General features: G+C 40.3%; 2 protein-coding genes and 1 pseudogene across 8 annotated transcripts; 1 reads left to right on the top strand and 2 right to left on the bottom strand.

Moving 5' to 3' along the window:
* Nucleotides 1–28,465: 28,465 nt before the first annotated feature.
* On the bottom strand, nucleotides 28,466–46,761 carry ZC3HC1 (zinc finger C3HC-type containing 1). 4 transcript variants are annotated; one of them, XM_027101937.1, is made up of 10 exons: nucleotides 46,366–46,761; nucleotides 44,770–44,881; nucleotides 42,519–42,669; nucleotides 41,665–41,748; nucleotides 35,019–35,146; nucleotides 33,857–34,014; nucleotides 32,852–33,095; nucleotides 31,813–32,025; nucleotides 31,143–31,349; nucleotides 28,466–28,908 (listed from the first exon to the last, which is right to left on the bottom strand). In XM_027101937.1, exons 1-10 carry the CDS (start codon nucleotides 46,509–46,511, stop codon nucleotides 28,840–28,842), a joined length of 1,512 nt encoding a protein of 503 aa, XP_026957738.1. In that variant the 5' UTR covers nucleotides 46,512–46,761; the 3' UTR covers nucleotides 28,466–28,839. The 4 variants fall into 4 exon arrangements, with proteins under 4 accessions (XP_026957738.1, XP_026957737.1, XP_026957739.1 ...); XM_027101936.1 differs by having other exon boundaries at nucleotides 31,813–32,055; nucleotides 46,366–46,527; XM_027101938.1 differs by having other exon boundaries at nucleotides 31,813–32,055; nucleotides 42,519–42,676; nucleotides 44,752–44,881; nucleotides 46,366–46,478.
* Nucleotides 46,762–49,983: 3,222 nt separating this feature from the next.
* LOC113618111 (60S ribosomal protein L35a pseudogene) lies at nucleotides 49,984–50,420 on the bottom strand (annotated as a pseudogene). The gene has a single exon (XR_003431889.1). The product of XR_003431889.1 is annotated as a 60S ribosomal protein L35a pseudogene (transcript).
* Nucleotides 50,421–59,277: 8,857 nt separating this feature from the next.
* On the top strand, nucleotides 59,278–113,756 carry KLHDC10 (kelch domain containing 10). 3 transcript variants are annotated; one of them, XM_027101933.1, is made up of 10 exons: nucleotides 59,278–59,695; nucleotides 87,611–87,697; nucleotides 102,698–102,919; nucleotides 104,300–104,454; nucleotides 105,654–105,802; nucleotides 107,381–107,465; nucleotides 108,328–108,394; nucleotides 109,446–109,493; nucleotides 111,297–111,436; nucleotides 112,068–113,756. In XM_027101933.1, exons 1-10 carry the CDS (start codon nucleotides 59,518–59,520, stop codon nucleotides 112,275–112,277), a joined length of 1,341 nt encoding a protein of 446 aa, XP_026957734.1. In that variant the 5' UTR covers nucleotides 59,278–59,517; the 3' UTR covers nucleotides 112,278–113,756. The 3 variants fall into 3 exon arrangements, with proteins under 3 accessions (XP_026957734.1, XP_026957735.1, XP_026957736.1); XM_027101934.1 differs by lacking the exon at nucleotides 87,611–87,697 and having other exon boundaries at nucleotides 59,422–59,695; XM_027101935.1 differs by lacking the exon at nucleotides 87,611–87,697 and having other exon boundaries at nucleotides 59,423–59,599.
* The last annotated feature ends 3,802 nt before the right edge of the window (nucleotides 113,757–117,558 follow it).

Below are 117,558 nucleotides of genomic sequence, written 5' to 3'. Positions count from 1 at the left end.
TTTTTTGCAGTACGCGGGCCTCTCACTGTTGTGGCCTCTCCCGTTGCAGAGCACAGGCTCCAGACACGCAGGCTCAGCGGCCATGGCCCACGGGCCCAGCCGCTCCGCGGCATGTGGGATCTTCCCGTACCGGGGCATGAACCCGTGTCCCCTGCATCGGCAGGCGGACTCTCAACCACTGCGCCACCAGGGAAGCCCTACCTGATTGTTTTTAAACTTTATATAATTAGAACCATTGGAATCATGCTGTATTTTCGGACTAGTTTTATCACTCAATAGTGTTGTAAGTTTCACCCATGTTGATGAGTGCAGCTATCATTCATTCATTTTACTGAGGTATCGTAAACTTGGATATACCACCATTCACAGAGGTATTCTGTTTTGGATGGCCTTTGCATGGTTGCCGGTTTTGCACTCCTACCAACAATGCCACCACGAGCATCCTTGCACCCATCTTCTGGTGCAAGCACATGAGTTTCTCTGGGTATGTACCTAGGAGTGAGATTGCTGGGCCACGGGGTATGGGCCTGCCCAACTTGACGAGGTAAGGTTAATTCCAAAGTGGCTGTATCGATGTGCCAGTGGGACTTTACCTTTTTGACTCTATTTATGACTGCTTTCTGCTCACTGTTTAAGAATGAGAATACAAAAACATATTATTAAGTGAAAAAAGAAAAATAGTAGATGAAGCAGGCAGACAGATAATCCCGGACATCCCTTCCAGCCTGACATCCGGTGAGACCATACATTTTCCCTGATGCTGGATGCACACTCCTGAGTTCTGAGAGACTGGGATCTGCTCTCTACACTCTCCCCACCTCTCCCTGCCCAGGCAGAAGTGATGTGAATGAGTTGGAGGGGGATGTGGACAGTTGGCATGTGAAATTTACTTTCTCGGAGGACCTGCACACACGTTTCTCAAAGTATATGTCTTTTTCTTCATCAAACTGCAAATTCTGCCCCTGAAGGAAAGCTCAAAGCTCCAGGTACTTGCTCACCAGGACCCTTGGACTGGCTTCCATTTGGAGTTTTCCCATCCTTCTTGGAAGAGAACACCTGCTTGGTTGTTCCAGGGCTTTCTGCTCTTGTGACATTGTTGTGGAAGCAGCCAGACTGGTGTCCACCCTGGTGATGACTCAGGCACATGGAGATGCCTGACAACCTTCACTAAACCCCCCTTTCAGGTAGGTAGACTGAGGCAGAGAGGGAGGAGAGGAGGGAAGGGAAGGTCTTGTTGGAGGTAGTATAGTTCTACTTCTTTCTGACGCTGGAATACAGCCAGCTTGTTTCTACCTCCAGGGCTTTACAGTTCCACTGCCTGGAATGTTTTGAGCCCCAGTTTTTGCTTGCTGGCTCCTTCCTGTCAATCGGGGATCAGCTGAAACATCATCTCAGAGAGGCCTTGCCCGACCTCCTGGTCTAACCCTGTCAACTTCACCCCGCCTCTATCGCTCTTTATCACATCAGCCTGCATTTATTTTCTGCAGAACACTTCATAGCAGACACAGTTAGCTGCCTCCCCAAAGCCTGTTTCCCCTTCTGCCTTGCCCACAGAACTCTAATTTTGTTCAGGTGATGTTTCCTACACCCCCATTCATCTCAGGAGTGAATCCTAATTCATCTAACGTGCTTCCAGTCCCATTGCCAGTGCTTGGTTTGGGACTAAACACAGGATGACATTCTGGCAAATGAAATATAAGGAGAATCTATTGGGAGCCTGCTGGAAAAGGCTTTATTTTTCTGCAGAGGAGATACATGGCATGGAACGGTGCCTCTTTCCTTCCAGGGAGAGTGTTGTCCTGTCTGAGTTTGATGCCTGGAACTTTACCAGACAACTTATAGCCAAGTGAGGAGCTGAGGGCCAGGCAGAGGATGGCAGAGCAGAAGGGTGGAAGGAATGAAAGGGATGAAGCCCCTGAGCCCCTGAATTTCTCAAGCCGGGAGCCGTCTGACCTCAGCAGGTGTATTAGTCTGTCAGGGCTGCCATTACAAAGTAGCACAGATTGGATGGCTTAAACAACAGAAATTTATTTGTTCACCCTTCTGGAGACTTGAAGCCTGAGATCAAAGTGTCAGGGTTGCTTCCTTCTTAGGCCTCTCTCCTTGACGTGCAGATGATGTCTTCTCCCTGTGTCCTCACATGGTCTTCCCCCTGCACTTGTCTGTGTCATAACCTCCTCTTCTGATAGGGACCCCAGTCACATTGGATCAGGGCCCACCCTGAAGACCTCACTTTAACTCAGTCACCTCTTTAAAGGCCCTGTCTCCAAATATAGTCATATTCTGAGGTACTGGGTGTTAGGACCTCAACATAAGGATTTGGGGCAGGGGCCAATTCAGTCCATAATGTAAGGTAAGAAATCACCCTTATCATTTAAGCCTGGTTAGTTGGGATCTTCTGTTACTTGTGCTGGAGATCAACCTGATTCAACTGCAGCCTGACATTATCTTATTTATTTATTTGCTCATTTATTGACTGTCTCTCTCACTAGGATGTCAGCTTCATGAGGGTAGGGACCTGGTCTGGCCTGTTCAATGCTGGACCCCTAGTGCCTAGAATCATGTCTGGCTTACAATAACTGCTCAAGCAATACTTCTTGTATAAATGAACCAGATCAGGCCACCTCTCCTGACTCTGTTACTCTTGCTAATAACCCTCACGTTTTATATTTAAAAAGCAGAGTCTGATATTCAGAAAAAGCCAATCCTAGGCAGTTAGGAAGTTCTTCATGTTGGGGATCTGGTGTCTGCATAATTTTAGCAGAAAACTTCACTTTTTAGAGAGGCAGAAATTACATGTGGCTCCAGTCCGAGCCTCAGGGGTTTCCAGTTTCAATCAAACAAGGAAGCAAGGATCAAAGAGAACCTGACTGATGAGGGCACTGACTCTGAGTCTGGTGTGAATCAGAATCACCTGGAACTTTGTTTAAGTAATTCAGACACCTGCCTCCACCACAGAGACTCTGATTTAATGGGTTTAACATGGGGCCCAGGCATCTGGATTGTTAACAAGCTGCCCAGGTGATTGATTTTAACAAGCCACCTGTGTTTTGAGAACGGCGTGACCAGGGCCTGCAGGAGGAATCTGAATTGAGGAAGGCCGGGAAGGGCCAGACTCAGCTGCTCTGAGGCCTGGACCTGTGAGGGGCAGAGGCTTGGGAGACTGTGGCCACTTCTCTGTTTGGGTATAGTTGGGCCAGATCAAGCATGAAGAGCAAACAGTCACCACAAGTCAAGACCTGTGCCCTCCAAGAGGCAGCTGGACATTTGACCTTCCACCCTGTACTGTAATCTTTATGTTTTTTGATTTCTGGTCATTTCTGGGGAAGAGACAGACATGGCCTGAGTTGCGGTAAGTTCTGCTGTGCCTTGGGAGTCTGTTCAGGACTGAAGATAATCCAGCCTACTGTAAGTGTCTAAAAATAGAACCAAGCCAGTGAGAAGCCAGCTGGTTAGGGATCCGGAGGCCCACCGGGGTGATGGAGAGGCCTCGAGGCATTGCAGCTCTCTGGGAGCCACAGCCTTCTTTCTAGCTCTGCCCCTGGCAGCTCCCACCGTGGCAGGTAGCTCTACCACCTGACCCCAAAACAAAGCCACTCTTCTTCGGAGCAGCTAGTCAGGCCGGCAGGATGCAGGGTTCCGCCTCACTGCCATGATGGGTCAGTTGGGCCCCAGTGGGCCTTGAGAGCCTGCCCTGGCCACCTGGAGGGCCCTATTTTAAATTGTGATGGGATGGTCCCCTTGGAACAGCTGAAGCAAGTGCTTAAAATAGAGGGCCCTGTTTCCTGCTCCCACCCCACCCCTGGCTCACCCTGCTTCCAGCCCCCCACTGCTGTCCACCTGCCAGGGAGCAGACAACTGACTGCACCTAGGCAGAAGGGGAGACATCAGAGGGAAAGTACCCAAGATGAAGGGAGCTTAAACAGATGTGTATGTCAGGACACGGAGCTCTTGGAAGTGTGTGTGTGTGTGTGTGTGTGCACTTTATCCCGGAATAAGTTTTTACTGAGCATGTACCATATTGATAGCTCCATGCTAGGAACAGTGAGACCCAAAGAGCATGCCTGGTCCCTGCTCCCAAAGAACTAACATCATTGGAAATCACTCATTCACTTACTGAGCCTGACCGTGTGCCAGGCACTGTTCTCAATGCCTTACAATGTCCTAACTCATTTCATTTTCACAACTATCTTATGCAATTGTTACAAGGCAGTCCCAAATTTTTTAAAAATTTTATTTATTTTTGGCTGTGCTGGGTCTTCGTTGCTGTGCATGGGCTTTCTCTAGTTGAGGTGAGCAGGGGCTACTCTTCGTTGCAGTGCACAGGCTTCTCACTGCGGTGGCTTCTCTTAGCGTGGAGCACGGGCTCTAGGGTGCGTGGGCTTCAGTAGTTGTGGCACGGGGGCTTCAGTAGTTGCGGTGCACGGGCTTCAGTAGTTGCGGCACATGGGCTTCAGTAGTTGTGGCACGTGGGCTCAGTAGTTGTGGCTCGCAGGCTCTAGAGCGCCGGCTCAGTAGTTGTGACCCATGGGCTTTGTTGCTCCGTGACATGTGGGATCATCCCTGACCAGGGATTGAACCCGTGTCCCCTGCATTGGCAGGCAGATTCTTAACCACTGAGCCACCAGGGAAACCCGGTCCCAATTATTATTATTCCTATTCTAAAGATGACACTGGGGCAGAGAGAGGCTAAGCTATTTGCCTTAAGTCACAACTAGCAAGGGACTGAGCTGAGATTTGAATCTGGCACCTGAGGCTGGGCCATCACCCTGGCACTAAACTGTCCTCAATGTGCTTGGCACAGACTGGGGGCTGGGAAGATGCTGCTTAAGGTCCCTTCCTCCTCCTGGGAGTTCATAACAATAAAATAATGAGATTGTTTTTGATACAAAAATAGAGCCATAGGCACTCAACTTTAAAAAGAACTCAAAGGTTGTGGAGTGAACAACCCAGCCATTCTCTGGAACTTCACATACAAATAACTGTCGCCCTTTTCACCTTTGGAGGGCCGAACAGTGATGCCATTGTGGCTGCAAACATGCTTGGCTTTCCAGCTTTGGAGATGCTTCCAGAGGCAGTTTTTGAGCATGACAAGAATCAGTCACCAGAGAGTTACATTTAAAACAAATTTGTTTTCTACCCACAATGTTATTACCTACTTTATCACACAAATTATTTGCCAGACTTAACTCTTCATGCCTTTTAACTATTTCTGAAAGTCAGATCTGCTGTAAACCATTTAGGCCTTTGCCACCACTGAGGTTATTCAAAAGATACACCAGAGGCTCTAAAAGCTATTTCATGGGAAAAGCTAGACAAAACAAAACAAAACAAAACCAACCAACCCTTCTGAGCAGCGGTAGCTTTGTTAGAGGTGGGCGGGAGGGGGCTCATCTCCTGCTGGGGCAGTTGGAAGAGAGCTGATGTCTCAATTCTGCATGTTGGTTAGAAAGTCAATCTCACAGCCTATGGTCATCTTTTGTCCAGTAGGTTGTCTGCTCTGGAGGGCACATGTCTGTTTTGCCAACTATTGTATTTCCAGCACCTAGCACAGTGCCTGACGCATAGTAGATGCTCAATAAATGCTTGTTAAATGAGTGAATGAAATGATACACCAAGTAATAATAGGAGCTGTAACGAGTAAAGGAAGATTGTAGGCAGTGTATGTCTGTGGGGTATCCTCAGAATTTGGAGATGGTTACCTGCCCAGAGAAATGAAAATGAACACATTCCCCAGATGCAAAAGTATTTCCCTTCAAAATGGGTTGTGTTGCTGATGAAGACTTGGGAAACCCTCAAGGCCATTCAAAGGTGTCAGATCTAGAACTAAAAGGGCTTGTAAGTGAGTTAATGGTTTTGTAAACTTGGCTAAAGACAGACTGTCCTATCAGGGTATAGGTGTGGGGAAATCTACCTGCAGTTTGGAAAAAAGGAAGTTGAAGGGCAAAAACACTAGTTGTTGTGATCTCTAGTGACAGGTCCCAGGGAGAGGGTGCCCTGAGCAATATAACTGGCAGCAAAAGCCATCCCTGCAGAGGGTGATGGAACCCTAAGCGACCAGTCCCTAATGCCACCAGTGGTTAAATGCTCCTGACCCCTGATCTCTGATTCCACATGGTAAGGAATTTTTAGACAACAGATTGTTTTTCTAGGAGGCTTTCCTAGAATGTGCCTCTGAAGATCTAGTTGATCAGTTTCTAGGGAATTGACTTAACGAGTCAATTTTCCTGAGCCTGATCAACCCCAGATGCACTGACAATGTCATACTTTTGGATCTGTGTGGTCCAGCCTTGGACGACTGTGATCTCCAAACCACTCTCTTTGACATCTATTAAGCTTTAACAAAGGCAGTAATATGAGAGATGATAATAATAGCTTACAACTATTAAACATTTATATATGCCAAGTATTGTTCTAAGCACTTTGTGTGTGGGAGTTAAATTGTGGTAAAATATGCATAACATAAAATTTTCTGGGACTTCCCTGGTGGCGCAGTGGTTAAGAATCCATCTGCCAGTGCAGGGGGACGTGGGTTCGAGCCCTGGTCCGGGAAGATCCCACGTGCCATGGAGCAACTAAGCCCGAGCACCACAACTACTGAGCCTGCGCTCTAGAGCCTGCAAGCCACAGCTACTGAAGCCCACGCACCTAGATCCCGTGCCCCGCAACAAGAGAAGCCACCGCGATGAGAAGCCCGCACACTGCAATGAAGAGTAGCCCCTGCTCGCCGCAACTAGAGAAAGCCCACGCGCAGCAACAAAGACCCAATGCAGCCAAAAATGAATAAATAAAATAAATTTATAAAAAGAAATAAATAAAGGACATCATTGAGACTACTGACAAAATTAGGATATGGACTGTAGCTTAAATAAAAGTATTGCATCAATGTAAACTTTTCTGAATTTGATAACTGGACCGTAGCTATGTAGGGGAATATCCTTGTTCTTAGGAAATACACTGAAGAAGTACAGGTCTAATGTATAAAGGGACACAAGACATGTAGTTCACTCTAGTATAGTTCAGAAAACAAGTGTGTGTGTACACTCACACACGCAATATTAAAAATTGGTGACTCTGGGCTTCCCTGGTGGCGCAGTGGTTGAGAGTCCGCCTGCCGATGCAGGGGACATGGGTTCGTGCCCGGGTCCGGGAAGATCCCACATGCTGCGGAGCGGCTGGGCCCGTGAGCCATGGCCGCTGAGGCTGCGCGTCCGGAGCCTGTGCTCAGCAACGGGAGAGGCCACAACAGTGAGAGGCCCGCGTACCGCAAAAAAAAAAAAAAATTGGTGACTCTGGGGAAAGTATATGGGTGTTTTTTCTTTACTAATATTGCAACTCTTCTCTAAGTAATATTATCACAAAATAAAGTTAAAACAACAACCACCACCTGACTTGAGCCCGCTTAAACAATGAGGTCGTTTACCATCTCATGTGACAGCAGGTCCTGGGGCAGGGCAAGCTGCAGGTTAGTGGTCCAGGGACCCCTCCACATGAGAGCATTTCGGTTCTTTTTATCTCTCTGGTCTCCAGCCTTCAGCACAGACTTCATCCTCAGGCAGCCGCAAATGGTCCCAGCAGCTCTAGGGCTCACAAGCAGACCCGAGCTCCGTGAAGGAAGGAGAGAGCCGCTTGCCCCCTGCTGCTCTCTTTTGCTTGGACGCTGTTCCCTCCTTTCTACTCAAACACCTTGCTCCGGCACTTAACTCTCTCCCTTTTGTAGCAGCACTTTTCATCGTCAGTTTTTCCACCCCTACTGGATCATTCCTATCAGCATAAAGACATTCGGTAATGTCTTAATCTTGCAACAAAAAGCAAGCAGAGTCCTCTTCCGGCTACCGCTCCACTTCTCTTTACAGCAAAACCCCATCATGGTGTTACCTATACCTGTCTCCCTTTCTCACCTCCCCTCATTGGTCTTTCTAATACTTTCCAGTCAGGACTTTGTCCCCATCACTCCGCTTGCCTAGGCCATGGCCAATTCTCAGTCCTCATCTTATTCAAATGGTCAGGAGCATTCGATATTGTTGATCATTCCCTCCTTAAGACTCCTTCGTCACCTGTCTTTCAGGACACACCCTCTTCACTTCTGTGTCCGTCCATCTCTTATCTTCTTGACTTTTAAATATCAGAGTTCCCAGGGCTTGATTCCTTAATTCTTCTAGGTGTCTTCCTGCAGGCCCATGATTAAATACTAAGTGTATTCAGATGACCTCCAAGTTTACATCGTCTTGTAAGAAGTTTCCAGCTCTTCCTGGAGTTCCAGACTCATATGCTGAACTGTTTTCTTTTTTGTTGTTATGGAAAAATGCAAATATATAGAAAAGTAAGGAGAACAGAATGGTGAACCCCATGGTCCTAAGTGCTCTCATGCTGTCTTGCCATGGATTTCTAATGAGCATCTCAAAGTTATCTATGGTCAAATTAAAACTCTTGACTCCCCCTCAGATATGCTCGTTTCTCAGTCTTCTCCTCTCTGAGCTCAGACCCAAACTCTGATTGTCATCTTTGTTGAATGAAGGGTAAGCAAGGCCCAGACCATAAAGATCCTCAGAGACCCACCTTGCAAAATCCCAGCCCTGAAGCCAGCAAGGTCTGCACATTCAGCTCTGCCCACAGGGTAAGTACACACCCTTAAAAGACATGAGGCTGTAGAGCCCTTACCTTCCAATGCTGGGGAGTAGACACACAAGCCAACCCCTGGATCCAAGAAAAGCTGAGTCCTTTTAGGAAGGAAGAAAGGGAAATGTGTTCTGGGTGGATGATGACTAGTCCACTATCCTGGAATACTAAGGGGAAATATGCACATCCCCAGCACCCCCTCCCCCATAAAACAAAATAAGCTCAAAAGGCAAAAAACAGTTGTTTTTATATCTATCTATAGCTATAGATATATAGATATATGCATACATATACATACAGACTGGGACAAGTCTTTCCTCATCTGTAAAACAACATTCCTGTAGTATCTTAACTCACTTAAATCTCATAATACTGTGATAAAGGTAACAGCATAATTAATATCTAAGTTTTATAGATGTAGAAACTGAAGTTCAGTGAGGCAAAATGACCTGTTTACTGTTGCAAAGCTAATAGGGGAAGAATTGGAACTAAACCCCCAGAATCTGCGACTTCACATCCGTTACTACCTTCCCCCATATCCCAAAGATACACCATGTACTGCTGGGCAGGTTGTTCACCACACAAACAGCTCATACTCTGCTAGAAAGACTTCATATGGACCAGCAGTAGCCCTGATAATATGCTGTATTACAACTAAAAAAACATTTTGTGTATACATAAAGCTTTGTTTTACAAGGAGTTTTCAAAAAGATCTTTTTGTTTAATTGCCTTTCGTAGAGTTGTAATGCAATCAGTACAAAGTAAAATACATATAGTAGAAAGAGGACAGGGCTCTGAGTTGGATAGACCCTTTACTGACTCTGCAATTCTCACTTTTCTCATCTGTAAAAGGAAGGTGAGACTAATATATGTTTACCTAATTCTATGAAGTTTTTGTAGGGTCAGATGAGACAATTGTATGGGTTAGGGTTTTGTGAAAGGTAAAGTTCATTGCAAGGTTAGTTACCCTTATTTTAATTAAAACAAACAAACAAACAAAAACCCAAGCACTTCCACGTCAGTTCTCTCATTTACCTGTGCCATTTTGAACCTATTAAATGAGACGGTGAGGAGCTATAGAAGTGCACATTGCGTCAAATTTTTCCTAATGTTATCAAAGTCAGGCTGCGTACTTGGTGGTGCACATGGTTCCCCTCTTCATTTCTCAGCCTAAACATAGCCCCGAATTTCCCCTTTCCAGCCCTTGGGTAATTTCCCCTCCCACTTCGTAGACCAGTCTGACTTCTTCTCATCAGGAGGAGGGCAAATCATGTCTTCCAGACCCCTTTCAAAGTAGCTTCTTCAAGGGACCAGAATGGGACCCCTCAACCCACACCAGGGTTGCAATACAAAGTTCTGCCTTCAAATACCTACACCAACTATAAACGTTCATTTATGCAAAAAATCCTTCCTGAGCACTTTCTCTGTGCCAATCACTGGGAAGATAGCACTGGGGAAGATCCACGTGGCAGAGGGTGGATGAAACAGCTGAGAATTTCTGAGAGATCAGCATGATCTTACACATGGTTTCACATCTTTCAACACTCAATGCGTGCCTCGTCTTGTTTGTTCCTCCTACCATTATGTAATGTTGTGCCCTGCTGAAACTCAGTCCTGAGATTTTCAGAGCCCAGGGGAACAATCCAAACCAATTTCTCATTGGAAAGCTGTTCTTGTATACGTTGAGGGCACCCAGTTTTTTGTTTCAGGAAAAAGCACTAAAATCAATCTTGTAGATACAGAAACATAAAGAACAGCTTCTTCTGAAATGGAGCTGTTTTTGTGTCCTGGCTCTAAGAAGCGACAACAGCCTTGGGGTGCCAAAGGAAGAGGGCAGAGGGAGGATGTCGGTGGAGAGAAGGAGGGCTGACCAGGTAGGTGTCCCCTCCCCGTCAGACCCTTGGTCTCGGATTAGGCCCTCATGTTTGAGGGCTAAGAGCCAGAAGCTAACCAAACCGATAACAAAGGGCTTTGAGATTGGACCGTGCACTGCAGCTTTGGGGTGCACTGACAATGTTGGCGCTGAATTGGGGAGGGGGTTATCGTCCCCACAAAGACAGGGAACTCAACTTCTTGGGGTGCCCGAAGCATGGCAGCTTTGGCTCCCTCAAGTGGCTTAGGGGTCTGTGAGGTTGGCCAGTGGGAGCCGAAGCCAGAGACAAAGATCTTGACGGAAGATGCCCCGTGACAGACTGGCTTGTGGACACGTGTGAAGCACCCCTTCAGGACTCCCCAAAAGATCTGAGGATCCTGGGTGGCACTAATTTCCGGCTTGGGCAGTCGAGGGGGCAAAAATCAGAATTTTCTCAAAGGCTCGTCTTACTTGCCTAGGATGGGCCCAAAACCTGGGCTTTGTGAGCTGTTCCGCAGAGGTGGTGTCAGTTCTGGCATTCACGGCAGTCTGTTGGCCTCTGCTGCTTGCTTCTGGCTCAGCAGGCAGCAACTCTGAGGCCCGCACGGCCTGGGACCCCAAATATCTTGTTCCTCAGTTGGCAGGCGGGGCCCTGACTGCAGGCCTGCAGGCACCCCAGAAGGTGCAGGAAAGAATGTCCTCTGCCCAGGCCACCACCTCATTCACTTCTTTCTTTCAACCCATAGCCCCAGGGCTGCTCGGTCTCGTTTCTCAGGGCTTTCTCCCTGGTCCTTGACTTTCCACCACCATCTCTCACTTCTGCTCTTTTCCTGTTCTTGACACAGCTGTCCCCCAGCTGCTGTCCCCTACCCCCTCCCATGGTAGCACTTCCCATGCCCAAATTAAGTCCTTATTTTTTAACAAACTTGCAACTAGTAGATATAAAAATTCTGGAGATCTAATGCACAGTGTAATGATTATAGTCAACAATACTGTATTATATACTTCAAAATTGCTGAGAGACTAGATCTTAATTATTCTCACCACAAAAAAAGTGCAAAGTAATGATAATTAGATAATTACGTGAAGTGATCGAGGTGTTAGCAAACTCAAAGGTGGTAATTGTATTGCAATATATAAATGTATCAAATCAACACATTCTACTGCTTAAACTTACACAGTGTTATGTCAATTATATATCAATTTTAAAAGTACTTTGGTTTGGGGCTTCCCTGGTGGCGCAGTGGTTGAGAATCTGCCTGCTAATGCAGGGGACACGGGTTCGAGCCCTGGTCTGGGAGGATCCCACATGCTGCGGAGCAACTAGGCCCCTGAGCCACAACTACTGAACCTGCGCGCCTGGAGCCTGTGCTCCGCAACAAGAGAGGCCGCAATAGTGAGAGGCCCGTGCACTGCGATGAAGAGTGGCCCCCGCTTGCCACAACTAGAGAAAGCCCTCGCATAGAAACGAAGACCCAACACAGCAAAAATAAATAAATTAATTAATAAACTCCTACCCTCAACATCTAAAAAAAAAAGAAAAAAAAAAGTACATTGGTTTTGATAAAGTTGATAATTATTGACTAAGAATTGGTGGAAATATATAGTATGAAGAAAAGAAAAAATATATAGATCAAATTTTTCTGAGGATTAAGAAATATTTCATAATTCTCTAATTCTTTCATTCTTAAGAATTCATGTGGCTTCCCTGGTGACTCAGCGGTTAAGAATCCGCCTGCCAATGCAGGGGACATGGGTTCGAGCCCTGGTCCGGGAAGATCCCACATGCTGCGGAGCAACTAAGCCCGTGCACCACAACTACTGAGCCTGCGCTCTAGAGTCCATGTGCCACAACTACTGAAGCCCACACTCCTAGAGCCCATGCTCCGCAGCAAGAGAAGCCATCGCAATGAGAAGCCCGCGCACCGCAACAAAGAGTAGCCCCCACTCGTCGCAACTAGGGAAAACCCACGCACAGCAACAAAGACCCAATGCAGCCAAAAATAAATAAATAAAATAAATAAATTTATTTTAAAAAATTCATAATTCTTTAGAAGAGTCAATATAGATTAAAATTTTGGACATATCAGAGAGAAGAAATAGAAAAGTTATTTAACGAGATATCAGAGGAAATCAAGGATCTATGTGGAGGAGATAGTTTTGAACAACAAAATAACAATATTTGAACCTGAGTTGGACAAGAGAAGTGGGTTTCAGTGTAGGATACAAGTCTCAATTTGAAAAAGAAGTGGAATGTGCACACACACTGCAGACGCACCCACACATAGAATGGGGAGAGGAGGAGTTTAAGGTATATTCTACACAGCTCTTAGCATTTCAAATGTTTAATTACAGTTTTTAATTTTTATATAGTTTTAATTATCTAAAAAGCTATAATAAAAATAATATTACAAAAAATTTAAAATATCAAAAGACATGTCAATGTATATTCCCCAATTTAAATCTGCTGGAGATAATTGCTGCAGTACTATGTGCTACTGATTTAATTTTTTGGGGAGGACACCTTGGAATAAAATCTCTCTGCATACCTTTGTTAAATTGAAGTGTATTCTGAGATTGCAAGTTGAATTGTTAATTTAAAAAAATGGCTATCGTTTGAAGCTAAAAAAGCAAGAAAAAGAAGTGGAGGTTGGTGTTGGTTTGGCATTTATCTATCTATCTCTCTATCTATATGTATATGTATATATTTATTTATGGGAAAGGGTACAATGACCTGATGCATCTGGGGCCCCATATATAGCTATAGCGACACTTCTTTTAACATGCACAAACATGTATGAACTTTTCTCAAGATTCGGGAAATATAACAGGATAACCACAACAGCACAAAGAGTACTAAATAAATTTAAGTCAATTGACAATGTAACCCATCCCCCAAAGACATGGAACTATGAAAGAAATGGTAAGAATGTCATATCATGGCTAGAAAATTCCTTTGTGTACATTATTCTGACCCAGATGTATTACCTTTCCCAACGTCCTGAGGCCAAAGTCTCTGGGAACAATTTTTATTTTTAGTTGTTGACTCAATTTTGTTTCCTTTGGACATAAACTGTTATTGGCTCCAACTCTAATTTTGAGTAGACAACTCCAGACCCAGTTTCTTAAATCATAGATGTCCTGTTTGGCATCTGATCTTTAAAAAGCTCATGAGTGGACTTCCCTGGTGGCGCAGTGGTTGAGAGTCTGCCTGCCGACGCAGGGGACACGGGTTCGTGCCCCGGTCCGGAAAGATCCCACATGCCACGGAGCAGCTGGGCCCGTGAGCCATGGCCGCTGAGCCTGCGCGTCCGGAGCCTGTGCTTCGCAACGGGAGAGGCCACAACAGTGAGAGGCCCGTGTACTGCCAAAAAAAAAAAAAAAAGCTCGTGAGTGAGCCATGAGTTCAGTGCTTGTTTTATGGTGAGATATGTAGAATAAGAGACTCATCTGCTTTTTTTAAAAAAAAATTCTATTTGAAATAAAAAACAAAACAGAAGCAGTTCACCTGTTTCTCCCATCCCCCAAGCCCCACCTCTGGCAACCACCAATCTGTTCTCTGTGTCTATGAACTTCGTTTTTTAAGTTTTATTTATTTATATTCCACATGTAAGAGTGATAATATGGTATTTGTCTTTCACTGTCTGACTTATGTCACTTAGCATAAGGCCCTCAAGATCCATCCATGTTGTCACAAATGGCAAGATTTCATTATTTTTAATGGCTGAATAAGATTCTATTTTATATATATCCATTCATCCCTCTATGGACACAGGTTGTCTCCATATCTTGACTATTGTAAATAATGCTGCAATGAACATGGGGGTGCATATACCTTTTCAAATTAGTGTTTGTTTTCTTTGGATAAATACCCAGAAGTGGAATTGCTGGATAATATAGTAGTCCTAGTTTTTATTTTTTGAGAAACCTCCATACTAATTTCCATATTTTCCATAGTGGTTGCATCAATTTACACTCCCACCAACAGTGAACAAGGGTTCCCTTTTCTCCACACCCTTGCCATCACTTGCTGTTTCTTGTCTTTTTGATGATGGCCATTCTGACAGGTGTGAGGTGATACCTCACTGTGGTTTTGATTTGCATTTCCCTCATGATTAAGGATGTTGAGCATCTTTTCATGTACTTGTTGGCCATCTGTATGTCTTCTTTGGAAAAATGTCTATTCAGATCTACTGCCTATTTTTATTTATTTATTTATTTTTTGTGGTACGCGGACCTCTCACTACTGTGGCCTCTCGCGTTGCTGAGCACAGTCTCCGGACGCGCAGGCTCAGCGGCCATGGCTTACGGGCCCAGCCGCTCCATGGCATGTGGGATCTTCCCGGACCGGGGCACAAACCTGTGTCCCCTGCATCGGCAGGCGGACTCTCAACCACTGTGCCACCAGGGAAACCCTATTGCCTATTTTTTAATTGGATTATTTGGTTTTTTGCTATTGAGTTGTATAGGTTCTTTATATGTTTTAAATATTAATCCCTTATCAGATATATGATTTGCAAATATTCTCTCCCATTCAGTAGGTTGTCTTGGATGAATCTTGACTAAGTTGATGGTATTCAAGCCTGAGTTCTATCCTTGAGCTCCTTAGATGTCCTGTTTGAACTCACATAGATGATCCCACTGCATTCCAAGACTTCGCATATCCCTTTACCTTCAGGAAGTTGGCCTCTCTCTCTCATACCTTTGTTCTAATTGAAGGATTCACTTACATCCTTAACCTTTAAGGTTTTCATCCCAGAGAAGCTGACAAGGGAGGTGTAGTGTTTTAAAAGATGTCCTCAAATTGTGTGACATTTCTCTCTTTGAAAGGTGGGGATCCTTGTCTTTGGATTTGAGTTGACCTTCATGACTTGCTTGTAGCCAATACAATACAGAGGAAATGATTCTATGTAATTTCTGGGGCTGGTTCCGAAAAGACCATGCAGCTTTCACTTGGTGTTCATGGCAAGCTTGCTCTGGGGAAGGCCTCAATATTCTTTATAAGGGTGTCGAAAAGGTCAGGGCTGGGAGTCACCCTAGGTTGGCAGGTTAACCAGAAAGCCAGTTATTAGGAGACTGAGGTCATGTTCTAGGCCGCCAGGTCAGAACTAGGTCTTCCCCCTCCCTCCTGCCTCTCCCTTCCCTCAGGGGACAGTCAGTCAGCCTCACTTCCTGCCAAACTAGAAAGCTGAGGGGCAATGGGTAGCAATGGAAATGCGGAGGCTTTAAGTTCTCACGGATTGCACAGCAGGGGGCGCCACCACCAAGGCTCCAGTTTCTTGGGGAGAAGGAGCCCAGCAATAGCCACAGCTGTGGGAAGTGAGCCTGACGCAATCCCCACCTCAGGTCCCCCAGGGCCCAGGGAAGCTGGCCTCTTGACCAGTGCTTTGTTTTATGGGGTTTTTAGCTCTCCTTCCTGGAGGAGAGCCGCACACCTAGGCCCACGGGATTACTGCCTTCACGCATTACTTCCTGTGACTCCTGTCCCATCCATAGGTGTCTTCACTAGGCCGTTTCAGGTTTCCCTTCACCAGCTGTGCCACAGATGGTCCCCACTATGGAAATCACCTCAAGGCTGTAAACTTCTTCCTCCTGGTCCCACAGAAGGGGCCCACACCTTTTCTCCTCTGTCATGTCCTTCTTGTCTCCCCCACCCACTGAGTCAGAGAGAGAACAGGGGACTTTCATTCTCATTTATCATACCTTCTGAAAAAGTATTATCTGATTCTATTGTAATTAAATGTGTGTGTGTGTGAAATATAGCTCCTATTTTCTTCCTCATTTTACTTTGCAAAAACCCCAGATTGAGCTAGTGGGAGGTGACTCAGATCACTGCGGATCTGTGGGGTTGGCCTGGGGAGTGCTGGGGCTTGGCAAGAGTGCCTGCCCGCCCCACTCCCCGCCCAGGGCCAGTGGAGCACAGAAGTGGCTCAGTGGTGTAAAGGGTGGCATGGAGGGAGGAGGAAGCTGCCACCCCATCCGTTTTCTACTTTTTGGTTTCATCTCTGGTCCCTGGAAGTGATTTTCCGAAGGCTCTGAGGCCTCAGGTCTGGTTCTGCTCATCCCAGGATGGGTCCTGGGGCCTTTGGCATGTTGTCAAGGACCCTCTAGGCTCTTCGCTCAGTTTGAAGCTGTGTCTCTGAGGCCAAACTGCCTTGACTTGCTTTCTGAAGGGAGAACAAGCAGAAAGTGCTGGCACTCGCCAGCGCAGGAGGCAGAAGGTGTTCCAGCCTCCCAGCAGCCTGCTGGTCCAGCTCCAGGCCCAGGTGGCTACAGGCTACAGGATGGATGACTCAGGTAAGCTGCGCTGGACCAACAAGCTAGTATTCTTACCCCAGCACGGTAATGACTGTAATTAGCTCTCCTGTCATCACTGCACCACCGCTTTCTGAGGGTGGGCTTGCCAGGCCCAGAGCTAGGACCCGAGGAGACTGGCAGGAATGTGGTTTTCTTGGTCTGTGTCTTCTTGCCCAAGATGCTTCCTGATGCATCTAGAGCGGGGCTTGGAGCTGACTCACCAGCACCTGCATTGTCTGATGATGTCACAGAGGCTGCTGGGCTAAGAGCCCTACTCAGAGCAAGGACCGTGTGGTGCAGAGGCTCTGGTATGTCTCATCCTCTTGACCCCAACACCTGTTGTTTCAGTGCTCTCTGCCCTCAGGAGACCCAAGAGACCAGGCGAACTGGAGAAACTTCGCCAGAGAGAGCATTGAGCTGAAGCCAGTAGGGTGGCTGAGTGGCTAGGTGTGCAGCTAAGGATTGTCATGCCTGCCTTATCGAAATAATATTTTTTTAAAAAGCTAGTATTTACTGAGCACTTACCACATGCCAGACACTATTCTAAACACTTCACATATCTCACTTAATTCTCAAACATCCCTATGACATAGCAACTAGCATTATTACCTTTTTACAGATGAAGAAACTGAAGCACGGAGTCACTGGCGCAGAAGCACACAGGTAACCTGGGGGATCCAGGATTTGAACACAGCCTACTGGATCTGGAGCCAGTGCTCTTACACTCCATGTTACTGCCTCTTCTGCTGACAGTGGGGCTGTAGTGCAAGAGGACTGAGCATGGATCCTCAGGATTCCAGGCCTGGTGCAGCCACAACACCCAGTGTGCGACCTTGGCCCTCACCCCCCAACTCTGGCCTTCAAATTCCCCACTGTAGAAGCAGCAGGTGAGGCTCCTTGTTGTTTTACATAACACTGTCGAGTTGTATGGCTCTGCTCCACGTGGAAGTAGCTCGAAGAAAATGTCCCTCTCTCCTCCTCCTCCTCTGTACCGCCCTCTGGGAAGTATTTGCTCCTGATTTTCAAGGGCAGCTTCATGGGCATTTGATCAGGGCCTGGTGCCACTAATGGAGCAAAGCTGCTTCCCCACTCCACACCTCAGTTTCCCCACTCAATTCAGTGGAGACAATGACCTCGTTGTGCTCAGTGCTACAGCGAGTCAGGGTTAATTAGCTGAGTCACAGCTTTTGGAATCCTCACAAGGGTCATCTCCTGAGTCCAGCTGCTCTGTGGCCTTGGTGACACACCACTCTGGCCCGTGCTTCGAAGAACATGTCCTCAAAGCTTCATTAGTGGCTTGCCTAACTTTGTGGGTTGGCCCTGGGGTGACCCAGCCCCTAGTCCCAGTGCTGAGATGGGACACAAAGATGCCACCTCAGAAGGGCTGCCTCATGTGTGCCAATGTGCCCTGCCAATGGCTTATCTTGCCCTGGGTTTCCTCTTGCTGTTGAATTCCCATTCAATCAGCTTCTCGTCCTTGCTACTTGTTCCCCTAATCCTGGACACAGAGTCCTAACCCTGACCTTGGAACTTTTTTCCTTTTGTGGCTCCATTTTCTCCCTTTATCTCTGTCCCACCCATCTCAGTGCTTTCAGTCTGTCTCTCTCGCTCCACACTATATAAGCCTACGGTAGAAACAAGGCAGCTTCAGCCTTCAAAGAAGTTTGGTTAGGAGAAGACCTGTAACCAAATAAGGACAAAGTAGGAATGATGCTGAAAATGAGAATAAGCCATTTGAAAAAGTAAGTGCTGTACTGTCCCCCACTGTTGATCTGCTAGTGATTAGCAATGAAGTGCGGAGGCCAGGTATCCCGTCTCTGCAATGTCACTCAGTAGGGAAGTCAGGTGTGGAGCACGGCAGCCACCTAGTGGCTCCGGTAGGTACTGCTGCGTTACTGCTCAGCATACCTGATCTTGACTCTGCGTAGCTACTTTGTGCGACTTACTCTTCCTTATGTGGCATGATAATTAGGGAGGGGAGATGGCTCCTAGTCACTTAGTATCTGATAAGTTGCCTTTCGCTTGACATCTCATTTCTTTGGATCTACGGAAGAAAGCTCTCACATCTGGTTTCACATCCATTTTCTTCCCATATTAGAGAAAGAGCAACTTCAAGCTCATGGAAAACCAGGACCATGGCACAGCTGGAGAGCCTCAAAGCAAAGACATACGCAAACATGTCAACAGAAGGAAAAGGGATGATGAACGATGCTGCCGAAACTTAGACTGGGAGGATGAAAGGGACAGAGTTCAAGTTGTGATCCTGCTCTGTACATATAAAAGGTTGGTGGCAGTAGAAGTGGCCATTTCTTTTTAATGTGGTTAAAAAAACACATAACAAAATTTACCATCTGAACCATTTTTGAGAGTAAGTAGTGTTAACTACATGCATATTGTTGTGTACAGATCTTTAGAACTTTTTCTTCTTGCAAAACTAAAACTCTAAACCCAATGGACAACTCTCCCTTTCCCCCTCCCTCCCAGCACCTGGTAACCACATTCCACTTCGTGTTTCTAGGAGTCTGACTCCTTTAGATACCTCTTTTAGATGTAAGTGGAACCTTGCAGTATTCATCTTTTCTCGACTGGCTTATTTCACTTAGGAGAATGTCCTCAAGGCTCATCCATGCTGTAGAGTATGACAGGATTTTCTTTTTAAAATTTTTATTCATGCTGAATGTTCCATTATATATTTCCTATATTTTCTTTCTTTCATTTTTTATAACTTTATTGATTTATTTTTGGCTGCGTTGGGTCTTTGTTGCTGCACATGGCTTTCTCTAGTTGTGGCGAGCTGGGGCTGCTCTTCATTGTGGTGCTTGGACTTCTCATTGTGGTGGCTTCTCGTTGCAGAGCACGGGCTCTAGGTACGTGGGCTTCAATAGTTGTGGCACGTGGGCTCAGTAGTTGTGGCTCGCGAGCTCTAGAGCACAGGCTCAGTAGTTGTGGCGCATGGGCTTAGTTGCTCCGTGGCATGTGGGATCTTCCCAGACCAGGGCTCGAACCCGTGTCCCCTGCATTGGCAGGCGGATCTTATCCACGGTGCCACCAGGGAAGCCCCACATTTTCTTTATTGACTCACCCTCCATGGACACTTAGGCTTCCACCTCTTTGCTATGGTGAATAATGCTGCACTGAACATGGGTGTGCCCCCATTTCTTTTTTAACAGCTATGAAGATACTCAGCTCAGAAAGGATTAACTAGATTCTGCACTTGAGAGAAGGTGGATTGAAGGTGAATAGAGGAAGGGAGGAAAGGAGGGCATGTCTCCTCTATTACTGCAGTAAGTCCCCTACATACAAACCTTCAAGCTGCAAACTTTCAAAGATGCGAATGTGCATTCGCATGTCCAATCACATAAGTTAGTTCACGTGTCTGGCGTACATTGTCACATGCGTGCATCCTCTACAAGTGGTTGTGCTTTTGTGTACTTTACTGTACAGTACTGTATAGACAACAGAAGTACCCTTCTTTATTTCAAGCCCAGGATGTGCAGAAGCAAGTGTAAAAGCAGCAGTGATGTCACTGTTACTGCTAAGGAGTGCCAAGCAATAACGATGGAAACATAAGTGAAAATAATTGAGAGAGTGGATCGAAGCAAAAAAATGGAATCGGAGGCCCAGAGAAAGGACAAAGAGAGACAAAAGGAAGAAGTAACTGAAGAGCCAAAGAGATTCATGATGCAGGAAGTGGCAAGAGGATTTTCTTCATTTGAGGAGGCAATGTTAGTTTTTGAGGCACAGGACCAGAACGTAGAATGGAACACGAAGGTTGCAGCAGCCATTCAGAATGCGATACAGTGCTACCGTGTCATCTATGGTGAGAAAAAAAGAGCTACTACCCAGATATCACTGGATCGTTCTTTTCGAGAGGGTAGATAGAATCAAATCTAGAAAGGAACCAGAACCTGTGCCATCAAAGTCAGGCGTGATTGAAATTGCAGCTCGCCCTCCGTCTCCCATTGCTGACGGTCCTTCAGCTCTACCATCTCCCCTCTTCTCTCCCTCCTCATCAGTAACTCTTCTTGCTGTTCACTCGATGCCAGTCCCTGTATGCCAGCTGTTGTACTGTACGACTGTACTTTTCAAGGTACTGTACTGTAAGATTAAAAATGTGTTTATTTTTTGTGTTTTTTTAATGTATTATTTGTGTGAAAAGTATTATAAACCTATGACAGTACAGTACTATATAGCCAATTGTGTTAGTTGGGTACCTAGGCTAACTTTGTTGGACGTATGAACAAATTGGACTTACAAACGTGCTCTCAGAACTGAACTCGTTCATATGTAGGGGACTTACTCTATATGATATAGAACAGGTAACTTTCCTGCCCAGTCTATAAACTGTGTAAAATGATATCCAGTATGAGCTAATAAATTACCAAGAATGGTTTTTTTTTTACTTGTTTGCATAAAAACATTTACCAAAACTAGGCAATATATTTGGCAGCTTTCAAGCTAAATTCAAGCTATGAGTTACTTCTATTGTTTCTCACCTATCCTATATCAAATGCATACAAAAAGTACAGAAGAGAGCTTCCCTGGTGGCGCAGTTGTTGAGAGTCCGCCTGCTGTTGCAGGGGACATGGGTTCCTGCACCGGTTTGGGAAGATCCCACATGCCGCGGAGTGGCTGGGCCCGTGAGCCATGGCCGCTGAGCCTGCGCGTCCAGAGCCTGGGCTCCGCAATGGGAGAGGTCACAACAGTGAGAGGCCCGCGTATCGCAAAAAAAAAAAAAGTACAGGAGGAACAAAATATAAAAACTTCTAGATTTGGATTAAGGAGGGAACAAAAACTTTACCAGAAATCTTTGCTAGGCCACAGACTACTGGTTATAGAATTAAAAAGATTAAGGACACAAAAAATTTTTCATTGCACTAAAGTATGTATGACCAAAAAATCCAAAGAAAATTACATAATCCCATTTTAATAATTTGGCTTTTCATTTTCTCAAGTTGTCTTCTAGTCATGGGTATGTAAATCACAGTGGAGATATATGCTCCGGCATTGTTTTTCATGTGTATTGCAAACAACTTTCCACACCAACGGAATCATTACAATCACCATTTTAATAGCTTAAATTATATTCCACCAATTTAAACTCTATGTAGTTAATCACCCTCCAATTGTTAGATGTTTAGGTTATTGTCAACTTCTTATTATAAGTAACTATGTATCGAACATCTTTCACGTATGTAACTTTTTTTTTTTTGGCTGTGTTGGGTCTTCGTTGCTGCCTGCAGGCTTTCTCTAGTTGTGGTGAGCGGGGGCTACACTTCATTGCAGTGCACAGGCTTCTCATTGTGGTGGCTTCTCTTGTTGTGGAGCACGGGCTCTAGGCGTGCAGGCTTCAGCAGTTGCAGCACGTGGGCTCAGTAGTTGTGGTGCATGGGCTTAGCTGCTCCGCAGCATGTGGGATCTTCCCGGACCAGGGATCGAACCCGTGTCCCCTGCATTGGCAGGCGGATTCTTAAACACTGTGCCACCAGGGAAGTCCAACTTTCCCTCTTTTGAACTAGGTTCCTGGTTAGGAGACAGACAGTACAGTGTTGGGAACACAGGCTTTAGAGGCAGTGTTAGAACAGTGCTTGGTTAAACACTAAGCAGTGTTTAATATATACTTGGAGTGACAGCTTTTTGTCGTAGTAGTAAAATCAATTTTCAGAGGTTCTCCTGTTCTAGACTGTTCCTCTCTCCTCTCTCAGGTCTAAGATGCAGACTCCACCTGCAGTATTTGCCTATCACTTCAAAATGGCTCAAAATCCATCCTGCCACCCAAGATTTCTTTCTCCTCCTTTGTTTTTGTTAAGCTGGACAAGACCAGCTAGGAAATGGATGGGGAGGCTAAAAATGATTTTGCCTTTGTGATCTTGGCTTCCTCATGAGAACAGTGAGGGACCTGGAGGTAAACCTAGAATTCCTTCCAGGTCTAACATTTTATGTCCTTACTTTAACTCTTTTGAGGGCTTTTATTGACCTACCTGGGAAATAGTCCATCTTTTCCCCATACCTCATCCTAGGATATTGCTAGGTAGCTGACAGAAGTAAGGACAAAAAGCTGAAAAGTATACTAAGGTGGTCTGAATCTTTGGATAATCTTCGGATACACGACCAATCTCCATGGCCTACCAGTCCTCCCCAGAGGCCTTCATACATGTTCCCCTTTCCCTCTCTTCCTAACTGGCTTCAGCGACACGACAGTCGAGTCAACCAGAGAGGCTCTGTGGAGAGAAAAATAGTAACCACCACCAACACTTCAGCCACGAAGCAATGAGAAAAAAGAGAGCGTGGGATAAAGATAGACTGATGGTCTCTAATTAAAGGGCTCGGGTGATGCATTCACTTCCAAGGGCATGGTCACTCGACCCAGATAACAGCTATATAAAGCCAAAGAAAACCCAGAATAGGAATAAAACTAAAAATAGCAAGGAAAACTGAGGAGGAAGAAGTGTTTGTACTTTTGCCCTTGGTCAAGCTGTACAGGCAGCTGTTTCTGTTCCAAAGATGGAAAAGCGTGCAAGGGATTTAAAAGCTGGCTCTGAAGCAGCCACAGCTGGTCTAGGAGTTTGATGAGTAAATGAGGAAAGCCCCCAAAGAGAATGTTCCCCCTGGTAAGTCTATTCAAGTTGGCTAAAATCTAAAAAGAGCCAGATAAGAAACTCATTCTGGATACTGGTGTCCCATGAATGGTTGTAAGAGATTCCTTTCCGCTGTGAGAGGCAGATCTCGACTTTATGTTCAGGAAAGGAAAATCTTAGACTCACTGTGCTGAAAGGTATTCCAAGTTGTATTATAATGGAAGGAACAGAAGGCTGGGGAACATGGGTTTAAGTGTGGCTCTGCCACATTCTACCTGTATGACAGAGCTTGTTATTAAATGTCTTTGAGCTCCAGTCTTAACCTCTGAGAAAACATAGTCTACTTGGATGGGAAATGCAACTTTTGTGAAAACAAAACATAGAATCCAAGAGGTCTCAGTAAAGAAAAATAATACATGGAGAATCTGAAGGTTGGCAGGACTGGATAGTCTTGAACAGCTGGGGGTCTTCAAGGCACCACCTGCCTTGATCCCTGGGACCAAGACTGCAAAAGAAGGTTCTGACCTGGGAGGTAGAAAGGAAGGCATTGGAAATTCTATTTACCAGCGAGAGAGCCAGCAGGAGACAGATTACACAGTATCCCCATAAGCTACCTGGTCTGGCTAGGTACAAGTGGGAAAATTCCTTATAATGATGATTTATAATGCTATCTTTAAGATAGTAAAGTAGCAAAATAAAAATTTTAGGCAATTTCCTTCTTTAAAAGAGTCTGCTAAAAGAAAAAAATTATTTTTCAAATAATCAAATCAGGAAAAGTGGGTTACCAGAAAGGTCAAACCAAACACTTCTAGAGAAACAACCCACAAGAAGAATGAATAACAGCCTGGGGTTGAAGTGATGTCCTAGTGTGTGGAAGAGAACAAACACTTTGGGAAATGAAGCTCATGAGCTCAATCCCATCTGTATTAGTCAGGATCCTCCAGAGAAATACAACCAGTAGGATACATATAAAGAAACGTGTATTATATGAATTGGCTCAAGTGATTACGAGGCTGAGAAGTCCCATTATCCACCATATGCAAGCTTGGAGGCCCAGGAAACCAATGGTTCAGTCCCAGTCCAACTCCAAAGGCCCAAAAACCAGGAGCTCCAATGTCCCAGGGCAGGAGAAGATGAAGGTCCCAGCTCAAGAAGAGAGCAAATTTGCCCTTCCTCAGCCTTTCTGTTCTATTCAGGCTCGCAGTGGATTGGATCATGCCCACTTGCATTGTTGAGGGTGATCTTTTTTTTTTTTTGCCTGCATTGGGTCTTCGTTGCTGCACACGGGCTTTCTCTAGTTGCGGCGAGCAGGGGCTGCTCTTCATTGCAGTGCGAGGGCTCCTCATTTTGGTGGCTTCTCTCCTTGCGGAGCACAGGCTCTGTGCACGGAGGCTTCAGTAGTTGTGGTGCATAGGCTCAGTAGTTGTGGCTCATGGGCTCTAGAGTGCAGGCTCAGTAGTTGTGGCACATGTGCTTAGTTGCTCCACAGCATGTGGGATCTTCCTGGATCAGGGCTTGAACCCACGTCTCCTGCATTGACAGGCGGGTTCTTAACCACTGTGCCACCAGGGAAGTCCAAGGGTGATCTTCTTTACTAAGTTTACCAACTCAAATGCTAATCTCTTCTGGAAACATGCTCACAGACATATCCAGAAATAATGTTTTACCAGCTATCTGGTCATATTTAACCCAGTTAAACTGACACACAAAATTAATCATCACCCCATCTGAGACCACCCATTGCTATTTGAAAGTATACTCAGTCCAGCCTCGTAGTATATTCACCATAAACTTGACAGGTAGTGTGGAGCCCTCAGGTACACTGTTAAACAGGCTGGCATTAAGATCCTTGCGAGATGGGCTTCCCTGGTGGCACAGTGGTTGAGGGTCCGCCTGCCGATGCAGGGGACACGGGTTTGTGCCCCGGTCCAGGAAGATCCCACGTGCCGCAGAGCAGCTGGGCCCGTGAGCCATGGCCGCTGAGCCTGCGCATCTGGAGCCTGTGCTCCGAGATGGGAGAGGCCACAGCGGTGAGGGGCCCAGGTACCGCAAAAAAAAAAAAAAAAAAAGATCCTTGCGAGATGATGAGGTTGACAGCATCACTCTCTGTGGCTTTAGATTCTATAGGTTCTGAGCATTTGAAACAATGATCCTTGACTTTAATGCAATGAACCCTCCTCTCCTGACCTCTAAAACACCATTTCTAGACAGATATTTTTACATAACTGAACTCAAAATGTTAAAAATAAAACTACTATCTTCCCTCCCCACCTGAGTTCTCAATTTTTTTTTTTTGCGGTACGCGGGCCTCTCACTGCTGTGGCCTCTCCCACTGCGGAGCACAGGCTCCGGACGCGCAGGCTCAGCGGCCATGGCTCACGGGCCCAGCCACTCCGCGGCATGCGGGATCCTCCCGGACCGGGGCACGAACCCCCATCCCCTGCATCGGCAGGCGGACTCTCAACCACTGCACCACCAGGGAAGCCCTGAGTTCTCTATCTTGATTGGGCAGGCCACAAACCTCAAGACCATCCATGACTCCTCCCTTCTTCCTCACGCCCAAACTGACGTTGAAGTCACCACTGACATTTCTATCAAGGCATCCATTTTTCCTGCCATCACACCTCACTCAGACTCCTGTCTCCCCTACTGCATGCTATATAGACACCAGGATTATCTTCCTGAGGCTGAATGTCATTTCCCTGCTCAAAAATTCTTCAACGGCTTCCCTTTTCCCACAGATTCAAGACCAAAGTCCTCAGACTCCAAAGTCGCCCAACTTGTATTCTTTTATCCTTTCTCTTCTACTCAATGGAAAGCTCTAGCCACAGCAGAATACCTGCTCTTTAAAGAACATATGAAATTCTGCTCATTTGCTCAATGTTCCTTCAGCTTCAAATATCCTTGTATTTAGTGTCTACCATGTGCAGGGCAGTTTTAAGTGTTGAGATGATGAACAAGACAGACAAGGTCCCTGTCCTCATGGAGCATATATCTCCAGCTCATCTCCAAGGCCCAGGCCAAATCCATACCTTCCCCCCAGTTCTCTACAATTCCTTATATTCAAAAGATGAGAATTCTTTTATACTCCTGGAGTATTTAGCACTGTTTGTCTTGTGTAACATTTATGTACAAACATATCTTCCAGCCTGGACTATAAACACTTTCTTTTTTTTTTTAACTTACTTTTGGCTGTGTTGGGTCTTCGTTGCTGCGTGTAGGCTTTCTCTAGTTGTGGCGAGCGCCGGCTACTCTTTGTTGCGGTGCATGGGCTTCTCAATGCGGAGCACAGCCTCTAGGCTTCACTAGCTGTGGAATGCGGGCTTAGTTGCTCTGCGGCATGTGGGATCTTCCCGGACCAGGGGTCAAACCCATGTCCCCTGCATTGGCAGGTGGATTCTTAACCACTGCGCCACCAGGGAAACCCCTGGACTATATACTTCTTGAGGGTGAAAACCAGGTGGTCACTCAACTTTGCATTACATAAGGGCTTGGACAGTGCCACACACATGGAAGAAACTTAATGCTTCTTGAGTCACATCAAGTCTATCCCAATCTGCTTCCATTTATGATTGAAAAAACACAAAACCAAAAAAAGTGTGGAACTTTGCCTATTTTAAAGAAAAGTAAAAACATCTTTTGGAGGGAGGTCAAAATCAAAAATTGTAATGGAAAGACAAAAGAAACAACCCCACATTATTATAAACTGAAACTTAGGCTTGTAGTCCATTTGAATACCTTGTGTTAATGATTTTACACTACTCCTTAAGAAATCGTGATCTAGAGGCTATGAGCTTCTAGTGAGCAGACTTCTACATAGTCACTTGTCAGCAAATGGCTTCCCACCCTGGGCCAGAAGTCTCATTCCTGTAACATTAGAGAGCTGCCCATTAACCAGCCTCTAAGGGGACCATGGAGACTGGAGAATGAACAGTCAAGCCTTTCATTAGTGCCAAAGGCAAAAGAGCACCCCTAGAAAAATAACTTGGAAGCAGCCTCTAACAGGCTTATCCACGGAGGAAGGCTTGATTTAGGAAAGATATCAACACTATTTACCCTTTTAAAAAGTCAGGATTGAAAAATGACAAATTTAAAATCTGACATATATGAGAAAAAGGGACTGTCCTTTAGACTAAAGAGATTTATGCAACCCATGATCTTGAATTGGATCCTGGTTTGGACAAATCAAATGTAAAGGACAGGGGCTTCCCTGGTGGTGCAGTGGTTGAGAGTCCACCTGCCAATGCAGGGGACACAGGTTCGTGCCCCGGTTTGGGAAGATCCCACATGCCGCGGAGCGGCTGGGCCCACGAGCCATGGCCGCTGAGCCTGCGCGTCCGGAGCCTGTGCTCCGCAACAGGAGAGGCCCGTGTACCACAAAAAAAAAAAAAAAAAAAAAAAGTAAAGGCTATTTTTGGAACAATTGGGAATTTTGTATATGGACTGGGTATTAGATGATATTAAGGGATTATTAATTTTTGTTGGCTGTAGTACATAGAAAAAATGGTCTGTTTTTTAGAGATATAACCTAAAGTTTAGCATGGGTGGAATATTATATTACCTATGTTCTTTAAAATACTTCAGTATAAAAGAAGTTATAAAACCAACCAACCACAGTCACTAAAAGAAAGTACAACGTTCTGGAGAATAGCTAGTTTCCTTCATGCTCACTTTCTCAATGGGTAGTCTATTCAGTTGGGGCAGGTCAGGGTCAGCTTCTCCACCATGGACACCAATGCTCTCCACCAGCAGTGAAAGAGCCTTGGGGAGCCCCACTCAGGGGAGCCTTGCATTAGAAGGCACATGGAGAGGGGTCTCTTCTGAAGAGCCTTCCTCCCTTTGTTACAGTCTCTTATTCTGTTATTATCAAAGTAAAGAGAGAAAATTATCAGCTTACCATTCACTATAACACATCAGGAGATCTCCTGGTGATATAATGAACAACGTCTTGCCTCTGGTTTAGGAATACTTCTTCGACTAGAATCACAAATAAATTCCAGGCTTTGCAGCCAATCTGAAAACTGAAATTTTGCCTTTGTTTACTGCTCCACTGTAGTTTTCTCAGTCTCAGCTTCCTTTATGTCAGCCCATTAGACAAGGAGGAAAACAGTTCTCCAGCTGTGAGAATCTTAACAAATATTTTATTAACACATACTGATGTATTCCTGGGATATAAGAGTCCTCAAAACACTGCCCCCACTAAAGACACTAAAAATGCTCAAGTCCTGGGTCCTCAGTTGAGTTTTGGAACCACGCACTCCTTGAACAGAGCCAGGGTCGCCCTACCTCTCCCAGCCCACATCCCTGTGTTGCAAACAGGTTTTCCCCTCAGTCAGATGCAGATGATGACATACATGCCTTTGCAAGGGCAGGGGCTCCTTATGATTAAACCAGAATGGAGAAAAACTTAGCATCAGCTGCTCAAAAGGGAATTCAGGCTTCATTTTTCAAAGCCACTCATTCCACTTCTCTGCAGGAAGGGCTGGAATATCTTCAGGATGAGGATAAAGATTCCCACTGCCGGAATATTCGGAACACCTTCCTTGATTTCTCAGAGAGACTCTATAAATAGAAAAGCTCATTATTAGAGATTAAATTCTTTTATAGAGACAAAGGATGGGTAATAGCTTTAAGGTGTGGTCTGTAAATTTCTCCCACAATGATCTACATATGTCTAGGAGTGAGTAAAACCAGTTAATCTTATATTGTGCTACATATAATATACACCTAAAGCCAGACTAAAAATCAAGAAGCTTGAGTCTACTGTTAGATTACTGCTAACATACTCTGGAGCCTCTAAAATACGGCTTATGTCCTCCTCCAAGCATCCGTATGTGTCCTAATCTTTGAATGTGAGGATGACACTTGTGACCCAGCATCAGTGCAGCACACATTTTGCACTGATTTCGCGTCTGTGATGCTGAATTGGCCCTATTCATCATCTCTTGTGAACAAGGATTCATATTTACAAGATGCCGAGCTGGTGCTAATAGTATAATCTAAGGCCAAGGAATGAAACAAAGTTAAATGACCCGTAAGAGTTTAAACTATGACCTTGGCCTTCTCAGACTCATGATTTAGCCAGCAGAGCTAATAATAGGAAGAATCTCACTGCCACTTGATCACGTCTGTGAAGTGACCTGAGATTCTGAGAAATGGTGTTACAGGGAGACAAAACAGTTCACTAAAAGATAAAAGTTCTCAGTGAAGCAGAACATGTGGTTCTCTCTGCCTCTGAGAGTCATAGTGAAAAGCACAGGGTCTCAGTGAGAGCACAAACATATCTAGCAAGATAATCCATAAAGTTCACTCTAATTTCTGACAGAAGACGACATTTTCACTGTTTTCTTATACTCTTTGTGGCTGAATGTCTCAATAAAATAAAGTTCCAGGAGGGAAAAGTTTGAACTCTTACTTGTGACTGAGGGCAATTTAGTTAGTTAATACAGTGACACAATTGAGAGATTTAAGTTGAAAAATAGTATAAACTTTTTTCTAACTTCAAGATCCTTTACTGCAGAGCTTCTAAGTTTTGTACTTCCCAGTCACAGCAGCTGTGGGGAATCTTAAAAGACAAGTTGTTAAAATGGACCTTCAAAGGTCCTGCGTGCCACGCAGTATGGCCAAAAAAATAAATAAATAAATAAAATTAAATTAATTAATTTATCTTTGGCTGCAATGGGTCTTCGTTGCTGCATGTGGGCTTTCTCTAGTTGCGGCGAGTGGGGGCTACTCTTCGTTGCGGTGTGTGGGCTTCTCATTGCGGGCTTCTCTTGTTGCAGCGCATGGGCTCTAGGCATGTGGGCTTCAGTAGTTGTGGCTTGCAGGCTCTAGACCGCAGGCTCAGTAGTTGTGGCGCACGGCCTTAGTTGCTCTGCAGCATGTGGGATCTTCCCAGACCAGGGCTTGAACCCATGTCCCCTGCATTGGCAGGCAGATTCTTAACCACTGAGCCACCAGGGAAGCCCCTGAATGCACATTCTTGGGTGTCTAGCATCACTATAGCTCCCTCCAGTGGAATTCTGTGACCCTACAAAACCATGAATCTGGGAATGCTTCTGATAAACATCTGCTGGCAAGTATTATTTTACTTTGTCCTTGGAGGGAACAGAGGTCAGAAATTATTATATTTACACTAAGCAAGTTACATGGCAAATTTGGGAATGAGCCAGTAAAGGAAAGAGAATGCAGTTTTTGTGATTCCTTAATGCCCACCCTCCTCTCACTTCCGTCCTTTGCACAGAGCAAACACTTGAGTTGTTTTCTCAGCTGTCATGACGGGTTTGCATTTACCCACAAGTGTCACCAGCAGCAGTCATTACTGTGATGGCAGCTGAGGGTCAGTGCACAGGGGGCCACGGAACACAGCAAAGTAACGTGCCCACCATAAGGAATGAAATCAAGGTCGTGGTGGCGGAGCACAGTGCTCCATCCTGACAGCTAAGTTAACTGGCCAGGCTCCAAGTACAAGTGACAGTAACTCAGATGGAAAAAGCAGCTGCTCTGCAACACTAGCAGCAGCCTGTTATCCCTTTCTGTTTCTGTATTCCTTTTCTACTTCGAGTCATTTGAGTGGAGAAGACAAAGAATTTATCAGAATTCGGTGGAATGCCATATGCTAAACTGCAGAAAGAATGAACCAGTCCCATGCCTGTTCTCTAGGATGAACCCAGACTGTGTCTACCTTGACTTATGAAAGCTGTGGGCAGGCAGGGTGCTAATTATAGGACCAGCCTCCTCTCCTCATCCCATAAACAGGAAGTGCTGCACATGGTCAGGGCAATGGCTTATCTCACCATGGAGTCGGTTTCAGTTGGCTGGTTAGACTCTTTGTGGGCCAAGAGGATGTTCAGCACTGCCTTCCAGCCTGGCTCTGCCGGGGTGCTGGCATCTACCTCAGTTCCACCATTCTCCCTGGTTTCTTTTCCAAATGTGATATTCACCCAAGGACACCAGTCTCTATGCTGAGAAGTGGGATCAAAGAAGCTTCGGGAAGATGTGTCCTGAGAGAGGAGGAAGAGGAATCCGTGTTAATGAAGGGCAGATACTATGTAAGTTCAGGGAGGCATTGCTATAAATTGTCAACTCTAGAATCTCACAATGCCCACGTTTCTAGTTTTACGTTCTCCTTTAAACTTCGCCTATGTATTTCCCTCTCACTTTTAAAATTCTTTTACTCCCTTTGTGTTAAACCATCCATTATCAGGTCTATCCTCTTTTCTCACTACTGTCCCTTGGGCAAGACAAATTTATTACATTGCCAGAAGATGTCCCAAAGAAACAAATGGCAAAACCCTTAAATTTTTTTTCCCTCTGGTCACCCAACTGTCCCACCTTTAAACTTATTCTCATGGCCTCCTTATAGCCACAGGACCAGTCTCAGCTCATGCCTGCTTCTCTGTGCTGCATGGTGAGGGCTTGGGTGCTGCTGTGCTCAGGGGCCTCCACACATGCAGGCAGACTCACCGAGCTGCTGGAAGAGCAGAGGCGAGCCCGCTTGGCTCTCCGAAGAGGACTAGATGGCACTTCTAGGCCAGTGGCGTCTCCTGTTCCCATGCTTCGTGTCACTGGGCGGGTTCTGGGGGTGGGGCTAGCGGCCTCTGGCTCAGGACGGTCAACAGGACTGGAAGAGTCCAAGCTTCGAGTTCTAGAGACAATGGGACCTGGGCTCCTTTCAGCCTGAAGGAAAGGGGAGATGATGGAAGTACCCTAATGACATTAATGACTACGGTCAGGAGAAATATTTCTAGAAGCATGTGAAAGCTATATTTTTAAAACTATAAGAATTTAGTTTCTGAACTGTTTACATAACTAAACTCTTCAAAGAATATTAGATTTCTATACAAAATAATGAATTTAGCATCTCCATTGCAACTGGTGATAAAGCCACTCTGTAATATTCTTGTCAACGCGGTTATAAGTGAAGTTTAACCTAAGTTAATTATACAACCTAAGTTAATTTCCAACTTTTCTGCCAACAACACTTTTGGTAAGAATGCTGTTTTTAAAAAGTCCACCCTGAGCGCTTCCCTAGTGGCGCGGTGGTTGAAAGTCCGCCTGCCGATGCAGGGGACATGGGTTCGTGCCCCGGTTCGGGAAGATCCCACATGCCGTGGAGTGGTTAGGTCCGTGAGGCCGCTGAGCCTGCACGTCCGGAGCCTGTGCTCCGCAACGGGAGAGGCCACAACAGTGAAAGGCCCGTGTACTGCAAAAAAAACAAAGTCCACCCTAGGACTTCCCTGGTGGTCCAGTGGTAGTGCTTAAGACTCCACGCTCCCAATGCAGGGGGCCCGGGTTTGCTCCCTGGTTAGGGAATTAGATCCCACATGCTGCAACTAAGAGCCCGCATGCCGCAACTAAAAGATCCCACACACCTCAACGAAGATCCCATGTGCTGCAACTAAGACCCGGCACAGCCAAATAAATAAATATTTTTTAAAAAACAGAATAAAATTTGAAAAAATAAATAAAAAGTCCACCCCAAACAAGCCAACTAAGTCTATACCTGCTCTGAGCCTGGGGAAAACGTGGCATCCTGGCTCCGAGTCATCATCCTCCGAGGAGACTCAGGCACCAGAGAGAAGCGCTCTGGCCGGCACTCAGAGCCTGGGATGGGGGAGCTGGTCAGACCAAAGGACGCATCCAGGTCGGTCATGGATGACTCGATCTGTTGGAAGCCCCAGAGCCCCACCTTCCTCATACACTGTGAACATGTTATCAGGGAGAGCTGCATGGGTTCCAGCGAAGAACTAGGTAGGAATAGAAAAAAAAGTGCGTTTTCTCAGAGGATAACATTTTCAAGGGACTAAGCATAATGATCTGTGAGTATGCTTCATCTCATCAAACAAATCTCTGAAACAGGCCAGGGGACTGGGAACCACCTCCTCTCAGGGCCCCGTCCTCCGATCCTAGGACCCAGCTTCATCATCTCTCACGTATTTCCTACAGAAAGATCTAGGGGTCTTAGCATGCTCTCTATGGCAAGCCTATTTTAAAGGTAAGTTTTATAAATTTCTCATGTCCCTTTTAAAGTTTTTCTGTGTAAATGAAAAGTATTGCTTAATCTACCAAAGAAAGCATATTTAAAGTAAATCAAAATTGGTCTGACAGTCTTCTGTCTCAGAGGGAGTCTGCTGAACTGAGCAGCTGGAATGCAGACACCAACTTGGGGCCTAGAGGATTCCAGCTGGTGCTTCCTTCCGTACTTCCTATCAATTAAACTGATTTTTCCTTTCTAAAACTAGAAAGGAGCTTCACTGTTTATAGGAACACGAATTCCCAGCTGGGAAGTGATAGTAAAAGAAACAAAGTTCAGGCGTGTTCAAGAATTCCTGAGTTCTAATTCTGGTTTTGTTGCTAATTCTTTCTATCCCTCCTCCACCCCCTTAGTTTTTCTTTGTCACTGTTTTTCTCACAGGAAACACCATGTGATCTCCAAATGCTAGGAGTAACTGCTGTGTGTGGGTATATAATGTTGTCACAGTTTATGTCCCCAGGCAAATTCACTAACCTACACGCCCAGCCACACATGGAGAGAATACAGGCAGTGACATGGATTTGGATGATGTCTGAACCTAGTTTGGTTGCAGTTTTTCTCTCATCAGTTCCGTGATCAAGTTCATCTTCAAGCAGGTTCAGGAGAAGACTGATCTTGTCTTCTGTCAAGCACTACAAAGGAATCAAGAGAAAAGACTTAAAGTTTCAACCACCATGAAAAGTCATAGATAATGATGTACCTAGGTGATACAAGGCAAAAATCATGAAAAAAATGACAAACACGAAGACAATTCTCTTCATTGGAGAAGACTTACTTCCAGCACAGGCTAAGGTATCACACAGGAGCTTTCTGAACTGCCCTGGATCTGCTGATTGAGAAAGGGAGCAGTGTTTCTGGAACTACCACATCTTCTCTTAGTACTAACTTGTTTTCAAATTACCAATTGCATATTTTCCCTGAAACCTGTAAATTTCAAACCCAAATAATCACAACAGACTACTACTAATTTCTTGGCCTGGCAATGAATTTACTTTTGACACCACAAAAGACCTTGCCACAGTCTTTACTTTTGTTCTAAGAATAAGAAAGCATTATGACAGGGTGAAAAAACTTTCATTGACTAGAGACAGGAGGACATTTATAATAGGCATCAGAGGCTAACAGTTTGGTGCTAAAATCCATAATAGCTTCTCAACTTGAAGAAGCAAAATAATAGCTTCTATTTCCTACAGTAAAGTTTGTCTTGACAGAATACCCACAGGATGATGAAATGGGACAGTAAATATTCAGTTTCAAAGTGCAGATAGGACAGAGCATTTCAAAATTTCTATTTACAAGGGAAAAGGGAGTTTATAACTTCTCCAGCACTTTCTTTTGGAAAATAGTATGCGATAAACCATATGAAGCCACATTTCAGTATCTTCTGTTAAATGTTTCAGTAACAAATTGAGATAAAATTGAATTTACGCCACTTAAAGAATCATATCTGAAAGTTTAAATGGAACTCACTTATTTAAACCCTCAGGTCCTCTTTAACGGTAGAGATTGAAAAAGGTCAGTTAAGAGACAAACAAGTAGTTCTCTTCTTAGCTATCTGTAGCCTCTTGTCATTAAAAGAAATGCTTCATGCTGGCGACAACTGAAGGCCACTGTATGCTAGCCAAGAAAAACTCACCATAGTTTTTAAGTCCTCTGGCCTCAGGGAAGGAAGCTGGAAGTCCAAGTGACAAAGGCTTTGAAAACGATCTAGGAATTCACTAACAAGAACCGCAGGTTCATCCAATGGCAACATCCCAAATCGATCTGTGGAAAAAGTAAACTGGGAGATTATATTGGTACAAATTATAAAAAATAATAAGCATGTATAGAACAACAGGGGAAATGTAAATTGATGATATTCGATGATACTAAGAAATTAACAATAACACCTAGACTTGTGATAATCAATTAAAATAATGTAACTGAAGTGCTAAAAATAGTTCCCAGTGTACAGTAAGTGCTACGTATCACAGTTACTTCATCATTATTATCATTATTTATCACTTGTTTTTTAGGATTGTTTTAGGTATTGTTTTTAGGTTTAATCTCAGTAATGTTTTATTTTCCTTAAGGGCAGAGACAATATCTCACATAATTTACAGATTTCTCATTACTCCTACCAATAGATATATATATATATTTAAATTTATTTATTATTTTTGGCTGTGTTGGGTCTTCGTTTCTGTGCGAGGGCTTTCTCTAGTTGCGGCGAACGGGGGCCACTCATCATCGCGGTGCGTGGGGCCTCTCACTGTCGCGGCCTCTCTTGTTGTGGAGCACAAGCTCCAGATGCGCAGGCTCAGTAGTTGTGGCTCACAGGTCTAGTTGCTCCGCAGCATGTGGGATCCTCCCAGACCAGGGCTCAAACCCGTGTCCCCTGCATTGGCAGGCAGACTCTCAACCACTGTGCCACCACGGAAGCACCCAATAGATATTTGCTATTATTAAATAATATTAATTTTCTGATGCTAAAAGATCAGTTATCAGAGTACTGATTTTTATTTCTCAACAACAAAATGATTACAGTATGGTTTTTAATATCATTTGATAGAGCTAAACTTCTAGTACTTTTGGTCTTAAAATGATTACAATTTCTTTGGTCCCAGAATCAAATGCCCTAATATTTAAAATCCTTATCATCTCACTCTAATACTACACTTTGGTTCCTAGAAGCCCCATAATGCAATTTTCAAAAAAGAATTAATTTACTTGATGGGGGCAGGGAAATCCTTTCACAGTGTATATGTATATCAGATCACCACATTGCATACTTTTTAAAAAAATAAATTTATTTATTTTTGGCTGCGTTGGGTCTTTGCTGCTGCGCGTGGGCTTTCTTTAGTTGCGGCGAGCGGGGACTACTCTTCGTTGTGCCGTGCGAGCTTCTCATTGCAGTGGCTTCTGTTGTTGCAGAGCATAGGCTCTAGGCGCACAGGCTTCAGTAGTTGTGGCACACGGGCTTCAGTAGTTGTGGCGCACGGGCTTAGTTGCTCCGCAGCATGTGGGATCTTTCCCAACCAGGGCTCGAACCCGTGTCCCCTGCACTGGCAGGCAGATTCTTAACCGCTGTGCTACCAGGGAAGCCCCCTGCATACTTTAAATATCTTACAATTTTGTCAATTATACTTCAATAAAGCTGGAAAAATAAACAATAAAAGAAAAAGAAATTACTGATTTTTTTGGATAGAGCTGTGATAGTACTTTTGTGATTATGTTTATTTTTTGGCCACACTGTGCAGCATGCGGGATCTTAGTTCCCAGACCAGGGATCAAACCCGTGCCCCTGCATTGGGAGCATGGAGTCTTAATCACTGGACCACCAGGGAAGTCCCTGTGATTATGTTTAAAAAGCAGAGTCTCAGGAAAGGTTTCTCAGAAGAAGTCAGGTCTAAGCTGAGTTGGAAAGACCAACAACAGTGTGTAAAAGTAAAGCCCTAGAGGATAGCACATGTGGGGAATTCTAAATAGTCTCACAGGGTTGGAACACAGTATTCCTGTGGGGAGACTAGTCGGAGAGAAGGTTAAAGTATAGACAGCAGCCAGACCATGATTTTATTAATGTATGTGATGAGAAACTACTGGAAGATTTTTTTAAAAGGAAGAAGTGAAAGTGATATTATAGACAATATGTATTAGTTTAGAGCAGAGACTAAGGGGTCAGTCTGGATGCAAAGAAATAAGCTTAGCAGACATGAAGGTGATTTAAAATAGTAATCCCTCTAAGATATGAATGGCATAAGGATGGAGAGAAGGAGCATCAATTTTGAATGAAGGAACACTATCAAGCACACCAACATCTGCATAATGGGAGACACAGAAGAAGGGCAGGGAAAGGGGCAGAAAGAGTATTTGAAGACATACTAACTGAAAACTTCCCAAATTTTATGAAAAACAGTAATCTATACATCTAAAAGCTCAAAATCTGTGTAAGCAGAGAAGGGAAGAGCGAATATGCTAAATAGAATCAGAGTAGGTAGGAAGTGTACCAAGTACAGGAAGGATTGATTAGCACTTGTGATGACACAAAACTTGGGGAAAAGGGTGTTCGAGTTACAGTCACACACAACAATCATGTACAAAGATGGTTTGACAGGAGGTTCTAAAATGAATAAGCTAGTTTTCCCAAATGGAAAGTTAACTAGATAAACACTATCCCTCATCTCCTAGAAGACTAAAATTTTAGATGGCCCTACTTATTATAAAGCTTCAAACATGCTACATGTGACAACATGGATTAATTAAAAAAAAGTTGACTCCCCCTACAAAAGTAGGTTGCAGAATATATATAGAATGATAACATTCATAGAAAATTTTAAAACAAATAAATAGTGCCATATATATTGCTTCTAGATACATGTAAATGTTGTAGACATAGAAACCATGTAAGCAAATCATGGACACCAAATTCAGGATAGTAGTTATTACAGGACAGGGAGGCAGGGAATGAGATTGGGGACGACTACACAGCTGTATCTGTAATTCTTCCTGATTAACAGAAAGAAAGCAGGGGGGGTGGTTTTGCAAGGATAGCAAAATGTTAGTATTAGGTGGGGTTGGGTGGTAGATACAGAGATGTTTCTTATATTATTATTATCTACAATTTTTTCTATACTTGAAACACTCCACAATCTTAGAAATTACTCAAGAAGTTAAAAATAAAACAAAGAGACACTTTCTATATTCAAGGGTAACAAAATATTCCTTAAGAGTTTATCAAATTATTTAAAGTTGGGACTTCCCTGGTGGTGCAGTGGTTAAGAATCCGCCTCCCAATGCAGGGGACACAGGTTCGATTTCTGGTCTGGGAAGATCCCACATGCCGCAGAGCAACTAAGACCATGTGCCACAACTACTGAGCCTGCGCTTTAGAGCCCGTGAGCCACAACTACTGAGCCCTCGTGCCACAACTACTGAAGCCTGCGTGCCTAGAGCCCGTGCTCTGCAACAAGACAAGACACCGTGATGAGAAGCCCGCGCACCACAACAAAGAGTAGCCCCCGCTCGCCGCAACTAGAGAACGCTTGCGCACAGCAATGAAGACCAAACGCAGACAAAAATAAACAAATAAATTTTAAAAAATTATTTAAAGTTGTTGCAAGCAACCAAATAGGTCAAAAAAGTCATTAATTTTAAAAGATGCATCATTTTACTAGAAAAGTCAGGTAATAAAAAACTGAAATCAATGAGAAAGGTGTGGACTTTAAAAAAGTGAGGTTTAATAATAAAACGGAAACACGTCCTGATGACCAGTGGCTTTGGTTTAACAAAACTTGGGAGAAGAAACCAGGTCCCAACACCTATCTGATCATCTTCTAATTCAGGATTTTGTCTGATTGTTACAACCCTAAGAAAGTACCACTAAAAACCTATGAAGGGAAAAGAGTGAACAGAGAAGAAATTAATCCCATCATGAAAATGTCTTCACATAAGTTTAAATATGTGTTTTACAATTAATGTATGTGTGTATTTTGTCTACTTTAAAGTATATGATATGCTCAAAATAATCAGTCCTAATAAATTAGTAATTGCAATTTAAAATGTTTACAGTGATTTAATTTAGTTTGTAATTATTGGTAAATGTTAGAAAAAAATTACCTTCACAATTTTATTAGATATGCTTAATAAATGCAAGCATTAAAGTATAAATAGTTGAGGTTTTCTTTTCTCCACACAAAAGTCTCTTGAATGTTAAAAAAACAAATCAAGGGGGCTTCCCTGGTGGCACAGTTGAGAGTCCACCTGCCGATGCAGGGGACACGGGTTCGTGCCCCGGTCCGGGAAGATCCCACATGCCGCGGAGCGGCTGGGCCCGTGAGCCATGGCTGCTGAGCCTGCGCATCCGGAGCCTGTGCTCCGCAACAGAAGAGGCCACAGCAGTGAGAGGCCCGCGTACCGCAAAAAAAAAAACAAAAAACAAATCAAGGGATGATATAATTGGAAGGTCATATTTGAGATCTATTTAGGAGGTAGAATGGATAGGACCAGCTGGTGATGATAAGGAGGGGCATCTAAGGTGACTTTCAGGTTTTTGGGTAGCATAACTGGAGGGGGAGGTAAGTAACATCTACCAAGATGGAGACAACATAAGAAGTGAATAAAGTTTTAAGCATAAGATGAAGAAATCAGTTTTGTATATTTTGAGTTCTAGGTACCTGTAAGATTTTAAGTGGAAATGTTTAGAAGGTAGTTGAAAATATGAGTCAAGTTCTAAAGAGAGATCTGAATAGAAGTCAGAAGTCTTCAAGTAGGTGGTAGCTGAAGTCACAAATGGGACCAAGAAAGTAGAGTGTATTGTACAACATGGGAAATACAGCCAATATTTTGTAGTAACTATAAATGGAAAGTAACCTTTAAAAATTGTACAAAAAAATTAAAATGCAAAAAAAAAAAAGAAAGTAGAGTGCATGGTAGCAAGAGTTCGCAACCACCAACATAGGCCTTAGCAGATAGAGAATCTATCTCTGCCCTGGGTGCACTGGACAGAGAAGATTCAAATACGCATAGGACTGAGTTTTGTTATACTACACCGTGAAACAGCTAGGCCAACAGCAGGAAATCCTTGTTATACAGTCATTTTCACTTTAAAAATTTTATTTCTTAATAATTCCTTTTCTATCACCTCTTCATATATCAGTAGATGGCACTCTACGGTCACTTTCCAACTATTTTTTCCTCTTAGTGGTCACTCATGGAATATTCCTGGGCATCAGTGACCCTGGAATTAGCCTGAGCTGTCCTACTGAAATAAAAAACATACCTACATGGAGCTGGTCCTGTCAAGCATGAAATATATGAATTAATAGTGCTGCACTGTAAACATGGGTCCAAAGAGTTTTGTCCCTGGTCTTGGTGAGCCCCCTGGCGGGTTCGGCTGTTGAAGCTGGTTACTCAGCAGGAATATGCCAACATGGCCAGCAAAATAAAAGCAAATCCCACTTGAGACTACGTCTTGGGCTCCCTTGTTCTGAAGCATTTTGTGCACACATCAGTGGTTTCTGATTCGAGAGAGAGTGCGTACTGCCACAGCCCTTACACGAGAAGGACAAGAGGAGCCTGCACCTGGCCTCTCCAGACCCCTTACCATGGGGCAGTCTTTGGCTGTGATGATATCCTTACTTCAGTGCTACTGATATATTGTGCTGTTTTACTGTAATAAACTGTAGATTTGTAATCACTCTCATGTGGGGTCCTGTGAGTCTTCTTTAGCAACTGAACCATATTTAACTGCCACCGTTAGTGCCATTAGTGTACCAGGAAGCCTGGGTAGAACATGGGGCTGTTTGCTCTGGTGGGAAAAGCAGAGAGTCTGAGATCAGATAAAACCATGGTCATGGCTCCTCACTAGCTGGTTTTAAGACTTCTGATTCTTGGGACTTCCCTGGTGGCACAGTGGTTAAGAATCTGCCAGTCAATGCAGGGGACACGGGTTTGAGCCCTGGTCCGGGAAGATCCCACATGCCGTGGAGCAACTAAGCCCGTGTGCCACAGCTACTGAGCCTGTGCTCTAGAACCTGCGAGCCACAACTACTGAGCCTGCGCGCCTAGAACCCGTGCTCCACAACAAGAGAAGCTACCGCAATGAGAAGACTGCGTACCACAACACAGAGTAGCCCCTGCTTGCCACAACTAGAGAAAGCCCGCGCGCAGCAACTAAGACCCAATGCAGCAATAAGCAAGCAAACAAACAAATAAATAAATAAAATAGTAAAAAAAGAAAGATTTCTGATTCTCAGTTTCCTCACCTAAAAATCAGGTTGATATCTACCTCCTAGGGCCCCTGAGAGGATTAAATTGGATAATGTATGTACGATTAAACCTTTGGCATGTCAAATGCACTTAATAAATAACACAATGAGTGAATGAATATTAGTTCTCTTGTAAAGCACAAATAGACAGGAGGAAAAAGAAACTTCAAAGGCTAGATTTTCTCAAAGAAATAGACAATATGAGAAACGCAATGACCAGGGGTGGGGATGAACTGGGAGATTGGGATTGACATATATACACTAATATGTATAAAATAGATAACCAATGAGAACCTGCTGTATAGCACAGGGAACTCTACCCAATGCTCTGTGGTTACCTAAATGGGAAGGAAATCCAAAAGAGGGGATATATGTATACATATAGCTGATTCACTTCGCTGTACAGCAGAAACTAACACAACATTGTAAAGCAACTATACCCCAATTAAAAACAAATAAACAAGCAAAAAAACAAAACAAAAGAACCCCGCATTGACCAAGAAGAGATGGTAAATGGGAAATTTTGTAAATAAGTACCTGGAGAGGGGCTGTCTGGCCAGAAACAGAACTTCTCATGGGCAGTACACAAGGCTTTCTTCAGCTCAGCACATCGTTCCTTATCTGAAACCCGAATAGATAACAATGCCTTAAAAACAATGTCTTATATAGATTCAAAATCCAATGACCAAAAGCCTTTAAGAGTATAGATACAACTAAGAATTAAAATAACTCAGAAAAATTTTAAAGATATGAAATATTAGCAACTGAATTATTTTTCACAAAACAAGTTCTAAATCAAGATTCTGAAAGCAATAACAAAGGAGATATCATGTATCTTATAAGGCAGGCATTCCAAAATGTGAGCCTTCATAAAAGTCCTGTGTCTCTTAGCCTAAGTATAAATTTCGGAACTATAAAATAAACATACTGCTGTTAGTTTCCCAGAATACACAAAGTCAGGTTCACTCTAAAGTAGCTGAGCTTTAAAAAAAAAAAAAAAAAAAAAGTAATGACTAAAGCTAGTAATTAGGGTGAAGACAATCACAAATTCACCTTGTTATATACAGAAGTACACATTCTTTGATCAAACACAAGTGACTGGTCGTTTCAGAAAAACTAGTATAGGGCTTCCCTGGTGGCGCAGTGGTTGAGAGTCCGCCTGCCGATGCAGGGGACATGGGTTCGTGCCCCAGTCCAGGAAGATCCCACATGCCGCGGAGCAGCTGGGCCCGTGAGCCATGGCCACTGAGCCTGTGCGTCCAGAGCCTGTGCTCCGCAACGGGAGAGGCCACAACAGTGAGAGGCCCGCGTACCGCAAAAAAAAAAACAAAAAACCTAGTATAGATGTCTTTTGAATATGGAGAAAAATGTAATTTGTACTTTATACTTACATCTGTCAAAATCAAAAGCTGGTTGTAAAGTGGCACAGAGAAAAGCTTGACAGCTGGAGCACTTCAGCATATCACATTCAACTGTGACCCAGCCATATTTTGCACAGACCAGTGGAGACAGCTCAGGGGGCTTTCCTGCCCATTTCAAAGAGTATTCACATTAAGAAAAACAACATGCATGTACCTTAAAATGAACAAGTCAGAAATGAAAACTTTAACTCAATGTTTATAGGAATAAACACATTAAGAGGAAAAGCAACAGGAAGCCCTATGCATTTTATATGTTTAAAATGTTTATTTTATTATTGGTTGTGGGGTACAGTAGAAAAGCCATTCGCTTTTGCTTAATATGAAATACTAAGGATTTGAAAACACTAGTGAAAGCACTAGGATTTGCCTAAGCAGTAAGGGATGGTGAAGGTCAAACAAGCTGAAATATTTTATCACTCATCTCTGCTCTCCTATTGTATCACATCCACTTTTGCCTTCTGAAGAATAAAGTCAGTAAAATTAATAATATTCATTATTCCTCCCTACCCCAAATTTGATTGTTATATACTAACGTGTGTGTGGTATGTGTGTTTTAAGTAAGCTGAGAGCATCAAGAGCATCTGTAAGTATGTGCATGGGAAATATGTCCTAAAATATTTATTGATCTTTAATATTCAACACTCAGCTTTTTCTATTTTACCTATAGAGCTCTTGTTTTACAGAGCACAGGAAAAAAAAAAGGATAAAACATAAAAGATGCAGGAAAGTTCTATATTTTTACAAGGGATATAGGAACTTGAAAACATTCTAATAGCAGCAAAAGGAGGACTGAAGGCTAGAAACAGAATCTAAATATAAATGTTAAAGGAGTTTGGATTATGTAGAATAAAAGTAATAGAATCACTTAACTAGCTTAAGTTAAATAAATAATTATCATATCAAAGTGGCAATCAATTTATATCCAATGGGAACAAAAAAACAACAAAAGAAAATGATTTTAAATGCTTTGTCAATATCAGGAATTAATCCAAGGAACAGGAGTAGAAGCATGGTTAAAATACTTTCCCCTTCCTGAACAATTCAGTCCTAAAGCCACCAGGTGGTGAGCAAGGCAGAGGATTAAGCCAGGAGGTGGGAAGACAGCTCATCGCATGGTGTCAAAAGCCAAAAAAAAAAAGCCAAGTCGGGTAAAGAGGGAGTCCATACAGAGGGGGGCCTACCTTGGGGTGCTGTAGCCAAGTGGGGTGTAAAGAGCATCTACATGGGGCTCCCACTCACCAAATCAGGGGCAACTGGAATCTCAAAATATATAATAGTAATGGATTATGACCCATTGAATAAAAAAGGAAATCATGAGCCCATGCTGCTACAATAAGTTACATAAAGTTTGATGAGGAATGTGATATTTACATGGTTTCAAAGCACATCCCCACAAAAGTTTAATTACAAAGGAGGAAAACGCTACTTTACAATGGAAAACAGGACAGACACTCCCTTAATCAATTGATCAAAATGATGATCGAGGGTAAAGGGACAGATCAAAATCATGTGCCACCTGACAGGATGCAATGAGAACACAGCGTTACTTCTGTGATATTCCTACATAACCTGAATCTAATCATAATGAAACATCAGACAAATGCAAGTTGAGATACACTCTATAAAATAACTGGCCTATAATCTTCAAAAGTATCAAGGTCATGAAATTCAAGGAAAAACTGAGGATTCTCAACTGGATCCTTTTGCTATAAAGAACATTATTACTACAATTGATGGAATGATTATGATGTAAGGGTTATATGGCAGTAATTTATTATGTGAATTTCCCAATTTTGATGGTTTCATTGTGGTTATGTAAGAGAAAGTCCTTGTTTGTGGGAAATGTTTGGGGGTAATGAGGTGTCACTTTGGCAACTTACTTTCAAGTACTCACATGGAAGTTCTTTGTAACCTGTGCAATCTTTCTATAAGTCTGTAATTGCTTTAAATTAAAAACACTCTAGCAAATAGAAAATGGCAAAAGTGATGTGATGTCAGTTGAGACCTAGCTTCTATCTTGCTCTCTCTTGCTTGCTCACTCTGACTGAAGCCCGCTGCCATGTTGTGAACTATCCCTGTGAAGAGCCCATGGAACTCCAGCCAAATTTCTTACCAAGTTTAATTCTAAAAATTAAAAACATCAGAGAAAGTGGTGTTACTCCTAGGAGACTAATTCCAGAAGCAGGCAGAAAGTGCAACTCACTCAAACCAAAAAGGATATAGAAAAGGTTTCCACTCTGCTAAAGAAGGCTTCTTTGCTTCTAGATTCCAATGGAGGTTCTTCTGCTCGCGGTGATCCATTAACTGACTGGAGTGTGGCAGATGTGTCCTTCCTAAAATAAAGTGGCAGAACTATTGGTAATCCTTTCAAGGTATCACTTTGCCTAAACGTTTTTTATCTAGCTTCTCTGCACATTGTATCATCAATCACGCCACTCTGGATTTTAACCTTTCTAAATATCATTTCAGTCAGGTAATTTTTCTGTTTAACACTGTCAATAGTTTCACAATACTTACTAAGCAGAATCCAAATTCTTCAGACTGGCATTCAAATCTCTACAGTTTGGCCATAACTAAGTTTCAAGCAATTTCTACCTTGACCATGCTCCACTAATCCTATACTGGCAAACTATGCTACCTCACTCATTGCTCCCCAACAGTATTTTGCATAATTTTTGTAAACACAAAATAAGACTCAAGGCTTCTGTGCATTATCCAATTTGAACCATCTTAGAAATTTAACTATTTTAACAGCAGAAAATGACAATTTTGATATTTCTACCTGGATTGATCCTTGCTATGCACTTCTTCCCCAAAGGAACTAATTTGAAAATTTAAATCAAAGTAAAGAATTTTAGCTATTTCATGAAAAAATTCAAGGAGAAAAAAACCAGCAAAACAATTCTTTTATATTCAGTGAAAGGCATTTCAACAGCACCTGGGAAGTTTAGAGGGAGGAACTGCTGAAGACAAAAGTAATTTTAATAAAAGTAAGATTACACCAAGTATTATAACTCAAAATAAAGTAATTTATTCTAAGAATCCTTCTGAGAGTGACAGCCTCAGGGAGGTGTGGATCTTGGAAAAAATTCAGAGCTTCCATAAACTTGGATAGAAAAAAATGACATTTATTTTGGTAACCTCTAACTGAAATGTAGCATTTCCCTCCATTATGAATGAAGATAATTTAAAAAACCACAGTAGCATCAGCAGTATCTGTAAATTTGTCATCAATGGAAATCACAGGTATTTTGTCACCACATTATGGTTGTTGCACATGTTTTGAAATACCGTTTATGCTCTCGCTACTTCAAAATTATGGTAGATAACAGACCTATTACTAGATATTATTTAACTCTTAAATAATGAAGCGTTTTACTGCATCACTTTTTTTCTTTTACTTCTTGATAACTGCATTCCAACGTAATTGGTATCCTTTATAATCCTATGTAATTTACTTTATGCATTTAAAAATATAATTCTCAGAAGGTGTTCACAAACTTTACCAGGCTGCCAAAGGTGTCTAGGACTTAAAAAGGTTAAGAAGTCTAAGAGAAATCAGGTGCGCATATTCAGTTCGCGGTCCTGTCTTTTTCCTTCCTCCCAAAACCTGTCTTAAGGCAAAATTGCGCCCAGTACCTCCTGAGCAGAAAATTAAAGCCGACTGAGCGACTGGAACCCCAGTCTCTTCAAGATCCCGAGTCGCAGCCATTCCCATCGCCCGAGTTACAGACCCAGGGTATCCTACCCTGGCCTGAGTCCCCCAAACCCTCTCCAATCCGCCGTCGCCAGACCCAGGGTGGACTCGCGGACTCACACTTCGGCGCCTCCCTCTTCCGGGGCAATCCCCTCATCTATCAGCTGTCGGACTTTCTGGGGAGTCTCTTCTGGGGAGCGAACAACCGCACTACAATTCTTTTCGACCCCCGCGGCAAACGTTGGCCCCTCAGTGGGCGCCGCCATCTTGGTCCGTTTCCGAGTTGCTTCCTGGCGCGTATGAAGGCTCAGGAACTTCCGTTCTGAGCTGTTAGGATCCTCTTTTGGCTTCCCACGCGTTGGCCCAAGCAACCTGCCGGGCGACACCGCCGGGCCCAGCCCTTCCTGGCCATTTTAGAACGAGGTAGGGACTTCCCTGGCGGTCCAGTGATTAAGACTACGCGCTTGCATTGCAGGGGGTGTGGGTTCCATCCCCTGGTCGGGGAGCTTAGATCCCGCATGCCCCGCGGCGTGGCCCAAACAAACAAAACCGAGGTGGACCCTTGCAGGAGGGCTCTGGTTAAACACCAAGATTAGTCGTTTCCTTTATGTACGAGCATACTTGGCTTGATAAGAGGTTTTTAGAGCGCTGTCTCTCCGAGTTCAGCAGGGTTGAGGGGCCCAATTTAGTCTTAAGATAATTAACTGATAAGACTTTGCTAAGTTTATCTTTTTACCTGTGAGGGAATGGCGACAGTCACTTGAGAGTAAATAATTTAGAATCCTTAGAAACCGTGTTATGGGTGGGTTTAGAAGTCTGGCGTTTGCCGTTATCGAACACTTCTTCCCTGCTTTGTCCAAAAATTATCTATTGAGGGTGTCCTACTGACGCTGTCCTCGGCGCTGGCAATGACAGCAGTGAATAAAGGAGACGTAATTTTTAGTGGAGTTAGACATTAAAAAAATACGTTTTCCTGAACTTCTGAAATTACAAGTGCTCCAAAGAAATCCCAAGGGTTAGGGTTAGGGTAAAGGAGGACCTAATTCAGTCTACAGATTCTCCTGAGAGCATCTGTGCTGGAGTTAAAATAGATGAGATTGTGGGAAAGAGATCTACACAGACTCTAACAGCATCCCAAACTGGAAGGAGTTTTCCTCATATAATAAACAGAAAAAGAGACTGATGTAACTGAGCAATGGGCAAAGGTAAAAGTGGGGCCACCCCCCACCCCACCCCCACCCCCCGCCAGCTCACTCTCTGTGGGCTCCTAACTTCAGTAGTTATTCCCGCCCACCAGGACTTTCAGCCTATTGATCTCAGCCTTTCCATTGTTCCGAACAACACCACCTTATTTCTTCCCTCCTTAGCCAGCTTCAGTTCGATGCCAATCATTATCATCATTCCTTTGCAAAATTTGCATATGGACAGAGAATTAGTTAATATTAAAGACTTATTTAGTTTTGTTATATGTGATAATGGCACTGTGATTATGGTTTTTAAAAGTCCTTACTGGGAATTCCCTGGTGGTTTAGGGGGTAGGACTCGGTACTGTTACTGCTGAGGACCCAGGTTCCATCCCTGGTTGTGTGACTAAGATCCCACAAGCCTCGTGTCGTGGCCAAAAAAAATCCTTACTTATAAGAGATACGTCTTGAGGTGTTTATGGGTGAACTAGTATGACGTCTGGGATTTGCTTTAAAGTTCTGGAGGAAAAGAAAATGTGAGGAGAATAGATGAAAAAAAATTTTTTTTAATGTTTATTTATTTACTTATTTGGCTGCTCCAGGTCTTAGTTGCAGCACTCGGGATCTTTACTTGCGGCATGCATGCAGGATCTAGTTCCCTGAACGGGGATCCAACCTGTGCCCCCTGCATTGGGAACGTGGAGTCTTAACCATTGGGCCACAGGGGAAATCCCATGATGAAAAATGTTTTTAATTGTTGGTTTTGGGTGATAGACTCATGGGGGTTCATTATATTATTCTTTCTATTACTGAGTATTTTTGACAATGTCATAAAAAAGCAAAATATATAGCTGAAAATAATACATCCTCTAGAATGTACTCTCAATTTCTTTGGACCTTTCTTGCTTTGTAGTACTCGTTTGGCAAAACCTCAATCACAGTAGAGTTCAGCGTTCCACCACTCTGCTCCTGCACCCTGTCAGCTGAATACGGTTAAAGAAAAAATGCATGGCATTCTGACTTGTCTCTCTTTGTACTGTCGACCTCAAGTGGGCCCTTAATTCTGCCCAGTAATCATACTACATTTCCCTAGTGTACCTCCTCTCCTACTTTCATAGATGACTTTCATATTTCTCTCCTCAAATCTTCAGTGTCTCTTCGAATCCATCCTCCCTGTCTGCTGATGTCCTTGTTTCCTATTTCACTTAAAAAATTTAAGCAATCAGAAGAAAACTTCCACAAATTAACACCACCGCATCTACCCACTAGCATGTGGAATACTGAGAATTTTTTAAGTTCCCACATTCCCATGGTAGTAGCCAGAAATCAGAGCCAGTTTTAAGTTCAGTCTATTGATAACCCACCCCAGTGAACATGCTTTTGCAAGCCCAGAGACAACCCATTGATTCTGAAAATCAGCCAATCACAGACTCATTTCAGTACACACACCTCCAAGTGCCAACCAATCAACAATATTCTCATGCAAGTTATCACTTCTGCAGAGAATGTCAACACACTTAGACCTCTGAAAGGTCACCAATCCCTGAACTCCCCACTTTCTCTAAATCCAATATAAGATTAGCAGTTTGGTCTTCTCTAAACATGTGCCTGACAAGTGTGACTCTCACTGCCTATAGTAAGCAATAAATGCAGCTTTGTCTTTTCATTTCATATATTGAGTGGTTGTCTTATCCTCTGATAGTACTTTACCTTTCCTCCTGTTACTATAGATCAGTGGCTCTCAAATGGGTGCAGTTTTGCCTCCCAGGGGACATTTGGCAATTTCTAGAGACATTTTTGGTTATTACAGATGGGGTGATGGTAGAGGCTGATGTTGCTGCTAAACATCTTACAGTACACAGGACAGCCCCTCACAACAAAGAATTAGCTCACCCAAAAATGTCAAACGTGTAGAGATTGAGAAAACTTGCTGTAGTCTGTGCTCCTACATAAGGCCAACCTTGTACACTCGGCCTAGTCCCCTCTTGCCTACTCAAGGACATTGCCCAGTGATTCTCCCCTCTACTGAACATTCACGTCAGCATTAAGATATTATTTCTCCCGTCTTCAAAATGAGACAAAACAAAAACCTCTGATTGCAGTTCCTCGTCCAGATACCACTCCATTGTTCTGCTCTTCTTTACAGCAAAACTCCTTGAAAAAAATTACCTATTCTCACTGATTCCAATATCTTCCATTCTCCCCCTCATTCCCTCTGCTTCAGCTACACTGGCCTCCTTACTAGGCCTTGAACTTACCAGATGTAGTCCTGCCTTGAGACATTTGCACTCCCTGTTCCCTCTGCCTGGAAGGCTCTTCCAGACACCCACGTGACTTTCTTCCTTACCTCCTTCAATTCTTTGTGACTTCTTTATTCAAATGTCACCTTCTCAGTGAGACCTACCCACATCACTCTATAGACACTTGCAACTCCTCCCCTCCCCAAACAGACACCTGGAATTCCTCTTCCACTTACCCTGCTCTGTTGTTCTCTATAGTGCTTATCTTCTTATAGCATATGTAATTTTCTTTTTTTTTTTTTTTTTAACAAAAATACAAGGGAACAAATCCACACTTTTATTTATTTACTTTTCAGTAAGTTTAAATCCTTGAAGGGTACAGCATCACACGGATTCTGTGTCCAATGGCCTTAGCAGGAAGGTTGCTTCGGAATTTGGCACGAACCATGCCACTGTTTCCATGAGCATGAGTTATCTTTCCCCAGATTACTCTGGTTTTGTTAGGTTTTCCACCAGGAGTTACTGTATTGTTCTTTGCTTTGTACACGTAAGCACATCTCTTGCCTAGATAGAATTCAGTTTCATCTCGAGCATATACACCTTCAATTTTCAGGAGAGCTGTGTGCTCCCTCTGGTTCCGTAGACCCCGCTTATAGCCAGCAAAAATGGCCTTGGACCACAGCCTTCCAGACATATTTGTCGTTTTAGAAGTCCTGTTCCCAGCAGGCCTCCACAGCATCCAAGATGGCTGAAAAAGCTGTAATTTTCTTATTATGTTTACTTCTGTCTCTCCCCAACCCCACTAGAGTATAATCTTTATAATTTTCACAAGAGTAGGAGTTTTTGTGGGTTGTTGTTGTTCATTGCTATATTCCCATTGTTTACAACAGTGCCTGGACCAGAGTACTCAATTAATAATTGTTAAGTAAATGTATGTTAACCTTCTAAAGGATTTAGACTTTATCCTAAAAGCCAAATGTAGCCATTGAAAGACTTTAAGCAACACAGTAGCATGCACAGTTGTGCATTTTGGGAAAAATCACTCTGAAGACTAGGTGATGAATGGATTGGAGCCAAGAGAGGATACAGAATGACCATTAGGGGGTTGCTAAAGAAACCCCAGCAAAAGATGATGATGGGCAAAGATAGCTGAAAGTGGGCAGATTCAAGGTACATTTTGGAGCTAGAAACAACAGGACGTGGTGATGGGTTATACATAGCATATGAGGAAATAGATTTCAAGGAGGACTCCAAGATTTTGGCCTGAACAAGTATGTGTGTATATATATACATATATATATACACGCATATATATATGTATGTATATATATATACACACACATATATGTTTACATATTTACATGTGTATTTCCACACATACATATATATGTATATTTGTGTGCATGTTTGTGTATGGCAGACATTTTGTCTTTTTTCTATAATTTCCCAGTGCCTGGACATAATAGATGCTCAGAAAATGCCAATTTTAAGTCATGAGTCAATAAATACTTTTGAAACTTACAATTGTCAAAGAGTCACTTGGAAAATGTGATGTGGAAGAAAGAGTTTTAGAATCAGAGATGGCCCCTCCTCCCACTTCCATCACTCACCTTGTGACCTTGTGTTTGAGGGACCTGTGGTTATGAGATTAAATGGGATAACGTCTATGAAAGTGGTTGGCACATATCAGTAGGTTCTTGGTAAGTCCTAGTTTTCTTCCCAAGCATTTTAGTATAGGTGGTAGAGGCAGTGATGCACCACCCAGATCCCCCTTCGGGAATGAGGAACTATTTCCTCCAGCCACTGGGAGTACCACCAACAGGAAACCCTTGGCTGTCAGTTCCCTTAGGAGTTATTGACTGGAGAGGGCCATTTTGCCTGAGGTCGCCACCCCGCTTTCTCAAGGATATCCTTCATCCAGTGATTGATCAAGACAGAGGTATAAAAGGCCTAGCCCCTTGCCCCAACTCTGGACAATGCTAAAGGGCCATTAGCTTTAGAGTTTCCAGTAGGGTCTCCTGGGGCCTTCCTTGAGACTGCATCACAGTCCAGCCTCTCCACCTGCCCAATCCTGCTTCCTTCCCCTCCTTTCCATGGTCTTGGTCCCATGTGCCCTCCCCCAAAACTTTCATCATGTTAATCGCCCTCTCAGGGTCACCTTATCCATTTTGTTTGTCCCTGTGAAGCAGACAGCTCTGCTGATAGCTCCAGTTGTCAGACTGTCTTTATTGTGTTTTTTTTCAGGTGAGAATATACAAAAAATGTATGTGGATAAGCTTTTTATGCTATGTAGGACCTCTCCTCTTAAGTCAAACATACGATGTTTGCTAGTATAATCCCTTCATGAAGTAGAAAAATTATCAAACAGCAAAATTTATATTTGTAGTGAAAATTTAGTTTCTATAAAACATGATACTTAATAGGCTTTTAATTGGGCACACATTTATCAAACATTTTGAATTCTTATGGGCTACTTTTTATTGATATATAACTAAAATAACATAAAATTCACCCTTTAATAAAGTGTACCTGTCAGTGACTTTTAGGATATTCACAGGTTTGTGCGACCATTATCGCTATCCGATTCCAGGACATTTCATCACTTCAAAAAGAAACCCTCTCCATTCCTCCCTTCCCCCAGCCCTTGGCAACCACTAATCTTTTAATCACTATGGATTTGCCTGTTCTGAACATTTCATATAAATGGAGTCATACAATATGTGGCTTTTTGTGTCTGGCTGCTTTCACTGAGCATGATGTTTTCAAGGTTCATCTATGTTGTAGCATGTATTTGTACTTCATTCTTTTTCATGACTGAATAAGATCACATTGTATGGATATATCATATTTTGTTTATCTTTTCATCTGTTGATGGACATTTGGGTTGTTTACACTTTTGGGCTATTGTGAATAATGCTGCTATGAATGTGTACAAGTTTTTTGTGCAGACATATGTTTTCAGTTCTTACATATAAATCAAGGAGTAAAATTTCTGGGTCATATAGTAACCATGTTGTTTTTTGGGTTTTTTTTGACCGTGCTGCGTGGCATGTGGGATCATAGTTCCCAGGCCAGGGGTTGAACCCACGCCCCCTGCATTGGAGGTGTGGAGTCTTAACCACTGGACCACCAGGGAAGCCCAGTAACTCTATGTTTAACTCTCAAACTATTTTCCAAAGTGGCTGTACCATTTTACAATCCCATTAGCAATGTATGAGTGTTCTAAACTCTCTGCATCCTCACTGATATTTATTATTGTCTATCTTTCTGATTTTAGATATCCTAGGGAATGTGGAGTGGTATCGCAGGTGTTTTTTTTTTTTTAATTTATTTATTTTTGGCTGTGTTGGGTCTTTGTTGCTGCCCGTGGGCTTTCTCTAGTTGCGTCGAGTGTGGGCTCCTCTTCGTTGTTGTGCGCGGGCTTCTCATTGAGGTGGCTTCTCTTGTTGCAGAACACGGGCTCTAGGCGCGCGGGCTTCAGTTGTTGTGGTGTGCGGGTTCTAGAGCACAGGCTCAGTAGTTATGGTGCATGGGTTTCGTAGCTCTGCGGCATGTGGGATCTTCCCGGACCAGGGCTCGAACCCATGTCCCCTGCATTGGCAGACGGATTCTTAACCACTGTGCCACCAGGGAAGCCCCTCAGGTGGTTTTGATGTGCATTTCCCTAATGACTAATGATGTTGAACGTCTTTTCATGTGCTAATTGGCCATTTGTATACCTCCTTTGGAGAAATGTCTATTCAAATCCTTTGCCCATTTTTAAATTGGGGTTTTTTTGTTGTTGTTGCTGAGTTTTCGGAGTTCTTTATGTATTCTTGATATTAAACCCTTATCAAATGTATGATTTGCAAATATGTTCTTCTATTCTGTAGGTTGTCTTTTCACTTTTCTGATAATGTCCTTTGATTCATAAAATTTTATAATTTTGATGAAATCCTATTTATCTATTTTTTCTTTTGTTGCTCATGCTTTTGGTGTCATATCTGAGAATCTATTGCCAAATCCAAGATAATGAAGATTCACCTCTATGTTTTCTTCTAATAGTTTTATGGTTTTAGCAGTTATATGTAGGTCATTGATACACTGAGGATTAATTTTTATATATGGTGTGAGTTAGGGGTCTAGCTTTATTCTGGAAATCCAGTTATTGCAGCACCATTTGTTGAAGAGATTATTTCCCCATTCAATGTACTTGACACACATGTCAAAAGTTCATTGGCCAGGGCTTCCCCGGTGGCGCAGTGGTTGAGAGTCCACCTGCCGATGCAGGGGACACAGGTTCGTGCCCCGGTCCGGGAGGATCCCACATTCCGCGGAGCGGCTGGGCCCGTGAGCCATGGCCGCTGGGCCTGCGCGTCAGGAGCCTGTGCTCTGCAACGCGAGAGGCCACAGCAGTGAGAGGCCCGCGTACCGAAAAAAAAAAAAAAAAAAAAGTTGGCATGCTATAAAGCACAGGGAGCTCAGCTCGGTGCTCTGTGAGGACCTAGATGGGTGGGGTGGAGCGGGTAGGAGGGAGGTCCAAGAGGGAGGGGATATAGTATACATATAGCTGATTCACTTCATTGTACAGCAGAAACTAACACAACATTATAAAGCAACTATACTCCAATAAAAAAAAAATTGGCTTATTCTAATCAAAATGCAAACAAGGCTCAAACACTACGTTTGGTTGATATGTCTCTTAAAACTCTGTTAATCTGTGGGTTTCCTTTTTCTCCTTCTCCTTGAAATGTAATGGTGAAGAAAACAGGCTATTTGTTCTGTAGAGTTTTCCACATTATATATTTTCCAGGTTACATCCCTAAGATATCATTTAACATATTCTCTGTCCTTTTATTTCCTGTGAACTGGTAGTTAGAGCTAAAACTTTGACTTTATTCAGATTCTGGGTTTTTTTTTTTTTTTGTAAGAATACTTCATCGACATAATGTCTGCTGGTTTCTTTTTGCTGTGCTAGCAGCCATTGATTATCATTGCTTAGATCTATTATGTCATTAGGGGTTACCACCCTCGCATTTTGTTTTTGTGTTATTTCATTTTGTTTTTTATGACTGACTTATTGGCAAGATCAGTCTAGCTATTATGGAGACTGTCCCTCTGGATTTGTTAGATCATTTCACATGCCATTTAACTTGTTCCTTTGTCCCCTGAAAGTTCCTATAAACTGGACATTAGCACTTATATCTTCATTAATTCAAGTTAATGTTTTTGGCATAATTACTCCATAGGTGATATTGTGTACTTCATATTATATCATGTTAGTGGGTATATATTGTCTGCATGCACTTATTTTGAAGGCCCCTCTCCAAAGCATGTTGATACTCATCAGTGTACCCACACTCCATGTTAAAAATCAGCTGTAACCTTTTTAAAAGGCTTTTTTTTAAAAAAAATAATAAATTTATTTATTTATTTACTTTTGGCTGCATTGGGTCTTCATTGCTGCGCAAGGGCTTTCTCTAGTTGCGTCAAGCGGGGGCTACTCTTCGTTGTGGTGTGCAGTCTTCTCATTGCAGTGGCTTCTCTTGTTGTGGAGCACAGCCTTTAGGCACGCGGGCTTCAATAGTTGTGGCTTGCGGGCTCTAGAGTGCAGGTTCAGTAGTTGTGGCGCATGGGCTTAGTTGCTCCGCAGCATGTGGAATCTTCCTGGACCAGGGCTCGAACCCGTGTCCCCTGCATTGGCAGACAGATTCTTAACCACTGAGCCACCAGGAAGTCCTAAAAGGCTTTTAAAATAATTTAATAATTTTAAATTTAGTTCAGAATAAATCTTTCATTTTGTTCTTGGAATTTAAAATGGTTATATATTTATGTAACTATATGAGATGGTTTTCAGTTGATTGGTTAATATCATTTTATTTTTGTAGATTTTCTTCCTTCTTATTATGAAGAATTTTTAACATATACAAAGGTGGGCTAGCTCCCCATCCACTTCTCCCGCCTTATCAAAAGGATTGATAAAGATTGTGTTATCAAAAATTGTTTTTAATGAGATATAATTCATGTACCGTAAAATTCACTTTTCCAAGTGTACAATTCAGTGGTTTTTAATATATTCACAAAATTGTGTAACCATCACCACTATCTAATTTCGGAACATTTTCGTCACCCTAAAAAGAATCCCTGGGCTTCCCTGGTGGTGCAGTGGTTGAGGGTCCGCCTGCTGATGCAGGGGACACGGGTTCGTGCCCCGGTCCGGGAAGATCCCACATGCGGCGGAGCGGCTGGGCCCGTGAGCCATGGCCGCTGAGCCTGCGCATCCGGAGCCTGTGCTCTGCAGCGGGAGAGGCCACAGCAGTGAGAGACCCACGTACCGCACACACACACAAAAAGAATCCCTGTACTCCTTCTTCTCTCCCCCAGCTCCTGGCAACCACCAATCTCCTTCTCTATGGATTTGCCTATTCTGGACATTTTTGAATAAACAGAATCATATAATATGTGGTTTTTTGTGATTGGCTTCCTTCACGTAGCATAATCTTTCAACATTTATCCATGTATCAGTATTCCACTTTTTTATTGCCAAATAATATTCCGTTGTATGGATATACCATATTTTGTTTACTCGTCAGTCCATGGACATTTGGGTTTTTTCTATTTTTGGGCTGTTGTGAATAATACTGCTATAAGCAGCAATGTACACATCTTTGTGTGGACGTATGTTTTCATTTCTCTTGGGTATACACTTAGGAGTGGAATTGCTGGTTCCTATATTATTTTGAAGCAAATAAATGACTTATATAATTTTATCCACACATATTTCAGTATGTATATCTAAAAGATAAGGACTCTTGGGGAGTTCCCTGGTGGTCCAGTGGTTAGGACTTGGTGCTTTCACTGTCATGGCTGGGGTTCAATCCCTGGTCGGGGAACTAAAATTCCACAAGCCATGTGGCACAAAAAAAAAAAGAAAAGGATTCTTGTTAACATAGCCACAATAATATTATTCCACCTAAAAATTAACAATTCTTTATGTCATAAAATATTCAGTGTTCAGATTTCTAGTGGTCTCACCCATGCTTTTTTGCCCCAGTTTTTATGAATCAGTATTCACATAAGGCTTACTATTGCACCCTAGGGGTCTTCCCAGGACAGACCCCCCCTGACCCCCACACCATGTCCTCTGCCTGCTGCTTGTTTGTAGAAAAGCTTTAGTCTCTCAGGCCTCCCCTAAGTCACAAAAGGCTGGCTCAAGAGTTAATGTCTGGAAGAATGTGAACATGTAACAAAAGATAGCAGTTGGGCCAGGAGAACTGGTGACAACTTAAACAATAGATCAGCCATATAGTGTAGTCACAGAACCTTTAGTTCCTCCCTGAAGGACATAGACGACAGTGTCTGATGTGCATTCCTGAGTTGTTTTACAGATACTGTAAACCCCACCAGATGGAAGAAGCTAACTGCATGATGACCATGAACACTTAGCCCCCAGACAGGCTGGAGCCTGAAGACTGATGATGTTAACCCCTGTGACATCCCCCTGTTACCTCACCATCAACCAATCAGAGAATTAGGCACAAGCTGATCACACACCCTGTGACTCTCCCTCACCTTGCCTTTAAAAACCCTTATCTAAAATCCGTCTGGGAGTTCAGGTCTTTTGAGCATTAGCTGCCCCTACTCCTTGTTCGGCATCTGCAGTAAACGCTGCACATTCCTTCCTTGGCTTTACTGTGCATGGGTGAGTGGACCCAAGTTTGGTTTGGTAATGCTACTAAAGGGTGAATGTTATTGCAATTCGTTGGTATACCTCTTAAGTTGCTCTCTTTTAAAACAGCTTTATTGAGATATAATTCACATAACATATAATTTACTGATTTAAGATGAAGTCAGTGTTGTTTCATCTATCTCACCATCCACTCCTCCCATGTTATTTAAATTTTTTTTGAGATATAATTCACATAACATAAAATTCTCTCTTTTCAAGTGTACAATTCAGTGGTTTTTAATATGTTAACAAAGTTGTGTAACCAATGCCAGTCAAGATTTTTAATATAGTCACAGAGTTATACAATCATCACAAGTCTCTTTTTAATCTATAGATTTTATTTCCCTTCAAATCTTTTTCCTCTGGAATTTTTGTTGAAGAAATTTGCTTGTTTATCCTGTAGAATATCCGTAGTCTGGATTTTGCTTTTTGCACCTCCGTAGTATTTTTTAATGTTCCTCTGTCCTCCATATTTCCTATAAATTGGTGGTTAGATATAGACCTCTGATGGGATTCAGGTTCAATTTTTTCCTACAAGACTACTTCATAGTCATGTTTACATTCTAGAGTCATGTATGTTTCAACTTTCTTTTTGTGATAACAGCACTGGTTGATGCTCAGTGGGTTGATCTCTGAATTCATTAGAGATTGCAAAATGGTGATAGTCTATCACTCATTATTTATTACTTGGAATACTCCTATAAAAAGAAAATTTTCTTCATCTATTATTTGGTTAATGCTACAGTTTCTTTATAAAAATTAATATTGATTAATTTTGATTTTCATATTTTAGAGCCATAGACTTTTTTTTTCAGGTCTCAAACATTTTTGTAAGCAGTGCTTTCTAATGCTTCATGGGTAAAATACCTGCCCACAGGGCCTGAAAGTAGCAAAATAAGGAGGCGGGGCCAGTGGGACATGAAATTTGCACCAAGAGGATACGCATCCTCAGCTCCAGAAGATTTTCTTTTTTCTTTTCATCACGTAAGGTTCTCCTACATGAAACGTCACGCAAAAAAAAAAAAAAAAAAAAAAAAAAAAATCCACCAGATCTAAGAATCTTGAAAAGTTTTGTTTCCCTTGAGGAATTAATATGGTTTTCCCTTACCACTCATAAACGTCAGTGAACAATCTATTTTCCCACTTTGCACTGTGCCCAGTAAGTTCAAAGCCAAATTTTCTGTTTAATTTTGGAACAATAGGAATTCCTGATCTGTACATCTACATTTTTCTTTGATCTTGATCCTCCGTACCTGTTCCTGTCTTCCAGCTGATTCAAATTTTCTATGAGCAAAAAGGAATTTGAACAAAAACATTTACATAGCCATCAGTCATCTATGAAAGAACATTTTTCTTGGGACTCTTAATTCACTGCTGGGTGTTATTTTAACAATCCTTCTAACGTAATAAGCCTGAAACGGCTTCTCATTGGGGTCTTAATTTGTATTCTATGATTACTGGTGAGCTTGAACATCTTCCCATGTTTGTTAACCAGGTTTAAAACTGTTTGCCTGGGACGTGGCTTATATTGAATTAGGGAGGAGTTCCGCCAGTCGACTGAAAGACAAGACAAATGAAACCTCATTCTTACAGTTAAGCTTTGACTCCGCCCCCTGTTTTTTTCCCCTCGAAGAGAGCTCTTTGTGTAGTGTGGGAAAGGGATCTCAGCCTGTAAAGCTGGCAGAACACAGTACTGCCTCAAAATATCTGTATTATGTGCGCGTCCCGTTCCTGAATTCTGACACTCCTGGAGTCGCCACTGGGACTCTCTGCAGGCGTGGCCTCTCTCACTCGGCCTTCGATTGGCTCGCCTGATCCCGCAGGAGTCACCACGACGCGGTCTTGCTTAGCGCGGTGGATGCGAGTGATGAGTGGCTGCTTCTGCCTTTCTCTCCCCCCACTTTTTTTTTTAGCCATAGCTATGGTTACCACGTCTCTCCCCGCCTCCCTCCACCTACCAAGAAGACGACTGGCCATTGGTTCTCTGTCACCAAGTCCGTCAGTCATTGGCCGCTGGTGAGACAGGGCGCTCCCCCTTCCCCTGTCTCCCGGGTCTCTTGAGGAGCCCAGGAAGGAGCCTCAGCTAGTGCCGCCGGGCCACGGGCTGCCGCGATCGGATTGCAGCCGTCATTAGCGGGTCATGTCGGCCGCCCAGGGCTGGGACAGGAACCGCCGGAGGGGAGGAGGCGCCGCAGGCGGTGGCGGCGGCGGCGGCGGCGGAGGTAGCGGGGCCGGCGGGGGCAGTGGGGGCAGCGGGGGTCGGGGGACCGGCCAGCTCAACCGCTTCGTGCAACTCTCCGGGCGGCCGCACCTGCCAGGTGAGTCGTAGGGCACGATCCTGACAGCTCGCGGGCGCGGCGGGAAGGTGATTGCTACCTTTCCTTTTCTCCCTGTCTTTCTTTTCCTTGGGAGGAGGAAAGGCAGGCCCCACGCATAGCAAAGCGACTGGGGCTTAGAGAAAAGGAAAGGTGTCTTTGAGGTCGGGGAGGGAACAGGAACACAGCGGAAAATAAAAAGTATTTTTGCTCTGTTGAAAGGTCTGTGCTGAGAGTTGTGTTTTCTTTTCAAAGGAGAGGCCGCTGTCTCATTGACATTCTCAGATGTTTCGCTTACTCGATTCCCAGTCTCGTCCTCTTCCGCAGTTTGATCTTGTAAAAGAAAGACATTGGCGCCTAGCTGTGGGAAATATTTTTAAGGAGAGAAAAGGGAAGAGCATCCCGAAGAGTGATTTTTGTAAAAAAAACCACCTCGAGTGTGTAAGAGTTAGGCATTCTGAAACAAGAAAGGAGGAGGAAGTGGGGTGGGTGGGAGGTGGGTGGGAAACAGAACCAAGAGAATTAGGGAAAACTAGTTGAATTATTAATATTTTGGAAGGTACAGAGACAGAATAGATAGTGTGTATGGATTTTAATGGGAGAAAATGAAGATCAGGATTATACTCAGTGACAAAATTATGCAGTGTCTACCATATGAAAACAGCTGATTGAGAACTGGAAAAATGTACCCAGTGTGATTATTTCACGTTTTTGCCTACGATTTCCTATCCTTGTGTCCTTGTGTTCAAATGACTTGAAAGACAGACAAATCAAATCGATGTGTGTGTGCAGCAAATTTAAAGAACTACATTTGTAAGTGAATATTCAGTATAGTAGAATAAAGGTGTACTGCCCAGAATGTCAGGTATTATATTGGGCAAGCTTATTTTTACCATGACGAGAACTATCAAGAATGTGTGTTAATCTTTCACCATGTTTTTTGTGAATAAGATTGAAGTTGATTTTACCAGTGATATATTTGTTTAGCTGATGAGTTTTGAGAATATGAGGGTTTTTGAATTGTGTTTACTACCATGCCTTGTACTTCCAAGTAGTAAAAAATTATTATTTGATTAATTTGAAGATAAAGGGAATTTTGCATATTCAATGAGACAATTGCTTGTGTTTGTGATAAGGTTATTGATGTATGCTAGAAATGCACCATTTATATGTGCCATTAAAATTAACAGTGAAGCAGTTTTAGTCAAATATATAATACACCAAAAGTTGGATTTGAGATGATAGTATCAGACTGGGTATTCTTAAAATTGCTAAATATATGCTCTTTAACATAAAAAAAAAGGAGAAATCTTTTTTTCTTACCCCAAATTAATAGCAAAAAATTTCATTTTTGTGTATTGACAGGTTAGAAGATAAATCTGTTACCAAAGACTATAACCAGTTTGTCCTCTACTACTGCAATCTTAGGTCTTTGATCTTAGATTAATTATACCATAGGCTTCATATAGGCATTCATATAGGCTCGAAGAAACTGGTTGGTGCACTTCCTCACTGCCACCACCTGATGGCAGTGGAGGCCATAATTTCTGAAAAGGGGGTTAGGTGTGGAGCTATCTCTGCATTCTCTTAGCACACAAGGCCAAGAACACCCATTTGCCCAGAGGTAAAGATAAATGTGTTTAAACTGTGAAGATTCATGCAGTGGAACCATCAGCTCTTCTTTTCTGCTTTCTTTTCTCCTTGACTGGCACTTAATTCTTCCTTTCCCAAGTAGGAAGCCTCTGTCTTCTCTTCACTCTCAGAATTAAGAACATCTGATGTTTCAGTATATACTTTGAAATTCTTTCACACCAATTCTTTATTTTTACAAGTATTGCAGTTTAAGCCTTACCTCTCCCCTTGATTGAAAGATTTTATTTTGATATGTTTAAAAAGATTTTAGGTGATGGGGAGGGGTAGAAATCTCTAGGCCTGTTTTATGGTTGACCATGGAGGTTAAAAAATAATAAGTTTTTGAACTAACTTTCTCCCGCCTTTGAATTCTAATCCCATTTTCCATTTTTCATCCTTCTCTAGCAAGATTTTCAGATACTGGGCACTCAGAACCCTTTCTTACTTTTTTGCACATCTACCCTCTCTCTAGCCCCCAAAGAAACAAAACAATAAAATCAAAACAACCTGGTCTTGGAGTGTTCTCTCTTTCAGTGATAACATCTTTATTCCTGCAGTTATACACACCTGAAACTTGGGCATCCTCCGTAAGGGTTTCCTCTTCCTTGCATTTCAGGTGTAATCAGTCACCAAGTCCTATTTATTTTATTTGTGGCAGTCCATGCTGCCATCATCCCTGATTTAGGTCTCCTGCACCAGCTTTCTAAGCAGTCTTCCTGCTTCTACTCTTACCCTGCAGTGTGTACAGCACACTAATCTTTTGCAAGCACAAGTCTGTTCTCATCTCAGCTTACAACCCTTTACTAGCTTTTCATCGCTCTTAAGATGAGGCAAAAGTCCTTAACATGGCCCAAAAGCCACCGCATGGTCTGGCCCCTCTCTAGCTCTCCAGATAACCCTACATCATGTTGTCTTGCTCTTTGATCTTTTTCTGCCTCCTTAGATCATGCTCCCTTCTGCCACAGTGCCATTGTACTTACTATTCCATCATCCAGCAACCCTCTTACTCCTCCTGTTCTTTTTTTTTTTTTTTGCGGTACGCTGGCCTCTCACTGTTGTGGCCTCTCCCGTTGCAGAGGACAGGCTCCGGACGCGCAGGCTCAGCGGCCATGGCTCACGGGCCCAGCCGCTCCGCGGCATGTGGGATCTTCCCGGACCAGGGCACGAACCCGTGTCCCCTGCATCGGCAGGCGGACTCTCAACCACTGTGCCACCAGGGAAGCCCTCTCCTGTTCTTTTTTTAAACTTATTTTCCGTTGGATCTCAGCTTGATTACACTGTTTTTCAGGGAAGTCTTCTCTGACCTTCTATTTGTTCTTTTCTCCCTATACATACTCATGCTATCATGTGGTTCTCCTTGGGCATGTATTACCATTTGTGTGTGATTCCTTGATATGCATGATTTGCTACTCTTTATATATACATATACACATATACATCAAATATATATGTATATATACATGTATACATACACACACATATATATTCTTAAATTCTAAATTAATACATTGGCATTATGTGTAAGCAACTAAGTTCTTGTGAATGTGATTGGTTAGTGTGGTTCAATTCCCTGTAGCCCCATTGACTCTGGACAAATGGATACAATCAATTTCTTAAACATAAAAATAGTGGACTAGACTCTGCATCCACGGTGACAGCACAAATAATGTTTTGTGAAACCTTGTTTGAGCAGCTTCTTACTTTTTTTCTGTCTCCTAAAATACAGTAGTGATTATGTGTTTGCCCCATAGGCCAAGAAATTCATAGCTTCTTAGTCCTGGATTTCTCCTAACTCATAATCTCCATATACACAGTAAAGCACAGGGACAGTGCTCTCTGTAGAATAAGTATGCAGGTGTAGAGCTCAGGGGCAAGGAGATCATGGGGACAATGAACCCACATTACTATTGTGATTTAACTGTGTGAATTTGAGTAAATGCCATGTGTTTCTTGGGGAAACAGTTAAACATTGTTGCTAATGTAGGAACTGGAAAACTGACAAAGAGGAGGAAAAATATAACAATTGGTAAAGCTGGGTAAAAATAATACTGAAAACCTTAACTTAAAAATTTTCAATGTGATATATGTTCATGATATAAGATACAAATGGTACAAATGGTAAAAGGCAGATTTTCCTTCTTCCTTTGACCCAAGCTAATTGGCTTGTGTGTGTGTGTGTGTGTGTGTGTGTGTGTGTGTGTGAGTGAGTGTAGGAGGGGAGAAAAATGGTAGCATTTCTTTGTTTGGATGGGCATTTAAAACGTTTACAGTCTTGCTAATCCAAAGGATGATACAGTTAATATCCCTTTAGAGTAAATTGCTAGACGTACAATTGCTGGGTCAAAGGATATGTGCTATTTAAATTTTGATAGATATTGTCAAATTGCCCTTCAGAGACGTTGTACCAGTTTGTGTTCCACTATTGGTGCTGGAGTTCTGGCTTTCCATACCTTTGGTAACGGTGTGGGTTATTAAACTTTTTTTACATTGCCAATTTAAAAGGTATATTTTTCTTCATCTTTTGTATAAGAACCATACAGCCATATTTGTTTCCTTTATTTATAACATCTGCTTATCATTCTTATTCATCTGGTTATATTTTTTGTTCATTTTTCTACTGGGATGTTTAATATTGTTTATAGGAGCTCTGTTTTACGGAAATTAGTTGCCTTGGTTATGTGTTGCAGATATTTGTCACAGTTTCATTTAGCTTTTAACCTTGTTTATGGTATATTTTTTCAGCAGAAATTAAAGTTTTTTTGTAGTTGTAATTATTAATCTTTTTTTGGATTTTAGGGTTTTTTGTCATAAGAAAGGCCTTTCCTATTTCAATATTATTTCTAATTAAAATTCTTGTGTTTTTCCTGGTAATTTTATAATTTATTTTTAAGTTAAGTTATTCATACAAAATTTAAGTTATGTAAAGTATTCAGGTAGGAATTTACTATTCTTCTAGGTGGCTACCCAGTTATCACAGTATTGAAATATTATCTATAGGTGTACTTAGTTCCTACATATAATTTGGCACTCTTACTGGACTTTTTATTGTGTTTCATTGATCAGTTTACCTATTTATACCTAGTGACCCCATTCTTTGATTATAGTCCTCTCTCATTCTACTTCTTGGAGTTTTCCTGAATATTCTTTGCTTGTTCTGTAAAACTTAGAATTAGTTTATCGAGCTCCCCTCCCCCATCTTTTGGTATTTTTATTGATACTGCATTATATTTGTAGACTGATTTAGAGATCATTGACATCTTTTTGAGGTTCAGTCTCCTGTTCAGGAACAGGGTGTACATTCATTTCTTGTTGTTCAAGAGTTCTTTTGTAGCCCTCATAACATTTTAAAGTTTTTTTCATGTAGACCTTTCACATTTCTTTTATGTTTATTCCTGGTGTTTTATCTTTTTTGTTGCTATTGTAAATGGGGTTTCTATTGCTATTATGTCTTTTATCTTGTTGTTTGAATATGGTAATGCTATTAATTTCTGAGTATTAATTTTGTACCTGGCCACCTTTGGAATTCTCATACTATCTGTAATGGTTTCCCAGTTGTTTTTCTAGGGTTTTGCAGCTAAATAATCATATCATTACCAAGTAAAGATAATTTTATCTCCTCCTTTCCAGCTTTTATACTTATTTCTTTCTTTTGTCAAATTGATTTGGCTAGTACTTTCCAAAAATATTAAACAATAAGATAGTAGTGGATCTTTGCCTTATTCCTGACATCAATTCGAGTTTTTTTTTTTTTTTTTTCGGTATGCGGGCCTCTCACTGATGTGGCCTCTCCCGTTGCGGAGCACAGGCTCCGGACGCGCAGGCCTAGTGGCCATGGCTCACGGGCCCATACGCTCCGCGGCACGTGGGATCTGCCCGGACCGGGGCACGAACCCGTGTCCCCTGCATCGGCTTTCCTGTTAAGATTAGACCTGACTTTAGGTTGAAGTACACATATTATGTTAAAGTAGTCAGCTCTTACCATTTTATTAAGATTTTTTAAAATATGGAAGGAAAATTTAGCCTCTGTGGGAATTACGTAATTTTTTTCCTTTGGTTACTATTGTGGTGAATTGTACTAGTAGATTTACTATTACTGGACCATCCTTGCTTTCCTGAATCAATTCACTTTGTTATTGTGTATTATTATTTTAAAATGTGCTGCTGGGTTCTATTTGCTAAACTTTATCTAGAAATTTTGCATCATTCTTCTTAAGCTAAATTGCTTTGTAGTTTTCTTTTATGTATTTTATCTTTGTTAGATTATGCCACTTTCATAAAAGTAATTTCAAACTTTTCTTTCTTTTTCTATGCTTTTGTCTTTCCCTGTCCAGTTAAATGGCATTGAAGTTAAAGATTTGGTTGAATTGCCTGTGAAATTACTTGGACCTTGAATATTTTGGGGGGAGAATTGCTCTTTGACAATTATCTCCTTACTTCTATGATAATTCGACTGCTTATAGTTTATATCTTTGAGAGGAAGATTTGCTAGCTTATATTATCCTAGAAAATAATCCGTTTCATCTAAGTTTTCAAAATTATTTGTGTGAAGTAGGCAAGATACTCTTTAACGATTAAAAAAAAATTTCCTGTGTCTGTGACTACATTATCACTATACTCATTATTACTTCTTATTTTGTACATGTGAGGCCTTGCCCTTTTTTTGGTTTGTTTTTGTTTAGAACCAGCTCTTGGATTTTTTTTTTTAATAAATTTATTTATTTATTTACTTTTGGCTGTGTTGGGTCTTCGTTGCTGTGCACGGGCTTTCTCTAGTTGCAGTGAGTGGGGGCTACTCTTGGTTGTGGTGCAGGGGCTTCTTTTGTTGCGGAGCACGGGCTTTAGGCACGCAGGCTTCAGTAGCTGTGGCTTGCGGGCTCAGTAGTTGTGGCTTGTGGGCTCTAGAGCACAGGCTCAGTAGTTCTGGTGCATGGGCTTAGTTGCTCCATGGCATGTGGGATCTTCCCAGACCGGGGCTCGAACCTGCGTCTCCTGCATTGGCAGGTGGATTCTTAACCACTGAGCCACCAGGGAAGCCCACTCTTGGATTTTTAAAAAAATTAGTTCTATTATTTTTCTCTCTTTTCTTATTTATTTATTTTTTCTTTCATGTTTTAAATCCTTCCTTTAGGTTTCCTTCGGTTTATTTTGTGGTTGTTTTTCTGTCTTCTTATGTTAGTTGCTTAATGTTCTTTTCATTCTTTCTAAGTGTTTAAATTATGAGTTTTTTCCTGAATACTACTTGAGTTGTGTCTTGTAGGTTGTAGGCTTCTTGTAGTTATTTTCTAAATATTTTGCAGTTCAATTATTTATTTATTTTCTTTGGCACAATAGTGGTTAATCCTTTTAAACTTTAACATTTTCATTCCTGTGGTTTTAGTAGCTTTATTGAGATGCACTTCACATACTATACAATTCACCATTTAAAGTGTTCAATTCAGTGGGTTTTAGTATATTCAGATTTGTGGAATTATTACCACAGTCAATTTTAGAACATTTTCATCACTTCAAGAAGCAGCCCCATGTCCTTTAAGCTGTCACTCCCTTATCCTCCTGTCCCATCCTCCCCTACCCACTATCCCAGCTCTAAGCAACCATAGTCTACTGTCTCTATAGATTTCCTTATTAGGGACTTTTTCATATAAATGGAATCATAGAGTCTTTTGTGACTGCCTTCTTTCACTTTCCATACTATTTTCAAAGTTTATTCATTTGATGCAGGTATCAGTACTTCATTCCTTTTTCTGGTTAAATAATATTCCATTGTATGGATATATACCACATTTTGTTTATCCATTGATGGAAATATAGATTGTTTTCGCTTTTTGTCTATTATGAATAATGCTGCTGTAAACATTTGTGTACAGATCTGTGTGTGGAGATACGTTTTCGTTTCTCTTAGGTATATACCGAGGTATAGAATTGTTGGGTCATTTAGTAACTCTGTGCTATATGTTTAATCATTTCAGGGACTGTCAAACTGTTTTCCAAAGTGGCTGGAATTTTACATCCCTACCAGTGGTATAAGAGGGTTCCAGTTTCTTCACATCTTTGTCAACACTTGTTGTTATCTGACTTTTTGATTTCAGTCATCCTAGTGGGAATGAAGTGGCATCCCATTGTAGTTTTTGATTTGCATTTCCCTGATGTCTAATGATGTCAAGCACTTTTTCTTTTTCTTTCCTTTCCTTTCCTTTCCTTTCCTGCTTTCTTCCTTTCTTTCTGTTTTTTTTTTTTTGAGGTATGGTTGACATTGAGTATCTTTTCATGTGCTTGTTGACTAATTGTATGTCTTTGGAGAAATGTCTATTAGATCCTTTGCTCAATTTTTAATTGGATTATTTGTCTTTATTATTGAATTGTAAGAGCTCTTTGTAGATTTTAGGTACGAGTCCCTTATCAGGTATATGATTTGCAAATATTTTTCCTGTTCTGTGGTTGTCTTTTCACTTTCTTAATTGTGTTCTTTGAAGCATGAAAGTTCTAAATTTTGATGAAGTCCAATTTATCTTATTTTTTTTCTTTTGTTGCTCTTGCTTTTGGTGTCATATCTAAGAATCCTTTGCCAAATCCAAGGTCATGAAGAACTCACCCCTTTGTTTTTTTCTAAGAGTTTTATAGTTTTGCTCTAACACTTATGTTTTGATTCATTTTGAGTTAGTTTTTATGTTTGGTTTGTGGTAAAGGTTATCCTAACTGACTGTCCTGTTGTGCCAGCACCATTGTTGAAAAGACTGTTCTTTCCCCCATTGAATGGTCTTGGCATTCTTGTTGAAAATCAGTTGACTTTAAACATGTTTATTTCTGGATTCTTGATTCCATTAATCTATAATATCTGTCCATGTGCCAGTACCACACTGCTTCTGTTACTGTTGCTTTGGAACAAGTTTTGAAACCAGAAAATGTGAGTTCTCCTACTTTATTCTTTTTGTTTTTTTAATATTTATTTTTTATTTGGTTGCACCGGGTCTTAGTTGCGGCTCGCTGGCTCCTTAGTTGTGGCTCCAGGGCTCCTTAGTTGTGGCATGTGAATTCTTAGTTGCAACATGCATGTGGGATCTAGTTCCCTGGCCAGGGATTGAGCCCCAGCCCCCTGCATTGGGAGCACAGAGTCTTATCCATTGCGCCACCAGGGAAGTCCCTCTCCTACTTTATTCTTTTTCAGGTTTGTTTTGGCTATTTTGGGTCCCTTGCAATTCCATATAAATTTGAGAATCAGCTTGTCAATTTGTATGAAGAACTCAGCTGGCGTTCTCATAGGAATTGTGTTGAATCTGTACATCAGTTTGGAGATACCACCATCTTAATAATGTTAAGTCCTCTAATCCCTGAACATGGGATGTTTTCCCATTTACTTGGATCTTCTTTAATTCTTTCAACAATATTTTATGGTTTTCAGAGTTTGTTTATATCTTTTTTTGGGGGGGTGAAAACAGTATTTAAAGAAAAATTTTTATTGGAGTATAGTTGTTTTACAATGTTGTGTTAGTTTCTACTGTACAGCAAAGAGAATTGGCTATACTTATACATATATCCCCTCTTTTTTGGATTTCCTTCCCATTTAGGTTATATCTTGCTTGCCTTTCTCAGTCCTGTTGTCCAGGTCCTTTACTGTGTTTTCAACAGTATTTGTACTCCTTTTTGCTACTTACAATGAAGATTTCATTTCTGCATTGGTTTTATCTTTTTCCTTCCATTTCTTTTCTGCTCTCTGCCTGCTAATATTTCATCTTTCTCTATTATCTATCTTCCTCAAGTTAGAATCACTTAAGTCTTTTCTGCCCCTGAAGTATCATAAATTTTGGTAAAGCTTATTGTCTTCCACCTCCTACCACCACCACTATAAAAGGAATACAAGCTCTCATAGCAGCACTATTTACAATACCCAAGATAAGGAAACAACCCAAGTGTCCATCAACAGATGAATGGATAAAGAAGTTGTGGCTTATATATACAATGGATTACTACTCAGCCATAAAAAAGAATGAAATTTGGCCATTTGCAGCAACATGCATGGACTTGGAGGGCACTGTGCTAGGCGAAATAAGTCAGACAGAGAAAGGCAAATACTGTATGATATCACTTATATGTGGAATCTAAAAAAACACCTCAAACTAGTGAATAAAGCAAAAAAAGAAGCAGATACAGAGAACAAACTAGTGGGTACCAGTGGGGAGAAGTAAGTGGGGAAGGGCAATATAGGGGTAGGAGATTAAGAAACTATTAGGTAGAAAATAAGCTACAAGGATATATAGTACAACATGGGGAATATAGCAAATGTTTTATAATAATTATAAATGGATTATAATCTTTAAAAATTGTGAGTCACTATATTGTACATCTGTAAAATATATAATATTGTATATCAACTATACTTTGATTAAAAAAAGGAATACAAGCTCATTATTAAAATTTGGAAAATATTGAAAACTTGAAACAAGGGGAAAATTATCTATAGCAATTCCACATAAAGACAACTGTGTCAACATTTTGATATTTTGCTTTCCTTTTAGTTCTTTATCAGTGAATTGTGTTTTATTTAATACAATATAAATAAGTACATATTACTAGTAGCAACTTGGGATTCTCCTAAAGCTGTTCTATATTTAAATGTTTTACTCATAAACATTTATGTTTTCTGTTATTTTATCAAGTAGAATCTGTTTCTTCTCAATTTATCATATTAATAACCTTTTAGGCTTTTTTCTAGTTGATGTGCTATTTTACTTCTTTCCTTCACAGCCAAGCTTTCAGAAAGAATAGACTCTCTTGTTTAATTTCTTTTTTTCCTCTTCAGTCTATTGCAGTCTCACTTCTACCTGCATCATTCTACTCAATTGCTCTTGGTAAGGTAATAACTTCCTAACTGACAAATCCATTAGTATCTCTTAGTCTTCATCCTACCCAGTTTCTCTAGATTTTGATTTTGACTACCTCCTGTACTAAAGCCTGGGAATACATAACCAGACACGTCTGTATTCCTCTTAGTTACTAAAGAGCTCTTAGTTATCCTTTTTATTGCTTGAATTTCTCATTAGTTTTTCTTTATCTGTCCCTTAGTATTGACATCCAAGAGTATATGTTAGTTTGTTTGTTTCCCTCCTTATTCTTACGTTTTCCCCTGGGTGATATCATTACTATCCTGACAACATCCAAATCTGTCTCCAATCCAGACCTCTTTTCCTAGCCTGTTTGCCATTGCCACCCAAGTGACTGATGAGTGCCTTGAATTCAGCATGTCTGAAAACAATTTCATTATCTTTCCTGCCAAACCTGTTCTTCCCTTTATGCTCCTTATTCTAATTTAATGGCTACCTCATCCATTTAGTGAATCAAGCCAGAAATCTGAGAATCACATTAGATTCCTTTCTTTTGTTCACTCCTTATCCAATTGGTCATAAAGTCGTGTCAATTTTTCCTCTAACTTTTCTGTCTGTCCTTTTCTACCTCTCCAGCCTCGCCATTTATGTCTTTCATTTTATATTTCAGCTATAGATCTATTTGCCGTTAGTTGCCATAAATTCTTGGAAGAAGTTAGGTTGGGAGAGATTTTGAGTTGCAGTTTCCTGCAGTACCACACTGTGTCATGATTCTGCACATAACGGTTTTTCTTCCTAGATTGCCATTCTTCTACTGTCTTCTAAGACCCACCCAAGTATACTTTATACAGCTTTTTTTCTATTCTCTCTTTTAATACAAATAAGTTACTTGTACTGAGTAGTTACTGTGTATCTGCCTCTGTTCAAGGTGTTTTGCAGGTATTAATTTATTTAATTCTCATAACTTTATGAGGTAATTAACTTTCTCATCCCCTTCTGTGATGAGGAACTGAGGCTTAGAGAGAAGCTACACAACTTGCACAAAGTTTATACAGCTAATAAATGTCAGAGTTAGGATTCAGACCCAGTCTGTTGGACTTCACAGTCCATGCTATTGTGCCTCTTCTTTGTGTCACCACCTTCCTTTCTATATACAAAAGATTACAGTAATTATACTGAATTGCAAGTATTTGTTTTCACACTTATCTGCTTACTAACAATGGGCTTCTTAAAGACAAAAATAATGTCTTATTCTCTGTCACCTTCCACAGAGACTAGAACACTGCCCCACTTATAGCAGACTTTTACTAAATGTTTATTGAATGAGTTAGTAATTGTCAATGTCTATAGTTATTCATGCAAAAGAGTTGAGTTTAGATTATTTTACATTACATTACATAAGTCTAATACACTTTTTTAATCTAGGAATTTAGCACATACAATTTTTGTATGGTTTTTCCAAATACTTTTTTTCCAAGTACAATTTTATGTTTAGTATTATCAGAATAGTTGTTGCATCCTTCCATCTGTGCCTTGATTCCATCCCTTCCTGCCTTTTCAGAAAATTTACATTTTTATCACTTACCTGTGTCTTCAACTTCATTCTCTCCATCAAATCATCCCTATAGAATTTGAGTTTTCTCAAGCTTTATATCTCTGGTCTCTCCCTTTTCTTTCATAACCAAGTTCGTGACAGCATTGACTGAGAGTTGCTGTCTTCATTGCCATATCTCCCCATTGTCTTTGAAGTAGCTCTTGCTAAAGTCACAAATGACTTATATGTTGTCAAGTAAAGTGGTTGATTTTCAGTCTCCATCTTACCTGATCTCTCTTCATTTTGAAACGTCCTTTTTCCTTGGCTTCCTTGGCATCAGGTCTGGTTTTCTTTTTACGTGTCTGGCCTCTCATACTTAGTCTGCTTTGTTGATCCCTTTTCTTTTACCAGACCTTTAAGTTATTGGAGTTCTCAAGTCTTGGTCCCTTGCCTCTGCCCTTCTTTTTTCAACTTATTTTAGGTATTCTCTTCCAAATCCATGGTTTTCATTTTTTCATTCATATGCTAATAAGTAGGGTCACTTTGTAACTTCTGCCCGGATCTCTCTTGAGGGCCAAATACTTGCTTTCTCCATGTTTGCGCTTATATGGCTTTTACCCCTCAAGTTTATCATGTCTAAAACTGAATTTGTGACCTTTCTTTATTCTAAGAAGGAGAGCTATTGGACAGTTTTAAGCAGGGGAGTATGTGATGTGATTTACATTTTTTAAAGCTCTCTCTGATTGCCGGGTGGAGAATGGATTGTGGGAATTGGTAAAAGTGAAGCATCAAGGCCATTTAGAAAAGTATTGCAGTAGCCTCCTAAAAAGATGATGGTGGTTTGGAGTAGGGTACAGTGGTATAGGTGGTGAGAAGTCATTGAGTATGAGATATATTTTGAAAGTAGCATTAACAGGATTTACTGTGAAATATGAAGGAAAGAGAGGAATCAGGATGACTCCGAAGTTTTTGTCTTGAGCAACTTGATGCATGATGGTGTCATTAAATGTGATGGAGCAGACTGAGAGAAGCAGGATTGTGAGGGGTCAATCGAGAGTTCTGTTTTGGCTGTGTTAAGCTTGAGATGCCTGTTTGACCTCCAAGTAGAGGATATAGGGAGGCAGTCTTCATATATAAATCAAACTCAAGGGAGAGGTGGAGGCTCAGGATATAAAGTTTGGAATTCTTAGCATACAGATGGTATTTAAAGTCACTGAATTAGGTGAGATCACCAAGAAAGATTAAATAGAAATAGCGGCAGAAGACTATAACTCTTGAAGGTGAGAAGGAAAGGAGAAGCAAGTGAGGAAGGTCAGTAAAATAGGAGGAAAAGCAGGGATGCTTGGTTTCACAAAGGCCAAGAGAAGAAATTGTTCCAAGGAGGGAGAGCTCACCTTGTCAGATGTGCCTGAGAACTTGAGTAAAATAAGGTTTTAAAATGGTGGACTCTGTACTGCTATTACTGCAGTACTGTAGTTATCATTGTCGGTATAGTAGGCTTTTGTGGGGTGGCCTAGAGACTTACTAACTATATGTAACATGGGAAACCATATTCAGAATTTCAAATCACGAACTGACATAAAAATTTAGAATTTTGAAATGCAGCCTAGTTTTTAATAGCCTGTATACTTTTTTTCTTTTTTTTTTTTTTTGCGGTACGTGGGCCTCTCACTGTTGCGGCCTCTACCGTTGCGGAGCACAGGTTCCGGACGCGCAGGCCCAGCGGCCATGGCTCACGGGCCCAGCCGCTCTGCGGCATGTGGGATCCTCCCGGACCGGGGCACGAACCCGTGTCCCCTGCATTGGCAGGCAGACTCTCAACCACTGCGCCACCAGGGAAGCCCCAGCCTGTATACTTTTTAAGGTTCATTTTGTTTATTCTCCCTGAGCTATTTTTAAGACCATCTTTTTTAAAAAAAGCCTTTAGTGTCTTTGAACCCCCAGATCATTAGACTGTTACCAGAATCTATACTGGGCAAACTTGTAGAACACATAAAATTATGTTCACTTAAATATGTAAATATGATTTCTTACTATTGAACTCAACCTTCCCTGCCTGTCATTGTTTTTTCATTAATATTTTTTAAACTAAAAAACACTGCATACACATGATAAAATCAAATAGTATACAAGGGAGACAAAAATCTCTTTTCTCCCTAGATCCTTGATTCTCTAGTCTCTCCCCAGAGGTATCATCTGTTAGTTTCTGGTGTATCTTGCCAGAATTAGAATTCGCATATACATGCATATAGGTGTATGTTAACTTTATTTTTAAACGAATTAGAGTAGAACATAAAGTATTCTTTCTGCACCTGCCCTTTTTTCCTCTTTTTTTTCTTTTTACTGAAAATATATTCTGGGGACTGTTCTATATTAGCGCATTTAGATTGATCTGATTCTTCTTAATGGCTGAAAGTATTGCATTGTATGGATGTACACTAATTTACCAGCCACACAAATTAAAAAAAAAAAATTTATTGGTGTATAGTTGATTCACAATGATGTGTTAGTTTCAGGTGTACAGCAAGGTGCCAGCCACACAATTGATAGATATTTAAATTGTCTCTGGTCTTTTACTCTTTAAAAGCATTGTGCAATGCATAGTGATAAATATTGCCAACTTACCCTTTAGTATCTGTGTTTTCTGGTTTTTTTGTTTTTTTGTTTTTTTTTTTTGCGGTACGTGGGCTTCTCACTGTTGTGGCCTCTCCCGTTGCGGAGCACAGGCTCCAGACGCGCAGGCTTAGTGGCCATCGCTCAGGGGCCTAGCCGCTCTGCAGCATGTGGGATCTTCCCGGACCGGGGCATGAACCCGTGTCCCCTGCATTGGCAGGCGGACTCTCAACCATTGCGCCACTGGGGAAGCCCATAGTATCTGTGTTTTTAAAATTTTCTTTAAGTTACAGAATTAAAAAACTCACACTTATAGTTTATCTCTTTATGTTACTCAGCTTTCCCATCCAGCTAGTCTTTAAGTCCTTGTGCTTTATCCCCAAATAATATTCTTAGCTAAGCACTTTTATAAACATTTATTCATAACCTAATGAGGAGTAGGTAATGTTATCGTCCCCTTTTCATAGAGAAAGAAGCTGAGACCCAGAGGATAAGACATTGTCCAAGGCCATATAGCTAGCAAGGGACAGAGCCAGGATTTGGATACAGGATTTGGATACAGCAGGATGGTTCCAAAGTCCATGCTTTTAACCACTGTGCCATCCTCGTCTCTGTTGCCTGTCTTTCCCAGTTCTGCTGTAGTTCAGGCCTTCAGTGCCTCAAATAGGACTATATTAATACAGGTATCCCCTGCTTTTACAAAGTTTGCTTTATGCCACTTCATTTCTTTTTTTTTTTTTTTTTTTTTTTGTTGGTACGCCGGCTTCTCACTGTTGTGGCCTCTCCCGTTGCGGAGCACAGGCTCAGTGGCCATGGCTCACAGGCCCAGCCGCTCCGCCGCATGTGGGATCTTCCCGGACCGGGGCACGAACCCACATCCCCTGCATCGGCAGGTGGACTCTCAACCACTGCACCACCAGGGAAGCCCACGCCACTTCATTTTTAAGAGAGTATCTGTTTTCACTAACTGAAAGAAATCTGAAGAGGGTTTTCACTTTTATAAAAAAAAGGTGAAAAGCAAAACTTGGTTCAGCATTTGTTTTGCAGCTAGCTGTTATAGAGGCAGGGTGCACCCCAAGCAGCATGAGTGGCCTTGCCAAGCTCCTTCCCTGGGAACTGTACTCATCATCTCAGCATCGAGCCGTATAGCTTTGCACTGTGTTTGCGAGCATCTGTGCTTTTTCAGGGTTTATTTTGTGCATCGGTTAGCACAAAGGTAATTAAGGTAATTGCTTCTGTGCATTACACCATTTCGACTTAGGAAATGTTTCATTAGGAACACTCTACTTTAGAATAACAGGGGAAACCTGTAATGTTTTTGTCATTCTCAGTCTTCCTATTTCATTCTATATACGGAAACAAGATTAATCTCCCCAAAGCATAACTATTATTGCTTCCAAGATCAGAATCCTTAGTGGCTTCCTGTTGCATTTAGAATTCAGCTCGATCTAATACTCTTCCTTTTTATATATGCTATACTGTCAGTGAACTTGCTCCAAGCTTTATCTAAAGTGTGATCATTGAGTTTGTCTATAAGACTAGATAGTGAAATTAGAAGTAATTAAGCCAAAAAAAAAATGAGGTAGATAGTCATTGGAGTTGAAAGGTACTTTTTGAAAAAGTTGTTTCCCTTTTTACCCACAGTAGTTCTTGCTATATGGTTTCATCAGCAAACTGTCAACTCAGTTAATTTGAATCAGATGTGTAATTGATCAAACCAAAGCCAACCGCAAATATCTGGGTGTCACATAAAATAAATTCCTTAAAACACACACAAACACACAAACTTGATGCAGGAATATGAATTTTATAATGTGAACTGTGTACCTTAGAAAGAGGTAATGTATTTAGCTTTAATAACGTGCATATAAAAAGAAAACACTGAGAAAACCATTCAGGGAGAGAAATAACTTCTTAAAGCTACATCAGAATCTTTTCAGTTATGATTTTAAGTCCAAAACTGATCTGTGCACTTATAGAAAAAATGCTTCAATGTAAATGTTCTTGTGAAATGTTATCTTTTGAAATTTTTGTTTCTGAGTAAAGAATAGTTGTTATTTCCAGGGGCTTCCCTGGTGGCGCAGTGGTTGAGAGTCCGCCTGCCAATACAGGGGACATGGGTTTGTGCCCTGGTCTGGGAAGATCCCACATGCCGCGGAGCAGCTAGGCCCTTGAGCCATGGCTGCTGAGCCTGTGCATCTGGAGCCTGTGCTCCGCAACGGGAGAGGCCACAACAGTGAGAGGCCCGTGTACCACAAAAAAAAAAAAAAAGAATAGCTGTTATTTCTGAATATAATGCTTCATGCAAATGTCTTACTAGAAATCATGTGTACTTTGGCTGTATTCATATCTGGCATCTTTTAGTTTTGCATTTAAGATGTTCTTATTGGCTCCTCTGCTTTTTACATAACAGGATTATTATCAGTTTCTCAGGATAGCTTGTTTCTAAATATTGGACTTTTAAAAACAGTTCTTAAAAATATCTGGTATTAAAATTTTGTTATTTAGTGAATGTTTTGTTGCTTTTTGCCAGATTTAGTCCAACACAAGTTCTCATTGCCTTTGGTCAAGTCTAGGTATTTTTTTAGGAAGACACTGCAATTGCCAACAGAAAATGGCTACCTGAGAGAAGGGAAAGTGAGTTCATATAGAACAGCTGTGTCTTCACTTTCAAAACGGATCACTTTTCTAGTCTTAATCAAGGAACAGAATGCATAGTAAAAGTAATAAATGACATTTCTGAATACATTCATTTAACTATTAGAATTTGTGGATTTCCTTCTCTCTAGTTTCTCAGTTTCACTTGCAGAAAGAGCGTGGACTCTGTGCCTCTAAAGAGCTACCCATCTTTGGTGCTCCTTAAAGGAGGGAGGTTGCAAAATTTTAGATCAGTAGGCTTTGCCAAAATGTATTGATTTAAAAATCTATTTTTCATATTTAATCTCCTACATCTATACTCACCCAGTATATAGTCTTTTTTTTTTTCTCTGTCTCTCAGGGATGTTTTTGGGGAGAGGGGTTATTCTCTGGAAACTCAAGTTATAGAGTACAAGAAATCCAGGAACAAGAAAAGATCAAATAATGTAGTCTGGCACTTTGAGTGAATTATTACTATAAATTTTTATTTCAGTATAATTAAGATTCAAATACATAGTTGTTAGTAAAGAAACTGATTGGGTTATTTTCTAGGGTTGTAGGATATATTCTATAGGCTTTTTTTGTTTGCTTGTTAATGAAGTTCTGCTTGAGATAAAAAGGAAGGAGGCAATATTGAATTAAGAAAAACAGATCCTTTGGCTGTGGTTTACATTTCAAGACAGGCACACATTAACACAACATTGTGAATCAACTATACTTCAGTTAAAAAATAAAGAAGACAGGCACATCGACACAGGTAACATAGAGCGCAAATGCAGACTTTTTCTTTTAATCTTAAATGTGGAAAACTACCTATAAGGAGTAAAAAAAAAAGTTTTAAGATTGACTTTTTATTTTTCCCTTTTCCCCTCTTCTAAAATTCCTTAGAATCATAAAACTGAAAAAGACATTGGAAGTCATCTTGCCTTATCTTCTACCCAGTGTGGGAATCCTTTCCACAATACCTCTAATCTTTTTAACCTCTATTTTAAAGAGGTCTACTTATTTTGACCTCTTAAATTAATGGGCTGCCTATTTGTGGAGAGAGCTGTCAGATTATTTGTTGGCTCTAATTGTTGCCTTAAATTCAGCTGCAACTTTATGAGTTTCTCCCAGTGTGTCTTCTGCTAGAATATGGAATAAGTTTATTCCTTCTTCCATTTAACTACCCTTTGAAAACAATTGTAACATTCTGGGTTAAATTCTTTTAATTTTTTAACTTGGAGTCCCTCAATTCACAAGTCTGTGAATAGTCTTCAGAGGATTATATCGTATGTAAAATTGTGAGCATATATGTGCATTTTTCTGGGAAGAGAGCCAATAATTCTTATTAGTCTCAATAGAACCCGATTCCCTACCAAAGTTAATATACCAGACCTGGGATGGACCTGGTAATCTGCTTTTTTTGTTTTTGTTTTTATTTTTATATTTTTTAATAAGCTTGCAACGAGCCGTCTAGTCAGCATCTCAGGAACCATTGCACTGGGTAAGTTCTAGGATTCTTAGAGCATTTTTGATTCCACTGAAAATTGTAGAATTTTTAGAGCTTTAGAGACCATCTAGTATACATATAGTTTGTGGTGTGCTTATAGTTAATTCTTCCTATCAAAAGATGAAACTGGTCCCAAAGGGTGGGGTTTTTATTTAAAACTTTATTTCAAAGTCTTGGCAGCCATTCATAAACATTAGGAATGTGATGGCGCTATTTTAAGTCAGGAGTATTCCTAGAATTTTTGTTTGTTAGTCCCGATTTAATATTTTAATCTAACATAGGTTTATGAATTATAATACTTTTTGATTAATTTTTAATCTGTAAAATTTTTAGCCTCTTTCGTTTTTACTATTTCTAAGGAAGGATAGTATAACTTAGAATTCAGTCATTTATGAACAGTGGTTTCAGTATCACATCTGCCTTTTGGAACAGTTTGAGCCTGATACAACTCCTCCTGTGCTCTCTCCCTCCCCCAAAGACAAAACTACTCACCCTACAAGGCTGTTTTTTCAGTAAAGTCATACTTTAATAACTAATGATATAAACCAAAATGACAAAGAATATCTTAAGGTTTGAAGATGTCTCTCAGTGTGCTGTGATTACTTCATTTTTATAGGAGGAAAGAAGTCTGTGATAGGCTATGACTTACTATGGTTTTTATTCCTTTTTTAAAAAATATTTATTTGGTTGCACCAGGTCTTAGTTGTGGCTTACGGGCTCCTTAGTTGTGGCACATGGGCTCCTTAGTTGAGGCTTGTCAGCTCCTTAGCTGCGGCTTGCCAGCTCCTTAGTCGTAGCACACAGGCTCCTTAGTTGTAGCATGCAAACTCTTAGTTGTGGCATGCATGTGGGATCTAGTTCCCTGACCAGGGATCGAACCCGGGGCCCCTGCATTGGGAGCGTGGAGTCCTATCCACTGTGCCACCAGGGAAGTCCCAGGTTTTTATTCTTAATTAAGTGGCAGTATAATGATACCGTTGGCTCTTTGTATCCGCGGGTTCCGTATTCATGGATTCAGCCAACCTCGGATCAAAAATATTTGGGGAAAATAAAAGTTCCAAATAGCAAAAATTGAATTTGCTGCACTCCAGCAGCTATTTACAGATCATTTACATTGTATTTACAACTACTTACATAGCATTTACATTGTATTAGGTATTATAAGTAATCTAGAGAGGATTTAAAGTATACTGGAGAATGTGCGAGTAGGTTGTGTGGAAACACTTAGCTATGTTATAGAAGAAGGGACTTGAGCATCCTAGGATTTTGGTATCCTCGGGGGTCCTGGAACCAATCCCCAGTGGATACCAAGGAATGACTGTATAATGGAGAATAATACCAGAATCCTGGGAGAGGAGAGCAACTTCTTTAGGGAGTTGGGAGAGTGTACCTTTGGTTGAGAATTACTGCCATAGTATTCATTCATTCATTCATTTAATAAGTATTTATCAAGTGCCTCTGTCAGACATACTTTTTCAGGTGCCAAATTGAATTGTGACTATGAGCATTATTGTGAGTGGTTAAGAGTGATTTGGAACCAAACTGCATGGGTTTGAATCCCAGAGTTTTTACTTGCTTACTTAGCGAAGTGACCTTGGTCAAATTACTTAATCTCTCTATGTCTTAGTTTTCTCATCTGTAAATTGGGGATCATAATTTTATCTAAGAGTTGTGGTGAGGATTTAAATGAGTTCTTGGAACAGTATTTTTATTAAGGAATGCAGCTGTTTTCACACACATAAACATACATATATATAATGCCATGACTAATTAAGCCATAACAGTACAATATTGTACTGTAATTCATATTTTGGTTTGTATTAATTTATACACCACTTTGTTTCAAAAAGGATTTGAGACAGAACCGAAGCCTCCTGAGGAATACTCTATACCCGAGCAGCACAGAAGAACTCAGATATGGGTTCAGATCTTATTTTGAAAGGCAAAGGCAGAAATTTAAAAATGAGTGTATATAAGTGCTAGGAATAGATACTCAATAAATGTTATTTCTCTTATGTTTAAAAGAAAGTCATTCACTTAACAAGTTGGTCACTGCCAGCGCAAAGTGTGCCATGGTGCATGTAGACATAGTTCTGTGAGTACATTGGGCAGCAAAGTGCAGGCTGGATTTTAGTCCCAATTTAGCCACTTGGCATGGAGCTCTCGTGCAGTAAGCAGTCTGTACAACTGTGCAGTGATTCTGAATACAGTGTTAATTTGCTTCTCTTTTGAAATTCTTTATAGATACTGAATTGTATAATGCAGTAGGACCATATCACCTAAACCAGAATTCTTAGATCATGTTCTCTATCAATAGTTCTAATTGTTAAAATATTCATAATTGTTTCAGATATATGATTTTGAATGCAATCTGCCGCATATCAACATAGTCAGGTTTTTTTCCTCTGCATTTTGGTTTTTATTTATTTAATTTTTCATACTTTTTACTTTGAGGTATTGTAGATTTATAATGCAATTGTAAGAAATAATACAGAGAGATTCATACACCCTTCATCCAGTTTCCCAGATGATATCTTGTTACTACTGCACAGTAACACAATCAGGAAATTGACATTGATACCATCAACTTACTTTACTCAGATTTCATTAGTTTTACGTGCATTAATTTGTGTGTGTGTCTGTGCATGTGTTTGTATTGAGTTCTGTGTAATTTTATCACATGTATAGATTTGCATGGCCACCTAGACAAGATATGGAACAGACCCATTTACAAGGGCCCCTCATGTGCCCTTGTTTAGGCATAGCCACCTCCCCCTGGCAAGCCCCTGGGAACCACTAATCTGTTCTCCGTCTGTATAATTTTGTGATTTCAATAATGTTATATAAGTGGAATCATGTAACCTTTTGACATCGGCTTTCTTTATTCAGCATAATTCCCTTGAGAGCCATTCAAGTTATTGCCCCCATCAATTGTTAGTTCATTGGTAACTGAGTAGTCTGCCATGGTATGGATGAACCACAGTTCATTTACCCATTCTGATTCATTGGAAGGTTGTTGCCAGGTTTTGGCTATTATGAATGAACTTTCTATGAACATTTATTTATTTATTTATCTTTTTAAAAAAATTAATTTATTTTTGGGTCTGTTGTGTCTTCGTTGCTGCGCGTGGTCTTTTTCTAGTTGCGGTGAGCGGGGGCTACTCTTTGTTGTGGTGCGTAGGCTTCTCATTGCCGTGGCTTCTCTTGTTGTGGAGCACGGGCTGTAGAGCGCGGGCTCAGTAGTTGTGGCGCACGGGCTTAGGTGCTCTGCGGCATGTGGGATCTTCCTGGACCAGGGCTCGAACCTGTGTCCCCTGCATTGGCAGGCGGATTCTTAACCACTGCGCCACCAGGGAAGTCCCTCTATGAACATTTACGTACAAGGTTTTGTGTAAGCATAAATTTCTTTTTTCCCCCAGTTGGCTTGGTGTTGAATTTTATCAAATGCTTTTTCTGCATTTATTGAGATGATTGCATAGTTTTTCTCTTTATTCTGTTTTTGTGGTGAATTATACTGATTTTTGAACGTTATAACAGCCTCACAATTTTGGAACAAATTTCACTTGGCCATGATGTATTATTCTTTTTATGTAACTTTGATTTGATAATATTTTGTTTAGAATTTCTGTGCCTGTGTTTATAAAGGATGTTGACCTGTAATGATCTTTAATGTCTTTATCAGACTTTGCTATCAGGGTTCTACTAGTTTCATAAATGAGTTTCTCTATTCTCTGAAAGAATTTGTGTCTTCTTTAAATGTTTGGAGTGAAGCCATCTTAAATTTTTTACATAATACTTAAATTTATATTTTCTATCAGTATCTGTATTAATCACTTTCTGGATCTTTCTTCTGAACAAGACAAGGACTTTACCATTCACCTGGTTTCCCTTCTCCAGCCCTTGTTCTTACCCTCATAATTACTCCTGTCGGTATCACTGAGATTACGGTTTTGAATGTTAGTAAGCTTTTGTGTTTTGTTTTGTTTTCCAGTCAGCACTTATTTAAACTTACTTTACTGATTTCTCTGCTTACTCTTTTCTTATACCTTGATTATTATTCTTGGATTATTTTTTTAAATTCCAGGTGTATATCTTTGAGTAATTCGTTCACTAGAACTCTGAGGGAAGCAAAAATTTTGTGTCCTTGTACATTCAAAAATGTCTTGGGAATTCCCTGGCCGTCCACTGATTAGGACTGTGCACGTCCACTGCAGGGGGCACAGATTTGATCCCTGGTCAGGGAACTAAGATCCTGCAAGCCATGTAGCACAGCCAAAAAAAAAAATTCTTAATTTCACTCCCACAATTGACTGAGAGTTTGAGTAGATACAGAATTCTAGGTTTTAAAGTATATCTACTTGTCCCAGGGCCATCTGTTGAAGACTATGCTTTCCCCGTTGAGTAATCTTGTCACCCTTGTCAAAAATCAATTGACCATAAGTCTATTCTATGGGGTATATGTATATGTATAGCTGATTCACTTTGTTTTAAAACAGAAGCTAACACACCATTGTAAAGCAATTATACTCCAATAAAGATGTTAAAAAAAATCAATTGACCATAGATACATGGGTTTACTTGTAGACCCTTCAATTTCTGTCCCATTAATATACATGTCTATCCTTATGTCAGGACTACAGTTTTGAATACTATATCTTTTTAGTAAGTTTTGACACCAGGAAATGTGAGTCTTCCAATTTAGTTCTTTTTCAAAATTGTTTTGGTTTTCTGGTTTCCTTGTGTTTCTGTATGAAGTTTCAGATTAGCTTGTCCGTTTCTACAAAAAAGGCAGGTGGCATTTTGATAGTAGTTGCTCAATCCCCTTTTATATCTTAACTTCTTAAAATGCTTCCCACCTCTTTTTCCTTCTATACCATATTCTGGTGCATTTCTTGGCTCCATTTTTTAGATTACTAATTTAATTTGTTCTTTATTTTTTTCAGTCCTTAATTAGTTTTTTTATTTAAATGATCAAAATTTAACTTCTAAGAGTTCCAATTTATTTCTTTTAAAATAAATGTATTATCATCTTGCATATCTCAGGGCAGTAATTGTACCTAGTCTAAGGTTTTATTCTATTTAATTTGTCAACTCTCTTTGGGTACGAGTTCTACTTGTCACATTAATAACTTTTTCATGTTTGGGTCTTGGTTTTGTGCTCATTCACCTTTATTTGAGAGCCCTTGTTAGCCTTCCTGTGAATGTTACATATGTTTATTGCAGCAGGTCTCCACTGACTGTGGGTAGAGATGGAATGTGCAATGAGATAGAGCGTACCAATTGCCAGACTTCTTTAGTGTCTGTCCCCTCTTTTTCCTGGGATTTAATATCCACCCAGGGCTCTGTCCTGTCTTTCTGATCCAAGGGTTTATACTCATTGTTCCTACCTGGGGAGTGACACCTTTCTTGTTTGATGCCACTGTTCCCATCTAGGAGCAAATTATGTACCTCTATTCTATAATGCTTGAACCAAAATGGTAAATGGTGGGAGAGGTTGACCTGCTTTGTAACTTCCATGCCACTCCCTAACCAGTTATGCTGTAAATTCTATAAATTATTTCAGTTCTTTCTGCTGTCTTCCACCTCTGGGCTTAGTTTACTCTGAGGGCTGTTCAGATCACTTGCAGTAGCCCTCTACTCTGGGTGTATAGCACTGTGGTTTCCTTCTTTAAGCTGATTCTGTCAGCCTTACATCTTTCAGTGATTGACTAAGACCATTTCTTGCTTTCTTTTGATTATAGTTTTTTTGGGGGTTTTTTTGGGTTTTTTTTTTTTGCGGTACACGGGCCTCTCACTGTTGTGGCCTGTCCCGTTGCGGAGCACAGGCTCTGGACGTGCAGGCTCAGCGGCCATGGCTCACGGGACCAGCCGCTCCGCGGCATGTAGGATCTTCCTGAACCGGGGCACGAACCCGCGTCCCCTGCATCGGCAGGCGGACTCTCAACCACTGCGCCACCAGGGAAGCCCTAGGTGTTTTTTTTTTTTTAAATGGCTTTTGTGTTACTTGCGGGGCTTTGGGGAGAGGGGAGCTTGCTTGCAGTGTGCTCAGCCTACCATCTTGACTGTCAATGACTATGTCATATTTATAGTGAAATAAAAAGGAAAAATTGAAAAGCTAGCAAAAAATAAAATATTGATGAAATGATTGAAAAAATTATGGTTTTTGTTTTGAAGAGTATAAGCAATCACAAATGAACATTGGCATTCAAATATATAAAAATTAAAGCTTCAAGAACAAATATAGTTTTCAGGAATATATTTACATGAAATTGGAGAGGCATATGTATGCTATGTTGCTGGTTTCTCTTGTTTTCTGCTCTTTGGCTGAAGGAAGAAAATATGGATTCTGAACTTAGTGCCTACTTTGGGTGAATAACCTCTGTAGAGTCAACATTAGCCTGTGCCTGTGACAGACTTATGTTGGTTGCTGAGAGAAAAGCAGGCCAAAGATGTCTGACAGAGCTCTGAGAAAACATCAAAAAGGATTTTTGATTACAACTTTGGTTCAATAATTTTCAGTATTACTCCCTCACTGTTATCTAAATTTGTTTTATATTTTTCCATTATAAAACAATATGTCTTAGAATTTTTGGATAATATAAAAGGGGTGATAATCCTCAACCTGAATCATAACCACTGTTAATACTTTGGTATGTTTCTTTATAGTATTTTCTTATCATAGCTTCAAAAAAAAATTAAAGTAATATGGTATTGTTTTTTTTTTCCAGTCCAAAAGTAATGCCTACTCAATGAGAAAGCTTGGAAAATAAACACCAGCACTAAGGAGAAAAAACCAAAATCACTCATAATAACTGCCCAAAGATAACCACAATTAAAATTTGATGTATATCCTGCCTGTATTTTTCATGAATATATACTTTTTTCTTTGTTGATATGGTATCATGCACTGCTACTATTTTGTACCTTGCACCTTTCATTTGCAATATATTGTGAATGTTTTCTCATGTTAGTAAATATTCTTGTATGTACTTTTTTTAGTGGTACATAGAATATGAATATATTTAAATATGTTTATTTAGCATACTTAACCATCTCCCTATCATTGGACACTGAAAGTGTTTCTAATTTTTTACCATTATAAATAATATCGTAGTGTGTATCTTTGTCCATACATCTTTCCATGCATCTATGATTATTTCTTTAGGAATAAATTCCTAGAAGTGGAATAGCTGGGTCAAAGGGTATGTACATTTTAATGCTTTTGATACATAAAAATGTCAAATTTTAAGCTAATCACTTGTTATATTCTGTCTTGTATTGCTATCTAATTGTTTTATGTGTTTGTCTTGTCTCCCTAATTAGAATATAAACTTCTTGAGGGCAAGGGAAGTTTCTTATACATCTTATGTATCCTTTGATAGTGTGATTGACAATGTTGGACTTATGAGTGATCAACAAATATTGTATTGATTTAAAGCTGTGCTTCTCCAGTCTTTGGATGTCATAAACCTATAAATTTAAATATATGTATATTTTGGGGATACATATAGGCTTGCAAGTTTTTTATTTTTCCGAGAAAGAATATTAAAAAACAAAATCAAGTACCATTTTCTATCTTCTTCATCTCTTAAAATAAAAGAATATTTAATAAAAAGTTTCTAATTTCTGAAAAAAGGACAGACTTTTAAATGGAACATTTTAGCATTTTTAAAAACTCATTGCCTTGTCCATATTTTTCTCATTTTGTGTTGGACTGGTGAATCTTCACCTTAGCCCACCAGTGGTCTGTAGACCAGCATTTGGGAACTACTGATTTAAAAGACTTGGAGGATTAATAGATAAACCTGTTTGCAACTCTTTTGCAAAATAATTCTTTCCCTTGCTCACGAGTCTGTCTCCACCACAATATTAAGTATACATGTGCAGGTAATGCTATTTCATTACACTGAATTTACGTATCTCTATGTACAAGTGCTCTAGTAAACAGACCAGACCTTGCTGATGAACATCTCAGATATTTCCAATTGCCAAAACCAAAAACTATATGCTTTCCAAGGAATTTGAGACAGGTTAAGTGTGGTATAGTAGAAAGAAGGCAGGTGTTAGAGTCAAACTGCCCAGGCTTGACTCCTGGCTTTGGCATTAAGTCACTTAATTTTTTTTTAGCTTCCTTACTTGTAAAATTAAGATGATAATATCTTCCTCAAAGTGTTTTTATAGCCCCTGTTATAGCAATTACTTCACTGTAATGTAATTATTAGTTTAGGCATCTGCCTTCCTCACATGAGTTCTTGAGGCTAGGAGTCATAGCCTCCTTTGGCTACCGTGGAGCCTAGCAGGGCTCAAGGCATAGCAGGTGCTTAATGAAATGACTATTGAATCCATACAGGGTTGTTGTGAGGATCAAATGAGATAACACTTGTAGAAGCTGTTTTAAACTTTAAATTCTATACCAGTGTTAATTGTTTTTATTGCTTGTAAGAGCTGTCTTTGGGAGCTACCAAACCTTTGGGAAGAGACAAAATTATTCCATTTAACACTTCTACTATGCTTTGCACTTTTCTTCTATGTTATAAGAAAACAAGTTTTAATTGGGGTTAATGTGCAGTTAATTTGCTTCCTGTGAAGGCAGAGGAATTTCCTTTTTTTTCTCCCCCCACAGTGGAAGTGTCACGATATTAAATGTTTGTTTTATTTGGTTGCTACCACACAATTTTAATTATAGCAAGATCGGCTTATTTCATATTTAAAGAATGGTGCCCATTGCTTTATCCTCTTAACCATATAACTGATAAAAGAATACCAACCCTGGAAGAGAACAGGAGCCTACGTCATGCCAAAATAATTTTAGTCAGAGCTCTCTTTTTAACATTCACTGACTTGTAAAAATGTCATCGTTTCTAATCTGTTTATAAAGCTCCTGGTGAATTTTTGCCACAAGATGGCATTGGTGATTATTGAATGCATGTCTGCTGAACCAGAATTCTGAAAAATGGTGCACACAATTGTTCTTATTCTTTTGGGGATGAGTTGAAAACCTTCATCACTGCTTATGTATTAATTAAATTTTGTTTTGACTTCCGAAACAGGGTTAAATGCTACTTTACATCACTTCTTTCTGTATTCAAGTATTGTTTTGTTTCCTGTTTTTCTGTCTTTATAACTACAGTTACTATGTATTATTTGCCATGTGTTGTATGTGTCTGACTTATTGCTGATAATTGTGGTAACAGGTAAGAAGAAAATACGATGGGACCCAGTTAGGAGGCGCTTCATTCAGTCCTGTCCCATCATAAGGATCCCTAACAGGTTTTTGAGAGGTGGGTGATAACTAGCAAGAGAACTGTGCTTCGTATGGGTTAAAGGGAACTTTGAATGAATTTTCTAAACTCAAAACTCTGGTTTTAAAAAATTGTCTAAACAGCTAAAATTGGATGAAAGAAAATCTAGAATTTAATTTTAAACCTGTGTTTCATAGTGACCACTGTTGGAATTGTAATTATAAGTTTTAGGAAGTTAGAATCACTTAATGTGTATTAGGTCGTAGAAATAAATCATCTCATTGATGTCAGTATTATTCCACTGTAAACATATTAAAAAGAACTTTGAATAATTTATAAAATATGGGGTATGGGAAATAATTTTCTAAATATGATTTTAAGAAAGAAATAAAATTTATGTGACTATAAAACTAAAAACCTCTTATGTCAGAAACCATAAATAAAAAGATAAAAGGGGGAAATATTTGTAACAAATGGTTAATACCATGAATATATAAAGAGCTCTTATAAATCAATAGTTTAAAAGCAAATACCCACTAGAAAAATAGGTAAAAGAACATGAATAATCAATTTGTAAAAAAGAAAGCTCAATAAATATGAACAAATGTTTATTTTCACTATTGTTATAAACATAATTAAAATAATAAGGTTATCATTTTTACCTATTAGATTGGCAAGACTAAAAATAAGAATACTCAGTGTTGCAAGGGTATGGGGAAATGAAGCTCATATATTCAAGGAAGTGTAAATTTGACACAGCCTTTCTGGATTTAATTTGGCAATATGTATCAAAAGCCTTGAAAATGTTCACATCCTTTGACCTAGTAATTCTTACTTTTAGAAATGTTTCATTCTTTCTATTTTTTACTTCTTCTAGTAAAACATACTCCCTACTGAAAAAAGAAAATCTCAGAAGAGGGTTGAAAACTCTGGTTCATACTGTTTTTCTAGATATAATAAATTGTCAGACAAGCGTTTTTATTGTTATAGTTTAGACCTTATTATTTATAAGCCAGTGTATCTAATTTTTTTTTTTTGCGGTACGCGGGCCTCTCACTGTTGTGGCCTCTCCCGTTGCGGAGCACAGCCTCCGGATGCGCAGGCTCAGGGGCCATGGCTCACGGGCCCAGCCGCTCCACGGCATGTAGGATCCTCCCGGACCGGGGCACGAACCCATGTCCCCTGCATCGGCAGGCGGACTCTCAACCACTGCGCCACCAGGGAAGGCCCCCAGTGTATCTAATTTTGACTGAAGAGATTATTTAAAAAAAAAACAAAAAGACTAGAAAAAAGACCTGCAGCAGCTAAAGATGTTTCTATATCTAGTGCCTAACCTATTTTTAGTGGCCAAGGTCCAGATCATGAAAAAAAAAAAAATCTAGCCTAAATGGGTCAAGATAACATACTTAGGGTGCTATGCTACCTTTTATTTTGTTTTATTTTATCATTTGGCCGCGCCGTGTGGCTTGTGGGATCTTAGTTCCCTGACCAGGGATTGAACCCGGGCCATGGAAGTGAAGAGACCAAGTGCTAACCACTGGACCACCATGGAATTCCTGCTATGCTACCTTTTAGCATAAATAATTTTATTGATAGAAACTAATAGGTAATTTTAGTGTTATGTGACCAAAAAAACCATTGTGCACACGTAGCCAAGCAGTACATCTAATTTGATAAAATTTTTCTTTTTTCTATTTAAAAATTAGAATACTAATTTTTTGATTTACAATGAGAAGGCTAACTTGGGGGCTGACTAAATTTAAGTATAATTAAGAAATTGTTTAATTAGGATGTAAAATTCAATATAATATCAGTTTTATACAAATATAAACATAAAAAACAAAAGAAATAGTGAAATAACATTATATCTGGATGGTGGGATTTTATTTTCTTTATATTCTCTGTTTTTCAATATTTTAATCATGGAAAAAAGAGATTAGCACAGGTAAGTTTCATATCTTTGGTTATTTTCGTAAGCCCTAAATTGCCTCAAAAAATTTCTGAGGAAGATGGTCTCTGACAGTGCTGAGAAGAGTGAGGCGGGAGTAAACTCAGCATTAGCAACAGCAAGATCACCAGTGACCGCTTCTAAATCAGTGGCCTTGTCTTAGTCCTCACCTTCTTTGACCTGTTTGTAGTGTTTGATCTGTTGACCACCTGTACCTTCTTAACGTTTTCTCTTCTTTTGGGTTATACTTTGCTGTACAATCTGAGATGTTTTCTTCCTGCCTCTTTGATTGTTCATTCTGTTTCCTTTACTGGCTTCTTTCTTCCTACTCACTAGAGATGGGTATTGCTCCAACGTTCTGTCCTCTCCATTATCTCCTTTGGTTATCTCATCAGATTTCACAGACTTAACTAACCTCGTTCGTTCGTTTGTTCATGCTTTCATTCTTTCAGTATTGTTTGATTGCCTCCTGTGTAACAGGCTTTGTGCTAGTCCAATCATCTAGATTATAGAGAATCAAGTAAAGAAACAATTACAGAATAATTTGAGTGTAATTCTTTGTGATAAGTTTCCTGATGAGTTAGTGTGATATGGGAGCACACAGAAGAGGTACCTGACTCAGCATGTGGGAAGGACAGGGGAAGATAAGTAGCCATCAGGATGACTTCTCAGAAGAGATGTATTGAGTAGTCTGAGTATGTGTTAACAGGGGAAGGTTGGAACATCTCAAACAAGGACCAAAACAAGGACCAAACAGCTTAAATAAAGGCAGTTAGGCAAAACAGAGCACGGTCTTTCAGAGAACTGTAGGAAGTTTGGCAGAGTGGGAAAGAGTGTCGAAAGAAGAAGCTGGAGAGGGCCCATATCAAGTGGAGCACCACCCAAGGGGAGTTTTCAGGATCAGTTTATTTAATTAATGAAGAGATTTAATTGGAAGACCAGTTAGGGTTATTAGAGTTATCAAGGTGAGAAATGGTAAGAGGCTGCAACTAAGGTAGTTATATTTAGTAGGAATAGAAAGTAGCTAATTGATTTGAAATATAAGGAAGTGGAATTAGATGAGACTTGATGACCAATTCAAGAGGAGGAGGGAAAAGTCAAGAAAGCTTCCAGCTTTCTGTGTGGACCATTTTCTCTTTACCAGGTATTATATAGATGGATGGAAGAGCAGATTGAGAGAAAAGATGATAAATTCAGTTTAATCTCCCCAAGCCAATAATAGCATATCCTTGAACACTCAGTCTATGAGTTATTTCTAGAGAAACCTCCTTGGAAGGCTTGTCTCTTTGTTTTGATTGCACCCTCTGTGTATCTGCCTGTATCATAACACTTACCACACTGAATTATAGTCATTTGTTTACTTGTTCCTGCCTGCCATAGACTGTAAGCTCTGTAAGGGCAGGGACAGTGGGACAGTGCCTTTCATTTCTTTATCTCCAGTTTGTAGCTCAGTGCATGTAGTAGGTATATCATATGTATTTGAGTTGAACTGAATTATTTGTAAGGCTGCTGTCAGGGAATAGGATGGGACTAAAATTTTAGTACATTCTCAACTTCTCTGTGGTGGTGGTGACAGTAAACTAATAAGTTGCTGAGAATACGAAAATGCTACTTAGTGTTTCCTTAGATTTTTAAAACAACTTATCTATACTTTTGATATTGCCACTTTTTCAAGCCTTTCGTTTTGGGACTCCTACTACACATTATCTCTTTTGATTCTGATTAAACAGTTTCATAGGGCTCATTTTCTGTCGCTAGATTCCTTCACTAGATCCTGCATATTCTCTAAAAGATGTTGCTACCCATTATAAGTGGTGTGAAAACAGTATCAGTGTAGTGAAAACAGTGTGTTTTCATTACAAAATTATAGACCGATTACACCCATTTACCCTCTCATACTTCTCACTTATTACTGAAAATGACAAAGCAGACCTACAAAAAAGAATGAATCATAACTATATTGAAAAACAGAAAAGGGAGGCTTTGAAGCCAGATTACCTATGTCTGAATCCAGGCTCTGCCATTTACCAACTGTGTGACTTTAGACAAGTTGCTTATTCTTTTTTTTTTTTTGCCTCAGTTTCCTCATCTGTAAAATTAGGATGATGATAATAGTATCAACCTCCTAAGTTTGTTGTATCAAGAGAGGTAATATGTGCAAAGCACTAAGAAGAGTTTTTACATTTAGCCAATGTTTTTTTTTTCCATAATTGAAAACTTTTATTTATCAGAAACAAAGTCAGCGTAACAAGCCAAATTAATTGCCTTAACTCTAGCTTGTCAACTAGCTAAAGACCAGGATAACAAATATTTATACTGACAGTCTGTTTAGCCAACGTTGACTTAATGTTAGCTGCTGTCATTCTTGCTATTGTTATAATACCAGCAAATTTGAGGAATTTCAGGGTAACAGAAAGCAGTTGGAATTCTAGTGATTGAGAAACCAGAACAGAATAAAATGCAACCCCAAATAGGTACTCCTGCTGCACGCTGGAAATCAGATAATTTCCTAAAGAGCTCCTTTCCTGTAACTCAAGCCTAGAATCAGCAAGTGTAGGAGGAGGGAGCAGGTAGGGGTAAGATGGAACAGCAGGGCAAGTAATTAAGGGACTGCCTTCAGAACTGTTATTTCTCCTACTTCTCTCCCTCCCTCCCTGGCAATGGCATTAGTTCTAAGATAAAGCTCTAAGAACAGTTCTTCAAGCAAAGTAGGGGATTTGTTTAGGGGAGAGTTGAACAGGCAGTGCTTTCATGGACTGGGATTGGAAAGAGTGTGCGCACAAAGCAGAGCTTTAGGTAATGGACCTCCACAATAGATTGGATGAGGAGGGTGGAATAGGGGGAGGAGAAGAAAGCAAACTCCACCAAGGACTGATGTACATTAAACGACCATGCTAGCAAAATGCAGCCTTCCTTATTTTAGAAAAACTGCTTTTTCTCCACTTCTAAAGAGAAACCTGTCTGTGAATGTACCACTTACCTGAAGACACCCATAATCAAACACATCTCCCATTTGGAGGTTTGGAGACAGAGTAATACAACTGTGGAGGAAATTCATTATCTCTTAGAATACTAATCAATGTAGTCCTTCACTTATTAATATGAATCAGTGATCAAGGCTTACCAGACATTTTAGGGAAACTAAACTTGTTCTGATCACAGCGGGTTTCCTCAGAGTCACGAGAGAATTGGGTCCACAAATAAAAAGACAACTGCCATGCAAAAAAAAGGAATGGTTAAGGAATTAGTTCCATATTGAAACTTGCTGAAATAAAGATGCAGTTGGAGGATTAAATAATACACAGGCTTAAGACCAATTTTTACAAAAATAAAGTAGAGGAAATTTACAGACCGTAAAGCAAGAGGACAAAAAGAGAAAGTACATGAGGAAAATTATACTTTGAGGATAGATCTAAGTGATCCAGTATCCATTTTATAATGTTACATAAGGAAAGACAGTGGAAAAGAGAAAATAAAGAAATAAAGAATATTTCCCTATGCTGAAGAAAGACTCTCGAGTTTTCAAGTATAAAGGGCCCACCAAGGAACAAGCTAGAAAAATATAAAAGCAAAAAGCATCTATCTGTACATTACTGAACTACTTATGATTCCAGAGATAGAAAACAGGCTACATAGAAAGACTCAAGACTGAGATTTCTCACCTGCAACATAGTTTGCTAGAAGATAAGTGCCTTCAGTGTCCTGAGGGAAAATTATTTTGAACACAGAACTGTACCCAGCCTCACTAATATTTAAATGTCTAAATGGAGGTCAAAATAAATAAGAACTCTGAAAGTTTATGAACACACCCTTTTTGAGAAAATTACTTGAAGAGGTGTTCCCAGTAAAATGAAAAACAAATCCAAGAAAGAGGAAGGTTTGGGCATAAGAAGCAGTAGTGTATAAAAAAAGCAGAAAAACTTAAGAGTTGTGTCTAAATACAGGGACTGTGAAGCCTGGTATAATTGATAAGAAAAGTTTTCTAAATATATAGAAGAATAATGTAAATCTAGTATATGTGTATGTATGTGTATGTGTATATATATATATATATATAACATTCTGTAACTAACATTTTAGATGATTTAAACAAACTGGGGATAGGAAGAAAGTAAAACTCTGCTAAAGATCTTATAATTTTTCATTTTAGAATTTCTAGGTGTAATATATGCTTATTAAAATTCAAATAATATGGAAATATATAGGGTGAAAAATGAATGTCCTTATCTCAAGCATATATAACAATTTGTATAAATCAATAAGAAAAAGACATCTCAGTACAAGAATGTATAAAAGGCTTGAGCAGCCACTTCCCAAAAGGATCAATCCAGTTGGCCAACAAGCGTGAGAATGTGCTCAACCTCACTAGTAATGAGATAGATGCATGTTAAAACCACAGTGAGCTAGGTCTACAAACTCACAGGAATTGCTAAACTAAAAAGAATGATGATACTAATACTAAATATTTTGTAACCAGTTTGGCCTTTATCTGGTAAAGATAAAGATTTCCATACATTATGACTCAGAAATTCCATTTCTACATTTATAGCCAACAAATATGGGCCCCTGTACACCTGAAAACATGTACAAAAATGTTTATAGCAGCATTAAGAGCCACCGATCTGAACAACCCAAATGTCCATTCATGCAACATAGACTGGATAAATTGTGGTATATATTCATACAAAGAAATACTATTTGGCAATGGAAATGAACAGACTACCTCTAACCCCAGCAATGTGGATGAATCTCAGAAACATGATTTTGAATGAAAGATCCCATAAAGGAAACATACTATACCATTCTATACAAATACACTTCAAAACTAGGCCCAAATAAACAATATTGTTTAGGGATGCATACTTAGGTATAATAAAGCTATTAAAAGAAAGCAGGTTTTATGATTGCCATAAAAATGAGGAAATAGGTTTCCTCTGGAAGTGAAGGAGGTGGGTTGGAGAGGGTTGTGATCAAAAGGGGCAGGTAAGAGGGCATCTGTGTGCTGGCAGTATTCTATGTTTTGACCTGGATGATGACAACATGTTACTTTTCTGATAATTTGTTAAACTATACATTTATAATTATGTTCCTATACATGTGTTGTATTTCACAATGAAAGAGGTTAAATTAAAAAAGCAAGGTCCCATTTCGCATCTTTACTCCTCACCTTATTCCCTTATCCAGAAGTAACCACTGTTAATAGCCAAAGTTCTTTCCAGACGTGGTTTACTCTGTTGTTAGAGAAATACCAATTTATGGGTTTTTAAAAAATATTAGGGGTAATACTATGTAGATCTCTCTAGGGAAAAAGGAAAGGAAAAAAGAAAGCTTGATTATTTCAGTAAAATTAGAAAAGTGGGAAAATGAAATCATAAGAAAGAATGGTTAAAAATATATATATATATATGATGGCAGGGATAAATCTAAATAAAAATAAAGATCAAATTGGGTTTATCTGTGGAATGTATTTAGTACTTTAAAAGGTTAAAAGAAACAGTTTGATTTTTCCGTTATCAAAAGCATTTAATAAAATTTGATACTCAGTGTGTTCATTTTATTAAAATGCATCAAGCTATACTCTTATGATATATGTACTTTTCTATACATACATTTTAATAAAGACTTTATTTTAAACCATTCCTGGTTAAGAAAAAAATTTGCATCCAGAAATGAAAGAAATTTTATTTTACTGATAGACTATCTACAAGAAACCAATAGCAAATATCATGTATAATAGTGAAACATTACCAGTATCGTCATTAAAAATGTAAAAAACAAGACAAAAATGCCCATTATCATCTCCACTATTCAACCTTTTTCTGGAGGTTTCAGCCAATACAATGAAGAAAAAATTAAAAGGTACATATATTGGAAAGAAATAACTGAAAGTTGTCTTTAATAACAGGATGATATGATTGTCTGATGTAAAATTCAAGATAATTAACTAATGATAACTAATATTAGAGTTTAGAAAATTGGCTGGATAAAATTTAAACTTGCAAAGATAAATTACTTTCCTGTATATTAACAAGAAATTAAAAAATAAAAGAGGTATCTATTCACAATTATATAGAAAATTATGAGGTACTTAGGAATAAAAAACAAGAAGAAAACAATGAAACTATACTGATGATATCAAAAAGATGAGGATAAATGGCTAGAGACTATATTTCTTCATGGGTCATCTCAAGTAAAATCCTCAAGGGACGTGCTTAAAATTTAGTTTTAAATTTTAGTCTGACATAATTTCAGACTTACAGAGAAGTTACAAGAATGGTAAAAAAATTGTCCTGTATTCACCCAGGTCCCCCAGATGTTAACATTTGATCGCATTTGCTTTATCCTGCTCCCTCTCTCTCTCCTGTCCTCTTCCCTTTCTCCCCTCGCTATCTGTAATACATATGCATATACATATTGTTTTTCTGTTTGAACCACTTGAGATTAAGCTGCAGACACTATGCTCCTTTACCCCTAAATATTTTGGTGTTTGTTCCTGGAAAACAGATATTCTCTTATGTAACTGCAGAGCAAGTACCAAAATTGGGAAATTAACACTATTAACACTATAAATAATGGATTAAATTAACATTATCATCAGATTTACAGACCTCATTTCAGATTTTGCCAATTATTCCAATAATGTCCTTTATAGTAAAATAAAGTCCCAGAATCATGTGTTGCATTCAGTTCTCATGTATCTTTAGCCTTAATATTTTTGAACAGTAGGGACTTAGTCATATTGTAGAATTTCTTTTAGTTTGGGTTTGTCTTGTGTTTTTTCATGTTTACGTTCAACTTATACATTTTTGGCTGGAATACTACGGAAGTAATGCTGTGTTCATTTCACTGCACATGATGTTGATTTGTCCCTTTACTGGTGATGTTAACTTTGATCACCTGGATAAGATGGTGTCTGCCCAAGGGGCCTCTTACAGATTTTAACAAACTGATTCTAAAACCTAATGCAAGAGTAAATAGGGGAAAATAGCTAAGAAGTTTTTGTAAAAGAGTAACAAAGGGGAATTTGTCCTACTAGATGTTGATAGATACTTCAGAGCTTTCGTAATTAAAACGGTGTGGTAATGGTACAGGAATCAATAAATAAACAGTGGGACTGAACAGAGCCCAGAAGCCCAGGCTGATATGTAGTGACAGCTGTCTCCAGTATGCTTTGCTCAGCACTTGAAACTAACTCATGGTAACACCAAAGTCTGTCAAAGCAAGTTTCTTTTACTGCTGCCAACTTAGACTTAAGATGACTCTGCCCTAAGAAGCCAGATCTTTATATATGAATCTCATACAGTGTATGGAGTCTCTGTGGCAGGAGATGCTTACATAACCAAGAATATTGTGTGCTGCTGTGGATGGATGGCCTTTGCCTGAGCAGCTTGGACTCTGGGAGTAGTAAAACGGTCTACGTACCAGTCAGGGATAGGAACCAGCTGGCCCAGTCTTCCCCGGCTTTCCTGTCCAGGCTTCCAGGTGTACAATAGAAGACCTGTCTTCTCAGGTAGAGGTAATGCTGGGCTTTATATTTGGAAAGAAGGGACCAGTTAAGTTAAACTGAATTTATCATTTAGGCTGTATGATATATATAACTAGTTAATACTTTTAGCAATAAAGGTTTTAATTTTTTTTTTACAATGGCTTTATCACAAATGTTTGATAGCACATCTAGAGGTGGCTACATCTTGTGATAGGCTTATTAAGCAAAAATGTTATATGCTACTTTATTTGCAAGCTTTCGCATTTAAGATTGTGTGATGTGTCTTAATTGTGTGCCTTCTTAAAGAGCAATAGATTTTGTGTCCAAGGTGATTAGACCTGGATATTGGGATTTTATTAATTCTACTCTAGAACATGTCAATTTAGTACACAATAAAGATGGCATTTCATTTCGGTGTAGAAGGGATGACTTTCCATAAGGGGTTTAGGGACAATAGCCTATCCATTTTGCAGGAAATATTAGAGCCCTACTACCTCATAAAATACACAAAAATATGTTCTGAATGTATTCAGGTTCTGAATATTAAAAATCAAAACTAAAAAATTGTTAGAAATAAATAAGAATAGTAATTTTATAATGATGCAGAGCTAAATGAGATGTAAAGCAAATGAGCCTTTTGTTGTTGTTGCAAAGGAGCCTTAAAAGAAAAGATTGAGAGATTCAATTACACAAAAACTTCCATGTAGTAAAGGGTACCATAAACAAAATTAAAAGCCCAATAGCAGGCTGGAAGAAAGAAATAGAATAAATAAATAATTTCTACAAATCTGTGAGAAGGCAACACAATAGATAGGAAAGTGGACAGGGGATATGATCAGGCAATTCCCCAAAGAAGAAATACAAATGGGCCAATAAACATGTGAACTAGTAAAAATCAGGGAAATACAAAGTAACCTGACACCCATCAGATTGGCACAAACTAAAAAGGTTGAAGAGGGCATAAAGGAATAGGCACTACCATACACTATTGCTGGGGGTATAAATTGTTGCAGTCTTTTTGGAAACCAATATGGCTCTATAACAATATTATATCTGTAACAATTTTTGGGGGGGGCTGCGTTGGGTCTTCATTGCTGTGCGTGAGCTTTCTCTAGTTGCGGTGAGCGGGGGCTACTCTTCCTTGTGGTACACAGGTTTCTCATTGCGGTGGCTTCTCTTGTTGTGGAGCACGAGCTCTAGGTGCGCGGGCTCAGTAGTTGCAGCACGTGGGCCCTAGAGCGCAGGCTTAGTCGTTGTGGCGCACGGGCTTAGTTGCTCCACGGCATGTGGGATCTTCCTGGACCAGGGATCGAACCCGTGTCCCCTGCATTGGCAGGCAGATTCTTAACCACTGCGCCACCGGGGAAGTCCCCTATCTGTGTCAATTTTAAGTGTATATTCCTTTGACCCCAGAAATTATGTTTCCAGAAATTTTTAGACATTTGCATACAAATCTACATAAAGAAAACTTTGTTACAAAATTATTTGTAACAGTAATAACATTGGCGCAACCTCATCATTGCCTTATCTCGGACAGCTTCTTCCTTTGGGCTGCAAACTAAAGCCCATGTCCCTGGTTACAGTAAACTCTGGCTTACTCCCTGGGGTAAAGAGCAAGTGTGCTCATCATTGTCACATGATGAGCACACTGAAGCAAAAAGATGGCTCAGTTACCACAGGTACATACTCCCTCAGCTGCATGTTCCCTTCTGGGTATTGAGTTCACCTCTGCATACAGGTTCAGTTTTTGTTTTGTTTTGTTTGCGGTACACGGGCCTCTCACTGTTGTGGCCTCTCCCATTGCGGAGCACAGGCTCCAGACGCACAGGCTCCGGACGCACAGGCTCAGCGGCCCTGGCTCATGGGCCTAGCCGCTCCGCGGCATGTGGGATCTTCCCGGACTGGGGCACGAACCCGTGTCCCCTGCATCGGCAGGTGGACTCTCAACCACTGCGCCACCAGGCAAGCCCACAGGTTCAGTTTTAATTTTTGACTTCTGCATTTTCTAATTGGAGTTCCTCAATCAGGTAACCTAATTCTGTGGCTGATTTTATTAGTAGCAAGTACTTTTTAGGAAAGTGGGGTTTGCACATGGAGAATATGGGACAAGATTCAGAGAACTACTTTAAGAATCTAAAACCCAGTTAAGTTTTGGTCAAGGTTGAGGAGCCTATGCTATATTCTTTATAATGAAAATTAATGTGTAGTCTCTGTGACATTGACCCTGATAAATCCCCATGATTTATTCAAAATAAAATATGGCTTTCTAATATGTTAGTCACTCTTGGACTATAAATATGTACAAAGAAATCTTTAGTTACTGACTAAAGAGAAAGAATAGTTACCTCTTTACTCCTAGCTATAAGACTTCTTGACAGGATGTATAATATTTATCATACGTTGATCAGATGCTCTTTACCCAGCAGTTTAATTTGCATAGATAATGGCATTATTTACAGAAGCCAGCAATTGAGCTAGACAGGCACTTTTGATAGACATATTATGTGAGCCACAAAACTTTAAATTTTCTAGTAGCCACATGAAAAAAGTAAAAAATAGGTGACATTAATCTTAATTTTTATTTGACTCAAGAGATCAAAAATGTCATTTCAACCTATATTCAGATATAAAAATCAGTAACTTTACATTTATTTTTGGATACTAAGTGTTTGAAATCCAGGGGATATTTTACATTTAAAGCATAGCTCAGTTTGAACCAGCCTTAGTTCAGATGCTTAGGAGTCATATGTGGCTAGTGGCCACTGTGTTGGACAGCGCAGGACTAGACTGTAAGCTGCAGAGGACAGAAAGAGTAATGGTCTTACCATTGTATCCTCAGCAACTAGTACAGTACCTGGTATGTAGAGGCGTCCAGTAATATTTTTGGCTTAATGAATGAATGAATGAGTGGGTAAATATAAAATCATCTTTCATTGACTCCTCAACCTTTAATCCATGTGAGTTACATTTGTCTCAAAAATAGTTGGCAGTAAACTTAGAATGGAATGTCTTCTCCGTTGTACAGTCGTTTAGAGAAAATCCTGGAATATACTGTATGTCTTTTCATATTTGCCCAAAAGCAGTTTCAAAAAGTATCTTTTGTCTCCAGGTAATAAAGCAAATGACATTATAGAGATTCTTAGAGTTCCTGTCTGTTGACCATAGCAACTCTGTTTTTTTTCTTAAAATTTGTCTTGCTAATGCTTAGAAACATTTGTGTTTTGAGAAGACCATTGCATAATCCAACCCCTATCCCCAAAATTGTATCTCTCTTAAGCACAATATCAAAGTCCACTGAGAGCTCTACACTGTTTTGATCATCCCTGTTACTGTTAACTTTGACCTGAAGTTAGTATCAGTGAAACTTCTAGTGTCTGTTATATATCCCTGTTTTAGGTGTTGTGGGTGATACAGGCTAATTGCTATACATGATTTTTGCCCTTTAGAAACTTAGAATTATTTGGAGAAGAAAAATAAATATTAACTAAATGAGTAGAGAAAAATTAAATTTGTAAATTTATTCAGTGTTTTCTGTGTGCCTTAGGTTTGGTAATAGAAAGGTGAATGCAAATAATTCCTCTTCCCTCAAATAGCTTATAGCCTCCTGGGAAGATACATATATTATTAACCAATAAACATTTTAACATAATAGCAAGTATAATAAATCTGTAAAGTACAGGAATAATAATCCATTCATACAAATGAAGAAGCTGAGACTCAGTGAGGGTCAGTGACTTGCTCAAGGAAGCAGTTAGAAAGAACCTGGATTCAAATCTAGATATTTGTAGAAGTTATTGCTCTTTCTTCCACACCACGTTTTCTGTGTTTCAAGATTTTTAGAAAGAGAAATTGAGTTCACTTGAGGTAAATCACAGCTTGTGAGTAAATTTCCTCAGTGATTATAGTTTGCCTAAAATTATGTTTATTATGTATTTACATAGTTATGGTGTAATCGTCTTATTAATTGTCCATGTCTGTCTTATTATTTGAGTGGTATGGTACTGAATTGTAAGGGCTGTAGGTTTTTTCTTTTTTTGGCCGCACTGCGCGGCTTACAGGATCTCAGTTTCCCGACCAGGGATTGAACCCAGGCCATGGCAGTTAAAGCCTAGAGTCCTAACCACTAGGCCACCAGGGAACTTCCAGGCATTGAAGGCTAGGTAGACCAGGCCAAGAGCTAAGGGAAGGACTCAACTTTCTAAGCAGAGAGACAGACGTAAACAGGCAGGAATGTGAGGGATCAGGATCAGGAAAGGCTCTGAATTGTTGTTTGAAGACTTCAAGCTTGAGCAGTAAGGAGCCATCAAAGATTCTCAGGACCAACAGGTTGGAATTAAGTGATTGGGTGATTCGTGGTTTGTTCGTTTGGTTTTTAGTTTTTCTAGCTCTGTGCAATTTCTTTTCAGTTCTTGTTTAAAAGCATACCGTAGGAAGTGGGATTTTGATTTAAAGTATAAATATGTGAGGCCTATATTAGGCTGGTAATAAATGTTTATATAACAAATGTTTATTAGGTGTCCAGCATTGTCATAAATATTAATATTATACTAGTATCTATTCCTAATATATGAAAGTAGATAAATCTGTAGGATAACAGATGACCATAGTAGCTTATTCCATCCAGTGTGTATTTAAGCATCTTTGGTTTGTAGCTATATAAGGGTTTGTGTAGACTGGTGTAAAAATTGTAAGGATAATAGAAGTAATATAAATTTCGGGGTTTTTTACTCTAAAATAATCTTGAAGTAACTTTTAGTAAACTAGTTGACATAATTTAAACTTCAGAAAGCTTACAAATACAAATTGTAGAAATAGCTTTTTTTTTTTCCTTTCTTTTGGCTGTGCAGCTTGTGGGATCTTTAGTTCCCCGACCAGGGATTGAACCCGGGGCCCCAGCATTGGAAGCACCGAGTCCTAACCACTGGACCACCAGGAAATTCCCTGAAATAGCTTTTCTCAGTAAAGTTCTTAATAGGATGAAAGATGCTCTTTGAGATAAATACAGGGATATTCTTTGTTAACTACCATAATGTCTGGAGTGGTATTTAAATTCCAGACATTGCTATAACTCTTTGAAAGCCAGTTTTCTTTTTAAGTGTGTAATTATATATTGTGGAAAAATCACAGGTTTTATGTATGTGTATTTTTATTTATACATGACTCATTCACATTTGTGATTATATTTATGTAGTTCTCTAATATTTTCAGTTTAATTTCGTTGGCCTGTGTTTTCTTCTCCTCTAAGAAAATAGAAAATCTGTCCTTTTAGCTTTTGGATTATTAAACCCCTCCGCCTTCTTTTCTTGAAAACTCCAAGTTACCAGCCATTTTCTCAAGTTTATGATGCTATTTTGCCTCCCTTGGGAAAAATCTTTTTACAGTTACCAAATCTGAAAATAGTCCTATGAAATAGAAATGGAGACTAGCTCCTTAAAATCCTAAGTAGTATGTGTGAATGTATAAAATAACCTAAGTAAATAAAAAGTACATCCACATTATAAATTTTCCCTGATTTCCTTTTAAAGATGAAATGTTTGTTGCCAAATTTTGTTTGTGCTTTTAATGTGCTGGGTCATCTGCGGAAAGCTGTCCTCTTCTCTCCTAGGCCACAGACCTCCACCAGCACGAAGCGGACATCGTTGTGTGGCAGATAATACCAATCTGTATGTGTTTGGAGGTTATAACCCAGATTATGATGAATCAGGAGGGCCAGATAATGAAGACTATCCTCTCTTCAGGGAGCTTTGGAGGTATCATTTTGCTACAGGAGTATGGCACCAGATGGGCACAGATGGCTACATGCCCCGAGAGTTGGCATCTATGTCACGTGAGTGCCAGCAGTTCTGAACTTTTGACTTTATGAAATGTCTGAGAGGTCTGGCTCAGTGTCACATGTTTTCCTTGTTAATAATGTTTAATAATACTAAATCATAATAGTAATATAATTAAACCCTGTTAATGGATAGACTCTTCCTGTGATAATACTGTGTCAGTACTATAGCATGGTGATTCAGAATCAATTGTGAGCTGGATAGTCCTGAGTTTGAACTTAGCTGTATGTCATTTACTTGACAGATGATTTTTAGCTTCTAGTTCCTTACCTATAAAATGGAATTAATAATATCTCAGAGGGTTCAACATAAAGTATCATATATATGCTAGGCAAAATGTAGTAGAAGATCAACAAATGGGGTTTGCAGCTCTTGAGCAAAGTACTTCACATGTGGTATCTGTTTAATCCTCACAACATCTCTATGATGCCAACACTGGAATTATCGTCATTGTACAGATGAGGAAACTGAGGCTTTAGAGAGGCCCGAAGGGCAGTGGCTGTGAGTGCAAGCTCTGGAGCCAGACTGCCTGGGATTGAACCCTAGCTTGGCAAGGTTCTTTTTAGGAAACCTTCAACAAATTATTTAAACCTCTCACCACTTCTATTTTATCATCTATAAAAATGGAAAAGATAATAATAGTTCCTACCTCATAGGGTTGTTGGGAAGATTAATTTAGAGAGATTAAATAACTTTCCTGAGGTCACACGAGACTTTAAACCCAGCTCTCACGGGCACCAGAGCTCATGCTGTTGACTCTTACACTATATCAATTGAATAATTGGTTTAAAAAAAAAAAGTCACTGAAATAATACAGTAGCAGTATTTTCAGAATATTTGCCATCAGAGAGAGAAAAAGTATATACAAGTGTGTGTGATGACAGGAGCAGAAAGTTACTAGCAGGATATTCGTGTTCTTTTTATCTGGTGGAGGATTAAGATGACAGAAACTATAATTTAAAATGTAGAGATCATTCCCCTGGCAAAAACCGAATGGTCCTTTTATCCCTTCATCCTGAGTCCCACTGGGTCTTTGCTAAGGCAGCGATGATCCTTCATTTTCTTTTGCTTTACTGTGTACTTGAACTGTGTTAAGCAGCAGTGGTGGATTGTAGTTCATATCATTCTGTATTGTTATATACAGTGTTTCATGCATTTCACAATACATGTCACATATCAGACAGTGAGCTATGTGAAATAGTGTGAATTAGATCTTTTTCTGTAAAACTTTGTAGTAGTTGTATGTCAGTGGTTTGAGCTATCTTCTGAAAGTATTAAAGCGGACATTTTTGAGTTTCTCAGATTTTCTGGGTTAATGTGGGAACACATTGCAGGTAGCCAGTACAAAAATGAAATTTGTGCTTCTCCTTTCCCAGTTGTGCTGCATGGAAACAACCTGTTGGTGTTTGGAGGAACAGGCATCCCATTTGGTGAGAGCAACGGCAATGACGTCCATGTCTGTAACGTGAAGTATAAGAGATGGGCTTTACTCAGCTGTCGGGGGAAGAAACCCAGTCGTATATATGGACAGGTACCAATCTATAGCCAGTCATTGTGGATGTATTTGTTCAGATTTTCTAGTTCCAGGAACAATGTCAGAATATTTATATTGCCACCAATTTTTGTTAACGGAGAATAAATTCATTGTGGTTACTATTTGATATTTCAGTTCTGATGTGAAATTGTAGTTTGTAAATCTGGTTGCTTGCCTTCTTCTTTCCTTTTTTTCCCCTTACTCTTTGTTTCTGATTAAGATCAATGATCTAGACCTGTATGGAGGTTTCTGTAAATGTCAGGACCTCACCCACCCCCAATGAGAGATTTGGCTATTTATGGCCCAGGTCCTATCCTCTTTAGAGTGTTATGATGCTTTGAAGAGCTTTCTAACCTAAGTAATAGGGTAGATGATCCCTATCTACTGAGTCCCACTGGGTCTTTGCTAAGGCAGTGATGTTAAGAGACTTTTATACAGATCTGAGCTAAAACACAGATTATGTAGAAATTAGTTTCCAGTTAGGTTCTAGTGCTTCAAACCTTAGGTTTGAAAAGTTGTATCTAAAAAGGTAGGAAAACAACTCACCATACTTCAGGGACCCTTTGAGAGTAATGGGCTAAGCTTAAAACAACCAAAGCTGTGGCTTCTTTCTCAACTAGCACTGGCTGGCACTGGTGCTGATACATAGCTTCTGAACTATGTGTGAGGCACATACTGGATGACCATATCCCACCACAGGAGGCATTTAAACTCTAAGAAATTACCATAACAATAGCAAAACTTACACTGAGAAGAGTCTGGTGGAAAATGTCAAGTTTGGGGGACTGCCACCTCTAGACTTCTTACTTAAGGGATTCTGGTGCCTTATTTTCATATTTGCTCCTTCTCCTTAAGGGCATTTTTCTTCAGACTGCTTAGAAAGTGAAGCAGCTTTCAGTGGAAATGCTCATGTCCATGATCTATAAATTCTTTGGTTGGCTAGGACCCCTAAGGATCATCTGACGCCCTTTGCCTATCTAGATAGAACTTTCTTTCCAGTTGAGCAAAGGTAACTTTTCTAAAAATAATCTCTGTTTCTCTAAGATCTTTAGTCCTTTTTAAGGGTCTGATTTTTAGAAAGTTAAAAAATACAAGAAAATTTCATAAAAGCTGATTTGGGGGTATCTAATAAGGTTACATTCTTCTTCAATCAAGTGTTAACGAGGAAGTCTCGTTCACCTTTCCTCATTATCCAGGCCATGGCTATCATCAATGGCTCCCTTTATGTCTTTGGAGGGACAACTGGCTATATTTACAGCACAGACCTGCACAAATTAGATCTCAATACCAGAGAGTGGACACAACTGAAACCAAACAACCTATCCTGTGATCTACCAGAAGAGAGGTGAGATTCTAGGATTAAAGCATATTTATTCTTTCTTGCTAAGATTTTACTTTTTTTTCAGAATATTGGCAGTATGGTTTGAAGAAGACCCTTTGGCCTGGTTAAAATAGCTAACTGGCTGTTAGATCCCAGTTCGGCATTAAAGAAGGATCTTCTGGTGAGGGAATGATATCTCCCTCTGAATTAAAGAATTTTTTTCCTGTTATTTCCTCTTGTACTTCAGTTTTCCTGCATTAGGAAAATAGTGAAACCAATGGTAACAATTGTAACTAAATTTCATATTACAGGCAAAATAATTACATTCTAGTTACTTTTTGATTTCCCTTCTTAACTTGCATATTAGGATTCTTTGGCTTATTTGCTTACAGCCGTATCCCCAGTAAGAACACAGTGCCTTGCCCATAGTGGTACTCAGTGAGTGTTGGTTGGATGGTTGGAAGAAAGGAAGGGAAGGTCATTTATTTTAAGTGCTCTGTTAAACACTCAAACATCACATGATTCTCTTTAGTTGCCTTCTAGTAGCAGTCGTAGATCTTTCACTTTTTTTTTTTCCTAATAGCAGTTGCCTCTTCTTAGAATTAAACTCACTGGAAAACTTAAAGAGGTTTTTTTGCCCTCTAGTTTAAAAGCAAAGACAGTAAATAATTTTTTATTCACTGTTTAGACTATTATGTCTTTGTTGCCTTTAAAAAAACGACATATGGGTGCCAAGGAAGACTTATTTCTATTGTAGTATCTTAGTGGGCTGATTATTGCAGAACTACCATGAGAGGACTTGGGAGCTGGCTTCGTATGGGGAGCAATTTTGATGTAATTTATTTTATCAGCACCAGGGCCTCCAGGGAAAGGAGGAAATAGATTGTTTTCAAAGCATTTTCACATGGTTGCCTTCTTTGAATCATCTTATGGACATATTATAACTTGTTTCAGCTTTTAGCTAGACTGCTTGGATAAAAGTTCTGGTAGGTGTTTCATATTATATTCACAGTTTTATGTAGCATAATTTTTCTGATATTTTTATATCTGTTAAATAAGTGTCTTAATTTGAAAGCCCATAGTCTAAGCTTTCTAATTAAATGTAGGCAAATCACTTTTTAAAACTGTAATAATTTCCCCCCTTATACAAAGTTATCACAAAAAGATTATAGAAAATCTAGAAAATACCAATAAGCAAAATGAAGAAAATAAAAAGCAAAATCTAAACTCAGGGATAACCAGGGTTAACATTTTGCATGTATCCTTATAGTTATTTTCTGTGCATATTTGTATATCTATAAATTCTTAGTAGGATTATAGCCTATCTGCTCTTATATAACTGATTTTTTTTTTCAGTTAATGACATGAAAAGAAGTTCTCAGTATATTAACCATCCTCTGTTCCTACATTCTTATTGGTTGCATGCTAATCCATTTTTTATATATTGTATAATTTATTTAACCAATTCACTATTATTAAACATTTGGGTTATTTCCAATAATTTATTATTATAAATAATGATGCAATAAAAAGTCTTGCAGCCAAATCTTAGGTAGATCATTTTTCCCATAATTATAAATGTATTTTATTGTATATTTTCAGATACAGACATGAAATTGCACATGATGGGCAGAGGATTTACATCTTGGGAGGTGGTACTTCTTGGACAGCTTATTCCTTAAACAAGGTATATTAAAAAAGAGAGAGAGAGGAAGAAGGCTAGAGAGAGGCATGTGTTATACTAAGCATAATAAGTAACAATTCTGTTACTGTAGATATTGTAATTTTCAAGCAGTTTCTTCATCAACACCTATTTTGTGTTAGACGCTCTTTATAAGGTTGAACTCTGTGCCCCTGATATGCTTTCCAGTTGACAGTTGCATAATTACGCACTGAAAATACTTTATTAGAATTATCTCTTTATGCTAGATGAGAAAAGACATTAAAAGAAAGATAATAGTAGGTTAAATGGAGCAACTAATTAGATTTGGAACCAGGATTCTCAGAATGTCACATCCCTCTCATTGTCAGTGCTGTGTATCTAAAAAGAACAGGCATGTTTAGGACTGCACATCACTACCTTTAGAAAGCTGCGTTCTGAAGGGCTTTGATTCATCTGTCTCTGTGGCATTTCTAAATCCATATGTCCCAGGGGAAATCTGTAGGCCTCAGAGCTCCTGATTGGGAACCTTAATGGTCTTTTTCAAGTTTTGTCAAAACTGCAGTTCCGTGTTTTCTTACCAACACTTGCTTTCTTCTGTTATAAAAATGATACATGTTCATTGTAGAAAATGTGCAAGTTGCAGAATTCCAACTTTTTTCTTCATTCTTTTCTATGATTTAAAAATAATAAAATTATGTATGTGCTTAATTTTCAATTGCTTCATTTAATGTTTTGCCTTATATTAGAATTAGGAAAGATCAGAGAATAGCAAAGGAAAAGAAGGCTTTTCAACCAAGAATATGTTTGTACAGGCTGTTATGAAAAATCCAGTTTTCAGGCTAGCTAAAATTTTTTGTGTATCCTCTTTTTTTCTTTTCTCTCCAAGATTCATGCATATAACCTTGAAACGAATGCATGGGAGGAAATTGCAACAAAACCCCATGAAAAAATAGGTAAATTTAAAATATTGATTCATTTATCTTTAATAAATGTATTTTATAGTTTTACTTGTTCTGAAAGAGAAAAAGGAATTTTATTGCATTATATGAGAAGAAAAATATCTGTTAAATTGGTATTAGAAATTACTTGTGGGACTTCTCTGGCGATCCAGTGGTTAAGACTCCAAGCTTCCACTGCAGGGCACACAGGTTCGATCCCTGGTCTGGGAACTAGGACCCCGCATGCTGTGCGGCGTGGCCAAGAAAAAAAGAAAAGAAATTACTTGTATTCCTTAGCCCAATTATTATTCTTCCTCAGCAACTGAGCAGAGACTTCTATTTTTTTTATTTCATTTTTTTAAATTTTATTTATTTATTTATTTTTGGCTGCATTGGGTCTTCATTGCTGGGCACAGGCTTTCTCTAGTTGCAGTGAGCGGGGGCTACTCTTCGTTGCGGTGTGCGGGCTTCTCATTGCAGTGGCTTCTTTTGTTGCGGAGCACAGGCTCTAGGCACGTGGGCTCAGTAGTTGTGGCTCACGGGTTCTAGAGCGCAGGCTCAGTAGTTGTGGCGCACAGGCTTAGTTGCTCCTCGGCATGTGGGATCTTCCCGGACCAGGGCTTGAACCCGTGTCCCCTGCATTGGCAGGCGGATTCTTAACCACTGTACCGCCAGTAAAGCCCATGAGCACAGACTTTTAATGGGGATTGGTGAATTCTGTGGAAGAGGGGAAATCTGGGTAGGATAAAAGTAGGCCCTTAAATCAAGATCTACCTGTCTCTTTGTGGGTAAAAGGGCTTGGGAAAGCCACTAGTAACCCCTGCCCACTGCCACCTCACTTTGTTTTCCTGACACCTTAACATTATATCATTATGATGAAACTTATGATGGCTTTATTCTAGTGTGAAATAAGGCAGGATTGGAAGGACTAGTCAATGTTTGCTTTAATGCAACAAAGGGATTGTTTTAAGCAAGTTGTTCATAGTATGTCTTTTGCTGTGTCGGATCACCATTACTCCCAGTCTTTCTGTGAATAATGGAATTTCTGTATTTATGTGTTTGGCAGGTTTTCCTGCAGCCCGAAGGTGTCACAGTTGTGTTCAGATAAAAAATGGTAAGGATTTTAAATAACAGGCTGGTTCCGTTTTTGTAATTGTACATACTGAGATTATTTTATTTCTTAATGATAACTCTTTAAAAGAGGCATAACTTTGGGGAGAGTCTATTTCTTTTAGTTTAGACTTAAAGGGAAATCCATAAAGTTCTGCGTCTCTCAGCAATTTTCATAAAGTAAACGAATGTATTGTTTGGGTTCCCTCAGTTATCACAGAACTCAAAAATAAGTGATAAATAAGCTTTTACTCTACCACCTAATCGTTCAGCACCCCACCTCAACAGATGTCTCTGGTTTTGGTGGGTAACACTAATAATCCTGACATACAGTAGAAACCTTGGTAGACATTGTATTAAAATTGTAATGGCTCCTTCAGAGTGTTATTTCATTAAGTTTATTCTCTTCTCTATCTGATACCAGATAGAACTCTTAGTGCATTCTTTGGCCATATTACAACACAAGCATTGTATGGCTTCAGAAAGCAGCTGCAGCTACTTTATCTGAGTGTGATAAATGACTCCTCTTTGGACAACCGTCCTGTCTTTTAATTTACAGCTTATTTTATAGTTGGATATACCACCTTAAATTTTTGGAGGGGAGGAAGGTGTGTGTAAATGAGTTTGATAGCCTGTATCCTTTCAGCAGCTTAGTTCAGATTTTACTAGGATTATGCTGCCATCTCTAGTACAGAGGCGCTTTTTATTATGCTTCTGCTCTTTGGACAAGATTTATAGATAGTGGCGTTGTTCAGCTTTGCCTCTCTAAGAACGGATCCATACTTTTTTTAAATCCTAGCCAGAAAAGTTTCCAGTGTATTTTATAGTTTAATTGTATTGACTTAAACTTGATCTAGATTTGAGTTAACACGTGTATTCATTTGGTTCTTTGAGTCCAGGCACCATACAAATGGAATTCAGCTATAGTTGTGGGCATTTAGCTTGAAGGTTCACATAGCCTTCGTTACATGTTGTCTACTTAGTTATAACTAACTGACTTTATAAAAACAAAAAGAACAACAAGAACAATAATTTAAAAAAAACCTTTGATTTTGGGAAGGTTTTGTTCCTGACATAAATAACTGGTACAGGTCAAATGGGACTTCAAACTGTCCTCTTTGGGCTGAAGAAAGCTTGGAAAAACCTCTTTTGTGCCCCCAAACTGAACATTGCAGGTTAATTGTCTAAGTAGAGAATGTTTGTCTCTATGGGCAGAAAAATGTCTATCCTTTTCAGGATGTTATTTAAAAGGAGAGTTTGCAGCCTGGTGGCCTGCAGATGTGTTCTCTTTGGCTCATGTGTGTATTACAGTTTTTGAATTAGTGGCCAATATTTAAAAATCAAAATGTTTCACTTTTCAAAAAATCTGGATTTCCAGCGTCTTATAAAAAATTGGAAGATCTGGCAGTTGCTGACCCTAAGTCCTGCATGGCATCGATGAGCTGGAGCTGCATCGCCATCTTCCTCGTTAGAGCATGTGCACTCCTGTTTGTTCCCTGGACCTATTTGTTTATTTTCCCTGAACCTTCTTGCTCATTCACTTCCTATGCCTGGCACCTGTAGTTGAGAACCTAGACATGAAGCTTCCTCAGAGGCTCGCATTCTTAGCCCTAGCAAAGATCCCAACATAGTGTCCGAACTTTAGTGAGGGACAGGACAGCAGCATGAGCGGCCCGCCAGCTGGAGTCCTGTATGGTATGGGGACTGAACTGGTCCCGTGTCACCTAGCCGTGAGAGCTACTACAGGACATGCTGTCACCGTGGCCCTTTTCCTTTGTGTGATTTTGGCTTTCTCTTTTCCTGATAGATGTGTTCATTTGCGGGGGCTATAATGGAGAAGTGATCCTGGGAGATATCTGGAAGCTGAATCTGCAGACTTTTCAATGGGTAAAGCTCCCAGCTACCATGCCAGAGCCAGTTTATTTTCACTGTGCAGCTGTTACACCAGTAAGCTTTCATTTTCGTATCTTTTTTATGTAGTTGCAGATGATAAGGAGATATTTTTAGAGATATAGCAAGAAAAGAAGATTCTGATATTAGCAAAGCTTGGATTAAGAATGTGTTTTTAAAACCTTTCTTCCAAAGCTAGCTCTTCCTCTGAGAAAAGGGGAGAAAAACCATCATAATACAAGCTTAAAAGAGCAACATAAATGTAAAAGCAATGCTACATGTGGCATTCAGGCCCTGACAGTGACATCAAAGGTGTTTCCTGGGAAGGCAGAACAGTTTTACCCCCAAGATGCCATGTTATTGAAGATTCTACTAGTTTCTTGAATGCAAAGACCTTTATTTTCACCTTGTACCCTGGTACTGGGCACAGGGGATGCCTAATATAGTCTTAGTTTACCGTTGTTGGAGTTGTTGTTGAAGTAAAACCAGCCTCTTGCTTTTCCCTTAGTAACTCCTTCAGTATCTAAGCCTTTCTTGATCTCTGCACTGTGTTGGGATCAGTGAGAAACTTTTCTGTTTCCTGTTGTCTAATTCAGCCTACTATGAACTTTTTGGCTGAATCTTCAGCGTAAGTACCTGTTTCTCTCCCATGTGAATTTATCCTCTTTTGACTGCCATTTGTTCATAGGCTGGTTGCATGTACATTCATGGAGGAGTGGTGAACATCCACGAAAATAAACGGACTGGGTCGTTGTTTAAGATCTGGCTGGTGGTTCCTAGCCTGCTGGAACTGGCGTGGGAGAAGCTGCTTGCGGCCTTCCCCAACCTAGCAAACCTCTCCCGGACACAGCTTCTGCACCTTGGACTCACACAGGGACTCATCGAGCGCTTGAAATGAGGATTTCTGGACTGTTCATTGATACTGGAAATGTTAATTTAAAGAGACTCCTTTATTTATGGGCAGTGTAGAATGTGCTACAGAGAGGATTGGTTACCCTGATCAAGGCCTTATTCAGAAAATACATCAGATGCCTTTCTGTAAATTGTTTTAAGTTTATGGAATCTCACTTTCCCTCGTGCTTTTTTCTTTGCTTCTCTCCCTTCTGCCCCAGTACACACACACATACTCACATACTCCCTCTTCCTTGATGGAGTTGAGGGAAGGTCTGAAAGTACCTTAATAATGTTATGAATTAAGATAAGATAAAGAAAATTTTAGAGGAACTCTAGGGATATGACCCTGTCAGGCAGTGCTCTATAAATTAAAGCAACGTCATCGATAAAAACAAAAATAAAATTTAAAAAATTAAATCCAGCAACAACAACAAGAAGTTTTGGGGATAGAACAAGAAGGCTAACCTTGAGACTCTTGCATATTATAGGGAAAGCTAGATGTTTAACTTCCTGTTTTCAAAGGTACATCTAACTGAGTAGCTGGATCTAATGGCAGCGGTGGTTGATGTCTTGCTGCCTAGGTACCCAAACCGATCCTTTGACTTTGGAGAAAAGTTAAGCAGCTCAGCAGCTCTTGATTAGTGATTTCTTTTCTCATCCTTATGGTGCCAGCAGTGATTAGAGTTGACTTGTCTAAAGACTTTACTGTGTGTTGTAATTGTGCTGTTTGTCGTTGCTCTTAGAAATTATGGCACCAAGAACATGTCAAATCAAGAAATTTATGGTGGTCGCAGTTCTTCGTTCTGGGCAGTTTTGAAATTCTCCTATGCTTATTAATGGTTTCAAGTATCTTTTTGACTTCACTGTGGGGAATTGCAGACCCTAAGTGTGTGGCATAAATGCTGTGGGACATAAATGTAAGTTCGTGAGAGGCCTGAATAGAGCAGGGCAGGGAGGGCTTCTGCTCTGGGCTGTGAACTTTGACTGTCATATCGGCCATTTCCTTTCAGAACTGTTTCTTTTTTTTCTTTCTTTATTGGAGTATAATTGCTTTACAATGGTGTGTTAGTTTCTGCTTTATAACAAAATGAATCAGTTATACATATACATATGTTCCCATATCTCTTCCAGAACTGTTTTCTTTTCTCACTCTGGGCCGTGCACCTGCCGTATTCTCAGGCAATGGGTTTTATCTCTAGAAAACCAGTTGGCCCTTGATTTTTCTCTTAGCTTTTTGCCTCATTTTCTGTCTGCTTTAATGTGCATGGTGCTGTGAGTAATTGCCTAGTAACTGGATAAAAGGTCTTGGGGAAAAGCCACAGTTCATTCTTCCTGAAGAACTAAGTATCATTTTTAAAACTAGCATGAGGAAGGAATGAAACTGAGGATCATTCACTTTTTGGTGTGAAATTTTAGTTCTGGTTTGTTTTGTGTTGTATTTTAATTCTAAAAAAGAAATGACCTAAGTTTTTACTTGCTTTGCCATCAGGCTGCTAGAGTGGTCACTGAGACATGAGCAGTTGGAAGTCCTTCGGTGTATGAAAGGTGCTAAAGGTGTGCAAGAGGGCACAGTGCTGATCATTCCGTTGGTTACGTCATAACAGGAGACTCAGATGGGAGACTAGGGACATGTTTTTGCTTTAAGTGCCTCTTTTTCGCTTAGCTTTTAAAATTATTCTTCTCCCTTCGTCCCAGAAGGGAATCTCTTAGGCTCATGTGTGGATTGAAAATCACCTTTGAGTTATGGCTAAAAAGTTACCATCTAGTGTTCAATTCTGGGGAAGAGAAGAATGTGGCCTCTAGACTTGGACTCCTAACCTCCAGGCCTTATTATAACCTCCCATCCATGTGGGGTTGAGTTCATAGAGCCTGTGTTCTGCAAGGTCTTGTAACAACGTTTCATCTGTGAGTTTGGGTCCTTTTGGGGAATGAGGGGGTAGGGGGGAAGCAGGGAAAGCAGCAACTCCTCCAGAGGCCCCATCCCCCTCTTGCCATGACCAGTCTGGCCTTTAACTTCTTGCCACCCACTACTAGGCTTGTTCCAATGAGGAGCTCTCTCCAGAGCAGGTCAGTCTGAGCAGCTCCATTAGTTCAAAACAAAGCTTTGCTGCATGACTCCAATCTAGTCTCTGGATGTTTGGGCAGAAACTATCCATAATTAAACAAGTCACACTACCCAGGGTGGCAAAAGGATCTTTGTCCTGGATTTTTTTTTTTTTAACATCTTTATTGGAGTATAATTGCTTTACAATGGTGTGTTAGTTTCTGCTGTATAACAAAGTGAATCAGTTATACATATACATATGTTCCCATATCTCTTCCCTCTTGTGTCTCCCTCCCTCCCACCCTCCCTATCCCACGCCTCTAGGTGGTCACAAAGCACCGAGCTGATCTCCCTGTGCTATGCGGCTGCTTCCCACTAGCTATCTATTTTACGTTTGGTAGTGTATATATGTCCATGCCACTCTCTCACTTTGTCACAGCTTACCCTTCCCCCTCCCCATATCCTCAAGTCCATTCTCTAGTAGGTCTATGTCTTTATTCCCGTCTTACCCCTAGGTTCTCCATGACTTTTTTTTTTTCTTAGATTCCATATATATGTGTTAGCATATGGTATTTGTTTTTCTTTTTCTGACTTAACTTCACTCTGTATGACAGACTCTAGGTCCATCCACCTCACTACAAATAACTCAATTTCGTTTCTTTTTATGGCTGAGTAATATTTCATTGTATATATGTGCCACATCTTCTTTATCCATTCGTCTGTTGATGGACACTTAGGTTGCTTCCATGTCCCAGCAATCCCACTACTGGGCATATACCCTGAGAAAACCATAATGCAAAAAGAGTTATGTACCAAAATGTTCATTGCAGCTCTATTTACAATGTCCTGGATTTATAGGGATCAAAGACTGAATGTTCAGCCTCTGTGCTTATCCTTCCATAGTCCTTGGGATATAAGCAGGTCTCTAATTCTGTGACACAGAGAGCTGAAAGAGAGACTGGTTCAATCCACACTTGATAGCATCTTTTTTTTTTTTTTTGCGGTGCGGGGGCCTCTCACCGCTGTGGCCCCTCCCGCTGCGGAGCACAGGCTCCGGACGCGCAGGCTCAGCGGCCATAGCTCAGGGCCCAACCGCTCCGTGGCATGTGGGATCTTCCCGGACCGGGGCACAAACCCCTGTCCCCTGCATCGGCAGGCGGACTCTCAACCACTGCGCCACCAGGGAAGCCCCTAGCATCCTTTTTAAAACCTTTTGAAGGCGGTATTCTTTGAGGTAGACTTTGGAGGCCTGACATCCAAGACCTTGTGTGTGACGTTTTCATAAAAGTACATATCTTTGGTCTAAAGTGTCTTCTTTTAATATAACACTAGTGAAAATGATGTAGTATGATCAGCTCTGAGTGCTATAGAACCACACATGTGCACGTGTTCTGAATGCCAAATGAGACTGTGTGTATGATGACTTAAATGTAGATGACTAGAATTTTATATAGGGAGTCACCAGGCATTTTAGTATATCCAAAACCAGCACTCTGAATTCCTGACACTGTTACTTGACTTAGGAAAGTTTATGCCTGCTGCTTCTCTGCCTCTTTGAGGTACTCCCAGCTATCTTACTGCAGTCCTGTAAGTTTAAGTGCAATATATAGAAACACATATGGATATATACAGATTATATATAAGGTGTGACTATAAAGCAGGTAGACTACTATTTTGTATCTGTCTTGGGGAAGCCAGCTCATTACTTTAGAGTCAAATTATACCAAAAATTTGAGATGTGATTGGCTGGCTTAGGCCAACTCTTGGTAAAGCTGGACTTTCAAGTCCAGTGCCTCCTTACTCCAACTCTTTAGAGACTTGTTGTTTCTCGGGTTTGTTAGAATTGAGACTTTTCCCCAGTCATATTTGTACTATCTCATGTTTGCATATCTTCTTACATTTCTTTGCCTAGGAACAAGGAAGTCTACCTGTAAGGAGTTTTCTAAATGGAGAATTAAAACCTAATATTTAATACTATGAGTTCTCCCATGTATATACTAATTTATCTGTGAAAGTAATACTTTATTAAATGAAGAAAATGATGCTTTCTTCATTTAATAAGGTATTTTCCATATTCTGGAAAATCTATAAACCAATATAGAATAGATTGAAATTTTAACTGTTCAGGGGCCAAACTGAAACCCTTTCTACTGGCAAATCTTCTTTTTTCAGGGCCCTGGTGACATGATGTAAAAATTTGCTCTAAGCTATTCGTGTCCATTACATAGCTAGATTTAAAAATATAATAATAAACATTAACATTTCTAAGCAAAAGGTATATTAACAGTGACCTTTCATTACCCAGAGTAAAGCACAGATAATTGAAATCCATAGATAATCAGTGTTTCAACTTTTCTATCAAACAATTGATTGATTTATAGTTCTTCCTTCTCCCTACCCTTTCCCACAAGCATCTCCTTTTCAGTGGAGTGGGGCTAATGTGTAGTTAGAAATTGAAAAGCAGGAATCACGGAGGGGCTAGAAACCAGCAAACATATAGGCAGCCCAGTTAGCTGTAGGTGGTCAACCTGATGACAGTGGTTAATGGTGAGTTTAGATGTCACTCTTCACTCTTCTGCTTTGGCATAGTCTCCTGCCCTGAGTTCTAGGCTGTCTCTCCTATAACCACCAAAGAACTCTTAGCACATATTGGAAGAAAAAAGCTGTGTATGATGCAGAGGAAATCCCATCATTTGAATACATTTCTTTGGATCTTTGCAAATACTTGCTTTTCCACTATTCTTGAAGGAGCCTCAACCTTTCCTACAACCCATAGCTTGGCTTGTAGGAAAGGTTGAATTATCCTCTAAGACTACATTGGTCTTAATTCTGTAAAACCAGTTTGTTTTTATGTGGTCTTAAAGATGTTTAGAAGGTGGCATAGGTTACTGAATTGTCCACCTGCCAGCACTCTGATATAGCACAAAAAGTCAATTTCCTCATTCTTCATTGTTCTAGCATTGAGCTCCAGGATGGATGAGGGTTTATGGTCCTATGATCATAAGCTTCCAAAACTGGTCACCATTCGCTTAAATTGCTTAGGTTCCCCAAATGCCTCGGGGCTCTAGGAGCGTTGGCAGGGCCTGAGGTAGGCTTGGTAGAGTTCTGTAACCTCTGTGTGCATCGCCACCAGATCATGCCCAGCAGTGGCGTTTCCCTTCTAAGGTCGTTAGATTTGGTGGAAAGCGACCTCTTCCCTCATCTGGTGTTATGGAAAGAAGTTTTGAGTTGTGCTTCAAAA

The sequence above is a fragment of the Aethalodelphis obliquidens genome, unplaced genomic scaffold, assembly GCF_003676395.1.
Source record: "Aethalodelphis obliquidens isolate GAN/ISIS:26980383/991018 unplaced genomic scaffold, ASM367639v1 scaffold5, whole genome shotgun sequence".
In the NCBI taxonomy this organism is placed as follows: Eukaryota; Metazoa; Chordata; class Mammalia; order Artiodactyla; family Delphinidae; genus Aethalodelphis; species Aethalodelphis obliquidens.
Note: the sequence above shows the minus strand (reverse complement) of the source record. Positions and strands in the feature narration are given on the sequence as shown.

Excerpts from the sequence above, each read along its gene's own strand:
- KLHDC10 (XM_027101933.1), top strand. The coding sequence starts at position 59,518 with ATGTCGGCCGCCCAGGGCTGGGACAGGAACCGCCGGAGGGGAGGAGGC. Across the intron at positions 87,698-102,697 it reads CCCTAACAGGTTTTTGAGAG|GCCACAGACCTCCACCAGCA; the intron begins GTGGGTGATAAC and ends CTTCTCTCCTAG. Across the intron at positions 109,494-111,296 it reads TTGTGTTCAGATAAAAAATG|ATGTGTTCATTTGCGGGGGC; the intron begins GTAAGGATTTTA and ends TTTTCCTGATAG.
- ZC3HC1 (XM_027101936.1), bottom strand. The coding sequence starts at position 46,511 with ATGGCGGCGCCCACTGAGGGGCCAACGTTTGCCGCGGGGGTCGAAAAG. Across the intron at positions 35,147-41,664 it reads GCCAGACAGCCCCTCTCCAG|ATCGATTTGGGATGTTGCCA; the intron begins GTACTTATTTAC and ends CTTTTTCCACAG. Across the intron at positions 28,909-31,142 it reads CAACTGAAACCGACTCCATG|AGTCTCTCTGAGAAATCAAG; the intron begins GTGAGATAAGCC and ends TTCTATTTATAG.